Source organism: Manacus candei, unplaced genomic scaffold (assembly GCF_025592945.1).
Source record: "Manacus candei isolate 608988 ecotype Guabito, Panama unplaced genomic scaffold, ASM2559294v1 h1tg000075l, whole genome shotgun sequence".
Taxonomy (NCBI): domain Eukaryota; kingdom Metazoa; phylum Chordata; class Aves; order Passeriformes; family Pipridae; genus Manacus; species Manacus candei.
In genome coordinates, this window is record NW_026138123.1 from 1,413,297 (window position 1) to 1,557,475 (window position 144,179).

Below are 144,179 nucleotides of genomic sequence, written 5' to 3' on the forward strand. Positions count from 1 at the left end.
TAGCTTGAACTCTTTCCAGAGTACTGCCTCTGTCACTTTTAGCATGCACTCAAACTTGAGAAAGTGACACTTGCACAGTGACATAGCACAGAGTTTTCTATGTAGCCCCCAGTGACCTAGGAATAAACCTTCCCACAGCTCACCATACGCTGATAGGAAAGATAAGATCACTGAGAATGCAGAACAACTGTTTGCACTGTGACAAAGCTAAACTAGATGGTGCCATTCAAATAGGTTACATCTGACTGAAGGTAGAGTTAGGGCTGTAGTCCCATCGTCAGGCAGGCTGGAAACATGGCCAGAGCATTGCATGGCCTTCTTTTGTCAAGCTCACCACACACCTCTCCGTTAATAAATAACAATGCCTGTTACAATTTGGCCTTAACAGGCTTTGACAGTTTGAATTTGAAATGAAATTGTATTCATTTTAAATAGCATCTTGCTGCAATACAAACATAAGTATTTAATTATTAATGTATTTTTCAAGACTATATGGATCTCCTCTTGAAATTGCTGAAGTCTGGGGATTTTTTTAAATTTTCTTTTCAATAAAAACTTTGTTCATTTATTTCCTGTCAGGTAAACTTGACTGTTCAAGAAAAAACATTATACTTGCCCTCCCAATACTAACATTCCATTACTGATTCTGCCACCACAAAAAATGAGCAAAGAAAGCTACTGGCCTGTGATTTGGAAAGTCCCTTGCCTGCCATAAGCTGTGCAGCTGTAAATGCAGCTCACCTGTAGGCTCTGTTCCTCATTTGTGAAGCAGAGATAATAGTTACTCCTTGCTAGTTTCACAATAGTGTTGAGAAGTAAAACACAATAAACCTTTAGGAACACTGCAGTCATAAGAAGTAAAGTAACAAAGGTGAAAAGCCAGGACGTATTTATTTTCATGGAGGAGTGCTACTCTCAGAGCAGTAAGGCAAACATCCTTGTGTAACAACAGATAGGGTTGGTTCCAAGTGAGATGCATTCAGCCTGTTGCTTTTAACATAGTATTGTTTCTGTTGCTAGCTTTTCAGGACTCTGTGATCAAATAATTATTGTTTCCTTGGCTGACAACTATTTTTCTTTTATTAGTAATACTGACCTTTGTTTATTCTTCTTCCTCCCATGGGAAATTTCAACACGCCTTCAGAAGGGATGTTGTATGACTCTCGTTAATAATGGGATCCCTCCCTTTCTTCCCAGGAAAGGCTTCTCTTTCCATTTTCCATTTTTTTCCCCTCTATATTTGTAGAGAGGAACACCAAGTCAAAGCTCTGCTGTGTTCACATTCATGTGATCTGAACAAGATGAACAGATCAGCAGTTCTCACACATTTGCCTAGGAGACGTACAGCTGAAGAGAGTTCATCTCAAACACCACTGCATTTAAACTGTTTGACATTCATTCTGGCAATACTAGCAACAGACCCCATAGAAAAGTAGTGTATACATATATATATAGTACATATACATTTTTGAGGGGTTTTTCTTCCCTTAATGCAGCGAGTGTTTTCTTGGATTTTGCATCCTTCATTTCTTGGCTCTTTTCCTCTTAATTTCCTATTTGTTTTCCCACCACGCTCTTTCCTTTCTCACCAATGCATGCATTTTACTATCTGTACCAAATACTGCTCACTCACAGCCTATTTCTTGGTGTGGCTTTCTATGCTTTAGTTACTTCTTCACCCCCCCACAGATACCTGATCGTCTTCTTTCACATACATAGTTTATTTTGCCTTCTTGTCATGAACTACTAGCCTTTGTCCTAGAAAATCCTTTTCTTTCACTAGGTCATCATGTACTTCTGTCATTCTCATTTGTAGCCCCTAGCTCCACTACTGGCAGCTCCTGCTGACGACAGATGTCTCACAATCAGCTGCAAGCCTGCTCTTGGCTTCAAGCCTGAGGGAAGCTCCAGACTTTTTTTCACACTTGCTCTTTACAGTAGCACTTTTATACAGATGCAGCAAAGTCACCTTTTCTTGAAGTACAACTTAGAGAATTCCAGGTCTCTCTGCACCACCAAGACTGAATACCTGTAGAAACAGCCTGAGAAAAATTGCAGACAATGCTATCCAGCAGGGTGAGTAAGTATGGATGGCATTTTGCCCTGGAAGTCCTGTTTTGAGCAGTCAGAGCATGTCAGTGCATTATTCCATTACCTAATATACACAGCAGGAGCTCCAGAACTGTGTGCAGATGAACTTGCATCATACCAGTCTAAGCTATATACATCCTCCCCCACCATCTAGTGCAATACTTTCATCTCTTCCCACGTTTCCTGTGCCATTCAACCTCAGTATTATCTTCTCCTATTCATTTCTTCCATTTACCTTTGGCCAGCCATAAAGAATACATAATTGTCCAACATGGAGCTAAACGAAAAGAGTCTAAGGTGTGCTAAGTCATCAAGCAACCAGCAGGAAAGTCTACAAATTCAGATTGGCTGGATATTCCAATGCTATACACATTTAGATTGGCCTGGTGCCTATCTATCAGATGCTGGCAGCCAAACACCACAGCCTTGTAACCTGAAAAAAATGTCTTGAGGGGCTATGTCTGTACAGATCCAATATACAAACTAATTGTATCAATTATTGTATATTGTATTCTGGCCTGCGCTTTCTGCTGTACCTATGTGCTCCTGAGCAAATAAACCAACACCGAAGGACTTGCTAACTTAGCTCTACGTGATGCTACTGCATTGGCAAGTAGCACTTAGCAATAGAAAGCCTGTGAACTAAGATAGCAGCTGCTGAGAACCAGATGTCCATGCGACCTACGTTTGGCAGGAGCTTTACTTTCCACTAGCTCTGACCTAGTCCTGCAGACTGAAGCCCTAATAGCAGACAGAGTTCCAGAACACATCATCCAATTTCACAGAAACACAGAATGGTTCAGGCTGAAAGGGATCTCCAGAGGTCATCTTCTCCAATCTGCCCTGCTCAAGCAGGGCCACCTAGAGCTGGTTGCCCAGACTATCTCCAAGTATGAAGACTCTAAAACCGCTCTAGACAACCTGTGCCAGTGCTGGGTCACCCTCACAGTAAAAAAACCTGTTTATGTTCAAACAGAACCTACTATATTTCAGTTTTTATTTCAGACTTAGTCTTATCCAAAATTAATCCAGGTTACACATTTTGAGACCACTCCAAATGCAATCAAATGGATGTTTGAGAGATTTGCTTCAGCAGCAAAAACATAAGTCTTTATTCCTAGCCAAAATGTTATTGTAGATTTATTCAGTTTCATCTATACAACTATGTTCTGCCACTCTTATTCACAATCAGCAGTGCCTGACTTTAACACCGTATTTCTTCAAATATCTTAATACAGTATGGGCAGTTTGTTTTTTTTCCCTTAGCTGCTTCCAAAAACAGGACACAATGCAAAATACAGAGAACTCTCCAAGCACAAATATACCACCACACTATGCATTTGTGATGATTTAAACAATTGAAGTATATATTTCATCCATTCAAAAGTTGGTAATACTACAAATAAGAGATAAAGAAGAAATATTGATTTATTCCCTTCCATTTGTTTCCCACATTACAGAGATTATATCCTAAGAATTTGAAAAGCCACAATTAGCATCTGTGACAGAAACCTGAAAACAACTTTACCAAGATTCATCAAGACAGCCCTGTTCTAGTACTGCTGAAGCCACGGTTATGGTTACAGCTCTGTGGCAGATCATCAGCTGGGACAAGTCACCCAGATCACTCATGAAAATACAATTCAGTCTGACCTGCAGAATTGCTATCGTTGTAGTTTAAAAATTATCAAACCATCTGCAGACAAGTACTACTGATATCACGGCTAGGCTTCGCGAACGAAGATTTAGGAAGGTTCTATCCACATTTGTTACAAGCACGCTGGTGGCTACTGAGGCCAATACGAGATAGACATGTCCGATTGCAAAGGGCACAGCAGAAAGATTCCTTAGGTTGTATATTCTGCAAGACAGGGTTCTTTCTGCATTGTCTTTTCTACTCGACTACTGATATAATTTAGAAATAAAAGACATAAAGAACAATAATAGAAGCACACAATACATGCCAAACATTTTTAGTCTTCCAAAAAAAGTGAAGAGATGCTAATGAACACTAATGAAAACTCCCAGAATGATGGACTTCAAAATGTCTGTTTTCTCTCTAGTATTTTATTTCTCTTCAGATCAGTAAGAAAGACCTCTACAAGTAGAGGCTCTGAGCTTTTGCCATTTTAGTGAGATTTTCTCAAAAACTTAAAAAAGTTTAAAAGCTTCTGTTAAAATGAAACTGTACAATAAAATTGCATCACGCCCAAAAGCTTTGTTCCTTCAACCTTTAACCTAACAAGTCAAGGAAATTAATTAATTAATCAGTTTGCAAAATGAAGTGTTACTTTTGTGAATACATGAGGCAGAATTTGGCATTCAGAAGACTTCCTGCTAAACTAGCTTGCTTTATGTAGACAGAATATTTGTCTTACACTTTTTAACAAAACATAACTGCTATTTTCTGCCCATTAATATGTACAAGTTTTAATTTTAAAGTTCATCAATTTGCATGGTGGTAAGAAAAAAAGAAAAAGGTTTCATCTGACCTTTTTTAATAAAATTTTAACAAAATAGCTGTTAACATTCAAAAATGCTTCAGGGTCAATTCCCATAAATTGTGGTAGCATTAATTTAATTTTTAAGTGTAAGTAGGATGGTTTTCCCATACCTGCAACCTTGTTTTTATCATAAACAAGTTGCTTCTTGACTACTTTAAAATAAAAGTAATCACTCCCAGTCATTTTCATACTGAAAAAGTGGTACTGCTAGAGATGTTAGTGTGTCTAAAGAAATAGGAGGGGAAAACAGGAAAAATTCTGGTTACAAATAAAATATGCAAAATGTTCTGGATATAAAATGTCCAGAACAGCATTTAAATCAAATACTTTTCTTTTTTCCAAAATTAAGCAAGACTTAGGAATTCATAAAATACACATGCTAACGAGGAGTCACCAAGCCAAGAGGAAATTCTGTACAGGGAGGTGTGGCTGTCGCCCTGTTAAAGCCAAGATGTCTGAGTCAGCACCACAAAGGTGGCATCTTCATCTATTCAGGAGCCAAAAATTGGGAGTCCTCTCCTGAGGCAGTGCCTAAAGTAGCCTTTGAAGAACAGAACACTACTCACTCCTTTTGAAATGCAGCTGCTGTGGGAGGGGGTATGTTATGCAACACCCAAGGAGTTATAGCACCTGCCAAGTTTTGTGCTCTAGCTTTCAAGATTAGCCCTGTCTCTTTTCTCATGATTATGTAACAAAATTCAAAACTAGTCCTTTGAATAGACTGAAATCCAGAGCAACTTGCTCCCGCATCCAGAGTACCACAGACGTTAGGTTACAACCATGTTGCCTCCTGCCTCTGAACCTTTATTTTCTCTTGGTCAAATCTGTGAGGACAGAGGGGGACTTTGCCCTTAGCTCCCTTCTCACCATATTCCAGCCTAGACAGTGGCCTGGTGATTAACATATGGTCATGGGAAGGAAGAGACATTGATATGAATGAGGACACACCTGCATCCCATTTTCCTGCTTGTCCAACTAGTCTAACCACTATGCTAACCACTGAATCATGAGCAACCTGGTTTTGAATAACAGTGTTCATTGCTACTCTGTTTTCTTTTGTTCATGTTTTTAGTTTTGTTTTTTTTAAGGAACTATCCACGTATCCACATTGGATCAGTCCCTCATGAGGCTTAGATGACACATCAACCCATTTCAGATTGGCTTAAGTCCCTAGTTACACATACCAACACCACAACTGCTACGAAGTCCTTCAGATAAATGAGAATATGCTTACAGAATTAAAGTAGCTCGATGACTGTGCAGCTGCTGAGGAGGGTTGGTTGGTGTCAGTCTTAGACAAAACAAGTCGTAGGTCCATACATACTTATATGTGATCTTAAATCTGCATATTTCATACAGTATCAATGATTTTGAAAAAAAATACTGTGAGAAAAAGGCACAATGATTCATTATGCATCATTATGGTTTGCAGATCAGTGTCTCAAGCTGTGGTAAAAACTTTTATTCACCACTTCTAATAGCATTCAAGAGTTTTCATTCAGGACCTAAATAGATTAGGCAAGGTGAACAAGGCAGGAGAATGAACATTCCTTTCTTTCTTCTGTGTAGAAAGAAGAAAGTAGTCCAAACATTAAAAAATTGGTTAGTGGGCTTACATAAAACAAAAACCATAAAATGTCCTCTGACATTGATAACTAATGTAATATTTAAATTACCACATTGATCATGATTTGGACATTTTACTAAAAATAAGTCCATGTGGGAAAGAAAATAGATATTGTTTTAAATTAATTTGATTATCATATATCCAAACACTAGTCCTGATAACTCATGCTATGTCTTTTTGCATATCCAAATTACAAAACACTTCCAACAGCAGTCTGTGCAGTACTGCTCATTTACAAGTACATGATTATCAACTGAACATGCAGAGAAGGGGAAAAGAGTTATTTTAGCTAATAACTATAGTTATATATACAATCTGCTCAGCCTTTATGTATAGGTACAATGTGAAAAGCCTTTTCATTTATTTAATTTCTCATTTTACAGGGTTTCCTCTCCACTCTTGCAATTAAACTTTTTTTCCCCTTTTTCAACAGTCCTTTGCAGCAGCAGTCTTAATGATTTATTCTCTCAAGTCTTAGAAAAGATATTTCTCTTTCTGTCAGGTGTTCCAGGCTCCTGCCATGTCTTCCTCACAACTGTTCTGCCACTCTCCTGGGTAGATCATCTCCCTACCTCTGCAGTTTAGCAGCTCAGAACTCCATGGCACTGTTCAAAGAGAAACAAAGCACCTGACTAAAAACGGATAATACGCAACTTTGGCATTATGTATAAAAAATAATGAAGTTAAAAAGTGATTGATACAAATTCTACATCTGTACAGCTTCTGTGACCTACAGATTCTGTGACATGAATTGCAGCACTGACTCATATTTAAAATAAAAAAAATAAAACTACCTGTATTCATAGTTTCTGACTTTTAATAAACTCTGGCTTAAACATCTGCTTTGAAAGAACCAATACACATTTAAACCACTTTTTTCCCTTACAACAACCTAGCTCTTCTGTGCTACTTCTGCCCTCTTACCACTGTGAGACAGGCTACCCCAGATGACAGCAAATTATATACCAAACACCTTATCCTATAATGCTCTTGCTTTCTTCCCCTGCTTACCCTCCAGAGTTCTTTCATTTTAGACCCGTTACAAAGATCTCACATCCAGCTGTGCCACACTAGCACAACCCAAAATAATCCACCTTTAATCTCCCAAGATTCCTCTTGACCCAGCTAATGACAGAAGCAGCGGTGTAAGAAAGAGCAGGTATGATCTGGAGATTTTAAGAACACAGTATCTCCATGGTGCTACCCCTAAATGCCTATGGGTTGAGAGATTTCATATGATGACAGTAGCCAAGGTAAAGAAGGGTGAGGTGCTATAATTATGGTACAATCTGGCTGTCAAATAAGGTATTTTCCAACTCTAAGGCAACAGTTTTAAGAAGCAAATTATGCATTTTAATATACTGAGATATATTAAAATGGAAAAAAAATGCAAAAACACAAGAGTGGATGGAAATCCTGTATAGCTAGCAAACTGTGAAAAAAAACCCCACACATGGCATTAAAAACTCAAAAATTCTGGTATTATTTAATCCAGAAAAAATTGCATGAGTTTAAATATTTAAAACTTTGAAGCGAAACTAATAAAGGAAATTACCGTCTTCTTTTTTAACTGAAAACAAGAAATGAAATTATGTAATTATCAAGGCTTTTAAATTTAGTATTTACTGAAAACTTCCGTTCAGTACTGTAATTCCATATCAATTGTAATCACACTTGGGGAAAAAAACCTCTAAATATTAATATTTTACTACTAATAAGTTGGGAAATATAAGATTATAGAATTAAAAAAATACCCCAATCAAATAACTACCAAGCTTCAAAGTAAAAAAGAAATCATAGACAGAAATGCTTTTCTACTAATTTTTCAGCTCTCAGGAATGTATTTTTTAAGGGGAAAAGGAGCTTTTTCCAGAAGAACCAGAATTTAGTCCTCATAAATAACAAAGTGAGCAGACTAATGACCTTAACCTAGTACAAGTATTAAAAATCTTGTGCTCTTATTACTTCAGGAGCTTAAAAAAAATGAGATGGAGCAATACAATAAGGAATTGGAGAAAATTATTTCATTATACTATATTATATAATTCCTTAATTCCACGCAATCCACCATAATGAATTGTTCTCATAAAATATTGCATATTGCATTTTATAGCACTGATGAGTCAATATAGATGAATAGGAATAAAATTCTGCAGATGAAATTGGTATATCTTCAGGCAACCAAGCTGCTAAATACAGGTTCTGTTACAGTGATTTACCAAGGAGAAAACTCAGTTTATGGTAAATATTTTAAAAACTCATTTATACTTATGACTGCAAAATAAGTAGTTCTGCCCCTTCCCTCTGCTATATTCCAGGTCAGGTTTGGTACATCCAATATATAATGTAGTAATAAAAAAATTATGATACATTTTTTAATCAGAACCTGTTGTACCATATGAATTTATAAGCTTCAGTACACAATTGTAGCCAAGTTGCTACAGGAATCATGCCAGTTAGAAACTCACCTACCCGGTCAGGGTCTAAAAGGTCTGATTATCAACTTCCTTAGTTACCTGTTGCATGAGCTTCCCAAGGCTAGGGACAAACAAGTGTGGCCAGGGTCTGTGACTCTGGAATTCCTGCCATGCTGGTTTGACCCTATCCACTACACTGCTGTTACTTGCAAAGTGATCTATCAGAAAGATGTTTCCATTTTATTTATTTTTGGTACTCATTAGATTAAGTCTGAATTTCAAAATAAGAAAGTCTTCCTTCAAGAAAAATAAGGCAAGTCAATCAAATTAATTAGAAGAAGACCTTTAAGTGAGATTAGATTTTGTCCAGTGACTTAAGGAATGTTTTGCAAACCATACATAAACTTAGTAAAAATATTTACCTATAAAAAAAAAAAAGACACAAGTTGTGAAAGATATCAAGGAGCTAAAATTTCTGCTCAAAGTAAAAAGTGAGATTAACTATCTATAGATTGCACCAGTTTACTGCAATCAAGAATAACACCAGTTCTCAACATTGTTAGAGCAGAAAATTCTAAAAATTACAAGGCAGAACTATGATAAAAACATCTTACAGAGATGCCTACAGAACCACTAGTTCATACTCTCTGCATGACCTGAAGCGTTTCCTTTGCCTACAGACTTGTTAACAACAATGGACAATAACGTCTGCATGTAAATACACGATAAATACAGCCAAAACAGACATTCAGTGTGCCACACTGGACATTAGCTACATGGAAACAGACCCCCAGGACCCTGAACATCTCATCAGCTGGACCAGCACAGCTGGATTGATGCTGAAACCGGGATTGACAACACCTCAGGGATGAACCCTGGAACCAGGACTGGTTTTCTCTTTTCCCTTTCTTTTCCTTTTTCTTTCTTTCTTTCTTTAATTCATGTCTTTCTCTTTAATTCCTCTCTTTTCTTTCACCCCTTATCCAAAATGCACTGCCATGTACTTATGTAGTAGGTGTAGGAGCTAACACAACAACTTCCACACCAAGTGTGTAATTTACTAATAAAACTTCCTGTTTGTTTGCGGGCCCTCTGAGTTTTGTTGTTGCTTTCGACCACATAAGCATTTACGAATCTTAGGCGCTTCCTTCTCTTTAAGGGATGGGTCGCCATAGCGATTCAACAGTGGGATCAGAAAAAATAATTTTCACAATTCGGGGGGGGGGGGGGAGAGGGTGCTAACTGTTTTTTCATAACTTCCTAATAGATTCCTTGTGTCCCCTATGTCAAAGCAAAAAAATCCACCAGACCGAAAAAAAAAAAAAAAAAGAAAATCAGCTAAAGAAAAAGATGTCAGTGCCCCGCTCGGGGTTCGGCCGCGCTGCCCGCGGGTTGCCCACACAACCACACCGGGCGCCCCGCGGCCCAAAGGACCGGCCGGCCGGGGCGCCCCGTCCGAGCGGCGCTTCCCATTGGCTGCCGAACATTGTCGAGTGCTCTCGGGCTTCTCCGCCGCATCGCCGGAGGCGGCGGAAGAGGGGGAGCGGCTCGATCGCGGAGCGGTGTATTGTGGGGCGGGAAAGGAGAGTCGCTGCTGAGCTAGGGCCGCCATCTTGGCCGCGTCCGGACTTGCTCCTGCTTCTGGGGCCTGTTCCTTCTCCTTGCAGCTCAAAGCGGAGGGAAGGGACAGGACGAGGGGCTATATCGGGGGGCGCTGATGCGTGCAGAGCCTCCTCGCACCTCTCCCGGGCGCCGCTAGCGAAAGGGGCGGGGGTGGTCGAGCGGTCGTCGGCGCGGCCTCTCCTCTCCGCCGGGATGGGTCGGTCCCGCAGTCGGAGCTCGTCCCGCTCTAAGCACACCAAGAGCTCCAAGCACAACAAGAAGAACCGGAGCCGATCGCGGTCTCGCTCCCGGGAAAAGGAGCGGGCGCGTAAGCGCTCCAAGTCCCGGGAGAGCAAGCGGAACCGGCGCCGGGAGTCCCGGTCCCGCTCGCGCTCCAACACGGCCCCCTCCTCCCGCCGCGACCGGGAGCGGGACCGCGACCGCGCCTCCTCCCCCCCAGACCGCATCGACATCTTCGGGCGCACGGTGAGCAAGCGCAGCAGCCTGGACGAAAAGCAGAAGCGGGAGGAGGAGGAGAAAAAAGCGGAGTTCGAGCGGCAGCGGAAAATGTGAGCTCCGGGCCTGGGCCGGGGGCGAGGGGGCAGTGAGGGATGGGGAACGAAGGAGGGTGGTCTGTGCCCTGGTGCCTTTCTCTCCGCGCCTTCCTCCTGCGACAGGGCCGCCTGCCGCTGGGGTACAGGCGTTCGGGCCTTCGCTGAGGCCTAATGAGAGCCGGTTTTCCCGCCATCCGCCCCTTTCCCAAAGCCCGGCTCCCTCAGGTGCGTTCGGAGCCGCCCACTCGGGGGCGAGCCCCCCGCACGCCGCCTCCCCAGCGCCGGCTCTGCCGCTTCCCATCCGCCGGCGCTGCTCTCGCTCCTGCGCTGCTCCCAAACTTCCCTGTGCGGCGAGGCCGCGGCGCCCGAGGCTTTGTGCTGCACCGCCCGCCCCTCCCCGCCCTGGCGTGGGGCTTCTTGTGCGTCGAGCGGAGACATCTGGAGTTGCTCGGTTGAGGGTTTCAAGAAGCACTGTGAAGCTATTATATTAACACTGAGGGATTATTTTCTTGGCAAATGGGACAGTGACAGGTTTGAAACCTTGTCCCTTTTCAGTTTACGTTGTGGGGAGTGTGGCTATTTGTTGAGTCTGCTGAGATAAATTCTGTTTTAATAAACGTTGGGTATGCACTGATGTTTAGCAGCATAATAAGTTATGAAACAGACCTTTAAGCAGCACAGAGGAGAATGGTTTGAACAGTTGTGATCAGCTGATTCTTCTTCGAATGCTACCCTTGCTCATTGGACCACCTAGACCAGAAATAGCACTTGTTTATATGAGTGAAGTCAAGTACTCCTGTTAATTCTCAGGTGGAACTTTGAGTTTTATTTCAGCACTATCGTTCTCATGAAATATTAGTTGACGTTCAGAAGGCTGAGTGAGCCCGAGTTATCACTTTCGTGTTTGTTTGTTGATAATCTCCTTTACTAACTTGAGATTTTGACAGCAATGTTGTCAAAAGCTTCCATTGTAACACAAACACAGGTTAAAATTGAAGGGTTTGGAGATACTGATCCTAATTTTGTGGTTTATAATTTTATTCAGTACCTAAATTAAAAAAATATTCCATCCATTCCGTATCTTCAGTGATGAATTGGAATGTGCTTAACAATTTGAGAATATAGTGAATAGTTTATTTTAGTGTTTCACAGCTGGTTTAGTTCATATGTAAGTACATTTTCTATTTAAGTTAGTTTTGAAATTTTAAAATGCTCATGAAGTCTGTGTAGGAGGAATATGACATTTGAGCGATATTTGCTACAGAATAGTAGACTTTTGAGGAAGAATCAGTGTTGGAAAAGATTGGGCATGAAATTTTCATACTTCTGGAATACCCTTTAATTTTAAAAAGAAAAAGCAGTAAAACCTAATACAGTAGAAAAGTATGGTATTTGAGTAAGTCATCTGTAAATTGCGTTACGTATGTTAGTGTAGACTCATATTAGTGAAGGAAAGAAATACTTTCTTGCTGACTGAATAAACTAGGGACAGTTCATATATTGAAAGTGACTTTCTTCTTCTCGTGTCTGTTCAAATCTTAGTGCGTAGCCTAACTTCTGTTCTTTCCTATAATGCTCATTTTCTATAAAGGCCTTGCACGTATGACTTTTTCCCCTCAGAAATTTGCTGACATATAAGTGGTTTCTTTTCTGCAGATTTCATAAAATTAGTCTTCAAGAAGGAAATGGATCATACTAAAAATACTTTTTTAATTTAATGACTTATCTTTTGTTCTGGAATCATCAGTAGGCCAGGATGATAAAGTTATACCTCTGTATGAAATACTGTAAGTTCGTGTGATTAAAAAAAATAGTATAAACTACAGAATAAATCATTGAGATTTATATCTGTGTTTATAATTTAATTTCCTTGATGAGATCAAAGGCATTGTAATATTATCATTGCCTATAAGTGTTAAAAAACACATTTGATTGGTTTAATAAATTTAAATGAAATTTGTTGGGGTGAGAAGAACGAAATGTTTGCAGACACAATGAGTACATCATCCATTGCTGAGGATATTTGAGAATTTATTTCAGACATGAATGTCATGGGTATTTTTGTAACTATGCACTATCTTTATTCAATTAATTAACTTTTGTTCTGGATTTCCCAATGTTAAACATAAAGCTATGATAGTTGAATAAAACACGAGAATATGAACTTTCTGACAGTTTCTTTCTCTAGAACATCCTCTTAGGTACGCTAAGCAGTATTGGTAAAGGACAGTGAGAGTACTCGTTGCTGAATAAAACCTTGTAAGAAGAAATGAAAACCTTTTAAAATAAAAGAATATTTAGTATATAAAGGATGTTTAAAAAATTGTCCAGAAAGGGTTGTGGCTTGGCAGAGATAGTGCTGTATCAGAATGGGGGTGTTGTATTTTTCTGGATGGTGATAGTGGTCTAGGTTTTTTGTTTGCCTTTTGTTGTCTTTTTTTTTTTCTGAAAAAGTCACCTCAAGGTATTTTATGTCTATTTTGGAAAAGTGAATACTGGCCTAATGTGCCCCCAGGTAAGATGGCTGTCTCTTGAGGAATGTAAGAATAAAATTTGTGTTCTCAGGCCAAATGATTGAGTTGAGCATTCCAGAATTTTTTACTGAAGTTAACTTACTTGAGTACACTTCTGAAAAGATGACAAATGAAAAGGGGGAATTGGGAGCCTTTCAGCTCTGTATTTCCCATGCCTATCTAGATCAGTAGTCCATACTTCATCATTTCCCAAGGTACATCTTTGGAAATTGTATCTTGGGAAATCTAAAAGTTGGTAAATCCTGCAACTCTTTTTTTTTTTTTTAAATTAGTTGTTTTCCAAATAAGATAGATTAGGAAAGGTTTTCCAAATGAGATAGGAAAATGGAAGCGTTATGAAAATGACAGGATATGAAGATATTGCAATTGCAGTTGTTATTCTAAATCATGCATTTTTGTCACTAACAATCCAGAAGATAAGTTTTATAAGATTGTTCTGTACTTCACGGAATACTTAAAATGGAAGTTAAATGTCAAGTTTAAAAGCAACAGTCTTCTCCGCAAAGCCTGTAATAATTCCAGATAAATAGCACTATGTAAAATACAGCTATACAGTATTCACTGTTCATCTTTGGATATGTAATTGCTGTGTTGTACTAGTGATTACTACCTGGAATTTTTTTTCCTACATTTGGTAATTAAACTGCAAATCTAGCTAAACTCTTTGTATCCTTAATGAAAACTTAAAACAGCAGTCAGGCTAAGTGATAACACTGCTGCTAAACAAAAATAAAGACAAGATGTTTAAAAATGTTTCCAAAACTCAGAACATGGAAAGCTGTAGTTCACAAGGATTTATTTAGCACTTGGTATTGGTATAATTTATTTTGGATAATTACAGTAGGAACAGAGTGCTGCATTAAAAATCTTGAGGAGAGCTGAGGTACTCAAAATTTGATAGGTAAATGATTGGATAACTAGATTACAGCTATACCACTGGAATTCTAGTTAAAATATTCAAATCACAAATTTTATTTCTTCTGTCTTCTATTTTAAGTTATTAGTGATGAGTTTGGTACCTCTGAGGTGGTAACTATAAGGCAAGATTTTACAGGATGTTATTGCTACACATGGCTGAAAATTGAGACCATTTGAAGTCCTAAGGATAGTCAAAGTTGGGTGGGATTTGGATTTGGGGGGGGGGGTGTGGTTGTTGTTTTGTATTTTGAGGGGGTGTTATTTGTTGGTTTGGATTTTTTCCCTTTTTCCCCCCTAATTATGATGAAGAAGTAGTATGATTAGGTATTCTTAATCTTAGTCTGTTAGTATATATAGAGATGCTAAGTATGGTATGGGCTGAATGGATTCCCTGTAGTAGGAACACTGATTGCCTGAATATTCACTTTCTTTAAATGTAGGTCAAAATATTCTTTATGTATATAGTTTGTGTATAAGATATAAACTTTTCAAAAGTTATTTAGTAGCGTGGCTGATGCTGGGTATTGAAGGAGTTCGTTTCAGTGCAAACATTCTTTATTGATTAAAAAGGTAATCCTCATGTTTGCATTTTGTAGTCGTCAACAAGAAATTGAAGAGAAACTCGTAGAGGAAGAAACTGCTCGAAGAGTGGAAGAACTTGTGGCTAAACGTGTAGAAGAAGAGTTGGAGAAAAGAAAGGATGAAATTGAGCGAGAGGTTCTCCGCAGGGTGGAGGAGGCTAAGCGCATCATGGAAAAACAGTTGCTCGAAGAACTCGAGCGACAGCGACAAGCTGAACTTGCAGCACAAAAAGCCAGAGAGGTAACGCTCGGTCGTTTGGAAAGTAGAGACAGTCCATGGCAAAACTTTCAGTGTTGGTTTGTGCCTCCTGTTCGGTTCAGAAAGAGATGGAATACAGCAAATCTAATTCCCTTCTCATATAAACTTGCATTGCTGCGAAACTTAATTTCTAGCCTATTCAGAGGAGCTCACTGATATTTAAACAGTTATTCTCCTAAAACCTGAACAAGGATACTTGATTTCTAATGGAACTGACCTACATATTTCAGAATTGTTTGAAACTTTTGCCATGGCTGCAGGATTTATCAGCAGTCCTTTCATTTTTGGGGAAGGGTATTGAAAAACCTGTAATTATGTATCCTTCATTTGTTTCATTTTGTTTACCTAGACTGTAAGAGGCTTTTGCCTTCAGTCAGGCAAAAAGCAGGGTCCAGCAGTGATCTGCAGTACCTGTCTTTAACAAATAGGTTTCTTATTCTTCATTTTAAAATGAACATTTTCCTTGAGCATACATTGGACTAATTCTGGGACTTCGAGCATAAGCCCATTCACGTCTTCATGAAGGATCTCTGTCCAAATCATTATACCCATTCTTAATAACTACTAACAACTCCTTTTTTTCTCCCTAGAAGTTATAAAAGAGCAGGTTGCCCTTGTCTGAAGTCAAGCTGAACGTGTGACTTGGGTTTTTGGATTTTTTTGTTTTGTTTTTTTTTTTTAATCAGCAGCTGGAGCAGAAGCTGAAAATGTCTTTCTGTGAGACAGTAATTTGCTACTAAAGGCTTTGATGCCTGCCTGCACCAATCATTCCAGGATCCAAAAGTTTCAAAACAAACTTCAAACTGTAAAGGAAACCTGTGCTAAATAGTCATAAGTGTTGAATGCTTTTTTCATTCTCTAACTCCTACACAGTTTATTTTAAATTAATATTTTGATTGGCTTACAGAAGGAGAGACAGTAGCAATGCAGCTTTCCCCTCATACTAAATGTGACTTGTCAGTTACACAGTATCACTTAATTAAATGAAAACAAATGGAATGCTGAGTTACAGTAAATATTAAAAATATTAAATTATACTTTTTTTGCAAATTCAGACTTTAATATGAAAGAGTTTACATTGAATTTTCATGTTCATAGTCAGAAAATTCTTCATATATAGATAGAGATTTTCATGTGATCAGATGGATGACTCTTTTTAAAAAGTATTTTTGCTATTGTCAATATCATGTGGAGAAGTCTCATCAGTTCTTTGTAACATAAACCTCCATGCCTGGAGTGAAGTGTGCTAGCTAGTAGCTCGTTACTAGTCATAGTAAGAAGTTTTCATATGCTTGCTTTGTTCGTATTAACTTTTTTTTCTTACACAGACACAAACCTCTGGCTAACTTTAAATTCTCCAAATATTAAAATAATTTGGATATATATTATGTGAACTGAAACACCTCAAAAACTTTCACGCAGTCTTCATATTTGAGTTGCATAACAGAGTTCCATAAAATTCACCAAGAAAACAACAATTACAAGGCTTTATTTCCTGATCTTGCCTTCCCTGGACTCCTGAATTCCAAGTTCATACTGCAAACGACAGTTTCAGCTGTCTTAAAATTGTCAAAATACTGAATGTTAAGTCCATTCTCCCCATGAAAGAAGCCCATAGCTCCATGAAGTATGGATTACCATTTGTATTTTTCACTAACAGTAAATGTATTTTTCTTATTAATTGTTTGCCTTAGGAATGATTTACATATTTTTGTTCCTTCTTACCATAAACATCTGCATTCCTCAGCTCAGCCTTCCTTGTATGTTGTTTCTTTATAAATGGTTGAGCTGCTGATGCAGGTATTGCCAAGCTAACAGTACAAATCATTTTAAAGAGGAAGCTGGCGCGTATGGCAGCCGAGGAGCACACTCTGCAGGACACTGGACAAGACAGTAAATATTCAACTTTTAATGCTGATTAAAGGAGTATAGGTAAAGAATACGTAGGTATACTTAATTGGTGAGACAAACTATTCACTTTATTTATATTTTCTATATTACTTTTTAATTTGGTAAATACTATCCAGTTTTTGTAGTTGTCCTTGTTGATTTGTGTGATATTAAAATTCTAGTAATAAATTGTCAGGATTCTATGATTAGGGAGGGTTTAGTTGGTTGCTGTTTGGACTGGGCGGGATGATTTAAATTGAGTAGTAGAAACCAGTTTTAGTGGCTGCACAGTTTACCATTGTGAGACAAAATAGGTGGCTGTAAAGCTGCCACTTTAAGTCAGTTCACAAAAGAATTCTGAGAAAGATTAGTGAACATGCAGAAATGAATATTTTACTTTACTAACATCTTGCCCTGTCCTCCCCTTTAGGAAGAAGAGCGTGCAAAGCGTGAGGAACTAGAGCGAATACTGGAAGAGAATAATCGAAAAATTGCAGAAGCACAAGCTAAACTGGTATGTGAAGATGTAGATAACCATTTTGTAGGGAAATACAGGTGTCTGCTAGATTTGAAACACAGTTGAACAAATCCACGCTTTCTAGAGTTTAACTTACCTATTGCTGGTTGTATCAGTAGCATTGCTCTCCTTCCCCTGAGCATAAAAGACCAGATCCTTAGCAGTAACACTATAGTTCTGATGCTGTTAATTTAGAGGGAAATCGCTGCCTTCAGAATTTAAAAAGTCTGTTTTAACTATAGCTCATGGGGAAGGTTGAAGTAAGTTTGCAGACATGTTCAGCTTCAAATGACTAATTCTGTTTCATTGAGCAGGACAAGTACAAACTGGATTTGAGTTGAGTATAATGTTGATGTAGAAGTGCTGAAAGGGACTTTCAGCATAAGCTTAAGATGTCTAAGTTAGAAAAGTCTAGCATATGTTGGTCTTCGAGACCATTTAATCAGGTGCCTGCCACATGAAAATATTTAATAGGATTGATCTGATTCTAATCATTTGATGATAAGCCAAACTAAGCGTCTTCTAAGTCCTAATTGAACTCTATCAGCTTCAATTGCCCAGGTAATTACACCTCTTTCATGTAAAAAGGAGGCTTCTTAAAACTCTTTGCTTGAACTACACCTGCTTTAGATCTCTTTCTGTTTTACCCTTTTCTCAACCTTATATGGTCAAAACAGGACATAAAGAAAATTTAAAGTATGAACTGATGTAATGAACAAAATAAGCACCTTTAGAAGACCACTGGAAGAGCTGTAAGAACTATTGGTCAGTGTAAGGACTGACTAGTTACAAATCAAGTAAAGATGGGCTTGGATTAGGAGGGGTTTTTAGATGGGTTTTGGAGCAGGGAGACCTCTGCTTGAAGATGTGTTACTTCATTGTGCCTGCATTTTACATGTCGGGATATCTTTAGATATCTGTTGTCTTCCTTAATTAAATATAAAGTGTTGTTTGCACAGCAGTGCTGAAAAATACGACATGTAAGCACTCAAGATTTCAATACATTAGCTGTAGAAAGTTCTCAATGTTTCTTATAAACTCAATTCAAATAACCATTTTATAAATAGTTTCACTGAAACCAACTATGGCATCTAGCTCAGGCAGAACTGCTTACATACCTATGCAGGATTGGACCTGTTTGGAAGTTAATACGGACTTGTAAATTGCTTTTATGACTACAAAATATGCTGGCCTAAATTTTATCATTTTCTTACATAGGCTGAAGAACAATTGAAAATTGTTGAAGAACAAAGAAAGATTCATGAGGAGAGGATGAAACTAGAACAAGAGAGACAACGTCAGCAAAAGGAAGAGCAAAAAATTATCCTGGGCAAAGGAAAGTCTAGGCCAAAACTGTCCTTCTCCCTAAAAAGCCAGGATTAAATTTCAACTCTGAACTCCTAAAAGAAAAAAAAAAAAAAAAAACAAAAAAAGGAAAACAAAAAAAACTTTGTATGGTAGCTTCATGTTGAAGTGTTTTTGGTTTTTTTTTCTTCTCAATTTTTTTTTGTCTTTTTTGAAAGTTGGAAAGTTAGCTTGTTCTAATAGGGGCTGTGCTCTGCAATTCTTATTTTTTTTTAAATTTCCATTAAGTTAAACCCTTATCAGATCATCATTGCCTTTTAGAGCATAATCTGTTTTCACGAATTTTGTTTCTGTATTGGTGATCTGAAGCAAGTCATGTCACTTCATGAATTGTGGATGATCTAATAAGGTTTTACTGACCTACTAGTCAGAGTTTGACTCTGATAATTGACAGAACTTTATACTGGGTATTGCTGACTTTTAATGTTTTTTTTTGAAGTCAGTAAATACATGAGTAAATTGCCATAGTATTACTGGACCTCTGCGGTTTATTGTTAAATCAGTGTCCTATGATACTGTCCCGTTGTTGCGCTTGATGTTCCTGATACAGGTAAGGAAATAGTTTGTCATTTCTGCTATGAATACATAGAGAGCAGTATTGTCTCTGTTAGATTTGTTTTTATTACATTGACAGCATTCAACCAGCGTTCCCCATTGTGTAAATAAACCAATTTGCTGAATAAAGTGAAAGTCTTAAATTCATATGTTTAAGTAAATTTTTTTAGTACACTTCTATAAACAGCTATAAGAGTGACAATTCACATTATTAAATTCAAGACTATAGTGGTATTTTTTTAAATTTTGCTTTAAACTATTGTGGCTTCTCCTACTTATAATGCAAAATTACACACGGTAAAAAAATCCCTGCAGTTGTGAATGTTTTTGATGGCTTCTGCTGTTTTTATGAATGTTGGTTTTTATTCTGACAGAGACTTATTTCAGCTGTAGTATCATGTTTAAACGGCTGTTCGGCTTACTGCACTCAGACCGGTACTTCGATATCTAATCCCCTTCAGTTCACCTCATAATATAGTATATTGTATAAGTTAAGGTCATTACCAAATAATGAATCTGATGGATCCTCAAGGATTTAAAAATGGAAGTTTTTTCTCCCAAAGGACTGGACTGGCTAGTATACTTGAAGTGACAAACAGAAAGTGAGACTCTGTCTAAATATATTGTTTTAGCCAGAAAGCAACTGTTATTCATATACAGATCTTGAATATTATCCATTTATATATACAGGTTTTATTTTGAAAAATGAAACTAGAGATTGAAAACTATATATAAATCCCCTTTTTGTATATAATTCTTCTACCAAAACCTGGATTACTATAGCTTGTCCAGTTCTAAAACTTTCTTTTCCTGTCAGCGTGCAACATCTGTAGTAACCATAAAATGAAAGTTACCAATAGTTGCCTAAGCATTTGAATGTCACTGGACAAAGTCGGAAGTAGTTCCTGATATTCCCAAAGGGTCTGTTTCTGTAGATTTGGCAAATTAAATGTGGGAGCAAGTTGAGTGTGCCACTGAAAGCAGTATTCAACATGCTTTGTATGAAACTGGGGCTTGGGGGATAGACTGATGTGTATCACTTTGTCCAGCATGTCAAGAAAATGTGAAGACGGTAAAATACCTACACTATTATTGTACTTAAATTTGCCTATATATTGTATTACAAAAGAAGGTTAAAAGTTGCTTAATGCATAAAAACAAAAGCTGAAGCCAAATAAATCATGTACGTGACCTGTTGGCAGGAGCAGGCTGTATTTAAAGATCAACTGATACCTGTATTTCTAAAACAGAAAACATCCCCTGTTCCCTTATGAGAAACAAGCTATTAAAAGTCAATACTCAAAACAGACCTATGCAGTTTCATTTCCTCTTCTAAAAGCAAGAAGCTAAGTAATCATGTGTGCAGCTGTGGTATCGAGCATTTTGTTCTGCATCACATAATTTGCTGCTAAATAGCAACTTTTGTTCTCCACATATAACATTGTGTAGGCTTAGACGTTACAAGGTTATTTTCAGTCTCACCTCTAGGGCTTTCTTGGACAAAATGTTCATTCCTAATGAGATTGCCCATTCTGCCTTTTCCCATTTCATACCTGTTTGTCTTTCCCCTGCCCTCAAATAACAGCTAGGTTTTTGGTTTTGCTTTTTTTTTTTTGGTTTTTTTTTTTCCTCTGTTGGGGTAGAAGTTCAGTTGATGGAATCTCTGTCTCTGCTGTCCTAAAGCATTCTGTGTTTCTGAGATAGTTCTTTGTAGGTTCAGTGTGGGCAAATGTTACATTTGCATTGCACTGCGGTTTTCTTTCTTTTTAAAATTATTGTAGGACTTCAGGGATACTGATTTCTAGGAAAGTAGAGGTGTGCACAGTTTGGGAGGGGGATAAATTGACATTTGATTGGAGAACTTGGCATGTTCTTATATTCCCATGGAACTTCATGCCTGTTTAGGCTGACATTTATGTGGTGTTTAAACTGTGAGCTCCGTGCATGCATCTTCAAGAGGATATTGGCCTACCTAGAGAAACTGCTATTGGTGAATGTGTTGGGTGTTTATTTTTATTCCATTACAGTTTGAAGTTTCAACTTCAAATTTTGGTTAGACAGTTTTTAGTTTGTTCTGGGGTTTTGTGTGTTGTTGACTCACCCAGGGACGCCAGTAGGCATTTTTGTTGCCACCTACCTTGAGCAGTATTCATTTCCCTTATAACAGAAGAGATCTTAGTTTCCCTAAGCCCTGCTCGTAAATGTCCTGGATAATTATTTTTAATACTGAACAGTGCATCTGTCTGGCAAAGGCAGGAGCATGGAAGGCCTTAGAGTAGCATGCTAAACATGTGCTCTTACTTTGGCAATTTGCTAATTCCCATGTTTGTTTATCATTGTTTTTCCAAGTACAAATGGAAAGCTGACTGCTGTGAAATGTATTGGAGGGATGGAGTCCTTGACACTTAGCACAGCAGAGACAGTTAGGTCGTTGAGATATCTAAACTGCCAAGCAACAGCATATCTACGTATAATCTCACTAAAGTATCAACAGTTCATCCATTGCTATCTTGTCTTGAAAAAGAAGGATTTACCTTTGATGTCTCTCCTTTTCTCTTTAGCTTTGTGCCATCTCATACACCTCAACCTCTCTATTTCCCTTCTGAAGCTGGTAATCCCCTTTGTGATGCCATTAACATGTGCCATTTTTTGGTCGTACACCAAATGTGGAGGTGTTGGTTATTCACTTTAAACTGCATGCAGTGTCTCATTAAGCATTTTCAGAGCATTTGGGATCTTAACTCTGTCATTGCAGGATCTTGGTGCAAGTGCAGGTGAAATTCAAGTTAATAAACACCTTCCAGGCTGTGTTACACAGGGGATTGACTTCAGAAGAGAACTGTGGAGCTGCCTGTGTGCCTAAGGCTCATTTCCAAGGCAGGAGGATATGGTTGAAGTGCCTGGTTTGGTATGGTTTCGGACTGACAGGCTAGTCGGCTGGAGTTGAACCATGACTTTCACGTATCTCTATTCCGTTCTCATGCTGGTGCCACCAAACATGCATTTCAGGGTTATCTCCATCTCCCTATCCTACCCTTTTGCTAGCCCGCTGAAGAGTGCTGAGCCTCTTGATGTTTCTGTACGAAACAACCTCATGCTTCCGATCATTCTCCCCGGACTGACACTTAGAATCAAGGGTTATGCTGATTCAGCGTCAGCTCTGCTCAACAGGACATGAACCCCCTTTTATAATAAAGGGATGGGTGTGTGGAAGCTTGATCCCAGGTCCTTTTTACTACCACTCATATTACAAACCACAAAATAATGTAAATATTTTTGTTTTTGCAAAGTGGTACTGAGGATTGGTATAAAAATAAGTCAATTAAAATGCATGGTTAGGGTGTACAAACTTCGTTTCTGATTTTTATAAGGCTGCTTGAATTCTATTGGTTGTATTTAGGAGGAGCCAAGCTCATTTTCTAAGAAGCTATGGTTAACCAAAATTGCAGTTATAAAATAGACCTGGAGAAGGCAAATTAACATCTAGATATGTATTTACCATAAGTGCAGAAAATGCATTGTTGTGGTGTGAATGATATATTAAGAGCTGTTTCAAGTATCTGGCACGCTTGCCCTTTGGACAAATGATAAAGAATCCATTTAAGTCAGTAAGCATCAGTTATGATCATTTCTCTTTATTAAATGTAACAGTAATTGTATCCATTAAGTTATATATTTTCGACTTTTAAAATTGGTACATTTTTAAGTAATGATTGATCATGGTGAGCTTTTCCACTTCATAAAAAGATTCATGTCCCATATATTCTCATTGCCGATGTTTAGACTGATGTTTAAAAGAGAATCAGGGATTGTGGGCCCAATCCTGATCCCATTCAGATTAGCTGCCTTTTATTATGGATTTCGTAGGACCAGAGCAAATGTCTATGTAATTATTGGCTGCATCACTATCTAAAAAAAGGCGAAAAGGGTTATTCAGCGATAAACCCGAATTTTTGTTTTAAGCCTGGCTGAGGTACAGGAAATTTAAGCGATGCAAACGACAGACTCCCAGTTTTTCAGTGAAGGAAAGGGATAGGTGGGTCTCACCTGCTCGCTGGCCGTACTCATCCATCCATCCATCCATCCATCCATCCGTCTGTCCATTCGTGTGTCCATCCTCTCCCGCGGAGCCGGACCGCCCGGGCGCCGGGGAACCGCGGTGCCGTTCCTACGGCCGCGGCAGGATTTCCCCCAGCAGCCTGTCTCCTGCGAGTTCGTATGTCAGGAAACCCCGTTCCCTGCGAAACCCGAAATGTCTGCCGGAACCTCCTCCTGAAATAGCCCTCAGAGAAGACGAGGCCGAAGCAGATTTCTAACTTCCGAACATCTGTCATCTTTTTTGCTTTAAAACTCCCGTCCCCATCCTCTACTCTCACGTTTCCCCCGTGTCCGAGGCGATCCCTGCTGCTTCTCGGAGGCGAGACGGGAATGTTGGAGGCCGATGCAGCGGGCGCAGGGTTCGGGGAGCAGGCGGGGAGCGCGGTCGCAGCGCGACTGCCCGGGGGCTTCGCGCCGCCGCGGCCCCTCCGAGCGCCGCCTGCTCCGGCCCGCCCCCCGCCTCTTGGTCCGGCCCGGTCCTGCTCTCACCCGTAAGTACCTCCGCGGCACTGAAACGGCCCCCCGGCCCGACCCCAGCCGCAGGGACCGGTCTCTTGGCCAAAAAGGGTGACCTGGGTGGAGTAGCTACCGAGACCCCATTTCTTTGGATGTCTTAATCTTCGATGCTTAGGTTATCTCGGAGATAAAGTGTCCTTTTTCTCTCAGTTCTTACTCAAAAGTGATTTTATTAACGCAGTTTATTATACACTTAGAGTGTGCATCGGTAGGATGACGGACGGTAGTAAAACAGCTGTATTTGCGTAAAATGATTAGCCGCTGGACAATAGGCGTCGTGTGATATATTTAGATACTGGAGGATATTTTCAGACAATACCAAGGCTCTTCATTTCCTCTGGTTTACTTAAAGCAAGGATACGGAGAGTTAGAGGTCACAGTTTACTCACAGCTTTTACAAAACACCGCTCCTAACCTTTTGCATCTAAACAAACAGAACCAGCAGTATCACAAAACTCAGGTAGACCTATTTTACACGTCTCTGTTGCTGGAAGCATTTATCGGGCTCCGTGTTTACATTGTCTCACGACCGGCAACACACCACACATTTGTTTAAAAGTTTAATAATTAAGTAAATTCCTCCCCTCACTGGCGAAGCTCTCCTTTGATGCCCCTTGTAGTGCATAGATACCCAAGCTCTGTTTCCCACTTGAGCGCTAAGTTTCCGTCCCGGGAATCAGCTCCTTTTCCACCAAATTGCGTTGCCGGATCTGCAATTCCTTCCTCACTGCAAATTAAATTTAATTAAGCAGTTTACTTAAAACGTATTCGATGTTTTGTGTGAAAAGCAAACTGATTTCCTTGTTTCCTTAGGTGGTAGATTTCATTAGAGAACTACCAAACACAACACAAAATCTATGGGGCTTCGAGAGCACCTCAAATTTCTTTCCCGTCTGTTGCGAGCGAAAAGAGCGGGCTCCGCCAGGCTGAAACACTGGTTTAGTTAAAGAGGTGGAAAGAGAACATTGGCTTCCAAAATTGATCCGAGAAGTAAATTACAGTGCCAGTTGTTTTCCTTATAAGAGCTTCTTGGCGTTCGTCTAAAAGCCGGACAAGCACCCCCACGAAGCCGATTTTTAGGTGAATGCCCGTATTTTTTCGGGAATAAAATTATGCGAAATTGGCTCTTTTTAGGGTCTTTGGTAGCATGTTCTTTGCGTGCCTCGACTAAAAGGTAAGATAATAACAGAAACAACGTCGTAATTTCCTGGGATTTAATTTTTAATCCTTTCTGCAGATACTATTTTGGCAAGGAATCACCACTGGAAGAAATTCGGTAACTCCCTTAATTTCACAGGAGCGACTATTACATTACACAACCCGTGTTTAACCTCGGTACAGCTCTTGTTGCGGACCCCTCGCGTGTGCTGCCTGCCCAGCCCGGTGCCGCCGTACCGCCGCCCCGTTTCACCTTACACGGCGGCTTGTGCGGGGGAACGGCGTAGGCGGCGGGCCGGGCAGGACGCGGGGGAGCAGCGGAGGGGCACAGCCGGGGGCACCACTCCCCCCGCAGAGGGCAGCGGCTGGCCGCTAGTGGGAGCTGTGGGCCCGTGGAAGAGCCGCAGGAGTCGCCGCGCGTCGGGCTCCGAGCGCGGCGCATGGAGCACCCGCGGGGGCCGCCGTGACCCCCCGGCGCCCTCCGCACCCCTCGGGGGACCTGCGGGGCCGCAGGGGAAGCATCTCCCGCGCTGCTCGCAGGTAGCTCGCTCTGGCCAGAAATTAATGATAGAATGAAATAAAAGGGCCAGGTGTCGTGCCGTTGGGATACGCGAAGATCTGGGTCCGAACCCTTCCCGCTGAACTCTGGAGGGGAGGAAAGAAGTGCTGAGCGATCGCCAGGGAAAGGCGAGGGAACCCGCACCCGGCCCCAGAGCCCCGCATTGCCCGCCGCTCCGCATCCCTTTGAGGGGCTCCGCGTGTCCGATTCCTCTTTATTTAGTGACGGCCTGTGGCTAATTGTCGCGCAACCAGACAAACTTTGGAAACTCCCAGAAACCAGGGGAAGGGCCAGTGGGGACCGAGCGCGGGAGCACCCCCTGCCCTCCTCCCCGGCAGGGAACCCGCAGAAAGTTGCGGGGGGAGCTCCGCGCCCACGGGGACACGGCCCGGTACTTCCTCGCGCAGCGCCGGCAGCCGCGCTCCCCCGGGGCGCTGCGCCCGCACCGGCGGGCGGGGTGCGGGGGAGCCCCGTACTCCCTGGCCTTGCCGCTGCTCCCCGCTCTATAAACCGCACTGTACTGGAGGAACAGTTTTAGCAAAGACTGGTTTTTAATGCTTATTTAATGTCTTCCCCCCCCTCCTCCGGTTTCGCCCCGCGTGGGCCCGCCGTCCGTCCCGCACCACCTTGGCATGACTAAGAGCCAGTGGGCTCCCCAGTCATTCCGGCCGCCCGCGGCGCGGCGTGGCGGGGCCAGGGGGTGTTACCTGGCGGCCCCGCTCGGCCGGGCCCGGCGCGGCCCCGCCCGCCGCCGCCGCGGTAAGTGACAGGCGCGGCGCCCAACCAGCGCGGCGGCCCGGTGGCGGCCCTATGAGCGGCGGCGGCGGGGCGGCGGGGCCGCGCTTATATGGCTACGGCGGCGCGCTGCCGCCGGCCGCGCTTCTGCGCCGGGAACTCGCCGAGGCGGCAGGGGTGACGGCAGCAGCAGCAGCAACAGCAGGGGAGCGGAGCGGCGATATCGCGGGTTGGAGGCGCCGCGGTGGGAACGGCCGTGGCTGGCGCCGCTCCTCTCCTCTCGCTCCCTCCCTTCTCCTCCGCGGTGGGGCTGCGTGGCGGCGCAAGTCCCGCGCTCGGCGATCCTCGTCCTCCGTCGGTCGGCCGCCGCGGCGCGCACTGCAGATCGCGCAACGGGGGAGAGGGACGATTTGACGCTGCGACCCCCCGCCGCCCATATTTTTATTTTTTTTTAATTATTTACTGTTATCCGTTCCTCTTTCTTTCCTTGCTACGCTCCGTGGTTTTTGCCGGCGACAAGGACAGCAGTGCTGCTCCCCGGGGAAGCCGGAGCCCTGTGGATGCGCCTCCCTGGGACCGGGGAAGCTGACTCGGAGTGGATTTATTGACTCGTGGGTGTTTCCGAGCTCCCCGAAACAGCCCGGGCTAGCGTCCTGCGGATTGTAAACTGCGGGGAGCAGTGAGAGACACGCAGGAGGAGCCTCCCGCCGAAGCTGTGTCCTTTTCCTTCACCCCTTTATTTCTCCTACCACCGTTTGTTTTACCCTGGTTTTTTTTTTTAATTCCCTACTCCTTTTCACGCGAGCCTTAAGACACTGTGAACGCGTATGGCGCTCTGGATTCAAATGGGAGTTGGCAGTTTGAGTGGCATCTTCCAAGGCAGCCGGGAGACCCCCTGTAAGAGGAAGAACTGAGGCGTTTGAATTTTTTTGTTATTACTTCGGAGGTAGCTTGGATCTTACCTCACAGGAGATATTCCTACATGCGAGTGGCATACATGACTCAGTAGATCTGCTTGCAGCTCTCGCCAAGTACATCGTCGACTCTTAGCTTGTGATTTTTTTATTTTATTATTATTATTCCCTATTAATCGTCCCAGCTGTTGGGATACCGGGCACCCACCCTACTGTTGCCGCTCAGGTGCGGGGGAAGGCGCACGGCGGAGTTGGCGAGGCTCTGGGGAGGGACTCGGTGCCGCCTGCGACCATGGCAGCGCGGAGGCGAGATGCCTCCGCCTGGAAGTACTGCTGGGGAGCCGTGATGGTTTTATGCAGAACTGCACTGGCGCGGTCCATCGTTTTAGACCCCATATATTGGAATTCCTCCAACCCCAAGTAAGTTTCCATCCCGCTCCCGTCCGCCGTCTCCCTGGGGGCCGGCGCTGTCCTCCGCGGCCGTGTGCGGGGGAGGGACTGGACAGTGCGGCAGACCGGCCGCGGCTGCCTGGAGACGCGGGGACAGGGTGGGTGCAGCAGCGATGAGCAGCGGCTGCAGGGGACTCTGGCCAGGGCTGGCAGCAGGATCCGGCCCTCCCCAGGGGGAGGGTTCCGTGTGGCGGCGGAGCGCCCCGTCGCCCCTTGTCCCCGGCAGGAGGGCCCCGGGAAGGGGGGCTGGCCACGACGGGAGGGGGCAGTGGACCGGGAGCGGGATGGAGAGTGGGGCGGCGGTAGCAGGCTGAGACCTGCGGGCGGGGTCCGGGCTCGCCCGGGCTAGAGCAGCGGCGGAGGCCGGAGGAGCCGAGCTGCCTGCCCTGGGCCGCCAGGAAAAGGTGATACTCTTCAACTTCTCCGTCTGCAGATGCAAACTCATCCCATTGACTCCAGCGAAGTTACATCTGCTTATAACAGGGCTAAATTTGGTTGTGGAGTTGATGGTATCAAGGCACATGTCAGTGAGTAATGAACTAAGCATTACCCATCACACAACCATTTAGTGTCATTCTTCATTAACAAACCCAGGCAAAGACGTACATGCGTTCCCAGGACTTCACTGTTAAAGCACACTCTTAAAATAGAAGCGTATCCTTAAAAAAAATCCTCTTTACTTAAACATACAAAATTATTGCTATTGGAAAGAGGAAATTCTGGAAAGTGGGCCGTCCTTCTAAAAAGAAGTCTGAGGCAGTAATGAAAAGCTAATTCTGCTAGTCTTTTGTCCCCTTGAATTTTTGACATACAAAGTGGAAGTTGACTCTGTACAATTGTGAGATCTTTTGAACTTTTGTGATTATAACCACTAGTTCAGAAAACAGAAATCACAGTAAAAAGAAGTAGTCTGTAATGCGTTTAGGGAGTTTTAAAGCAGTGATGCAACACCAGAAGTGGGTTAAAATAATTTCTTTAAACGCATGCTCTATCTTCAATTATAGATATTTAAAATCAAACCATATGCACTGGCTTAATTATAGATATTTAAAATCAAACCATATGCAGTGGGTTAATTGAATTTAGAAGTTCCCATTAAGTCCAGTGAGTACACATCTTGTTTTCCCAGGGGACTTTGTACAGGAAGTGTTAGGTGGTGATGAGACAAGAATGAATGGAGTATTTCCTGGATCGAGGATTAATTCTGCGTAGGTGGCAGGATCTCCAGGAGTTTGTTGAAGATTTCAAAGTTTGAATTGGAACTAGCATCTCAAGTTTATCAAGTAGCCTTGCCTTACAGGCATCATTATCTCCTGTTGTTTTCACTGAAGGAAAAAAATCGCTACAGATTTCTGCATGTATTTTTTTTTTTAATAGTGTGAATAGTTGCTTTATTTCTGCAAGTCTTTTTTACCGAGTAGTTTTTCTGATATTTCTTAAAAAACACCAGGAACGCTGTGGACTGCTCAATTCGGTGTCTTTATTTATAACATTAATTGACAAATGCTCATTTTATATATGCACCAGGTGGGAAGCCTGTTAAAATAAACTTTAGCTCCAGTCACTGGCTCAGCACTTACATGATGCTACATAGCTAAAGCCTTTCTTTGACTTAAGAAAGACACGGCATCACATCAGAGAATAAAGCGGCCTGGCTGGTTGTAAAGCGGGCTTTATAAGGCTCTTTAGGCTCTCGAAAGGCAAAGGCTGCGAGCCGGGGTTACATTGCAGGAGTGGGCCTGCTGTGCTGGTGGAAAACAGCCTTGGCTCGGCCTTGGAGGAAAGTGAAGGCTTTTGCATCCCAGCCTTCGCTGTGTTTATGCCTACAGAGGTCACTCTTCCAAAGCAGAAGAGCCGGCTGCTCTGAGCTCTCCTCCGCCAGCCCCAACCTGCTTTCGCTTTTTTTAACTTACCTTGATCGCTTTTATTACCTATCAGTGAAACGAAAGTATCCGGGCAGCTGAATTCAACCCATCTTACAGAGCCTGGGGATATGCTTCCTTTATCAAACACGATTTGTGTTTCCATTTAGTTAATTCTAAACTGTTTGATTACAAAAAAGGTTTGAATGTTGTTAATGGTAGATCTAATGATAATATCTAATTACTTTTTCAACTTAAATGCACGTTTAAAAATAGGTTGTGTTGCTGATGTAATTGAATTTTCTTGAGTGATTCATTGAGGCTTAATCACCACAGTGAAGAAGTACACTATTAAAATTAGTCTTTTCAATTGCTGGGGCTAGTGATTTATAGGCCACTTGGAGGCCTGGAGTTTGAGGAGGCTTACAAATGCATTCCTGATATTGCTGCCGGTAAGGCAGCTCCACTTCTCAGAGCAGGATTTCTTACTAATTCTTCTCACAGTTGTTTGCCTGAAGGATACTGAATAATTTCTCCTTAGATGAGATTGTCCTTACTCTGGATTCAGGCTGCATGTTAGGTTGAGAAGTAAAGCTGCTGAATAGATCTTGGCATGGTATAATAATAAAGCTCCTTTCTAGGTTTGAAATAATAACTATCTTTGGTGCTGTTTAATTTATTCAGGGAAGCAGTGCATTTAACTCTATTGAAAGCCTCAACACATAAATCTGCTGAACAGGTAGGCAATTAAATGCTGGCAGAAGTTGTTAGTCAGGTTAATATATAGTATGAAATAATAAATTTTATGTTAAGGTGAATGTATAAACTGAATTGGTTTTGCACTGAAGTCTAGAGGTTATAATTTCTAGCAGGTGGCTGGGATGGAGAGCACGCGGTAGCTATTTGAATACAGAGCTCCCTCCCTTGTTCCCCCCCTTCTTTTTAGAGATCTGTTTTATTGCCTTGGCCAAATCACGAGGTTGAAGTGACCTCCATATAATAATTATACCTGTGACTTTATTACTTGAGAGGTTAAACATCATTGTTGCAGATGGTCTTGGTAGACTTTACAGACTTACCATCTGAAGAACTTCGGATCTCCTGATCCTGAAAACACTGAGGAAAAAATACTCTGTAGCTTTAACTCCTGTTACCACTTTTTAAGGGGGGACTTTCTACCTGTGTTGTTTCTACCAAGACAAACAATGTATGCAGATAGCACGGGTTACCTCAGTTTCACCTCACAAGGGCTCAGCACTGCCTTTGATACGTAGGGCCGCATGTAGTGTTATGGGGTGCCTTTTTGTGAAGCAGTACAGGAATCTCATTCAAAAAAGCATCGCTTATGTCTAAGTGTCATTATTCCCTGTGTGCTATAGGCCGGCAAGCAGGGCGGTTCTTCTTAAGACATGTGGAAGGTTATCCTCACAAGTGGTGCCTTTGACACTGATTAAGTTAGGTTATATAGCTGTTTTTCTCTCCCTCTGATAACCAGTTATATATGGGATGTTTCACAGCCCGCCTCTGAATGAATGCTAACATGTCAGAAACTGATAAAATAAACTACAATTGATGACCCTGTTAAATGTTCTATTCAGTAGCATATAGACGAGTCTGCTTTTCATTGTATCTGAAATTCTTATTTTTGTAGGTAAACAAATGCACATTCACTGCGGATTGAATAGCCCCTTGAACTATGCTCTGCAGTTTGCATTTGGGTTAATCTTGTCGGTTTTAATACAGAGAGAAAAAAGGGAGAAAGCACCAGGGGTGGAATTGTTAGTGCTTTCACATCCACATTCCTCACATTTTGTCAGGATGATAAACTGTAGGTAATGGACAGCCCTTGTTTCACAGGACTGGGCTAGCCAGCCAGAGCACAAAGAGCTTGCTAAAACGATATCTCACAACATGTTTGGGAGCCTCACAGCTAGACAAGAATTTATTTGGGACTCTTGTGCTGTGGGACCGCACTTTCTAACCTCAGCAATTACAGCTTCAAGCTGAAGAAACAGGAGTGGAAGATTAAAATGATTTAAACACGTGCTCCTAAATTGTACCCAAAACATAGCTATTGACACTTGGCATGCTAAGAGAAGGAGCGAGAGGTGGCTTCCAGTTCATTTGATATCTCTGGCATTTGTAGCCAGGTCTCTGAAGCACAAGTGAATTAGCAAAATTAATTCAGAATAAACTGAAGGCTGATTTCTTTAGCGCATTATTTTCTCCAGCCTTTTTTATATGCAGTATAATTGCTATATTATTTATAGTAATTATCTTAAAGCATGTTATCTGTAAGCTGTGCTACGTTATTTCACTTTGTTTAATGAAGTAATTGCTTTTGGAGAGGCAGTGACTAAAAGTCATGCTAAAATCACTTAAGTTCTCCCTCTTCCCACACACAAGAATGCCACCCTCCCCCCCTTTTTTTTTTCCCCTTTTTTTCTCTTCCCTGTTTTATTGTGAGGAGATCACATTGCTCGAGGTGTGACGCTCTGGATCATTTCAAATTCGGCCAAGGTTCCCGTCATGGGAAGTCAGCAGCAGAGGAGCTGAGGTGACTGCTGTGACACGCTGGCAAAGACAGGCCTTTCAGCCCTGAGCAGCAGCCACAGGCAGGCCTGCTTTGGGGACTTTTTTTTTTTTTTTTTTTTGAGGATTTGGTCTTCATGTGTCAGTGCAAACCTGCAGTACTTGAAATTGCTTGTTGCAAATGAGAAGAAAGTGTTCTTCTGAGGAAAAAATAGTGATTAAAATGTTATTCATGTTTGCCTAATGTCTGTCTGCCTTGGCTGCTGACATAAAGAAACCTGTTTTTCTGGTCATTTATCATACATCTACATGGATTTCCTTATGAGCTCATTCTTTGTGAGGCGTTGTGGAAACTTACATAGGAATGTTAAACTGCTTGAAATATTTTGATTAAAATACTCAGTGCCACTGAATATAGACTTTTAACCAGCACATTGTTGTCTTGGGGGAGGGGAGGTTTTTTTGGGAGGGTAGGGAGGGAGCAGGGAGGGAGAAGAGTTTATGGGGGAGTTGCATGAAAAAGCAGAGGAAGGGAGGATGGCAAATAGACAGTGTTAGAAGAGCTTGGAAAAAAACTCCTGTGGCTTCATTGTCTCTTTAAAGCCAGAGAACACAAAGACAAATGCAGTTCAGCCTTTCTCCCATGATGGTAAATGTAAACCGTTGACACAGCTCCCATGTTTAACTTGTTTAATTCTCATTTTAAATTCAGTACTATACCAGCCGTGTGAACTCTGAAGATTTCTTTAGTAATCCATTTTGTAGTTCCGAATCAAAAACAAAGTGAAAAGGTCTGACACAATTTGCTTTTATTTTTAGGCAAATCAACCCTGGTCATAGTTAATAAGGGGATTACAACCCAGACTAGGTCTTTACAGATGTAATGTAAATCAAGGGCAGAGTATAAAGAAACTGATCCCTTTTGATTGAAGTATGGTAAAAAGGCATAGAGAAACTAGCAGCAGTAATCTGATTGTATGGCAATAAAACCACCATTTTCTGTCTTTCAGATAAAAATAATGTGGTAAATCCATGCAGTTCATAAGATGTAAAGGCAGATAAAGGGTGGTGCCATGGCAACATATAGATTAGCTTGATGTTAGAAATGACACGTCTCTGAAAGGAGTGTTATAAACTAAGGGCCTTGCTCCGGGCTGTAAGGTATTATGTGAGAACTGCACAAAACTTGGGGGCCGGGATTAGGAAGTATGAAAGGCCTACTTGTGGCTTGGGGTGGTTGAAGCGGTGAAGAAAAGCTGCTCAGTTCTTGCTCATTGGTGGTGTATAATATGGTAAAGATAGATTTCATTTACTCCTTTTTGCTGAGATGGGGGCCGATTAAAACTTGAGATGGCTGCAGTTGTGAGGTGTGGAAGATTTTCCTTTTTAACTCCTGCCCTAGCAGCAGCCTTTCTGAAGAATTAGCTGCGCTTGGGGTTTGTTGCCTTCATCCATTAGGGCTTCGGGCAGTAGCATGCTGGCAAGGCATAGACAGCAGAGGGGATAGGTGGGATTGGGGTTATCTGGAAAGAAAACAAAGACCTTTTGATTTCAGCTGTTTCAGTCTGTGGTCTCCATCTCACCCTCCGTGGGAGCAGCAAAGATAAACATGCTGCATTGTCTGTGCCTTGGCCAGGTGATAGTTGAGAGAATCTCTTGTGTTTCCCGTCCTGCAAAAATATAAAAGAAAAAAAACACAAAACAAAATCACCACAAACAAAACAGCATCCATTCTTATTTACCAGTCAGGCTGCAGATAACCAAATGGATCTGGCTCAGTCTCTTGGTGATGTTTATTTTCGAAAGGCAGGCTGAAATCTAGAAATGAATGAGATAAACATCTGCCTCTTCCCCCCCAGTTTACAATCACTGGGATGAGTTTGCTGTCGGCCTCTTGAGTTCAGCCTGCAGACAATTTAGCTATGTTTTGTCATTTATTTTAAGCAATCTGCAGCTATAAAGGTAGTAAAAAACCTCTCCTAGTGCAGCTACTTGGATTTGGTTTTTCTTGCCTTTTCTTTTAAAGAGCTTTATAAATAGTTAATACCTGCTTTTCTACCCAGCTGACAACCCTGAACACTCTCAACTTAAAGTCAGTATTACATTGCAAATCAGCGGTACGATTCAAATGAGAAATACCTACTTTATTGCCTGCTCATTCGTCTGCTAAGGGGGGAAAGAAAGCACTCAGCATTTGTTAGGCACAGTCTAGACACAAGAGGAAAAAACACCGAAGCCTACAATAACAGTTGTCTTTCTTTAGTGGGAGTGAGCCTGGGATGAGCTTGGCAAAATGGAATTCATGCTGTTTGTTTGGCAGTGGCTCGGACACTTCTAAAGTGGGTTGGTTTTTTTTCTGTTTTGATTTGTTTTTTTTTTTCTTTTTTTAATATAAAGATGTTAATTACATGCTTGAATCTATCATTCTTATCCTACCCGATGGTATGCTGGAAATCTTCACAATTCTGACTGAAAAGGGAACTCCAGAGCTCGATGTCTAGCTGCTGATGCTGATGTGATTTAACAAATGAAAAATAAACAAGTGCATATAGGGAGCCAGACAGATTGGCAGAATACAGGGGGCCTGAAGCGCTCAGATAGGTTTCCTGTCTTGCAACTTAACCTTCACAAATCTATATCAAAAGATCCAATTCATTTGCTGAAATTCTCCAAAGCTCAGGGGCACCCTCATCTAATTTACAGGCCGGTCACATCCAAGCACCTTGCATTCTGCATTTGACAATGATTGCTAATGGGCCATTCAACTAAAGTATTTGCTTGTTAACAGGGAACAGAGCATGATAAATGTCCAGCAAGCTTGCAGCCTCCTTCAGCTTTTCAAATGCAGACTGGTGCATATTTATGGCAGGCAAATGACAAAGAGAGAAGCTGAATTACTCTGGCCTTATGCTTTCTGTTCGAACGAGGGTTAAAGTAATTAAAGAAATAATGCAAAAACCGATGTCCTTTGTTTGCCCACCATTATCCATCGTTTAGCTTTCGAACCTGCCTGTCATGTCACATTTCAGAAATGTCCCAGATAAGGCACGACAGGTTTGGCAGGGAGAAGTGGGGAATCCTCTATGGAGAGCATCTTGGGCAGCGCACCCCACCTCTCCCAGCGCACACACTGAGTCCTTCCCCTCCAGGTTCCCCTCTCCTGAAGGAGTTTTCAGTGACATAAACTCGGAAGATGTCTTTAAAACACAGAGGTTTTGCAATTTGCACTCCTGTTCCCTAGATGAGAAAAAAAAAAACACACACAGAACAGTGGAGAGGCTTTGAGAAAACAAGTAGATCGAGCTCAATATGTTTCTGAAAGCCTAGTATGAAAACAAAATGGCAGAACAAAAAACAGTTTTGTAATGCTCCTTCGCCCCCAGATAGATCTTAAGACCTGAAATGATAAAGCATACACACAGAAATTTCCTAAACTTGAAGGGTCTTCATTGTCATTTTTAATTATCTGGCGTTTTTTTGGTTACCGTTTCTGTCCCTGTAAAATCATGTTTAATCTGGTTTTCAGAAGTCTTTGAGCAGACTTAAATACACAATTACAATAGGTAATTTTAAATTTCGTATACGGAAATCTCATTTAGTATTTTGTATTTGTAGTTTCAAGTAGATAAACATGTTCAAAGCTTCTGTCTAGCTCCTATTCAACTCCATGAAAATACCTCCTGTAATTTCAATGAGTACTGCAAGTCTTGCAAGCCTGCAAGGGCTTTGCATTATAATTGTTTTTTCATTATAGGCAAAATTTAAATTTCCTTATAATGAACAAAATCTATCATTTTAGGCTAGGAAAGAGAACATCCAGATTTTATTTTCCTGTTAACTGTGATGCACAGAACTTTGATGTAATTATATACATTGTCAGAGACAGCAAATAAGGGCAGGACCTCTATCTTTTTTGGCAATCCTGGCCAGCCTACACCCAGTGTTTATTGCGGTATCAGCATGATAATTATAGTGCAGCTGATTTAAACTTTGTTGTAATAGTCTATGCTTTCTTCTGGTTTTAAACATAAGTTCCAAGCCAAAAACGATAAAGGCTGGTAGAGGATTATGTTGCTAGGTGATTCATTCCTGGTGTATGGCATATACATAACTATAAGATTGGTTTCCTACCTATAGTGTTCTTTTTAAATGTCTCGTGGTTGACGGCTAAAATAAGATTTACAAAACTTTATTTAGTAGGATCAGAACTTTGTACACTTTAAAGCATAATCAAGTTTTACATGTGTCAATGGAAAATGAGAAATTATTTGGCTTGTCTTACACAGGAGGATAGGTTAGGTGGTGGAATGATAATGTTAGGCTGAAAAATCTGTGATGCTGCAAATTGCTTCTCACTGTTTGTTAGCTTTTTTTCCTAATTATGCATTTACTTAGGTACCCAAACTAGAGAATGGCAGTGGGAAAGGTGAACACTGTACTGTAAAGGGAAGTGCATTTTAAAGCTACAAAGAGGAATTTGAAATTTTATTATTATTATTATTGTTAGTTAAAGCCCAGTCTCACTTGAATGCAATTTTATTTTGGATTGGGAGTTCTGCCAGACTTCAGCCTGTCAGAGCTAAGAAGACTCAAATCAAGTCCAGGCCTATTTCTGCAGCAAACGGGAATCCTGGCTCCTTGCCTGTGGATTCATTCAGGAAGACCCATCTGGCTTTTGATGTTCTGCAAGTTTGAAACAGTTTGTTTAAGGAACCTATGCAGCAAGCACTGGTAGAAGCACACATAACTGCGCTTCTTCTGACTCTTCGGGTGGTGCATCGTTTCGCAGTTTCATTTTTGCTTGGTGCTTGCCATCTGCTTACCTGCTGCCTGAGCAGCAGTTGGTTTCTATACCTGACTGGATAAAAGTGTAAATTTGGAGTTGGGAACATCTTGACTCTTTTTGAGGATTTGCAGTCCCACTTCAGTTGCTGTCCACACTTCAGTTGCTATCTTCATGTTTAATTAATTTAAATTTAGTTCAGAAGCAGTCTGGCTTAATCACTGCAGAATGCTTGACCTTCAGGTTTTTGGGGTGTTTCTTTTTTTTCCAGGGTATTTCTGAGCTATATAGATTAGCTGAACAGAGAAAATCACATTGGCAGACAAGATTACTAGTCTGCGTGAAAAATATTTTAAAAGATAATTTTTAATGGTAATCATTGTTCTTTCTATCAGACAGTTTTTAGGCACTTTTTGAAGAAAACCAAAAGCCAATTCTTCTTGAATTTTTAACTTATTTTATAGTATTTTCCATTTTGTGGATCTGTGTGTGAAACCAAGACAAGCAGGACTGCACTGTGCTCCTAGGGCCTGACTTGGGAAACTGTTCTTATTCAGAAAAATTCATGTCAAGCATGTTCTGAATGCTGAGTATTTTTGCTGAAGCGGGATGAATTTGAGCATGAGCTGTCTTGAACCAAGGCCAGAGTGAAGAGTTTTTTGGGCTTGGACAAATACAGATCTCTCTGAAGCTTCATTGCTCTTTTTTAAATATCGGAAAATTGTGTCAGAAACTACAGCTCTGTCTGCATTTGGAAAGAGATGTGTAGCTTACCAGTAGTCAGAACCAGTGGTGATCCCTTGTGCCAGCTGGGAGCTTCAGCAGGCACATAAGCTGTGCCTCTGGAGTCTGGCTGCACTGATAGCTCTGCTGGAACTGAGTTTTCTGTGCTTTTTTTTGCTCACCGTTTGGTGTATTGCCAGCAGAACATTTTCACTGACAACTGATCACTGAGGATGACCCCGCTGTTCCCAAGATCCCCTGTTTTCCCCTGAGAGGAAACCCAGTGTGCAAGGGGTGCACAGGTTTAGCCTCCCTGGCGATAGAGCCTGAATGAAATGTCACTGTCTCATGGGTGCAGGGCAATGGGTTAAAACTACGTGTCTGGATCTTTTGTTGTCCCCAGCTTTCTGCTGAACCCCTCTGATGGACTCTTCTTTTGGGGCAGGGATGTCAGTCGTGTGTAATGCCCTTCTGGGTGTTTACAGAATTTTTTTAACTAATCCAGTGTCAGTGTAACTTCATTTGAGAGGGTCAGACCTGCAGTGGGCCAAAAGCTGATTCTTGGTAGGTCAGATATTGCTACTACCTTGAAGGTGGCTGCGGCCACCCAGTTTATGCTGCTTCTGCAAGTCAGTCAAACTTGGGTGAAGTTGGTACACAATGTAAGAACGTAGGATCTTCATGCTTGTAAGTGGCTGAATCTGGGGTTTAATGGGAGAAACAAGTGCAGACTCATTGCAGATCTCCCACTGGGTTTTTCCTCAAGGTCATTTGCTCCTCGGCATAACAATGGTTTGCCAAAATAGATTTGTTATACAAACTTTTATACAAGGCTGTTATTGATTAGGCATAACTTTTCCTGAAAGTAGTGAGTTAACAACTTCTACTTCCGATGTTTACTTATACAGGCAAATGGTATGCAATAATATATTTTCTAAAGACTGCCAAGCAGATGAGATTTTTTTCTTTGAATTTGAGATATAATCACTGATCATTAATGTCTCATCAACTAAAAGACAGTCCCTGCCCTCTTTTATAGACTTAGCTTGGAGCATGTCCTGAAACAAGACTGTACAGGTGTGAACAACCTGTAGTTAAGAGAAGGAAGACTGAAAACTTTGATTGGCATTCTTACATGTGGCTGACATAAGACATTTGTTTTTCTAACAGGAATGGTGGAGAAGAGCACAGAATAGCACAGCAATAGAACAATCTGGTTTGCACTTTTTGAAAAGTAGTTCTTTGGCAAGTGCCAGCTGCTCGCTGTTAGCTTTCTAAAAGCTAAGACTTTAGTGACTTGTGGAAGAAACACACATGGTTTAGTTTGACTTTGTGTTCCATGCTAACTACTGCTCTGCATTTCTTTAATAAAGTGCTATCTCTCTTGGTTTTGGCACACCCTGCCTCTGTGTGCACAAGTCAAGTAGAGCAGTGGTTTTGCGTTACGCTGAATTCATGGCACAGATTTTTTTTATTTTACTTTCTTTTTTAGTTTTTACCCAAAATTCAAACCATAGAAATACCTGATTATCTTTGCCGCGAGAGCAAAGAACTACTTTAATATTCCCAGTAGCATATTTTGAACAACAATTCTTTAATTAAAACAACATTGGTCTCTTCCTGTATTTCATAGCTAGCAAATGAGAGAAAACACCAGTGTTAATATCAAAGGGAGTCAGTTTTCATTACAGTAATGGTTCAATTGTGCAATGCTGTAGGCAGTGAAATTTAATATTATTGTGACTTGTACTGTAATTGTAGGATGACAGAGGAAAATGAATTAAGTTTAAATATAAGTGTACACAGCAGCACATGGACTTTGTCAATGGAAGCTGAGGGTTGGGACAGGATGGGTCCACTACTGGCTCTGTCACAATGAATTAGTATTTTGTAAATAGCTGGCCACTAGACTATAGATTTATTACCTTTTTTCAGATCTATGTGGACATAGACATACATCGATTCCATACTGACTGTAATTGCAGTGTGGAGTTGCAGAACTGGTTTATGCCTGTAGGCTTGCAGGGTATTTGAATGTCTAGGCTTCTTGTCTTCACCTTTCATGAAAATATTCTTGCCTGCCAGTTTGTGAAGTTTTCTTCTGAAGGATACACCCATCCTTTCAGTTCAGGCATTGCTAACACATGAATGACCTCAGACTGGAAAGCCCTTTGTCATCTAAATGAATAAACCAAAATCAAGTTGCAGATGATCTTTGCTTTAGAAAATTATGCTATAGAGACAACTAGTGTTAATGACCAATATCCCCCTCTTTTCCAGTTACCCATATACATGCAGATTACAATGGAAGACAGTAATTTAAACCATCCATTACAGATCTCTTCCATGGAAGATTAAGGACAATCAAAACTAGATGTTTCATCTGTTTGCAGTGTAGGCTAGTGGAAGATGTCTCCAAAGCCTGATAACTAAACATGATGCCCTGTTGTTTTACCCCATATCTTCACAGTGTTTCTCAGACGTGTGTTCGTGTTGAAACCTGTTCTAATGTTAGAGTGCAAAAGGGGGCAGTAAAGTGCTATCCAAAAAAAATGTTTATTTTTATGGGTGTTTTTTGTGTCAAAAGTTGCTTTTCTCAATAGATTTAGAATCTCCTGTATTAAAGTAATGATCACATGAATATTTTCTGTTTGAAAGGCTTACAAATATCGCCAAAGCGTGTCTTTAAGTGTTGTGGGAATAATGTTCGCCCTGTGTATTTCTATGTACTTCTGTCCTTTAATGGAGTCCTGAAACATGCTGTATATTTGAAAGGAATCGAAGGCAGGAAGCTCCCCTCAGATATATTTAGTACATAGCTATATGAAGCACTTTTGAAAGAATTCCAACTTTGTTAATCATGGCTTATTCTCATGTTATGCACTAGAAGCACCACGTTTCTGGAAAAAGTAAAATGAAAAGAATACTGAGGCTAGGGGTTTCTGCTTGAAGTACTAAAGTGTGTAGTGGTGGCATGGGTCAAGAGTTGGGCACTCATCCAGACCCGCATGCATCATTTGTCAAGAGGTAACTAGAAAGAGCAACTAATTATAATGCACCTACTGAGTGCTTTTTCTTTCAGAAATTCCTCAGAATAAACCATTTATACAGAGTGGCTGCTACTCTCCACTGCAGCCACTTGCAGTTTTTAAACTCCACGTAGAAAGCACATTTCTGCTGAAATGAAATAAAAAGGAGAATGTGCCTGTGTGTTTCCATACTTCTGCATCAGAGCAAGTGAGCAATGATTCCCTGTTTGGTGAAGCTGAGTAAGTCCGGCACTGCTGTGAGGTTCATATTTCTGTAAATGCTGATGAAATGTTAATATAATACACTTTAAAATAGAACACTGGTCATATCCATCGTCCTTTTTTTTTTTTTGTTCTTAGTTAGAAGACTGTCCTGAAGCACATTAGTGGTTCTTTTGTGGTAACAGGAATTGATTTAGTAAATGGATCAGAATTCTCTAGTGCTTTAAGTACTTTTAGTAGAGCAGTAATTGCTTTCTGCACATAATACAGAAACTTAATTGCTATTAATAGTGCCTTATGTGGAGGTCATGTCTGAAAATCGAATATAAAATCTGTATTTTTTTAAAAAAATTCCTTAACTTTAGTAAAAAATTGGATTGTACATCTTTTCAACATTCAAGCCTTACCCTTGTGATAAGTATTCTGAGGCAGGTTGTATGTTCTTGTGCAAAAACCACACCGAACAGGAAAAGACAGATAGATGTTTGCTCTCAGAAGTTTCTTTTAAAGTAGGGAAAACATGCTTAACTTTTATGGGAAGAAAAACAGGCATTCGTTTTTGCACTCTGGTTTTCTGTTGGGGGTGGAGGAGTAAAACACAAGTTGGTCTGAAGGTTTTAGTTGTGTGAGTTTTTTGCTTTATTCTGCAAGGGAGAACCAAAGCAGCAAGGGAAAGGGTAGTTTTCGAGCAAAACTAAACCATCTCTCACAGGCGGAGATGACGCCTGGTTGAAACAGATACACTGTCTTAACTGCAAAACCTTTCTGCCCACTGGGTGGCTGAATGCAGTGTGCTGCCTCTGCCCAGTGGGGTGGGCTGGGGAAGCGGGAGCCCTGTATCTGTGGTTACTCCAAGATGCCATGGTCTCACCCTGAGATGACATGATTCCCTGGACAGGGATTGCAAAGTCGCCTGCCTCTGCTAGAACCCAGGATTGAGATAGCGCTGAGTCTGCGGCAACTCCTTTGGCTTATTTACTTTTTCTACAGAACAATATCACAGCTTTTAAGGAACCAGCTTTTCTCTTTGAGTGTCTTCAATAAGATGTGTTTGGGACCGTGTTGCAGGTGACCTTCCATATATGTGAACGATGAAAGGGGTACGGTTCTTGCCAGATATTGTGTGTTGGCTGCAGGTTTTGTGCTCTCAAATGCAAGACACCTTTAGACTTGTGACCATTCTAAGCTGAGTGGGGCAAAATAGTGTATCTCTGCAACAGCACTAGTCTTAAGAGTTATTTGTTGAAGGAAGCTCATAACTCATCAGAACTGTGTGTGATATGATGGTACAATTTGACTCTCAAATCCTGCAGGTCCACGCAAAAAAATGTTTTCTTTGGGGAGAAGTGTATGCACTGTCAGGCCATCCTTATTTTACAGCTGTTAGAAATCACCTGTTGTATTTTAAATGCCTTCCTCTACTATTTTGTTAAAGGTAGTACGATGAATGGATAGATGAAAGGGCTGAAATTTTTATACGTTTCTAATTCCCTGTCCACCAAAAAATTTGAGAAAGCGTAATAATACTACAGAATCATTCTTGTGTAGGTTATTAAGATTTCAGTGGCAAACATACTGCATTGTTTTGCCCTACTGAAGTCGATAGAAATTTTGCAACCAATTTCAGTAAGAATAGGTTCAGGAAAATGCACCAAGAACAGTGCCTATTTGCATGGCTACTTGGGACACATGAAATGGTGGCACCACTGCCATTTTCTGTCCAGAACTGAGATTAAAACAAAATAAAATTTCAGTGCATTGCAGGTATTTGCCCCAGGTCGTCTGAATGAATATGAGCTCCTTCAGAGGTGAGGAAGGGGGAGAAGAAGGAGGTACCCCAAGCCCCAGAATGGAGATCAGCTACGGTTTCAGGGGACTGTTTCAAAGCATTTGTGGTCTTACTGCAGGTTTTATTGCAGGGGAGCATTCTTCCCTTGCAGTAGAAGTGAGAAATACAAGAACTGCAGTTTTACCAACTTGTCTTACGTTATTTTATAGTCTGGCTTTTTATAATGTTGTACTTGCCATTAAAGATCTTAAGGAATGAGCGTGAATATATTTGCGTATTTATCTGTTTGAATTCCATTTAGTTTCTAGTCTGCAAGTCCCATTAATGCTAGTAACTATTCCTTACATGAATGGTTTCACTAACTGTGTGGAAAAATGTTACATATAAATAAAGGTCAGCGGATTAAACTTCTTAAATTTTATTTAAATTCAAAAACATCCCTGTTGAGCATGTTCTGTAAAACTTCACTATAGTATTAAATTGATTTTATAAGACTGCACTGGCAAAGAAAAGTAGCTTCCATAACTCACTTAAAAAATTTTAATAGTATGAAATGCTGTACTTCTTTTTGCTTTCAAAGTTTTGTTTGCTAGTCTGTGTATAAAACCAGTCTGTCATCTTGCTGTGTCACTCCATGGTATTTTTTCTCGCAGAGACTTCACGTAAGCATAGTGCCTTTCTTTTTCACAAAATTACATACCCATTTTGAGACTCCATATTAATCTTGTTTTGATGAAGCTTGTTTTTCTGCCTGTCCACAGCAGTTAATGATCCTCTTCTCACTGAACTCATGTTCACTTAATCCATTTAAATTGGAGTGAGATGAGTCCTATAAAATCACTGCTTCTGCTAAAAAGGCGTTTCATGTTTACAGCTGGGTGTATACATTCTATCCACATGGCATATCCTTGTATATGATGTTGAGTATGACAGAAACTAATGTGAAAACTTTGTGTAGAGCAAAGGACTCTTACAGAGAGCTCTGGTCTATGTTTTTGAATTTGATTCAGTTCAATGTTTTTGGGAATCAGTAAACTGATTTTCATCATAATTAGCCCACTACTGAAATCATTAGCCTTTTCTTGAAGCTTTTATTTGTTTTGCATCAAGCTGGTTAGGACTTTTTCCTTGCTTAAATATTTCTCCTGTGGACAAAGTGATATTCAAAATGTGAATGTTGTTATTTTCTCAAAAGTAAGGTGATGAATACATATACTATTTAATAACCATTCTTTTTAAATAGTAAGGACTTTTATGTGGAATGTCATTCTGTATTCTGTTTCAGTTTGCAGTTTTACAAGTAACGGACTAACATAGTGTGTTATTAGTATTCATGACATTTCCTTAATAAAACTTTTCAATTAATAACTTTATAATCAGGCTGGTAGTTAAACTTCATAAAGTTAGGTGGGTAGGATTCCCCAACGGTAGGTTTCAGGCTGCATTTTAAGAAGTTTCTTGATTGTTCACATTTTTAGGGTTATTTTTGTGACATTAATTTAAAGCTAACTGCCTACACCAATTAGTTCAGGTAAGTTATTAAAGCACAGAAGTTTGGCACTGTTTCCCCAGTTAAATATACAAGACTTGCAACAAGTAGTAACACGCTTTCTAAAATTGTGTTTATTTTGCAATTACTAGAATACCATTACAGTTAAGTGTGCATATCTATATTTATAGTATGTGTACATATATCTATGTGTGTGTATAGTTTTGGAAGTTGGAAAAAGCCTGACAAAACACTTGGTTACATCAGTCAATACTGATTAACAAAAACTGTTAAGAATTTATTTTTCTAAGAATTTTATCTGTTGATAATTTTACAATTTCAGAAATGACTGTGTAGTAAGAAATGGTAGAATACTCTCAGTGAATAAGAGTGTGGGTAGGTTAAGTTCTTTTTTTTTTTGAGAATTTGCTATTATGAGATTAGACAGGTTTGAGTGGTTATCATTAAGCAAAATTCCTTTGTAATTTAATATGCTTGAATGTGCTAAGTTTCTCTGAACAGTAACAAGATTCTTAAGAAATTAGTTGGAAACTGTGCAAAATATATGTTTTATGTTTTTATAAAATTTTACAATCAAATTTAACTTCATGAGGACTTTGACCAGTAAGGGTATGTTAGTGCCAGGAACTGCTGCTGGGCCTTAAAATAAATGTGGTAGAGAAAATCATTGTAGCTCTGGTGTGAGGGGGGAACAAGATACTCTGTTCCTGTTTTCTGTTTGTGTGTCATGTGACTTTTTGGTCAAATACATTTATTTCAGAAAATATTTGGAACTCTGCAGGTTGATATAACTTGATAAGCTACATGATTAGTTGGACATGTGGGAGGGATTCACATCCATGGGCTTTTCACAGATGTCAGATGTTGCCCACAATACACCAGTTTTGGGCTGACAGTAAAAGTGCCATCTGTATCCAAAAGTGCCAGACAGAAAGTGCATGAATTTCATCGTACAGCTTATATGGTACTTAATATACTTTTCTGTGCTTTCTCACAGCAAGCACCAGGATTATTTATTGTGAGCAGGATTTTTCAAATGCTCTAAAAGTCTTGCTATATCTGAGTGCTGACAGAAATGAGTTGGGAAGCTCACTAAGCTTCTCTCCTAAGTTTCTAGTGGGGTACAGGGGCCTATATTGGTATGTAAGTTTCCCAGTAAATAATATTTAGAGCTGAAACTCAGAAAATTAGAAAGTTAGCTTTTTTTAGACAGCAGCAGTTCCAGTACTGTTGCTATCCCGACTGCTCAGAGAGCACGCCACTGTCCCAAGCCACCACTGGAGCAACAGAGCCTCCTCAGGATCACTCACAAGATTCTGTAAACCTCTTGCTCCATCTTTATTATATTTCTGTTTTGGTGGAAAAAAAGCTTTTCAATTAGTTGAAGGCACATTCTGATCAGACTTTTTAAGCCATTTCATTAACCTAATTTTTATAGTCACCATCCTGGAAACATTTCATCAGTGTTGATGCTACTCCAGAATAGTTAAGGCTACATGAACACTTGCGAAAATAAAGATTCAGGATTAATCCTAAAAGTTTTGTAACCTCTACTAATGCTGAATGTATGTTGTCCTTTCTTTTATTTTTCAGATAGAAGGTCTTCAAAAATAGGATCATAAAACAGTAGTCTTAATCCTCCTGACATTTCATAAATAGCTTCAGAAAATTCTTAGTACCCAGCGAATTATTTACTTAAAGTCTTTAGAAAAACTACAGTAGCAAAAGTATATAGGGATATGGGGATAATAATCATGACTACTACTAATGAACCACTGTAAGTTTTGTTGTCGAACTGAAATATGTACGGTGAAACTTTTTTGTTATCTCCATGCATATGCTTTGTTGTTGTAAGAAAATAAGGAAAGTAAATTTGTAAAATATCTCTCTTGCAAAGGTCATGATCAAAACTACAAACTGGAAAAAATTTCAATACAGTCAAGTTCTCAGATTAATCCTTGCATTTTCAACCTTTTTTCTTCCCTAATCCTATCAGCGTTAGATCCTGCAAGTTCAGACACTCAAGTGGAAGGAAACTTACTGAGTTTAGTTCTAAAACCGTGCAGACTTCAGAGTCATAGCAAGAATATTCCCCTACCATAAAGTCTAACGAGTGCATTGGTTTAAAGCTCTTGTAAAATGTAGTTTTAGTTTTCTGTTGGGGGTAGTTCTGTCCTCTACCTTTTATGGGGCAATTCCTGACTACTTAGCCGAGGCTCACAATTGTGCTTTCTCTCCTGTAGATATTTCTGAGGATTGCCTGGCATGCTGTTTCTCAACTCATCCTGTTTGTGCTCAGAGTCTGCATGGAATATGTGTACTGTGGCTGTTTCACATATATACACAAAGTCTAAAATTGGAATCAGCGTTTTTTGTTTTTCAGAGGAGCTTTTAGGTCATATTATTGATAATGAAAAACAAGTGCATTTATCTAACCTTACAAATTTCATATTTGTTATGTATGGAAATCTAAATTGATTAATTCAAAAGCAAAGATGCAGTCCTCTGAAATCTCATGTGTTTCATATTAAACATTCCCATTATGTGAAGAAGAATTGCTGGCAAGAAGAAATATTTTCAGCAGTGGGATCATACAGTGACCATCCTTTGTCCCGGCATGCATAATTGACATCTTCCTAATGTACAACACTGCTGCACAGGAGCAAAGTTAAAATGGGGCTGTAGTCAGACAAGGTGGTAAAGTCAATCACAGATGATGGAGATTGGCTCAGAAGCTCTGTCCCTTTGCCTTCGCCTGGTCAGAGTTGATCCCCAAGGAGAGCCAAAATCAGGATATGGGCTGTTCCCTTGGGAATGTTTGCAGACTGAGATCTTCCTGCCTACCTTTCCTTGGTGCCCCTGCAGAACTGGCCTTTCCCTCAGTCATAGAATCACCGAACCAATCATTTAGGTTGGAATAGGCCTGTAAGATCATCAAATCCAACCGTTAAGCCAGCACTGCTGTGTTCACCACTAACCATGTCCCTTAGTGCTGCATCTACACCTGCATCTGGTCATCCTTCTTTAGGCCTATAACTCCGAAGATGCATTTCCACATTCCCATTTGTTTCGCCATTTCAGCTTTCAGGAAGTGGTAGTCACTGCATTCCTTTGGCATGTCTGAAAACTGGAGGGGGAGGAAGCACAGCTTTGCCCCATCTCCACTTCAATCTCATTTTGAGCAGCCGTGGCCAAGCCCAGTTTCTGCAGTCTGGAAATTACACTGCACAGCACAAAAGAGTGCAGTAATTTATACATCAACAGTCGCTTTTCTTGCCATAACATTTCATTGTTCTAGTTCCCTAAATCTGTAATTACATGTCTTTGTCCTGCTACGTGCTGCTTCATAACAAATATAATTCTTACACAGGCTTTGTGAGTGAAAATAATCCTGCTCAATTAGCACAGATCATAAACTTGAATTGTATAGGAGCAAGCAAAATTTGGGGGGCGTCGCATCATCCTTTAATTTAGTAAGTTCTCCCCCCACCACTACTGCTGCTGGCTTCTTTCGCCAAGCCAGAGGCTGGAGGTCACTGACTGACGCCTACAGCTTTGTTCTGTGCGGATCTTAATACTCTTAATTTAAACTTTCCAGGAAGGCTGACTGTGAATAAGCTGGATTTACTACGTGTGTTGTTTAAATGTTAGCACTTGGAGAAGGGTGTTCATTAGGCAGCAATTGTTTCGGTCGGTTTTTCAGGCTGATTTTCCATTAAGGAAGATCTGTGGAAAAGGCTGGCAGGCAGGAGAAAGAGGAAAGAAAGTCAGTCTTTTAGGTCTGTGCATTCGAGTACGTTGTGTTGTTGGCTGTAGTTCTAAAACATGCACTTTTTGGCCTTAATTGGAACAAATATATCTTAATGGAGAGAGAAACAAACTTGCTGTGGCTTTTGTCTTTGTGAGAACAAAGCTCCTCATTTTGTGGATTAATCAATACTATAAGTAATTATTTATATTTTTCTTTCATGAAGTGCTAATGTTTGCCTGTTAATTATTATGAGCAGAAAGATACAATATTATACCTAAGTGTAAACATTAAAGCTCACTGTCTGCTTGTGTAATAAGTGTTCCCATACTAAGGCAGAAGCACACCTGCGTTTCACTTCTAGCAAAAAAAAAATAAATCAAAAAAGAGCTAAAATAATGACAGTAATGGTGGAGTTTATGAAGAGAAATCCTTGTAGTGTAGCGGTCACACTGTCTTGGTTATAAGTGTTCTATCAGAAGCATGTGTGGTCTTTGGGTCCGTTACAGACCAGTTCTGGGTCTGTAAGCATGGTGCTGCTGAGTGACTGATGTTCCTTTGTGTTATGCTATCAATCAGCATCTTAATATGTTGTTAACTCTTAAAATCTAAGTTGTTTCCTGTCCCACTTGGCTGTTCAAGGGGTTTGAAAGATTATTCTTGTCATTCTCCCATGTCCAACATTAGCAAAATATGTGCAGGAATAGTAGAAATGTTACCAAAGCAGAAAAAGAATTGTAGCCCACCAGATACTGCAGTAGGTGCTCTACATGCCAAATGTGGAAAAAATAGCAGTGCTTGCCAGAGAGAGATGTAAAACCTGCTAGAGTTCCCACAACTGGGATAAGGACTATAAGATTCAATCCATCGCTAATTTCCAAGATCTAAATAAACATCTTGTTGATATTGAGTTAGGCTTAAACTATTAAGATTTGGTTTGCTCAGTCTGTCATTTTGGTTTTGGAAACTGTGTTTGTTCCTTTCTGTTCACTGCAGTTGCTACTTTTCTGCATGAGATTTTATCAAGTGTCTCACATTTTCCCTCTTCTTCTCTTCCCCTACCCCCCCTTTTTTTTTTTTTTCCCATTTTAGATTCCTTCCTGGACAAGGATTGGTACTATATCCACAGATAGGAGACAAACTGGATATTATATGCCCAAAGGTGGACTCTAAAACTGTTGGTCAATATGAATATTATAAGGTCTACATGGTTGATAAAGACCAAGCAGATAGCTGTGCTATTAAAAAGGACAATACACCTCTACTCAATTGTGCCAAGCCAGATCAAGATGTTAAGTTTACCATCAAGTTTCAAGAGTTCAGTCCTAATCTCTGGGGCCTGGAATTTCAGAAGAACAAAGATTATTACGTCATATGTAAGTTCCATGTTTTTGTTCATTCTTTTGATTATAATTGTTCATTCTTTAATGCACTGTCTTGGACATTGTAAGCAAACTAAGAGGAAAATGAATGGGTTTGTATTTTTTACCTGAAAATAGTTTCTTGTTAGCATATTTTCAACATTATTCCTGATTTCTGAAGGGTCTCTGTCTCTTTTTTCTTTGGTTTGTGTAAATCAAATTAGATTGTACTTTTATGCCTGTAAAGGGCTTCTTTTTTCTGTGCACAGTGTTGTGTCATGTGTTCGCACTGAAAGTTGTGTGCAGCTAAACTGCAGTGCGTTTCCTGCCCAGAGCCCTGGTGATGTACCATGCTGTTCACCTTGTCCTTAGGTTGTCTTATGCCACGAGTAGGAGTACGGTGACCTGGCTATTCTGAGATGGGGCATCCTATGTGACATGGCTAGCCATTGCTCCATGTGGTCCAGGCACTCCCACAGGAAACATCTTTTGGTGGTTTTGGTGCCAATTTTGACAGTGTAGTTTCCTCACAAGGGTTACTGATGAGGGGCTGTGGTTGACCATGCCTTTCCTCACAACATACCTACTGTGTCCATACAGTAGTCAGGAGGGTTCTTGGGCAAAACCTAGGCTTGCATGATTTTGGAATTTCATCCTTTTTTGTGGTCCTGGCTTGCAACATGAATGTGCACGACACAAGCCTCTGTCCAACAAAATAAACTTTGTGCGAGTTTTAGTCTGATGAGGAATTTGTGGCTGAGAGCAAGTCTGGAGGTAGCCACAGTGTTTATTGATTCAAATTACTTATGATGTGTAAAGTTAATGATGTAAATCAGGAGTTAGCATTAGCTGAGACCTCAGCAGTACAACAACAATTTACATTAGTTTAGGTTTTGTCATTGTAATACTGTGTATGCCCTGCAGATCTCATTTAGCCCCATGGGCACTTTTGAAGTCTCAAGCAAGTATCACCAGGTATTACGAGATGGAACAAATTCTGTGTTTTGGCTTTTCTGCAGTTACAAGGAAGTTAGATACTGGAGTGTCTTATTTCACAGAATCATAGAATAGTTTGGGTTGGAAAGGGACCTTTAAAGGTCATCTGGTCCAAGCCCCATTCAATGTGCTGGGATCTCTTTAACTAGGTCAGGTTGCTCAAATTCTGTTACCAGGGATGGCGCATCTAGCATCCCTCTGGGCAAACTGTTACAGTGTTTCACCACTCTCACTGTAAAAAATTTCTTCAGTATATCTAGTCTAAATCTACTCTCTTTTAGTTTAAAACCATTAACCCTTGTCCTGTCACAACAGGTCCTGCTAAAAAGTTTGTCCCCAAACACATTTCTGCCATCTCCTTGAAAACTGAAGGATTAATAACTATTTCATGTGATGTCTGCCAGTGTAAATATTTCTTGATTTTTTAGTTAAAAATATGGGTAATTTTAAAAGTACTCTGAGCAAGTATTTTTAAAATGGAAATCGAAATGGAAATGCATTCAGTATAAATTAATCCTCACTTCCCAGTTATATCCATTATGGTACACACTGTGTATAAAACAGGTTGTATGTCACAAAAACTAAGAAAGAATTCACTGTATTAAATATTAATTGTAGAAATTACTAAATAACAGTAGCGGGAGATACAAACCACCATTTTTTGGTTTTAAAGATCACTTAATATAGGCGCTTTCTCTTTTAGTCGGGGCATATATAAAAACTTGATCCCACTTAAATAGTATTTAACTTTGACAAACTTCCCACTGAAATCCATTGAGATCCAGGGTAAAAGCGACAAGATTAGCTGTTAATAGATAGTTATCTGTAACTCCATTGAAAATGTGTAGCATAAAAATGACCGTGCTCAAATATTTGGCTTAAATGCAGAAATATGCCCAGAATTTAGTGCTGCTTTTGAAATCATCCACAGAAGACCAGCTGTAGTGGAACAAATGGCACTGTTACAATTATTACCTGAGAATTATGGGCACAAATGGAGCTTTCTGATACCCTGTCAGTTCTGTCATATCTATATCATGGATTTACCCAGAGAATTATTAAGTACATCTCATTTTCATTAGTTTTGTATAATTATTTCATTATAGCAATAAGACATAATAGGCCTTGCATTTCTTGTAAGATTACAGTATAACTTGGTTGAAAGAACTTAGTCAGCCTTCAGCCTCAAAAATCACATTGGCCTAACAGTAATACTGGAGTGCCTTAGGGTATTACTTTTCCTGCTCATTGTGGCATAAACAAATGGCTAATTTATCACTCTACTGCTAGCATACTGACCAAGCTGCAGTGAGGGTACCTATACATTTTAATAGGCTGGACAAAAAAAACACCCCAGCCCTGAAAACCCAGCCATCCTGAAGCTAAAACTCTTACTTTTCTGTCATTCAGGAGAAAACAATAAACTCAGTGATGTTGGTCTCAGAAACACTGAGAGGAGTAGAAAACAAGGCAAGTGCTCAGCTAGGACACCATTTTACAGAGATACTGAAGCTAGATAGGGTTTTAGCAGTTTGTGTTCAAAAGGTCATGGCACAACCTTGTCAATGCAAGTTCTGGTAGTCAGAATATTTGCTGTCATTTCTTATAATATAATACATCTTAGTCACGTACACAAATCAGGCTATAAATCATTTACATAAATCCCTCTTCACAAACCTACAGTTCTTTCTTCTTCTGTCCTTCCTTCCTTCCTTCTTTCCTTCCTTCCTTCCTTCCTTCCTTCCTTCCTTCCTTCCTTCCTGTTTGATAGCTTTGAGTTTTGTCTTGCTTGTTTTGTTGGGTTTTTTGGAGGGGATTGGAGTGCTATGAAATTAAAGCAATGATGCCTTTTATGTGCCAGCTTTTGATTTTGAAGTATTTTAGGATCTTGCATTCCTTCAACTAAGGGGCATCAAACAAACCTGACACGAGCTTACTGAGCTCAGCATCTTTGCAGCGCTTGCTGTGGCTGCCCCTGCAGCCTAATCTCATGCTATTTATGCTGGCAGGCTGTTGTCAGCCCTTTAAATGTTTTGTGCATCGTCACGTACCTTTATCATCTCACAATTATTTGAAAACACAGTTTGTTTTTCTAAGGTAATAGTATGTGGTTTGTGGAGCTGTATTAAACAGTAAAATCTCTATTCAGATTAAGGGGTTAGTCATTTTGGGATGAGGAATTACAACACAGGATGAAGCAGCTTCCTGAGCCCTGTGTACCTTCAGGGACATGTGATTTCACAGGAATTCTTCAAGCCATAATTTTTATATCATCCAGATGTATTCACGATAAGTATACCAGAAGGAGATCTTTTCTATTCAGTGCTTTCCAAAGCCTAAGCATAAAAAAAAGATGCAAATCTTCTCATTTCACAATAATTTGCAATATTTTAAAAAGTAAAAATGTAAATGAGTTTCTGATACCTGTTTTCACATTTAGTGGTACTTTCATAATAAAAAAAAAATAATCCATTTCCTGGCAGGATATTCCTCGATGTGAGTATCAGTATCCAAAGAGTTAATTCTGTGAACAGCAGTAATTGGAAAGATGATACTGAATGGTATTGTGAAAGTGAATAAATGATGTAACAATGTGTCCTTGCCTTTCTCTTCTTTGCCATCATCAATTTTTTGTTCCTGGGAAATGAATAGATTCATTTTCCTACAGTTACCTGATTTCAACAGAACTGGAGAAGGTCAAATGTACTTGAGATCTCAGAAGTATTAACGTTTGATTATCCTAAAATATGTGAGCATTTAGCTAACATATCATAAGTTTCTAAGGAAATCCTTAATCAGATGCATGAAGGGAGATGCATCATGCCCAAGCCCAACAACATAAATATCTGTGTGAAGGGCAAACTTTAGCAGAAGAGTGTGAAGATTTGCAACTCTGATGTTTACATTAAAAAGTCTTTTTGTGTCTTTGCATGGTTAGGGAATGAAGTATAATTTTCTGCTGTTGTGAATTGCTCAGAACGAGCAATGAGTATCTTCTGAGTACTGAGAGATTGATCAGCAAATACTTGAGTCATGGTGTCACTACTTCAGTACCTCTCTTGGATGCAGTGTTTCTTGTTTGGAAGGGAGATGTGTTAGCATAGTACAAACACATATAATATGCCAAAGATGTTTACTTTTGGTGAACGGGAATTGTCCTGAACCCTTCACTTAAAGGCAGAGGGCATCGAGTGCCCTGCAATACCCTGGGTTTGTGCTGAGGGAGCCCCTGGGGAAGCCTGTGGGAAGCTATGCCAGAGGGAAGGGGGCAGTGCCGCCTGCCTTCAAGCCACTGTCAAGCTCCTTACGTAAGCCAAGCAAGCACATACCTCACTCCCTTCATCTCTTCTTTAGCATAAGTAAAGTGAAGTTTATAGGCTGACATCATCAACATTAAAAAATAAGTCACCTGCAATAAAATCTTCACCTGTTCCAAATTTGTAATAGAATGGCTTGGAACTTGGGAAGGGGCTACAGAGTAGTTCTCTGAAAGATTCCTCTATGAGGCTTGCTCTGCCTGGACCTCATTAGCCAGAGTTGCTGAGCCGATGATGCTCTTCAGCTTTGACATTGGCAAAATGGAATATGCAGCTTTCCTTAAATGTTTTTTTATCAACTTTTTTCAAGTGACCCACTTACATAATTGGCTTCTGGCTTAAATTAAAAAACATACACACACACACACACACATACACATGCACATATATATAAATTTGATCCCTTTTTGATTCCTGACTGATTTAAAGGATTATACTGGCTAGTAGCACTACATTTTGGATAACTGCTTTAATAGTGCTGTGGCTTTTAAAATCAAAACAGTCATTCTGAAACTTTAGCATTAGCTGTGTTTGAAAAAATCACAGGTCTTTTTCTGTTTTCACTTTGTCATTCTTCTACAATTAAAGGACAATAACGGGCTGAGGAAGAACATATTAACGGACAATATGGATTGTGCCTTGAAGTATGGCCCAGCTGGGAAGAATAAATCTCTTTGCGCGGCCAAATAGATTCACATTAAAATATTATTTTAGTATGCTGACCAGTTTAAGCACTGACTAATCTGTCTGACTGGCCATTCTGAAAACGTTTTGAGACAGATTTCAACCTGCAGCCTGCTGCAACCTGCAGGTCACCTAGCGAGAGCTGCCTTGAAGGAAACAGTAAACAGGTTTTCCTTTGTTCGAGGTTAATTCCAAACTAGCCTAAATGGGAACAAAAACTCTTATCAGAATTTCAATTCATTTTCATTTACAACAAAGACATTTTCCCTACTGTTTGTTAAAGACTCTGGGGTCCAGAAATCTACTGTTATTATTTTTTTTTTGTGATGCTGGTGTGATAATAGTCACTCTGATTCCATTTGTACATAGATCATATTTTTTTTCTTTCCTTTTTCCTCCTCCTTTGTCAGAAAATTAGATAAATAATTTCTGCTTAGTGTAAAATGATATCCAGAGGTCAGTCTTTGACTCTACTGAAGAGTCTTTTAAGGGAAGTGTTAGCAATACCATTTAGCTCTTGTTGAATGAAATATAAATACAGCTTGTACAAATAATATTATTGGAGAGAAAAATCACTGTCTGTGCAGCTTCAGATTTCTAAGAGTCTAAGACTTACAGGATTAATGGAGTCATGGTCCTTTGGGGTTTTGTCCCAGACCACACAGGTCTTGTAAGAGAATAAGGCTATTTTATATTGATGGACTTTGTTCGTATTCGGTGCCATTACCTAAGCAATACCAATCGTTTATCTCCTTTAAAGTAGACAGAGATAGTTCAGCAGGAAATCTGTTATTATATGTCTGTTCCTAAGGGAAGGAAATGAAAGATAGGAATGCTCAGTTTGTTAATTGATGGCATCTTGTGAAAAAAATTAGTTATCTTTCCCCACACCCCCACAGGTATTCCAAATAGATATGGAATCAGATGAAAATGAAGAATAATTATTCAGACTGGAAGAAAAAATTATTCAGGAAATACTCAGGACTTGAACAGGTTTTAAAGTTTCACAGGAAGCTGTTTAATATTTTTAATCACTATTTTTATTTCTTGCTTTTATAGTTCCTCAGAAACAATTTATAAATATTGGAAATACAGTACAGTCACAAAGAAAGATACTCTCACTTAGAAGTCTTTATATATATAGCATTTATAGTGCTTTGCAAAAAAAAGCTTGAACCCTGTTCTTCTCTAAGTTGTATATGTTCTCACATAAACATCCTTAACAAAGCTACATGTAGAAGAAGACTGGGTTGAGTGTGTATTTTATGCTTTATGTTCAGGCTATGAGTAACTGTTTAAATCAGGGGGATGTGTACTGGGGAGACATGCCATGATATGAGGAAAGTATGAGGAAAGTGTCTGTATAAACAGAAACTTGGAAGAGCACTACCATACTGAAACACATTTAACTTTCATTTTGTACTTAACTTTGGTGATGAGCATTTAGCTTATCAAGTGGGGTGATGAGTCTTGTCTTTATGCAGTTGCTTGTGTTAAATGTTACGTTACAGTATTTTAAGTCCTAACATAAAAAGTGAGGAACTGCATAACATTTATAAAGGCTGTAGTGAAACTGATTTTAAAGATTTCAAATTGTTTGCCTTATTAAAGTCTTTACATAGCTGGAATGGAGGGAAATGTACTTTTGTCTGAGAACTGCATTAGCTAAAACACAGGGTTGGAATGGTTGAAAACCAGGGTTAAACGTCAGTATGGATTTTCTTTCCTGACTTTAGTCAGTCCTGGAAACCTTGGATGAAGACTATTTCAGTATTTATTTCTGATAAACCACACTATAAAACTAAGCTTTAATGGGCAGTCTTCCAATTTCTTTTTTTTCAGTTCAAGGAAATCATGCAAATATGTCTGTGAGTAAAAGCAGGATTAGGCTAAAGGTAGTCTTAGGTGTTCTTGGAGAAGAGTCCATATTAAGCTCATAAGGCTGTTATTAAAAAGCACGTTCGGACCTTTGTTGGCATGATTTCTCTGTTTTCTGTTCAGTAAATGAAGACAGAAAAAATCACTAAACTGCAACAGCAGACTAGTCCTTATGTGCTTACTGAGCTGCTTTGAGAGAAACAGAGTTCTGAATCCAAATCCTGCTAGGAAAACTGAAAATTATTTTTTTTTCATGTATTATATGTTAGCATATAATAGTGTTAGACCACAACAACGCTGTTGATTACAGTATCCCACAATGGTTTGCTTTGGATGGCACCTGTGGAGATCATCTAGTCCTTGCACAAACATTTGCAAGCCCAACTGCAGCCAATTGCCTAGAACCATGTCCAGCTGAGTTTTGAGTATCTCCAAGGATAGAGCCCCTCCTCCTATATGGATGCTCCAGTTACTTCATTGTCTCCATGAGCATTTACCAGACACTTGGTCCCGTGAGCCCATGTCTGTCTTGTACGGGGGAGCCTGTGACTGCACCCACCATTCCAGGTGTACCCTCACCAGTGCAGAGTAGAGGGGAAGGATCATCTCCCGGAACCTGGTGGCAGTACTCTTGACAGATCGAGCCCAGGAGGCTGTTGGCCACCTTTGCCACGAGGGCACATTGCTGGCTCATGCTCAACTTGGTGTCCACCAGGACCCTCTGGGTGTTTTTTGCAGAGGTGCTTTCCATATGTTTGGCCCCAGCCTGCACTGAAACTTGATTCCACCTGCCATCCAGAGGCTGCCACAGCAGATGTGGTAGCAGAATCAAGAAATTAATTAAATAATTTGTGTTGCAAAAGGAAGAAAGAACAAAAAGAATGTTATAGTGTTAGAACACTAGTGAATTATTAAAAACTGTATAAATGTAAGTATTAAAAGTATCAGTTTGCCTATCTAGTTGCAACTTTTCAAAATTCCAAACATTGGAGGATTAACATCCATCCCACCAGAGTTTCCTAAAGTGAACCACAATGAACGTGTCTATTTGATAATTTCTAAAGAAGCTAAACACCTAAAGACTTAATTTCTTAATGGCAAGTGTTTTAACTGCAGGTCCTATAGTACCTTGGAAATTCATATTGCTTTGTTTGCAATGTTATCTCATTAAAGTTTGCTTTGTGGGTATTTTAAAGCTCTAAACACAAACATAAGCATACTGCAATCAAAACAGTGTTTAACTTCTGATCATCTTTGCCAAGTGCACAGTCATCCAATAGTATCATAATTGATCTTGGTACTAAGGTGCCAAACTCTGTGTTACTGAAGGATAGTTAGATGATGTAAATAGCTTTTTGTGTTTTGCAATAAAGCACACTTTTGTTGTCCTCCATGTAAAAGCAGGAGATGAAGGTATTCTTTTATTGAAGCAAACATGTGGAAAATTGCTCTAGATTGTTATAGTACAGAGCATCTCCCCTGAAAGGAATGAGGTTCATCTACAGGGCAAAGTCTGACTGTGACACTTTATTGGGGTTACTCCTGGACTCTGTGTGGTCAAAGCAAATAACATCAAGTCCATCTAAACTGTTATAACCTTATAACCATGAGACTGGCACATTTTCTCATCTATAGTGTTATGTTCTAAACTGTCACTAGGCATTAACTCAGTCACTGGTGAAGTCCTACCACCTAGAGATGAACTCTGCCTCAAAATGATGTTTTCCACTTCAGTGCTACTCGTATAGCAATTACTGGGTCATTAATATCATTGCATGCAATTAGTGACAGTAGAATGAGCAAGAGGTTTGTTATTTATTTAATATGAACTTTCACTATAACCCTTTCTTATCCATGTGCCACAGACAAAAACCAGAAAGATTTTCAAGACAGGTGAACATCCTTGTAGAGTGATATTGAATTTGTATGATACAGAAAGTGGGTCCTCATTTACTGTTAAAGCTTCTACTTTTGTTTCCATCAAGCCGTCTTGTCATTAGCAACAATCAGTGTAACTTGAATGCTAACTAATTCTATTAGTTCTGTTCAGCTGAACTGTTAAACAAAGCTTGCTGTGGTAGTGGGGAGATATTCCTCCCCATCCGTGAGAGGCTTTTGTCAGTAGCGTGCAGGGAGAAAGGATAAACTTAGTAAAATACCTGTTTGTGGTTGATGAAGTTAACTAGCTAGTAATCTGTTTTAGATGCATACTTTCTGATATACACTAAATACATCATAATTAGTGAGCTTACATCTGCCACAGTTACTTCAGCACTCACAAATATATAATTTGTTTATGTAAACTAAAAGCAAGCATGTGTGCAGTGGATCATTATCTGACAACATTTCTCAGAATATGTGAAATATGTAACTGAAATACTTTCAGAAATGCTTAACTGTAATGAAAGTCTCAAATTGTCATTCATAGTGATACAGGAGAGGCTTTTCTGTTGTTTTTTTTTTTTTATATAATCTCTAAATCATTCCAAGATAATTTTATAAAGGGACACTTGACAGCAGTGAAGCAAGTAGGATTTTGTTGTGGGTAGGTGGAAGCTGTGACCTTATGGATAATAATTGAGCAAATAGTTTACTGTTTAGTATACTTCAGCTGTGGTATTCCTTAACCCAGCAAGAAAGTGGTAGTGTTTTTAAAATTATACACAGCAGTAATCAGTTGGGAATCACAGCTTTTTTGATGTTTTCCAACCCCATCTTACTCACTGTAGCTTTTTCCCATATAGCTTTGTTGACATAAAGAGGGGGGTTTTTTTACCCCTTTTGTATTTTTCTTATACATGCCTCCCTGGAATTAATAAAATCGTTCTGAATGTACAAAACTTTACAATTCTCTATTTTGTACTGTCAGGTGACATGAGATGTGGGAAGGAGAGACTACGGGTTTCCAGAGATGTGCCTAGAATTTTACAGTTGGTATATACCAAAGTATATCACAGTATAGAGCTGATTGGCCTGTCTTGATTGTGTCCTCCACATTGCACCCTTAAAAAAAAAATTGAAACAGTAATAGAATCTGTCTTTCTCTTAACATGAATGCAAGTGGAGATTTTTATGGGGAATTATATAAATACTCCTATATCATGAGTCCCAGCTCATGATATAGTAAGTACCATAAGTCATGTTATTCACAGTTGGACAAGATACATTTTAGAGCAGTGGTTAGAAAAGTGAATCACTAAGTTTCACTGTAGAGCCTTTGCTTCTTCCAGGTATTATTTTACTTCATTTTGTTCTGGTTTTAGCTTGACTGGGGAGGGCATTGCTGCTTATTTGCTGTGCAGATTATAATTTGTGGGCCTGTTTAGATATAAATTTTGAGACATGCAATATAGGACTTAATTTAAAAAACAAGCACGAGAAGTGAAAAAGAAGAATGAAGAATTCCTGTCCTTTCCTTCACATTGAATTTTTGCCTCATGTGGATAGAGAGAAAAAATCTGGTTTCAAATGTTTTTATAAACATTGCATAAGCTTTAGTTTAAGGAAAAAATTTATCTTAATTTAAAACATTGTGTGGATTAAATTGAGAGATTGAGAGTTTCTGAATGACTTTTAGATAGAGGAAACTCCTCAAAATTCTGCTGCCACCTTGACTTTGAAGTAGGGCAAATAAAAACAGACATTAGAAAAAAAGCAAAATTATTGGTAAACTGTTTTTATATTTTTCCTTACAGTCTTGGTGTCCTAAATTGTACTAATTGAGCAAATTCAGCAGGTTTTTATCTTTTTTTTTTTAATTAAGAATAATTTCTTTGTCTCTATAAGATTATTAGAAAAGCTGTGATTTTATTATCTGTTTATAAAAACACAGTCAACACATTGACAGTATTCCCTGCAACTATTCATAATGTATTTAAGTTTTAGCACTTGCAGTCCAGGTTTGGGACCACTGATAATTAAATTTTGGAAGACAATGTAATCCCTTTTAAAAAGCAGAGTTTTCAGCGTCAGTCTTATTTTTTGTCTCTACAAGCAAAGATAAACCATTAGTTGCTAGTATTTGAAATTATTATATTTCTCCTCTTTCTAAACATTCTGCAGCTCACCCAACATAATATGTGCCAAGATATCTATTCTTTGGTGAGTGGCCTGAACAATTTTTTGTTGTTGTTGTTGTTGTTCCAGATCTCCATGCAGATCTGGCATTGCTACTAAGAGGGGGTGGAATTTAATTTCATTTAATTGAAACACTCTTCCTATTAACTCAGCTACCTTGTTCTTCGTCCATGACTGGTTTAGAAACAACCTCCATGTTGTGAATCGGTGATTTGTGGTTTCACAGTGTGTGATTTCTGGTGTTCTTAAACCTGTCCCATAAATTATCTAAATTTATGGGAAAGAAGAATTATTTATTTGGTGCTTTACTTAGAGAGTCATTAAAAGGACCCAAAAGCAGGTGAAAGCAATCAGAGCACAAACACATGATGCCTGACCAAAATAGTTTTCTATGACTTCATAAAATAAAAAACCCTGAAAGATTTTACATGCATTTAGTAGTCCTGAGAGTGCATGTGAGATCAAGTGCAGCTTTGCTTTAAGAATAACTTCTTACTAATGTTGGATCTAAAGCTTGTGTGGATTTTTGCTGCTGTTGAGGCTTTTCTATTTTGTCTATAAGCACAGCAGGGGGAAAGTGGCAATGGGTGGTGTTACTTGATTTTATTTTGTTCTGATTTTGAGAAACCTATTTTCTGATACAGAATTTGAACAGTATTTAATGAAAAAAAGTTGAAAATCACTGCTATTGGGTAGTACTGATCCACCCCAAAGAAACCTGTAGTTCTCAATTTGCTATTAACAGATCCACATCAGCAGCAATTAATTTTTGATGACCTCATCAATAATGTATCTTTGATATATTGCCAAATGACTTTTATTGTCCAGCACACTAAGGAGGAACAAAACCAGTTTTGTCCTTGCCCATCAGTTGACATCACTCATTCATTCCCATAGTCTGTGGTTTAAGGTCCATTTAGTTTTCACAGGAAAATTGAGTACGACAGTCATCATTTCTCTCATCAGCTATGTAGTACATTTTATATTCAAGCTCTAGAAATACATGTATTTTAAAGTTGTGTCGGTTCAAAGGATATTGCATTTGATTTGCTAACAGGTAGTATTTTTCATCATCCTAAACCATGAAACTATAGGTAATAATTGTAGCAGAATTAAGAGGCTGAGATTTTTGTCTGCTGGTGTTTTCTTTTAAGTAATTGTGATAGCATTTTTTTCATTTTGTAATATGTGTTTTTAGGAGTGAAGGAAGTTGAATTTTTGTGACTGTGCCTTCATTTTTAATCTCTTTGTGAATGAAAAGCTATATACAGGCATAAATCCAGCAGCTTAATTCTCCATCTGATTAGAGCAATGTTACCAACCTGATAGGTTGAAAACAACCATGATCCATACAGTGGCTCAGCCTCCTGGGGGGCAGAGTAATAACAATCAAATGAAGACATATTAAAATGTAATATTACTTCCTCTCCATGGGGACTGTATAAGAATCATAGCCAGAAACTGTTCTTGTCAGCTGACTCTGCTTCGTTCACGGATTCCCTGCCTCTGCATTTGTGACTAATGCATTTCATACAATAAACAGCACTGTGGAGTTTTAAAAGCAAATAAATGTAAAACATTTACATGAGTTCCAGGCTTTTTTGTTTGTTTGTTTCTTTGTTGGTTTTGTTGGGGGTTTTGTTTGGTTTTATATAACGCATATATTTCAAAGAAGGGCAGGCAGATCTGAATGAAGTTTTTTGATCTGAATAATTTCATTTCTCCCTTGTGTACGGGAGAGGATATGTTAAGGCAGTGTTTTACAAAACTGAAAATTTAGACTAGCTTCTCCAAAGTTAATGTATCAGCAGACTCTTAACCATAATTTCATAACAGATGAGTGTTTTCTGAATGTTGAAAACCTAAACTTGCATTCTTCATAAAATGGCAGCTGCTGTTGTATTCAAGGAATGCAGACACACAGTGTCTGAAAAACTACTACTAAAAATGCCTATAAGTTATTACAATTTTGTTAGTCTTAAAATTTTTAGTGCAATTATATATGCTTATTTGCTGGTGCGGATTAACTGTTGACTGAATAATTTAATGTGCCTTTGACTGTCATTATTAGTTTTGCAATTGACATCAGTGGAAAGGGACAGGTCTCAGAAAACCAGAGGTATCTAACCATCAAGAGATTTAAAAATATTTTGCTACCTGTTTAGCAACATTTTACTTACTTTTAGGTTCCTTTGTATTGCTGTATTAATACAAAGTGAAGTGTGAAATTCTGAGAACATTTAAGACTAATGAGAAACTTCATATTAATCATTAGTTAATCTTTATTAATGTTAATATTTAAGTAGTATCTAGTCTTATCAGAGGGTCATGTGTAAGAAATTGACTCTAAAATATGTCCATATTTAGACATATATATAAAAAAACCCCAGACCATATATAAAAATAAACTGAATGGAAGGTTTAAAATTTGATTATATAAACACACTGGGGAGTATAATTTCCATTTTAGACAGAAGAAGCTTGTGTTATATTTCTGTGTTTATACCCAAAACTCCTATCACGGCCACTTTATTATTTTTTTTTAAATATCCTTTCAGTTTGAGCAGAGCTACAGGTAAAGGGTCACTTTCCTGCAGAGGTGTGAATGCAGTGGCAGAGCTAACATGATAGTGGTGTAGTTTTCATTTGGAGATCGATATAGAAAGGCCGCAGCAAGTGTTTGAGGAATATTTTGTATTTGCTCCCTTGTTTGACTTCTGCACACTACACTGTCAAGGGGCATTAGCAGTATGAAACTGTGTTTTCTCTGCTGTCCCAGATTACTTCTTTTTTCTCTGTGCAGCTTTTCAAAGCTTGAAATGATGTGTTTAAAGCTACCCACTTTCTTCCTGGTACACTAGGGATATGCAAGGTTATATTTCGATAGTCTTAATGAATTTTGAAAAATAATTTCCTCCAGTGGCCTTGGGTAATTGTCGGTTTAATTACAGGGAGAAGCTGAGATGGAAACTTTGCTTTGTCACTGAAATACTCCTCTTTGAAAATTCCCCATTCCTCAGGATGTAGCAGTCTGTACTCTGAGCTGTAACGTAGGCTTTCCTAAAATCCCTTGAAGAACTGTGGAAGAAGTGAATACTTCCACAAATTCATTCATCTGACATCAAAGCTATGAAAGCATTCTTTTAGCAAGCAAGCGAGGCAGATTGCGCTGGCGTAGGCACACAACCAGACTCATTGTACATCTGAGTCTTCCCGTTTGGAGACTGTATTTGAAGTAATTTTGCATTCTTTTTACCATCTTACTTTGTTATTCTGTACTGAGGTCAGACTGCATCGTCTGCATCTTATTGAGGTCTCCTGCTCTGTGGGTTAAATGGATAGGTCTTTAAAGAATAAAAAGGCATTGATGTTCAGAAGAAGCAGCACTTTATTCAATGAAAATCAAGTAGAAGGTATTTAAGGAGATGTGAATCCCCATTGCCTCGATTAAAAAAAAAATCAAATAACAAAAAACCACAAGACAAAGTCAGTGTTTATTACTCGTAGGTTCAGTTGATGCTCAGCTTTGGTATTTCTATTTACTGCTTTTTTTCTCCTTGTCCTTGTGCTGGTACATTGGAAAATAGATCATAAAAAACACTTTCAGCAAAGACACATTTGATTTATGTCCAGGATGGGTTCTTGATATTGATTTTTTTCCCCTCTGAAAAAAAAAAACAACAAAAGAAAACAAAACTATATGTCTCCATTATTTTCTGAGCCTGGCAATGCAGTGGCAAATTTCAGATCAGCTTTTATCTTAAATAACTCAATGTGCTCTTTTGTATTTTAAAAAGTGTTTTTGCCATACGTCTGTTGTCATGTTTTTACAGGGGGGAGGGAACAAGAGGAGGAACTGGGAGGGGCCACATATAAGGAGAAGGGAATTTTAGGAAAAGAAAGCACAATTTGGGAAGTTTGTATGGTGGCTGTAATTCGAGTTGGTGACAAAAGAGTCAGAAGTGGAACAAAAACAAGAAGTAGATGAAAGGCTAGGAAGCAGGGTTCAGCGGTATGGGGTTTATATCTTTATGGCTAGAAAGAAGATTAGAGCAAGAAAAATACTGCCATGGGGCTAGGAAGACATTGTGGAAGAAAAAGGAAATATACATAGACTGCATTTGAAAGAAAATCCCCGAGGAAGGGGAAAGAGAAGGAATGAGAATTAAAAACAAAGACCTGAACAGTGTAAAGCCCATGAGCTGAAAGGAGAGGGGCAGAAGCAGGCATGTGCTGCTTAAGCATTTCACCACAGCCATGACAAGCAGTGAGCTCCCTTACAACCCATTTCTCGTTTGTTTTCTCCAGTTGGTGGCCCAGTGCTGATGCCCATGCATGCACCCTCTCATATATCTGTTTTGGGCCTTGGATAAACAGCTCCAAGAAATAATGGTGAAATTTCCATCCTCAGAACAATCAGGGCAGGAAAACCTCTGGTGCATTCCCTGCATAGCAAAGCCAGAGCCCACCATGTGCAATTGTGCCCTCTTTGCCCCTGTGCCCAGGGCACCCCCGCACATGCCGACGGTGGCCGGTGCCCAGCACAGTGCAGAGTCACCACCCTGCCGACTGCTGAGGAGCTGCCAAATCATTTTCCAGCAGCTGTTTTGCAACCAACAGCTGGTTTGGGCAGCAGCAGTGCACCCATAGACCATGATTCAGTGTTTTGGGTTCTCCAAGGGAGTGGTGCTTCGTACTCAAATCACATGGCAGTGTCAGCTTGTGCCAGGGTTGCATGGTTCCAGCCAGCACCTAGATAAGCAAGAATGATATAAACACAGGGGAAAGCACCCTATTGTTCATATGAGCTAAAAGGTTTCCGTGAGACTGGAGCGTATTCCCCTCTGGCACCTATCCTGGCAGAGGCTCCTCAATGCTGAGAAAAATGAGATTGTGCTTTAAAATATTAAACGGTTTTCCAATCAGTTCAGAATCTTAGCTTTCACCTGGGTCTTTTGTATGCATTCACTTCATCCAGCAGGAGATTTGTAATAGAGGAAGCAGGTGTAATGTAGTGATTATAAAGATATTGTTGGGGTTGGGGGAGGAAAGAGTGATTTTTCAGTGCTTTCCTTCTCTGAGCCTGCCAGAGCTTCCTTTTCAGCTGACTCCATCACCTATTAGCAAGGCACTGTGTTTTTGTCCAAGTCAGTCATCAATTGTGCATAGGAAAAAAAGGTTGCTGGGTAAATTTGAAACAGTGATAACACATTCCTCCATTTGTATATATTGTACAGCTTACCAATGTATTCATTCCTTTGGCTTTCAACATTTCACAACTTTCCATAGGTCAACCCAAGCAACAAGAACAGATCCTGGTAGATTGAAAGATCCCCGCTTTCAGACACTCATGTTCACATCACTTTGCCTGTTGATTTCCTGGTTTTTATTTATTTTTATTTTTATTTATTTTTCTTTTATTTTTAATCAGCAACATCAAATGGGTCTTTGGAGGGCCTGGATAACCAGGAGGGAGGGGTGTGCCAGACAAAAACCATGAAGATCCTCATGAAAGTTGGACAAGGTAAAGACCATCTACTGTTTCATGAAATGACTTTGATTGGTCTCAATGTCCTTTTTAGCTTTCAGGCTTCTTTTAGCAGTGTAGAGCAGAGAGCCAGTCAAGTCTAGTGTGGTCATTCCTCCCTTATAGTCTGAAAGCAAAGTCTGTTTTCTCTTCCTCAGCTACTGACAGATTTCTACAGAAGGATGGTTAGCGTAATAAGATCTCTTCATTGCAGAGATCCCTAGAAGGAAAGGTCACCTGGGAGTAGTGTGTTTCAGTCACTTTTATTTGTATTTTAAAAACAAAAGCCACAACTCTGCTGCTCAAAATTATTTAAAATACATGAAAAGAGGGAAGCTAATATTTCTATAGTTTGCTTGTTATGAATTCTGATTACAGAGAGGTTTTTGTTCATTGTCTCTTTTCACGTATAGACAACCTATTGTGCAGGAAGAAAGAATTATTCTTCTAAGCAGAAGTTGGTTTAGTAGTCAGTCAACTTCCTCAGTTAAACTGAAATGTCATCTGCAAAGCTTTTCTTACCAGTCACAGGAGTCCTTATAGTTTCTGCAGATGGCCTCACAATTTAAACATCTGAAATAACTTAATATAACCATTTTGTTTTAAAAGGAAAATTATGTTGTTATATCTTCCTATCCTTTGCATAAAGATTCTTCTGCTAAACCATTTGTGTCTCATGAGGTACTTAGAGCTGGCATGTAAGGCTTCATACCATCAAGTGCCAAAGCTGCATGAGTCATCTTTCTCTCCCCCAGATCCCAACTCGGCAGGGCTGCCCCGGCACACGGATCCCACCAAGCGCCCTGAGCAGGAAGCTGGCACCAATGGGAAGAGTTCCACCACCAGCCCTTTTGTGAAGGACCACTCAGGTAGGTGTGGTGGGACTCCAGGATGCCTCCTCCTTGTCCCCAAATGCATTTTACTTTACCATTAAAGTGCCAGAAAAGCAAACATTTTCATAGTGAGATGAAGCATAAGCCAGTTCTGATGCTCCAGTTGATAGTGTCTTGGAGCTGCAAGTTTTGGCAACAGCCACTCTGTCCCCTCTTCCACTCTCCTGTAGAAGTTCATTATATCTAGTGACAGTATCACTCATTTACAGGAAAGTTTTTGGATAGGACGTTTGCTAAGCAGCTTTACAGCGGTCAGTGCTGCCTTACATCTAGTACTGTGGCAGATGAACAGATAGAGATCTTTCTCTTCCCGTATAATACATTATCAAGTGGTTCTCGACAGCCATTTATGAAGTTTATTTCAAGGCATCTATAATTAATATCCTGATCTTTTAGCTGACCATATAAAGTCTACACATGGCTGGTCTTTTACTAAATGCAAAGATTTATTTTTTTCTAATAATTATCTAAACAAAATAAACACATGATTCCAAACAAATGCCTTCAGAATGCATTGCATTTGTTAGGTGAACAAGAAAAAAACTAACTCTTAGGACTGAGGGTGTCCAGAAGAAAATTCAGTGAATTGGGAATGCTACAAAAGCAAAACTTGCTGATAGATGGTTCTGGGTTTCCTGAAAAAGGCTGCAGGTTTTCCTTTCTAGCTCTGTCATTAGTTGCTGGGCTAATGAATCTTTGATGGAGTGGTCACTAAGTAGGCTTCGCTGATTCCTACAGAGGCTCTGGTAGGAAGATTTAACAATTATGTGAATGTAGCATCTGTATCAGTCTTCCATTGTGAGTGAGCATCAAGAGAGGGAAATTGGTTCAAACTTTCAAGAGAGAAAGTGTCAAGTAAGCACTTGTTTAATTTTTGTAACAAATAATATGGTGGTGTGATGGCACCAAATTGTCATTTCCTTGTGTTTATATTCAATTCCAGTCCTATCCCACCCCTCTCTTGTGCCCGGGGCTGGCCAGCATCTGTTAAAAGATGCAGTGTGCATCAAAGGCTGCCTTGTCAGTGCCAGTCCTCACCGCTGATGGATGATGATGTATGGAACAGAGTGGTTTGGGAGCAGCACAAAAGTGAGACCAACAGACACAAAGTCTTGTTTAATATTGATTGCTGACTTTGGCTGTTTGCATTTAGCTATCTAACAGGGTAATTGGTTTGTCAAACTTTAGCTGTCAGTTGATTCTTCTAGTGTTGCTTACTCTACACATTTTTAAGCAACGTAAACGAGTTGCAGGATGGCAATAACTTTTGTCTGTTGTATTTCCATTCTTTCCAGGATCTAGCACAGATGGCAGTAAGGCTGGGCATTCCAGTATACTGGGTTCAGAGGTGGCCTTATTTGCAGGGATTGCATCAGGGTGCATCATTTTCATCGTCATCATCATCACTTTGGTGGTTCTTTTGTTGAAGTACCGGAGAAGACACAGGAAGCATTCCCCGCAACACACGACAACTCTATCACTTAGTACATTAGCCACCCCAAAACGCAGTGGCAACAACAATGGTTCTGAGCCCAGTGACATTATCATTCCTCTAAGGACTGCAGACAGTGTCTTTTGCCCCCACTATGAAAAGGTCAGCGGCGACTATGGACATCCAGTGTACATAGTTCAAGAGATGCCTCCTCAGAGTCCAGCAAACATTTATTACAAGGTCTGAAAACACACAACCATCTCTGTGGTACAGTTGAGTCATAGAGGAAACTCACTGGTCAAATGCTTTCTGTTGGGGTTTGTGATGATGCCTGGTGCGCTAGCATTGACTTAAGCACAGGGGGGAGAAAGCAACAGCTCTTTCTCCAGGAACCAACGCGAGCTGGACAGCTTACCTAGTCTGTAGAATTCCTATCTCAGTGAATAAGTATTCACTAAAAGCTGGAAGACTTTTATGTAGAAGATGCCCATTCTGATTGCTGTACTCTTGTTACATTCATCATCCTCAAAGCCATGTGCTGCGGGCGTTCAGGCATGTACAAAAGCCAAGGGAAGATGGAGCAATCCGTGGATGTTAATAGCTCTAGGCATCCTGGGAAGGTACTCTAGGATATATCAACCTTGAAATGCAATCTTCTGACTTTTGTGTGTCTCTCTCAGTGCATACTGGATTTGTCACACAGACCTTGGTGTCTAAGTAAGACTTGTTAAAGTTCTCTCGCTTTTAGTCCGTCACTGTTCCATTTGTTTCTGTTATCCAGGGCTCTGCCATCCTTCACATAAGATTTCCTTTCACTCCACCTCCTGAATCACTAATGGAACATTAATGTTTGGAGATCCGCACTCCATCCATCTGCTACAGCAGCCTCACTCGAATGGGTAATGCATTTATAAAAATTGTGTTTGATAGTAAGGAGCCTTCCAGCCAAATAGTTAGGCTGTCAACAAAGTCAAGAGCAGGACTGGGTGGTGGAGGGAAGGGCTGATTGCAGTTGAATATTGCTGCCTCAAAAATAGAAGCTGGGAAGTAAAAAACAATACATTTAGGTAGCACAGCACTTTGGTATGCTAAGTTTTAAGAGGCAGGTAGGAAACACAATAACATGCACAGTGGATTAAGGCTGCATTTGAAGGAATTCTTGGTTATCAAATACCAGTGTGCAGAAAAAAATAGAACCTTCGATACAGTAGAACAGAGGGGTATTGTTAGTAAGTGAACAAGCTTGGAGAAGACAAGACAATAGCAGGCCGCTGAGGATTATATTAGGGCAGGGCTGATGTGGTACTGGCAATAAGATACACAGCTTTGAAGCTGTAGGGAAAACACAGTCTGCTTTGGGTGACTTTTAAGCAGACTCAGCTGCTATACTATCAGATTATAGTAAACACAGGGAAAGCATTTAAGAAAATAGCAGAGAGCCAAGTCTGACCAAGAAGATTATAAGCCAACGGGTCAAATGAGCTAATTCTATCACTGGTGAAGTTGTGGAAAAAAAAAAAAAAAAAAAGGCAACAAACCACAAAACCTTTCTCATCTCTAAAAGTGAGGCAGAATTTCTTTCTGACTGACCCTTTTGGCACTTTGGCTTATTGTTGTGCTGTCCCTGCACAGTGAGTGTAGGTACTGTGACTGACACAGCCGTTCATTGGTGCTCTGTTGCAAAGTGAAAGCACATATGGCAAACCTCTTTCAGTCCATAAGAATAAAATAAATTATGACACTGAGATGGAGAAGGAAAATATGTCTTATTTATAATAGGTGTATAGAACACAAGGGATATAAAGTGAGATTTTTTCTTTCGTTCATTTTTTCTTACTTTTTATTTTGGTTTGGTTTTTTTACTAATATATATTTTGAGATTGCACAGAATCTACACCAGAAGATGTGAAATTCATTTGCGGCAATTACATAGTCTTAACTTCTTATCATTTTACATATATAAATGTGTGTGTATATAAGTATATACACACATATATATATTTATATATGCATACATATGCATATATATTTATGCATACGCACACATTTTTTAAAAAAATAAACTACTTCTGGGAAAAAAAAAAAATCAACCATCCAAAAATAACAATGGGAGCACATTTAAAAAAATAAAAATTCCAAAGCATCTTATAAGAGAAAACTAGGAAATGTAAGGCCCAAAATATCAAGAAGTCAATGTTACTGCATCACATATTTAACAGTGACAAGGTGTGCCGGCATTTATTTTCTGTGTTGTGATTTCCCTTGCCTTACAGGCTGATGTGTTCTGTAGATTTTGTTGAGGTTCGTAGAGGGAGGTTTCAGGTTAAAGTTTTCTCTTTAGCATGGCTGTTCCCCTAAAGCTCCCACCCTGGGGAGGAAGTAAAAAAACTCTACTTTTATATGTGCTATGCAAATAGACATTTCTAACATAGTCATGTTACTATGGTAACACTTTGCTTTCTGATTTGGAAAGAAAATGTAGCAACAGCATTTTAGGGTTCTCAGACGTCCAGTGAGCCCCTGAAAAAAAAGAAAAAAAGAAAAGAAAAAAATCTGTTATAGAAATGATCACTCTCTTTGTTTTCTGAACCTGAGGATTATGTTGAGATGTTGGTCCAAAAGAGAGAAACAAAAACAAAAAAAATCTCAACCCATGGTTCTGTGGAAGGTTACCATGGTGACTAACTACAGTACATATGTAATTCTTTTCAACAACCTTTCCTTTCTGTGAATCCATCCATACAAGGTTCTCTTGTAAGTCATTAAGATTTTATTTTGGGGGAGGGGGAGGAAGGGAAAAGATGGGTTTACTGATACTGAATTTTATTAAATCATGTCTATGCTTTGTCAGTTGGCCACATTCTAGTTACATACTAAACTGTGAAAAAAATAATCAGATTAATTGCTCAAGAGCAACCTGCAACCAACTGAAAAAAAATGTACTGTGCGTCTGTTTTGTGTCTGGTGCAGAATTATGACAATCTACCAACTGTTCCTTTCTTTGACGTTGGTCCAGCTTTGAAAAATTACTGTAAATGCCTTGCTTGTATGATCATCCCTAGTCACCTGAATTGGAATTTGCACCATCATGTCTAACTGAAGATGCTGTAAATAGGTTCAGATTTACTGTATATGGATTTGGGGTGTTACAGTAGCCTTATTCACCTTTTTAAATAATTAAAAAAACCACATGAAAACAAGACAAAAAAGGCTTTTCTTAACCAGATTGTGTATATAGAGCAATGTTGGTTTTTTATAAAGTCTGAGCAAGATGTTTTGTATAAAATTTGAATTTTGCAATGTATTTAGCTACAGCTTGTTTAAAGGCAGTGTCATTCCCCTTTGCACTGTATTGAGGAAAAAATGATATAAAAGGTTGCCAAATTGCCGCATATTTGTGCTGAAATTGTGTACCATGAATATTTATTTAAGAATTTCTTTGTCCAGTTTGTAAGTAACACAGTATTATGCTTGAGTTATAAATATTCTTCTTTCCTTTTTTTTTTTTTTTGTTTGTTTGTTTTGTTTGTTTTTGGTTTTATTTGTTTGTTTTGTTCTGTATTAAAACTAGCCGGTCATAAGTTTGAAATCTGCTTTAGTTCCACACTGCAATTAGTTCCCAGAAAATGGAAATTATGAAAATCACATTCCACGTCTGTTTCAAACTGAATTTGTTCTTAAAAAATAAAATATTTTTTTCCTATGGAAACCTTGCCTTCTAAGTATTTTCTTCTTTTGTTTTGCAGTTTTTTTCTTTTTTAAAAGATTAAAATAAATAAGAAAGCCACCAAGATTGCCTACATGCCTGCCTCCCTCCCATTTCTCCCTTTCTCCTCTCCCCCATCTCTCCAACCGGATTGCTAGTTGTTTATAGGAAAGAAAGCTTCTTATAATACACTGACTTGTGTTAACCTACTTCTTTCCCAGACACTCTCTTACATATATCAGCAGATTTTAGAAAACACCTGGGTATCTTATGCCCTTGGAAGTCAGTGAACTCCAATCAGGTGCAGTAACTTGGTTGCCTGGATGATCTTGGAGGTGAGATTATAACCACACAAATAATTCCCAGACATTTTAGGGTGGACTTACACTGTGACCAGAATCAGAGAAAAAAATATACCTGAAGCCTTCTGGATACTGTTGTCACTGCTTCTCCAGAGGAGGGGAAGCAGCAAGCCTGGGGTGACAGAGCTGAGCAGGAAGGGACAGGAGATGTAAGACCTTAGGAGGATGATGAAGGATTAGAAATGCTGCAAAGTTAAAACATCTCTGTATGGTTCTTTCAGTGGGGCCCTGCATTGTCCTGTCTCTGCTTTACTGCACCTTAAGGGAGATGGAGGCCAACATGTGCAGGTAGCACAAGCCTTAATACAAGATCTATGGTTGTGCTGCTGTAATTTTCACTAGAATAACAAATTCATTTAATAAATAATACCTTAATTTTCTGACAAAGCTTGGTCACCCTGAAAATGAAGCACCATGCAGTTTGTTAGCAGCACGTAAATGGCATGATCATCCATGGAGTAACAGGTGGGAAGGTCTACAGAGGGCAAAGATACATTTGTCACTTTAACAGCAGATGCCAATTTGTCATAAAATTTTCATTGAAGAAAGGCAACTGGCTATTCACAGTATGGGTCATGCAATTCCCATTTGTCAAATTATTTGTTCTTTTGTGAATAATCAGAAAAACATGACTGTATGGCAAAGGCACTTAGCATGTCGCGATGGCACAAGTACTCTGAAATAGCACATGCAGAAAATCTCAGACTGGGGGATGGTTGGACTAGCATGACAGTTTGCTGATGGAACTCATTTTAGAGGTCCAGTTTACAGAATCTGTGCTGGAAGTTGACCTTAAAAGGAAAGTCACACTGTGGCACTTACCTTCTGACTGCTACAGATGTCCTTGGGAGACTGACTTGGTCCAGCAGAAGGCATGTGTGCTCACAGTGGAGCCTATGAACATCCTCTGGCATCTCAGTAAAGCACTGGGGCCTAATCCTCCATTTATGTCTGTAAGTTACTTGAAAGGAGGTAGACTTGTGTTCTGTGAGCACACAGATCTTTGGCTAGACTGAGCTTTTACTCCCTGCTTCGCACTTACACACAGGATTTCACTTGCTCATCTTGGTGAGTTGGCGTGAGGGTTCCCATGTTGTTAATTTGCTGTGAGGTGCTCAGGTCTGGTCTATGCTGAAAGCTTGTCTGGCACAGCCATCTGTTAGAGCTGTGGCTCTAGCTTAGTGAAGGCTAAGGCTATTGTTTTTATTTTAAGCGTTGGTAAATACAGGAAGATGCTGATAAAAAGGTAGTGTCAAGTTTACATGGCATTTTTATTACTGTGCCTCTTTTTTCAAACAAATATATAATTCTTTTATTATATTTATAACTAGCATGTATACTGACACCCGTGACGTAAGGAACTCTATTCTTATTCACCTATTTTTGTCACTGTTATAGCAATAAGGGAAAATCAGTGTTGCTATAAACCCTGTCTCCACTGGGGGAAAAAATGGTTGCCAGCGTAACTATCTGTATATTTGTGCCTGGGGCCAAGGATGCTTGGTTAATGGGAGTGCCTTGCACACATACCTTCCCAAACAGAAAAGAACCTCCATTGAATCTGCTGAACTCATTTTAGTAAAAGATATGTGCCTTAGATACTCAGCATAAAGTCATTGACTTATATCTTTTATATCTTCCAGAGGAAAAAAAGCAATCATACTTGCATTTTGTCCTGCTGCTAACACTGCACTATTAATTATCAAACAAACACAAAATGAGCACAGAATTTACTGCCTTTATGACAAAACTGGTTCTCTGGCAAGATCTAGTCCAAGTCAATAGGCTCCACTAAGTGGAAAATAAAATTACGATTCACAGTTGTTATCCATCTAGAGTGGAATAAGATCTGTTACATAAAATAGTGCCTCACAAATTAAGCATAACAGTGTTACTGCCTAGGTTTAAAATGTTATACCTCTTCTTTGGCCTGTCTCTTTAGCTTTTCTGTGATGCATTGATCAAATGCTCGCTCAGTCAGCAGCACACTCGTTTTGATTCTATGGGCACTGTAAATTTTCTTTTTGCAGTAAAGCTTAAAATTTTGTAGTGGTTAGCAAAACAAAGGACAATGAAAACTCGGTCTTTCTAAGTGACACTCTCCATCTTCATGACCACAATACAAATTTTGGTGGGCAAAAATCCCGGGGTTTGAAAACACCAAACATACTCCTTATGCAGTTGGCATGTCATTACATGAAGAATCACACCAGAAATCAAGCAATATTTGGTTTGGAAAAAGATGAGTATTGGAGCATATACCACAGTGTATTCATGATTGTGCCATTCATAATCCAAATGGTGCTGGATTCAGCTGACTGAACTATTGTCTATGACACAAAATAATATCCGTCTTTTACGTGACTCGTAATACTTTGATGCTTAATTAAAGGATAATGTAATCCATAGCAAACCCTCTTGAGAAGGAGGGGCAAGAGCCTGACCATGCACGGTGAGGATGAGCTGCAAGTGGCTGCTCCTGGAGAAAGGCCTGTGGAGCAGAGGGAGGAGGCAGGGAGAGGGAAGGTGTGTGAGAGGGTGCTGACTTTCTGAGGAGGAGGCTGGGAACATCTGCAATGACAAAATCCCAGGGAGAAATCAGAGCAAGGTGACAGCTTTGGAGGGAGGTAGAGAAACAGCTCTGGGAAAGACTTTGGTGTAAAACAGGTCTCAGCAAGCAGAAGAAAAATATTGACAGATGAAAGGCAAATAAGTGTAGTATTTGGTAAGTATTAGTTGTTGTTTCAGGTAGATGAGGAGATCAGGCCAGGTTGTTCTGCTAGACACTGAAAGAAGACAGAGCTTAGATGGGATGGAGAACCCAGACCAGAACTCAGTGTTTTCTGCAACCTGGGATCCTGTGAAAAAGAGATCAAAGATCTGCAAGAATTGAATAACTGTAGGACTATTCAATTTCCAAATAGCAAAGAACCTTGTGCACAGCTGTCATGACCCCTGGAACAGGACTTGTGTTTTCGTAAGTGCATTGACAGAGTCTCATGTGCTTAGACTGCTGAAATGCAATTATTAAATTAATAATATAGAGAATCCATTGAAGGTGGGAGGATAGTTTCTTCTAGATCAGACCTTCAGTGGATATGAATTAACATAGTTCAGTTTGATATCTGATCCTACTTATCACAGTTCAGAATTGCACAAGCATAAGCGATACTTATACAGATGTTATTATAGCTCTTAGCTATGAGAAAATGCTTTATAAGAGTGTTGTCCTGAATAGTATGAAGACTGTACTCAAAAACATACCAACAATTACTTGCTTTTATAAAAGACTGCTATTAAATGCCATAAAAATTGTTATTTGTAGTTTATTGAACATTATCAGCAATTTGCTGTATCTGTTCATTAAAAGTAGGTTGGATTACTAGAAAACGTGTAATAAAAATTGTTCACATTTTAATGTGTCTTTTTGTCCTCTCTTTAATATTTAAACTCATTCCTTCCTACTTTTTTGTTCAATTCTGTTCCATATGCGTAACCAGCAGGTCAGCTGTGCCCTGTCAGTATCTGTTCATCCTCCACATGCCATGTTCCCAGTGCTTCCAAATCTCCTAATTCAATCAGCATATCTAATTTTGATTGTCTTTAAACTCAGATATTGGAAGCATATGATCACATGAATAATTTAGTAATTATGCAGAATCAATAGCATTATAGCCTTCATCACCATGAGGAATATGGTAGGATGTAAGGCCAGAAGGCCAAAAGAGTTCTTTATGTCACTCTGAAAAATCCCAAGATTTGGGGAGATTCAAATGATGGTGCAAGAGCTGAAAATAATTGCACGTGCTGCTTTTGCTTCACACTCTTTCCTTCATTATGTCTTATGTTTTCTTTTTGTACATAACAAACAAAGCACATGTGAATTTTCTAAGCCTCAAAACAGTGCCCAAGCTGTAGAGATCTATATGGCTGGGTCTGGAGGTCTTTTCTCGAATTTCTACTGTTTAGAAAAGGATGGCTGTTTTCCTTCAGCCTGTTTATGGCATATCCTGATGCCATGCCCTGATCACCTGCTCAGTATGCCAGCCCTGCCCATCCCAAAGCCTTTGCTGGCGCTTTGTACCTTTCCAGATAAGGTTTCATTTCAAGACAAAGCTTTTGTTGCTCACCGTGAAAGTTTCTTTTCAAATGTTGTGCTAGGCTTTCCTCTTTATATGGCTGGCTCTGGATTTCAGCCAGTGACAACTTTTTCCTGGAAAAAAAAATAAAGTTCTGATGGAACACAGGAGCAATCCTTGTATCAAGAGTGTGTTTTCTTATAAGCCCCTTATTTTTCAATCAGCTTTAGTTTGAATTTTTATGTGGCTTTATCTCTTCCTTTTGTATTTATTCAATTGCATCTGAAAGAAAATAGCATGCAGTAAAATTCCTAAATACAATTTAAATATAACTCATTTCAATCCACTTGGTTTTATATTTCCATTCATCAATACATTAAACTAAAAATATCTCAGATGGTTTTGTCTCATTTCTTGTAATTTAAGAAAAATTATTAAATCTGTTAAAATCTCTTTTCAGAAAAGTGTAAGCAGTTCACTTTGGAAAGCATCATTTGAGCAGAATTAAGAAGCACTTGTTGATGTGCAGCTCAAAATTGAACGAGCATATTTGGAAGACAGAATCATTTTTGGCAATAAACAATATCTGGTTTTGTTTCATTTCCTTAAGGCAGGAAGCAGAAAGTGCTGTTGGTTTTACTACCAGTGCACCAGTCAGGTGGCAGCCAGCTTGGGGCTTTTTTATGTAGCTTTGTCCTTTCGATCTCTTCTGATGAGCAGTGATAAAACAGAAGTCTGGATACTTTGACCACTAGTAGGTGTAACCTATGTGATTACACACAATACAAGGAATTTATACTAAGACATTGTTCCTGCAGGAGAGACATAAATCCCTTTTGTCAGTTTCCCTCCACTCTGTTCTAGTGTTGCATTTTAAAACAGCACGTGTTTTTGCTTCAGATTTTTCACCCAGCCTAAATATTTCAAAGATAGTATCAGAACTATATTTGTCAAGCTTTCCAACACTTTTGTTTCCCTGTGTAGCTGGCTACTTGCAGTGTTTCCACAGAGTCCTCTCGCTCAAGACACCATTAATAGATGCCTACAAGCATCCAGATGAGTCTTGGAAGACTCATTTTTGCGTCAGTTTTTTGAGAGATATCTTACCGTTGCATTTTAACTGTGTCATGCTACTAACAGATTGCAAAACCAGCACACCTTGCTCCAGAAAAGCCTCATCACTGCCACGAAAGTTAGACAGGCTGATTTTATTTTCTCTCTTTTGGTCACCAGCAGTGAGGGATTAGTGTGGGCTGTTCAGGCTTCCACAGGGAGGTGGCAAAGTCTCAATCCCCAGCACTTTGATTACCCCTTCTCAAAGAGAAGAGCTGCTCCATGTTGCACAAGGCAGGAGTTTCACACGGCTCTTGCTGTGGCACCAAGTGTGTCAGATATAGGACTGAAGCTGAACGTGATGAGGCTCATTCATTCAGCTTTGTGTACACGGCTGTGACAGCAACTGCTTGGAATTCAAAAGATTTCTTGGAAGTGGGCTGAACATGTAAGGAAGGCACAGCACGTGGAGGTTGATCCGGGGCTTTTGGCATGCATTAGCTCATCTGTTGTCCCGCTGCTGAGTGCTCTGCCAGACATGATTTGCAAGGAACAATGAGTAGGATCCGCCTTAATTAAACCCTTGGAAGTTTCACAGGTGGTAAGAATCGTGGAGGCAGGGATAAACAGCTGTGACTGTCACAGCAGCATCTTCTGCAGACTCGGAGGTAGTCATTGGCTTCTCTGTAGAGGCTGTTTCTGGGTCACAGAAGGAGATCTGTGAAGGCTTATACTTCCTATTTATTATTTGATGGCTCCACTTAACGTTACTGCAGGCTTCTAGAACAGTGTCTGATCCAAATGGGACTTCTTAAGCCTGAAGTGGAATTTTTTGTTGATGCAGCTGACTTATTTCTGGGCCCTGAAGAATTTGGCCTCTGATTACCAACCAATTGACAGACATAAATCAGGTGACAATTAAATCCCTATCAAATATAAGACCCATTTAATAACATTTCCAAGTTCCGTAGAAATAATGGCTCTTGCAAATATCCTATCTGTTTTAAGTGTGTATCACTGAGTGTACCAAGTTCTTTTATTTTAAAGGCTCTGAAAATCAGAGCTCTGAGCTCTCTTAATGAGTGTTGAAATTCTGATCTTTTTTAATCTCCGTAAATTCCAGACCTGAGTGTCTTTATGTAGAGGTGAGTTTTATGGTTCAGTCACACATCATATAAAAGAGTGTTTTCTTTGATCAGTTTTTAGCTTTCCACCTTTGAAACTTTCTCTATTCCTTCTGAGACAGAGAAATCAGCTCCTAAGTTCTATCACCTCTTAGCATATTTCTACCTTATAAAAACAAAAGATAACACTCATTCATCTCATTCTCTTTCTTATGGTACCCATGCTTCTCAGTCTATTTCCATTTAGTGAATTTTCCGTGCCCCAAGCAAAATTATTATTTTTGTACTGTGAACTCTCCTTTATCTACTTTGTCCCTTAAAAGGAAAGAAAGAGGTAATATATAGTTTGCTAGTTGAAACTGCTTGTCTTTTTCTTATAGGATAATCTTAGAAAAGCTGAAGAGGAACTGCATGAGGAACAGTTTGGATGCCATCATGGCCAATTACTGTGCCCACAGCATTGTGGGAAACCACTCCTGTAAAACATCTTGGATGGTGATAAAGCACTTTAAGCTTGCATTAATAGTAGTAGGATTTGAAACTGCTCAGCACCTCTTAGGTATCCTATCCAGAAAGAGAGGATTATATTTTTGGCTGCAGTCACCAATCTTAAGAGGTTTCTACCTATGTTTCTCTATAGCAAAATCAGGATGTTTCCATTATAATATATTAATGGAAAATATTTCTCTGAATATTCTGTTGTTGTATCTTCCAACCTATTACATAAAACTGTGTTTTCAAATAAGCCTATTAACCCATTTTTTTTCCTCACAAACCACATGAATCACTGCTGTACTAAAAATTTGCTTTATTTCTCAATCCATCTTTTTTAGACAGACCACACTTTGAGCTAAGTCTGTGTCCTTTCCCACGTACTAAAGATCCCTGCTTGCAGCCAGACTGTCACCATCTCCATCACCTCTGAAAACATGCAGTTTAGGTCATTCACCAGGGGCATAGGAGTCCAAGGTTTACATACACAGCAGGCGTGACTCAGAACAGAGGTATGGATCTATGATTTCAGGTTAGTGCCCTGCCAGGTATCTTGAGTCTGTCATTCATTTCTCTTGGCGTTTTATCACTTTTGGTAGGTGAACTGCTATTGTTCAGAAGAGCCTCTAGTATACTAAAATTCATGAACCAGTGGTCTAGGGAGTCAGGCTGTAACACTACTCGCCCAGCCTTGCCGGTTACATGCAGAGGCGTTATCCTGTTGTTGTTAAATAAGAGAGGTAGATCAAGGATATCCCAAAACCTGACATTTAGGGAATTCCCCTTTAATATGGAGGTATGGCTCATGTCTCAGAAGAGACTGCAAGGCCACCTGTAGCGCTTAAATCTTGTTTGAGGTCTCTGACATTGTCCCAATTCAGCATGTGTCCTAAGTGGGAAATCGGGTCTTACTGGCAATGTGGCTGTTTGTAAGCTGTCCTCTGAGCTTTTGGCTTGAGCTGAGATCCCACGCACTTCACTAATGGTAGACAGCGGACTCCATGAGGAGGTTTCTTTTTTTCAGAAATCAAGGCACCCACTGGGTCCAAGGTCAGGGGGAGGTGTCAGCAACGCCCATTAGATGTGTTTAGATGAGAAAAGGCACAGCAAAGAGCCTGACTGCTTCTGAAGATCCAAAAGAGATGAATCTGTCAATTTTTGCTCTAAATGGGAAGCTGAACTTTAAGTCATGGCTTAACCAAAGGGCAGCATATGGCAGCACTACAGCTGTTTGAAATCCACTTGCACTTCACATTGGCACTTTGACAAATGCTATTGTGTTACAAATACTGGATGACACAATAAATCTGGGGCTGCATTCAGCTCTGTCGTACACAGACATAATTCCCACTGACTTTGTACATGTCTATACCAAAAAATGTATGGAAGTGTGTAAGACTGAAACAAATATACGGTACTTGTAAGGAAGCCTTCTGGCAGACTGAGAAACATTTGATATGGTTAGACCCCTGTAGCAGGAAGCGTGAATGCTATAATATGGAACTGGAGGAAAAATTAGGGAATCCATGAGGTCTAGAAGATGCCTGGTGATTTTAAAGACAAGACTTGAATTTCTGCGCTGGAGCAACAGACACACTGGCTGGTCATTGTAAGGGGAACGGGGCTTCTCCTGCTGAGATCCATTTACTGTCTTTCATACTCTGTTTTTTATCTCTCTGCCAGTTAGTTTCTACAGGGAAAGAAAGAATTCAGAGGGTTTTTTTTTTTTTTCTCGAGCAAAAGCCTACAGGAGGCCTAAAAAGAGCACTAGACAAATATATCAGAGAAGAGATCATGTTGCAGGGAAGCTGTGGCTGCCAATGATGAGATCTTCAGTTTCTTAGCCACTTTAGGTCAGAAACCAGGTGTTACATTGTTGATCCCATGGCTGCTTGCCATCCCTGCCTCCTCCTGTAATGAACAGTCTCAGCTGAACAGCTTTCATGGCTCCAGATGTTTAAAAATACACTTTTAGTGTACTGGAACAATAAAGTGCTCTTTGCAAAGTATTGCTGTCTATGTTCAGTGACAGAGCCAGTGCTGACTCCTCTACACTGATTTTTAGATGGCGTTTTAAAAGCGTCAACAAGTCAGGACACATATTTTCTCTGCTTAAAACCTGCTTAACTCTTTCAGCACTGTGGTTTTAGATCCTCCTGAGGTTCATATAACAAAAAGGGCTTAAAATTAGAACAGTGGAAAAGAAATAATGGGAAATCAATAGCCTTCTTTTTCTCAACAAGAATAAAGGAAGAAAGAAAGAATGCTGTAAACATATCTGTGAAATCAACTTACCTGTGCAGTTTCTACCCCTAAGAGCCAGAACAAGCTGGCTTATACCAAATGGTCAGGCAGTGGGGACAATTTTTGCAAAGTGTACAATAGCTGAAGAAAATACTATCCCACTGGAGTACTTGGAGTAATTTATTTTATAACAGTCACAGTTCCAAATGTATTAAGCCAAATGACATTACAAACTGTGGAAAAAAAAAACAGAACAAGAGTTAAAAATCGTTTAAGATTTACATAAAAATCTGTCCTCATGCTAAAGACAAGTACTTTATCCTAAAAGAGGCAGAGCTGGTGCTGGCATCAAAGACAAGGATGTCAGCAGGAAGTGCCAAGGAAACAGCTGAGGCCTTGCACTTCAAAAAGCTTAGCTCTGGGTGAGAGATGTTCCCACCAACAGTCAAGATCCACAGATGACATTTTCAGATGTCTTCAGTATTTTGCATCCAGGCAGTCACATGATAGATCCTGTACCATATGTTTTTTCCATCGGCTTTAGTTTCTTAGGTGTCTACAACTGCTTTCAGTTCTCCACTACAAGGTGGAAAAGAAGTGTACAAAAGCCTTCCTTGTTTGTCTTGTTATTTTAGAATTATCTGTCCATGAGATTTGTACAGATTTCTATCTCTTTTCCATTAACAGAGACAAAAATTTTTAGCTGTTTAATGCAGTGTTAGCCATTTTCTTTGACAAGGACATGGCCGACCCATCAGATCTTAGCCTAGAAATGTCTATTTACATACTAATGCAAAAATATTAACTAATTAATAGACAGTGTATTCCCCATGGCAACATGAATAAAATTACTGCTAGGTCAACAGAGAATTCAACATTGCTCCATATGATTCTTTCAGTGTGTTTAAATAGTACAGGTGTAAACTTTGGATGACCTTATTACTTCATATTTACGTGGGTCATTAAAGGAAACTGTCACCTATTGAACTAATTGCTTTTTTAATTCCTTCCTGCTGCTGTGAAGAGGAATAATAAGCTTCTTATCTTGTTAATACATCTAGAGTTCTTATCAAACTTCTCCTGCTTTTGGAAAAACTCTCTATCCTCAGAAATGAGGCTGAATTTCCCCTAAAATCAGAGGCACCATCTTGAACACTTATAATCTGAATGAAGGAGAGACTCTGACTCTGTGTCTTTAATGCCCTTCATCCATTTATTTGCTAAGGTAGGGCAGGAAACCTCAGTCTGAAGGGGTGTGGGAGGGAAAAGCAGCCTTAGGCACAGCTGAGGTAGGTCTTTGTGCCTCAGATGCAAAAAGAGTTGTGGGCATGGTAATGCTCAAACCTAAATTTTAGGTGTCTGACTTCTGTAGTGGAATCCAGAGACTCAAGTGGTGTGTGAATTCCCCACCTGACACTTGGGGAGAAGAGTTAGGTGAATCATACCCTACCCAACTAAATTCCTCTATTGTGTACAGGTTCTGAAGTCAGTAGTGTTAAATTGAAAATTAAATGGAGAACACTTGGACTGTGGCAGAAAAGAAAAAAGGAAAAGGAAAAGGAAAAGGAAAAGGAAAAGGAAAAGGAAAAGGAAAGGAAAGGAAAGGAAAGGAAAGGAAAGGAAAGGAAAGGAAAGGAAAGGAAAGGAAAGGAAAGGAAAGGAAAGGAAAGGAAAGGAAAGGAAAGGAAAGGAAAGGAAAGGAAAGGAAAGGAAAGGAAAGGAAAGGAAAGGAAAGGAAAGGAAAGGAAAGGAAAGGAAAGAAAAGAAAAGAAAAGAAAAGAAAAGAAAAGAAAAGAAAAGAAAAGAAAAGAAAAGAAAAGAAAAGAAAAGTATTTCTTTAAATTTTCTGCTGACAGACCAGAGATAATTAGCTGACAGCTGCAGACTGGGGAGAACTGCTCTTTTTTCTGCCTTGAAGCAGTAGGTGAAAACCCAGAATGAGAAACTGTATGCCACTGACTTAATTTAGTTGCTTGAATTGAAGGTAGCATATAACACCACAGAGAAACAGGGAAGTGACAAATCTTCAAGACCAGGATTTCTGAAGAGTGGCAGTTAATAAACAGAAATGAGAGTATGATTAGGGAGAAGAAAGGATTAAAAATAGGTACTTATGACATCCCTGTGGTATCATAGATGCCTTAGAGATGTATCAGCTAGACACAAGCCCAGTCTCGAAAGTAGTTCAATCTGATGAGAAATGTGACATAGCAATGGAGAATTGTAAACAATAGAAGATAGAGGAATGTTACAAAAAACGTCATTAATTAATTAATTAATTAATAAGCTAATACTGCTACATATATATCTTATGCAAAAAACCCTTTCCCAGCTGTCTGATGTAGTCACACACAGTGTTCTGCACCGTACCAAGGCCACACTTCTTGTGACACACAGATACTAATTTCTGCTGTGAGCCAAAAGACAGTCATGCACTGCTTGCAACATTTATTGTATTGTGACTACCTCTATTTTAGAAATCTATTAACATGAAGAGTATTTCATGTTTGTGAAGGGGAAATTACTTGTCTGTCTCCATAGGCAACAGTTTAGGACTAGTAAAAGGCAATAATAATCATGACAGCAAATTAACATAGTTATCTGCCCACATAATTTCTTATGATACCTGTTCTATTGGGCATTTATTTGAAGGGGCTTTTTTTTTATCTACATGAGATGATAAAATGCAGATAAAATTGCTTCATTTTTTTTTTCCAGGAAAGTTCTTCAAAGTAGCCTGATCACTGTATGCTGACATTTTAATAACATCAATGGGAGGACTTGTGGAGTAAGCTTAAATAAGTGTGGCAAAGTAAGGTAGAAGATTAAAATGTATTAAAATGAGTGGGTAGAAGTTGTCTTTCCAACACTTTCATTTGAAGGTGAGAGAGAGTAGTACCAAAAGAATACTGTGCTGCTTTTTCAGTCAGGAGATAAGGTTTCTACTAAGAATACAGGCTACTGGCAATCCCCAGTCTCTTCTTCTTCCCATGTGTTGTGCACACACATGGTCAGGTCTAATGAGGTAAGAGGAATCCTCATTTTGGGATCTCAGTAGGTACAGTCAAACATGAGTACAGCCATGATGTAAAGCCAGGTATGATTCCACAGAAGAAATATACTTAATAGATCAGGTATTGCATGGTATGAATACTTGGAGCCATTGTCCAGAAACAATAAAGTTGCATTTGAACAGCCTTTACCCAAGGTTAATATTCTAGCATTCTAATATTTCTGGTTATGAGAGGGCTCACTGTAGGGCACAGATGAAAGTTAAAAAAAAGTCACGGTACCCAGTGGTCCGAGTTGTCTCCCTGTGCTTACATAACTACTCCACCTGAGCTAACAACCCCTTGCAGAGCAGCAGGTAACCAGGAGTAAATGGAGAGACAGTATCATAAAAGAACCACGTCAGATCAGGAAACAAGCTTTTATTACTCAGGTTTAGATTTTTTTCCTTCCCCATTTTTTAATTTTTAATTATGTCAAGTTATAGAGAATTTGTTTCTGAGATGCAATAATGAAGCATGGACATCGTCCAGTGCAGTACATTACAGAATGCTGTGGGTTTCCTTTAAAGCCTGCTCTAGGAGCCGTTGTGTTTGATATACCATCACATCGGCAAATTTATATGCTTTTGATTAAACTTTTTGGTTTAGAATAGCACCTCTTATTAACACATAAGAGCAGAGCCAAGTAGAATAGCAAACAGAAGGAGAAAGAACCCTGGATGAAAAAACCTGCAGATCTTGGATAGCTGCTTAGAGATTTTGTGTGAAAAACCTGTGAAGATTTCTTGTCACTGAGCAAAAAAAAATTGTTTTAGAGGTTTATAGGAAGTGTTAACAACTGCATACTAGGCATTATTTTCCCCTTGTTAAGCAAGATAAATCATTATAGTACCAAGGCTTTTCAAAGATTCTACTAAGTGGCAAGTGCCAGCTTTCTGTTTATTTACTTACTTTTATAAATTAGTGATACATTGAATGCAAAATCATTTGAAGGGTTGCATATTTATCCAGTGAAAATAAATCTCAAGGCCTGTGTTAGATTTCTGGCAGCGCAGTGAAACTCAGCCATGCCCACACACCTGCATTAAGTGGGTGTTTTTGTTCCTTGGATCATGTGGATTATCTCTGCTGTAAACTATGCATTAATAAAGAGCAGAGCAAACGCTTCCTATATTCCCTTTTGGAATTAAGAAATAAAAGGGAACTTGCAGACTTGACTGCCTTTGAGGAAGCTTGTAGAAAAGAAAGTTCAGAAGGAAAATGAGAGGAGTATAATGACTAATAAAATAAAGAAAAATACTGTACCATTTTAAGTGTAAATGTATCTAGGAAATACCAACCCAAAATGCTACTGAGTAGCTAAGGAAGATGTCCATGTTCTTAGTTTCCTTTGCTAGACATTTGAAAACATAACAAACAACAAAATCATCAAACCTAAAAATCCTCTTTTGTAGTGACATCTAATACAAAATATAACTTTCAATAAATCTTAGACCTGAAAAATTGTATTTATAAGTAATTAGAAAATCATGACAACCACTTTGATTTTTCCACTCATGCTGGCCTCAGGAAAGGAAACAGAATCCAGAAAAACAGTCATGCCTGACACCTATCTCATCATCAGTTATCATAATACAATGCTGCAGCAAGGAATAGTTTCATCAGGAGATCGGGAATTTAAAGAGCTAGTAGTGCAGATGAGAGGTATTACCTAAGAAGGACAAGGAGGGAAGTTTGTGGTGCAAAATGGGGTGGATTTGGCACATGAGGGCTACAGTGTACAGATTCAGCAAGAGTAATGCATGAGGAAATTATGGTAGGCAGGGAGCAATGTTCTGCAGAAATCCAGCTTGTGTCCTCTTAGTTCCTTATTCCCTGTACAGGCAGCTTGAAATCAACATGGCTGTTCACGGAGTGTGGTACCAAGATATTAAAAAGTGGTCTCAGCTGATCAGAAATATCCTAAAGACTTTGACCACTAAGGTCCAGGGTACTGGAAAGGTGGAAAGCAGTCCTGTTCTATTGGCTGTATTTGATTCCTTACTCATTTTGTAATAGTATATACACCTGGTATAGAACAGATCAACTTTTTTGTTGTTGTTGCTATTCTATTATATTTTTGTTATTCTATTTTCCATAAATATTTTCTTTTTTTTGTTTACACAAAAATGTCACGGTAGTATATATTAGTGCCACCTTGTTTCAAAGAAACACATATACATTACCACAAGACTAACCATGTGATTCAAAAGCCCTTCAGTGCTTTGTGGCTGTAGGCTTACATTACCTCTTACAGGAGGATTATGGCTACTGTTTTCTGTTAATTTGTTTTGTGCAATGTCTCTTACTTTTCTTAAGGCAACAGTCAACTACTGTGGGTAAGCACGGAACCACTAGCTTCTCTTTGTCTCTTCATTTTTTAGGTGTGCTCACACTATAAAATATTATGTAATTTCAGAAGGATATAAGTGAAAGAATGGATTGAAAAATAAGTAACTTCATTTATGTCTCATTTTAAACATGTATCTTTCATGCATAGCCAAAAATTAGATGATGGTACATATTTTTTTGTTCCTCTTTAGATTTGTATTTGAACATTTGTGTCAAAAAATCAAGTCCAAACTAATCAAGTCCACATCTTTATGCATACAGCTTTTCCCTGAGGCAGAATGATTAAGCAGATTTTTGTACTACTGATTTCTGAAAAAAAAAACCCACAAAAATAAAAAATTGCCTTTTTTCAGTTTATTTTTGCAGATTGATCAGGATAAATACCATCTCTTCTTATGTGTTTGGCTGCTCAGTCTCATCTGATTTAGCTCAATGAGAGTTCGTGCCAATTTACACATGGGCCAACTTTGCAAGCAAAGTACTAATTGAGAGAAGGCACCATTGCTCAGGGCTATCCACTTTGTGGCTAGGACAGCTGATGTTACTGACAACATTATCAGCTGATGTTTCCAACTCAGAGGATGAAAATGGGACGATTTGAACTGGGTCATAATTTTGATAAAATTAAAACGAAAATGTTTGTTGAGTTACCAGAGTTTAAGTAATCTACCAGAGGATACTGGAACTTTTAGTGTGGCGCGTATCTGTGTTGGATTCAATTCAGGTAATCGCAGGTCAGTTTAAACACCACAATTGCAATGTTTATCTCTTTTTGTAATTGAGCTCATTTAGGCACTCTTTTAGGTTTCATTGACACTAGGCTCTTGTGCAAGAACTTAAAAAGGCAGAAGTTGTTCCTGATATACTTCATAATTGTGAAGGCCTTGGTCAACTTTTAAAAGAACAGTTTACAAAAGCTCCTCAAAGTGAAAGCCTGGAGGTATCCTAGCCCCACAAAGTGAAGGTGTCAGTCAGTCACTAGGTTGGGTCACAGAGGTTACCAGAGATAAAGGAATTTTGCAAACCATGCATAGATACTGCATGACTCAACAAAGCAAGAGGGGAATGTGCTCACTCCACTGAGCAATTTAATGTCTTGGAATAATGAAATGATAAGTCTGTTTCACACAGTGGGCTGTCAAAAAAACAATAATAATGATAATGGGATTCCCTTAGGAGAACTCTGGAAAGTTTTACTTGGAAGACTTCAAATATTTAATTTTTCTGATGAAAAGTCCTAATTAACTCCAATAAGCTCCCATGGCACAGAGTGAAATAAAGTTAATCACTAACATTCAGAAATACTGATTCAGCCATTTTTGTACATGGCTGAAATAGTTAACTCCTGTTGTCCCTGTGGAGCATTATGGATTGCTGGAGAGGAAAAGACAGCTTGGTCCAGAAATCATGTGCCTAATTTTACCCCAACTTATGTTTCATTTATTTATTGGTTTAGCCTCAAATTAGATGGAAATTAGAACCCTCAAATTAGACCTTATCTTTCACTTGCAGGTGTACTGAGCCTCCCCTAAAAATTATGTATACACATGTATATGCCATAGTATGTACTTTCATGTGCACGGTCCTCTAATCCTCAGATGCTTGTATTTAATTAAAATTTATTAAATTAATACTTGGAAAAAAAAAAAGGTGGACAATATGTCACAGTTGCTCTTTTTCAGGTCGATAGCCATTTATTTATAAAAAGCACTGAGTATTTAAAATAAGTAAAACCAGGTAGCCTATCCTATATTTTTCATATTATGTATTCATACTCTGCAAGAAGGTCTGTATTGTTAGACTTGGATAAGTTGCGACATTTTTTTTCTAGTTACAGTTCATTTTTACAAGCTTTGCTCAGCTAGAGCAGGATGAAGGATGACTTTGTTTCTATGTAATGAGCCCTACTACAATTATGCCCTCAAAATAGTGCTTTAGACTGAAGCAATAAGATGGAGCCTTTGTAAGTGTGAATAAAGGTATTTTATTATCACTACTGATAGCATATAAGCTTTAGATAACTAATAAGCTCAGTTTTTTCTTGCATCGCACCTCAAATTTTGCTTTGTTTAGCCACGAATTCAGGGTAAGCTTGTCACTAGCACAGCAAATACATGAATAATAGTCATTTCATATTCAGCCGTAACTGACCTTTATTATATTCAGTGATATCCACTACAGAACAACTTGGAATTAGGCCATTTCTAGAATACAGCTTTCAAACTAGTTTCAGAAATCATGCATAATGGGGGTATGAAATATGGTTGCCATACAGGAGTAATGTTTGGACACTTATATTGTAATTGTACGCTGTATTTCCTGAAGTGAAATCCACATTTGAGTACTTGCAAATGTGACCCTAACTTCCAAAATCTGCTATTTTCCACACAGAGTTACCATCTGCTTTCTATTCTACTTGATTCTAGTCTTATGTCAGAATATTTGATGTCACTGTAAAACAAAAGGAAAGTAATTCAAACGCATATATGTTACCTTGTTAAGTTGAATTGCATTTTGCACTGAAAGATGAAGTTTTAAAGAAATCATTCAATATTCCTGAGTTTCATAAAGGATTTTGCAAACAACATTACATCTATCCTGATGTTTAAGGATAAATTGTCTTTATCACCTGACTTAGCAAATGAATTTGTCAATTACTTGATTATTTTCTCTCTATATAAGACCCTTAACCTTTTACTTTGAAATACTCATTTCTAAGTGCAATAGTAGCCTGTGGAAGGCTTGATAACAGCTCAGAGGTCCACATAAATATGATAATTCATTTAACCTTTACTTCAAATCCACTTATTTGTTACAGGCATCAATCACATCTAAAAGCTTGAAGATGAACGTACAACCTGCACTTGGATGTGTAGTTTGTGTGGTCAGGCACATAAAGATGTGAAAAGTACTTGTGTAGCGTGAGCAGATAAATCCCTGCAGAAGTTGGCAGCACAGACAAGCTGTGAAATAGCAGCCTGGCATCTTGAATACTAGGTCAATGAAACATTTTAAAGGTAGTTTAAGATATCTGCTGCTATATTTTTAGTTTGCATTAAATATTTGTTGATTTTTTAGTTATTAATCTATTTGGTTAGCTCATACAACTCAACATTTTTAGTTTTCTTCAGCTATAGCCCTTGGGGTTTTTGTGCTCTATATTACAGAGATTCCATGTCAAACTATAGTTTTCTAATCCTATTAGAGCTGCATCTGTTAAGATATTAATTGGTGGAAAATAGTATTTAATAGTTATCCTCTTTTACAGCATTTTCCTTTATCACTGGTTTGTTTTGTATCTCTAGAGCTCAGATTTTCTTTTGGCTTTAATTCAGTATGGTTTGAAAATTCAGAGCCTCAACAAAGGCATGAATGGAAGCACGATATACTCACTCCTTCTTGGTTAACACAAAGAAAGCGTAATATATCTCTCTTTTGTTTCTAGGTAAGGATTTAGAATGGCTTTTAAAATATCTCAGATTACTTTTCTCACATTGTTTATCCAATATGACCAATCATAGCAGGCTCTCTGCCAATCCTCTTGTTTAACTTATCAGCTTGCTTCGTTCCATGGAATCTTTCTCATACATTTTTTTCCCTTCACACAACACTCACCACAGGTGAAATTCATTCCTGAGTCTAGAGCCAAATCAAGGCTCATATGATAAGTTATTGCTTAAATTTATAGTAATATTATGGGGGCTTAAATTCATTTTAACAATCTGGTATGGTCCTCTGAACAGTTGTCAGTTTTAAACTATTAAAATAAAGTTCTTTTCAGCTGGAAAACTTTCAGCTTTGCCTGTACTTTCAAACCCTTTAAACTTTCAGTCTCCTTGACTATAGATGTAGTTTGCAGCGAGTGAAACCCGTGGTAATGTGATGCTTAAGCCTCATTTGTATTGAAGACAAACAATGGCTGTTACAGAGCTTCAGAATGGTGTGGGGGTCCAAATTATCAGGCAACTTCAGTATGAGCGATTTGATGAAAATATGTAGAAATTTCAGAAAAATCAGCTGACACCTGCATGCTTGGTATTATCTACAGTTGAATTAACTGTGAGAAGTAGCTACAAGAAAGTGATTATAATAATGCTAAGAAAAAGAATAAGCTAATTTCACTGCTTGACTTATTTTTGCAGATTAATAACTCATACTAGATTTAGTTTAAATTAGATCGAGAAATGACTTTTCTTTAAAAAAAAGTTTTGCTTTTGTTTCTTTTTGTTTGTCCGTTTTGTTTGGTTTTGGTTTGGTTTTTTTTTTACTTTAGAGAGGAAGGAACAAAGACAAAAAAAGTTTGAAAATTCCAACTTTTTTTTCTTGTTCCTTTCAACAAGCAAACAACTCCTCTACTGGAAAACCATACATTCTCATAGCACAGGCCGACGTTCTCTGTTCTATATCTCAGTCAAAATTCAATAAGATTAATTCATGGACAATATGTTTTTTTTTATTTCATTCTATATAGAGGGCCATGGTTTCTGATCCATTTAATTACAGCTCTTTGCATAATGATAAAGTCAGGATCTGTGCTGGATACCTTAAACCTTTAGTTGGATATAGAACTTTTCTTGTGGACCACCCTCCTTGCCATGCAGTGCAGAGCCTATCATATCCATAAAGATCATACTGGGTTTTATTTTTGGAAGTTCATTTAATTATTATTATAATAATAATAATAATTAAGAAAAAACCCCAAACCTTGGTGCAGCTTTCACATCTCGTTTTTTGAACTAACTGTTGAATCACACGCAATTTTTAGCTGGTGCAATTGTGTTGTCATCATGGAGGCATTGGGGGTTAGTGATGTTCAAATACAAATGGAGGGTGTCTTCTTATCATGCTTCATTCGAAAAGAACTCCTACTAGAATACATATTCCCTGGCTATGGCTTTGTGGAACAGGCCCTCCTTTATGACATCTCCTTCACTTATTCCTCTTGAATACCTCTCTTTTCACTTTTAGTGAGACAAATCTGCCATGAAGGTGTGTCACATGTCCTGATATCTTGATAGGAATTGTTTGTCACACAGTGGAGTGTTTACCTGGTTGGACTTGTCCTTGGATGAGGTTGTGTGTGCAGTTCTACTCACCAGTGGGAGGCTAATACCTGAGCGGTAAATTTGGCACTGAGGGTACCTGCTAACAAAGGTAGTCTTTATGAAATTCTTCCTAGCATCAATGTACCTATGAAACAAAACAGCAATTAATGGAACACAGATTTGTAATAACAATAACAACTCCCCTCAATACAGTAAAAAAAAAATATTCATTAATAAGCAGCAACTATTGATGACCAAGACAAAAAAATAAAGAACAAAAATGACTTAATTAAAGGGAAAAAATCACAATGTTTTTCCTTCCATATTTTTTCTTATTTGTAATGCCTCTCTCAATGCTCTGTTCTATGATTTCATTTTTCCTCTAGTGGAAAATATTTCAGCCTGCATTACATTTTTCTGTCACTTCTTTTCTTATTTATTTTCAAATGTTATATTAAAATTTCTGATTCACCATTTATGACATCCAGTAGTTGATATACTAGACCCTGTTACTGTATTCAGTGTTTTTGCCATGCTTCCTTCCTCTCTTAATATCTATCTTCACAATTACTCAATCATTATCTTTTATATTATCCTGTTTCTCTTGTGCCTTATCTCTGGTTCACTTATCTTTTCCATCCCTGCAGCTGGTCTCCCTCTCCCGTCACCTCTTTGGAGTCTAAAACTAGGAATGTGTCATCAAAAGAATATTTTACATGCATTGATTTTTTTTTTAAGTGCATCTGCTTGTCTCTTTAGTTCTACTACTTGATCTTTCAGTACCATGAATGATAACATTTATAAATGTTCAGTTTTGCCTCAGCATTTCATCCCTTCATGGGCAAAAAAAAGAGTTTTATTGCATACCTGAAAAACTGACATCACTCAAAAAATCCCCAGTAGATTACACAAATACTCTTGATGATTTGCTGTGCCCACATTAAAAGCTAACTTTAAGAGGAGGTCGTTCACCATGTCTACAGATACTGGTAATTTCTTATTCTGTGACTATCTTTTCTCAAGTTAGAGCAATTTGCTCTGATGGGGAGGAGAAATTAACTGGGACTGCTTCCACTGCAGTGGTAATGATGTCTGAGCTAACTATGTTAAGATAGTCCAGATAGCTTTGTGCTTCAGGGAACTCACTTCTGAGCAGCCACATCCTAGGAACAGTGAGATAATTAGGAAGCAGTCTCAGAACTGATGGCAGAACTTCATTTTTTTAAGGTGTTGCTGTATATGCTAGAAAATTGAGATTTTTGAATTAGTGGTTTCACATGCCTCAGCTTCATCCTCAGCCTTTTAAACTCAGGATGGTTACACAAACTCAGGGCAATCACAGTCACACAACACTGTTAAACACCATGGTACTATGAGTATTCTAAAGGCTATGTTTGGATTACATTATCCTCGATGAACAGTGGCTTTTCTGACTTCCTTGGTTGTGAGGATGACAAAAACATTTCTGTCTTGAATGTCTTGCAAATCCCTTGGGTGGCCAAACCTTAACAGTAACTTCATTTTCAACTTCTGGTTATGATATCCTTTTCTGATTATTGTGTTTCGGGCTGTGCGAAACTTTTATTTTCCCTTTCTTTGCATCTCAGGAAGCCTAATAGGGTGTCCAAGAAATCCCTAGAGAAATAAATCTAGATCTTCAGCGCCTCTTCATTTTGTCTATTCCAGACCCCTACTGAATATCTGAAACAATGATCAGAAACAATGATCTGAAACAATCTGAAACAATGCTTAAAGTAAGTGGAGATTGGTGTATCAGTTTGTACCATATTAATCAATGATGTTTCTTTAAACTCCATTTCACAACTGTTAAGCAATGAGTTAAACTCTGGTGAGACAGGATTTTCAAAAACAGCATATGGAGCTAACTGTAAACCAGATTTGCTTCTTACTTTCAAAAAAAAAAAAAAGCTGACTCTGCCAATGCTAGGTGAAGTTAGTCATCTCCATGAGATCTTTCTGGAACAAACAATAAGATACTCTTCTGATTTTTTTCCCTTTTTTTTCCTCGTAGCAGAATTTTTCTCCTTAAACATTGTATATATTGTTGTATTTTAGTCTTAATTTAAAATAAACAAAATTAACAAAAAAAAAGCTGTGGGGGAAGATCTACCCAGACTGTTTTTAAAATACATATTTGAGGGGGTTTATGTGTATCCTGCCATTAAATGACAAGCCGAGGTGAAAAGATGGTGAATGCAGTCATCGACCCTGTGGAGCCTGAGGATGCAAAGGCAAATTCAGGGCCCTCTCCAGTGTGGGCGAGAGGTTTCTTTTTGGTAAAGGTAAGACTTCAGTAGGAAATATCAGAAACCCACTTCTCACAGTATCTGTTGATAGCCAAATCTCCACTCTGAAGTGTTGTAGAGATATAGAGATGAGAAAGATCAGCAGCCTCAGCTCCTGTTGGAGCACCCCACAGGCCAGAGCTGGAGAGGTTCACACGAGTAGTGAGGTCCTTTTGTTGCCTGAGACACAAACTAGTTCTTGCTCCAAGAGCCACATGTGATACGGAGACATGGAGAACTCTTGATTTTTTTGAAATGAGGCAAACGAAAAAATACTGCAGAAATCATGAAGATCTGTGTCAATCGAAGCACATCTTTTCCAGTGCAAACTCCAAGAGGAATAATTAAAACCTATTGTGGGTTTTTTCCCATCTGAAACCAACGCAGAAGGGCTGCACTAAGTTAAGGAGTAAAGGGCCTTGTGTATACTGTGTTATACATGTATATACTGTGAAGAGAAGTACTTCCTTATTCCTATTTCAGGGGGCTATACCTAAAGTGAGACCATATAAATACACAACAAAGAAACCTGGAAGAACAAAAATCCAGTTTCCTCAAGTGGGAGCTGTGACTATCCTCTTCTGCTACACACTGTCACAAAAAACAGCAGCCTCTTGAAGATGGGCAGAGTTTATGGATATAAAGGGGCAATCAAGGGCAAACAAATGCATAATTATTTACAGCTCCCTCCACATAGTTTTTATTATTCTTTTTCTCTCCTTTTCCTTTTAGCAAGAGGTACTATACAGTCCCTCAGATTTTAATGTGAAACTTTTGTGCACATATTAAATCTTGTGATTGCTACTTGCCCAACACTATTGGGTAATGATTTAGATGATGACTATCTGCATATTCTGTACTCTAAAATTATAATAAAAACTCTGAATATTACATTTTGCTGTCATTCTCCCATCTCTGAGTAAATATATATTGAAATGAGGTAGAGTTCAAAAACATTACCTTGACCTGTGCTGAAATCAAGATGTAAGGGTATCTGTCAGAAACAACCTCATGGCTAATATTTTCACAGTAAAGTTTCTCTTTCTTTATATATAGAGTGAGAAAATGATTCTCATATATGATTTCCCCTTGTCTCAACTACAGGTTTTTCCTGAGGAAAGGCAGTTGGCTCCAATTTTGACCCTTTGTCCCCCTTCTTTGTTTTTTTTGGCTACTGGTACAGCAAAAATTATTATTTTTTAAATTAGAGCCAATTACATTACTGGTTGCCTATGTCTGACAGATCATCAAAATTTAATTGCCACAAAAATTGCTTTCAAAAAATCAAAGTTGCCTACATAGTCCACAAGATGAAGACTCACTCTGACTCTGCAAGCCTATTTGATAACAACAAGTTACAAAATAGGGAAAATCCAAGGAAACTAGAGGTGATAATTGCTTAATATTAGTGCACCAGCACCAGTGTTCTTGTAAATCCTCCCTCAGATTAAAACAGGAATGTCAGCTCTAAAGATCTTACAGTTTAGTAGGAATCTAATTTATTTATGATTTGTTTTTTCCAGAACCAATGCTTACATACAAAACTAAGCTGTATAAACCTATGAAAATATAGAACACGTAAAAAAAGGTTAATATCTCTCTGTGCAAGAGAACTATGCGCTATGAAGAATATTTGTTGTGCCAGTTTATTAACAAGTGCTTTATACATTTGACAATGTCTTTGAATGAATAGAATTATTAGATAGCTTAATGTAAATATTTCCAACTTCTTCTATCAACATTATCAGAATTAGAACAGTATCATGGGAACTGGCTAAAAAAAATAATGTTAATGATAAACATGAAATTACTTAGTCATAAGAATATTTTCCAGCTTTTCAGCTGATAAAATAAATGAGCCTGGAAAGTAGATGAAACAAGCAAATAATATCAATATTCCCTCCCTGCCTCACATATGTAAAGAATTAAAAGTCCATGATTAAAAATACATTCAAAAATACCTACATAAGTCTCATTTTAACACAAACCTGGCAAGAGTCAACTCATCATTTTACAGATAGATTGCTTTTGTTGTTATTTCACTCTTGCAAAACAAAGATTAGAGCTTGATTGTAGTGGAATTCTGACACCTGTGAAGCCCATTTTGTTTTTTTTTTTAGCTAAAATAGGTCATAACTTCAGCCTTAAACTTTGTGGGTGGGGATTATGTTCTTTATAGCTATAACCTACCTTGACACAATTGGTCTTTGATGTGTTGGATGGACACTAATAGAAAGAAGGAAAAATGCCATTCAAAACAAGAGGAAACTATGTTATTACCATACATGAGCCTGTTTAGGGCTGGATCCAACATCCTCTGAGCTTAGTGGCTAAGTTTCTTCTGATGCCAGTGGAGCAGGAAACATAAGGGGAATAAACATAACAATTACTTTTGCTTGCTTTCACACAGAATACTACTCCTAACAGGGAGTGAAATTAGAGAAACTTGTGTAGACAAAAAATCATCTATAAAGTAAACTATAGTGGCTGAAAATAGTTTAACCCTCTTAGGACATTTTGTGATTAATTTTAGCTCAGGTAAAGAAAATAAAGCTTGTGAATTGCAGGTTGTAGACTATGTGAATCAGTAGCAAGAAGTAGTAGATCTTCAGATTCTGGACTGCTTTTGGAAGGAGCAGAGATGGGGTGTACTTCTTAATTTAGGTCTTCCTGCTGCCTCTGAATCTCCAATACAAGAGAGTCTGTGTGTGAACTCCTGCATGAGTGCATGTATGCATGTATGTGTGTGTGCATCCAGGAATGTGAGGGAGCAAAATGGATGAGTAATTCCCATCAGACTGGCAGGAAAATCTGGAGTATGGGAAGTTAATTGAAATAAATGGCATATGGCTTGATCTTGTAAGACTGAAATCCCAGACTTTATATGCTCTATAGGGAATTGAAGACTGTTTATGACTGTCTCAGATCATTTCAGCTTAGGAAACAAGAAAGCTAAATGCTTTCTAGAACTGGAAATCCATACCACAAAAATTATCTAGGCAAGTGTTTGTACCTCTGTTTTAATTAGAGATGTCTCTCTCTGTGAGGAAAAACAAGGCACGTGAGCAGGCAAGGTGCTGACACATATGCCAATAGGTTCCTCCAGTTTGGGTGGTCAAGTACACTCTTTATAGAGTGTATGATGGAGAGTGATAGTTGTCTAGTCAGGAGTTGGTAGCCACTTGAGATTAGTGATCACATCACACCTGCCCCACAGGCCAGAACAGCCCTTATTAACTACTGGGAACATCAATACTTTCTTTGGTGATGTCCTTTGCAGATGAGATACAGGACTCACTCGCGGTCCTTTCTGCAGCAGAAGGGGATGCTCGACAGTGAAGAGCTATTAATCACACCTTCCTATATCTAAGCCTAAAGAAACCCTGCTTTTCCAACAAAATTTCAGTTTAATGCAATTTTTTAACCTAACTAAAATGGCTTCAGACCCTATAGAAATGTAGAGTCAAAGTGAAAGAAAGAGATTGTTGAGGGATTTTCTACTTTGAAACTGACCTCGCTGAAAGAAGTATTGTTGTAATTCCAACTAATAGACATGGACATTTTTTTTCTTCCTTTTTTTTCTTTCCTGTAAACAGATCTCCCCAAAAATTTTCCTGTATTATCAAATGGTTAACATAATTCAGAAGGGAGACAAAAGCTATGAATGTCTTACCTTTGTTTAAAAAAACCCCAACAAACATATATATATATTCAATAATATATCTGAGTTTGCAGCTGGATTTCACAAGCAGTTTAAATCTTATGTCAGCTTTAGAATTTCAGCCACAAAATCAAATTATTTTGCTTACCTGTTTCAATTAGTTTACAGAGATAATCTATGTTTCCAATAAAACTTCTGTGGTAGATAACTATAGGAAAGATAGAGCTGGTTGAGAAGTACCAATTTTTTGTAAAATATAGTACCGGGTTTTTTTAGTCTTTAGTTGAAAGCCAAAATACTATATTGTTCTGTTTTCAGAAGTCATAAATATGAATGTTAGTTTATAAAAAGGAAAACTCCTTCTAGAAGTGCATGATCAATTTTCATATGTTTAGTGAAAAAGTGAGTAATTTTAGAGAATTTCTTTTTTTTTTTTTTCACATGACAGCCTTAAGGAAAGGACAAAAGAGCCGTAAAAGGAACTGAACAATAAAGTTTTTAGTTTTCATACCATTTTATTTGATAATAGGATCACTATTGTTTGAATTTGTGATTTGTACGATCATCTCTGAACTTTCCATATCAAAAAATTGTCTTTAGAGGTGCAGATGTTAGCAAGGTTAGTATGTTTGACGAACTTACTTTTAAAATCTCCTATAGAGGCAGAATGTCTACAGCATATTATGTGCAGTAGAGCATCACAAGTGATTAATATACAGACAGAACTTCCAGAGAAAGGCACTTCTTGTTGACTAGCTGTACTAACAAAAGAGGATCAAATTACAGGAGCCATCAAACGTTGTACTTGGGTAAAAAAGTAGATCACCATCTGTACTTTGGCAAAAATTTAGGTTTAGGGTATCTGTGCTTTGGCAAAAATTTAGGTTTAGGGTATAACAGTCTATGACTGCATACAATGAAAGGAGTTTACAGCTTCTTCTGAAATATCCAGCTTTACCTATTGTGAAACCTAGGAAAAAACTGTATGAAATTGATTAGTGTAAGTCCTTCTGATCCCTAAAAAAAAATCCTTGTGTTGTGCTTTGTAGCTATTGAGCCTATTATAATATGTATAGTCCAATCCGTCTATTCAGTGATATGTACTTAAATTACCACAAAGTTATATTAATTAACAAATGTTGTGAGGATTGAGAAGCAAGAACTTTTTTCTAATGAATAGGACTTTTGTTCTCAGATTGTTGTTGTGCTCTGATAAAACAGTCTTTTAAAAATTGCTGATAGTTCAGCCTCAGTGGAGTTATATTTTATTGCCTTTTTTTTAATATTTATTGTTAAAAGTTATAACATGCTATTATGCTTTTGTTCTGAAGAATGTTGTGGTCAAAAATAATTTTTCTTTGTCAGAAAGTATAATTTAATGTTTCCAGCTTGCCTATTGTATTTGTGAACATTCACTTAAATTACATGCTGGTTGGATGGATATACACTATTGTGAGGAAAAATTAGCTTGTAGACAAGGCAAAAAACCTGTATACAATATCCTGAATAATTCCCTCTCATTCACACAGTGCTGGTTGCTGTTGTATCTTCTTCTCCATCTAATTTAGGAATAACTGTATGGAATTAGATCAAGTGTATCTGATTGTCTACTAGATCCAGATGAGAGAAAAAGCTCAAGAGAACAAAAACTTTAGTAAAGATGCACATTTTGAGGATAATTGTCTAAAGCACCAAATATTTGACTAGAACAATAAAGTGTTCAGTAAGATCAGCTTGCCTTCCGTTATTCATTTTATTCATTCCATTGTTCCCTGTTCATTTCAGATTGACCCATTGATATATGCAATATATCAATCATTTAATAAACCTGATTCAGGAAGTTATTTGCAATTTTGCATCTCATGAAAGTTTGACATCAGATTTCATGGTCTTATCATATTTTACAATGTGTTCCCTGGTTGCTGTAGCAACGTTGTTGCTATGGATTACACAATGGGAGTCAGTAGGGTCAGCAAAGATCAGAGCCCCGCCATTCTTCATTCAAAGTCAATTGTCCCTGAAAAATGTGACTTACTTCAATATTTAAGGCCTGGGTAGTGATATTAAACCAGAATGATACTTCTGTTTAAAACCTATAATTAACCTTGTCTTCAACACTAGGTCACACATTAATAGCAATTTCATAAAGTGGACATTCCTCTGTCTTACATTCTCGAAAGCCTAGACAGGTTTTAAATAATATGTCTCTTGGAAAAATACATGGGTAATCGTTGCAATTTATTTTATGTCATTATCTAAGCCCTTGAGACCTCACATTCCCAACTCCTCTCCCTGAGGTAATTGCATACATCTTGGGAATGTGTGAAATGATGTTAATATTCAGTGCACCATGCCTATTCAGAGCATCTGCCTACAATGGCACACTGTCTAGATGTTTCTCTGCAGAAACTGTTTTTGAGTAATATGAAGCAGTTCTCCCAATGTCCCAGGATATTTAATGATTCCCTGGATCCCAACAAAGTTCTTAACAGTTTCAGTTGTAAAGATATCCTCTGCAGTTTGGTGATGCAAGTGACACCAATTGATGCATTCCGTCAATATTTTTTTCTTTCCTCAAATTAGAATCAGCAGTACCATTTCTATCTGTAAGTTATTCTTCTGTCTAATGCCTGTTTAATAATACTTATGCCCACTGAATATTCTGGGAGAAAAAATTGCTTACAGAGAGACTGTTTGAGATTCAAAGCTTTAGGATGCAATGACTGAACTCTACAGTCTTGTATCTTGTATTGTCATTACCTTGTACAAACTGCGTTCAAAAAAGTACCATCACTCAAGGCCAAGGTAATGAACAATCAAGTTTCAGGTGCTTAAAAGCATTAGAATTGAGTTTATTTCCTGTAAAATTTAACTTGAAAAATACTATGAGTGACCTAATTTCCTGCTTGTTTCATAGTATCAGTTGTAACTACATACGATACAACAAATTCTTGAAAGGCAGAATAAATTTTCTTTACACAGTATTTTATTTTGTTACTCTTTGATTAGAGTCTTCAATACTAGTATACACTCCCATCTCTTAAAGATACATCAATTAATAACATTTCTTTCTAAAGTAGTTAATTACTTTGCAAACTAACTTTGTAAATTAGCCTTGAACAGCCCCGCAGAACCTCACGGTACATCCATTTAGCAGAGAAGGCAGCTGATGCATAACACAGATGCAATTTTTTTAAAAGAGTAATCAAACACATATTCTACACAAGAAAAGTAGTACTTTCACACCTTTGTTTGATCAAGCTTGTCTTCCCAAAACACCGCCTAATCCAGTCTTCAAAAGGAAATCTATTCTCCTTTTCTCCGTAGATCCTTAGCAGTTAACTGAATATCGATGACTTGCTGCAACCCCCCCCAAAAAGAGCACAGACCAATCAGGATTCATCTCACCCATCATCTGTGCAGATGTGGTAAGTTTGCTGTCTAAAATTTCTCTAGCACAATGGAGAGAGTTATGTCATTCATTCTGCCCTGAAGAGGTGTTTAGGATTGATAGGTTTTGGAAGGGGACTCACAGTCCTATTGCCCACCTGTACTCAAAAGCGGTTTGTAGTTTGCTGAGGAAGTAAATTTTATTCAGCATATGTTCCTGCTGTAATCTAATCTCCATAGGCTGAAGTCTTGCTACAAGTTTCAGAGGAGATCTCCTTTTGACTACATGTTCTCCTTTCTCCCTAGCATTTACCTTACCTGATTATTTTAGGTATCTTATATGTTAGCTCGTGAGTATTCCTATTACAGCAATACCTTTTTATTATGGCTGAAAAGTCAAGAGTTGCTTTCCTCTGAAAAAGTAGTGGTGTTATGTGATAGTCAATTCTGCAAACCTAAACAGAGGTGTGGCTTCTGTGAGGACTGTAGGGCTATTCAAGCAATATTTGCCCATGATGAGTTAAAGAAAGCATACCATTTGTTACTCTGTTGACATTAGCTATGCAAATGAAATATGAAAAACAGTCACTTTCTCCAGGTACCATTTTTTCTCTAATTCAATTTAAAAGGGATATCAGTGGCGTGACATGCTCAATTCAGAAATCATATGAAAAATATAACTGATGCTGAAAAAACGAAATGATTCAACACTTGTTTCATTATTAGAAACATCAATTTCTAAACAGCCAATTACTTTTTTGGGTAATTCATACTCAGAAACTCAAATGCAATTTTGAAAAATGTAAATTATTTCAACATCACACAGTGAAATGAAAGTTGATATAACTGAGGGACTTGTTAATGTCATAACATCACAGAAACCAATGCATATGGGAAAACAAATTGTTACACATTTTCTTTGACTCTCAACTTGGATCCAAACTTCAGTCATGTGACAATTCATCTTTTCCAATTAGCAACACTATTTGGAATGACTTTCCTTTTTTTTATGTAATCATTTTTAATGAACCTTGTGATCAAATACACCTCATTATCTTTCATGAAGAACTGAGACAGGCAAGCTGATTATTTAAAACAGTTAAAACTGCTTTACATTAATTTAGCTTTGATGGAGTAAAAAAATGTGAAGAAAAATAGAAATATTTACTTTATCAAATTATTAAAGACCTTTACAAGTACGTTCAAGCCAAATTATTTTTTGGACCACAGGTAGCAGAATATAAATAATTTTTATCTTCAGTTTTTAAAAGGTTAATATAATGCTATTTTTTTAATATTTAAATAAAATACTCTTTTTTCTTTTCGATCTATTTTCTCATAATATCCAAACAAGAAACCCTTTGGAAATGTATAGAGAAAATCACAAGTCAAAGCAAAATGTATCTTTCTTTTTCAGTGAACACTTTTTCTTTGGTTTGGTTTTCTTAGCACTGTAGCAGTCAACTAGTGTAATTACTGATCTTTCTGTCTGGTGAATGTCACCTGTAAATCCAAATTAAAATAAACCATTTAATTAGATTTTAAATACATTTCTGCTAAAAGGGTGAAATTACCATTTCTTACTACCTAAATCATGCTATAATCAGTTTAACCTCTTTTGCACCTTTGTGGTTCCTTCAGAGGAATATTTTGCAAGTAGACCAAATCACTTCAAAATAAGCAAGCATAGAAGAATTTAGCTCTATGAAGAGTGTGTTATAAATAGGATTCAATTTCTTCTCTCTATCTCTCTCTTTTTTTTCCCTCTCTTCTCATTTTCCCCATGTCTTTTGTAATTATCTCAGTTTAATTAGAAATAATATAAAATCATTAGAAATAAAACTTTCCTTTCATCACACAGGTCACTTAATAGTGTCCTCCCTCTTTCTGTGTCAAGGGAAGCTGAATGGTATTTCCTGAATGACATTTCAATAGAAACCTACAAATACAGTTTTAACAATGAGATCAAGGGATACTGTATGGATGAGGCAGATTCTTTTTATTTTTTGAAGGTGTAAAGAGTCCCACTTATTACACACCTACATACTTATGCACAGTTTTTTTCCTCACAGTCTGTGCCTCGCTCTTCCGTCCTTCCCTCACTTCTGTACCAAGAGGGTTCACAGCCCATGCAGGCACCAAGAAAGTATGCTGTTTATTCCCCCTGTAAACAAAGTGTGAGTCTCGTCCTCTGCCAGCTCACTGTTGAGTGAGATAAGCAGACCTCCTATTGCTGAATTATGATCTTTCTTTCAGGCATATGCCCCCAGGATCTATAGCAATCCCTCTAACAGCTTGAAAAATGGAAGCATTTTCAAAGACAAGCTTGCTGGTACTGAGACTGACAGACTATGAAACCTTGTTGTTATTCACACTCTGAGAAAAGACCATTCGTTGGCTTTCAGCTCGTCTTTTCATCCGATTGTTTCCCAAGCAGTTATTTAAGTGATGATAACATTTTTTTAATTGCAGGTTTAATTACAGGAAAAGTCAATTATCTCATATGTACAGCATTTTACATAATGAAGGAGCCAATTTTAAAACAACAACAACAGCAACTGATTTACGGCTCAAATATTTAGCTCTTGAAATTTCCTAGTGTGATTTTTTTTCAAGTAATCTTTGTTTGGTAGGGCTATTAGAAATGGTTTATTATATTTAAGATGTTCAGAAGTTGCTAGTAAAAGTATCAGTAATTTTCAGAAAAAAATTTAATTATTTCTTAATAAATTTACTAATCTGTGCTGCTGGATCAAATCTTCCACTAGTGTAAGTCAAGTCAGCTGTAGTGAGGGCTGTGAAGGCCCCTTTATATAAAAGGGACATTTGGCCAATTTTGTTAGGCATATGTCTCAGGTTGGGTTAAATTTGTGAACAATATGTAGGAGTCCTGAAATATCTGTTCAAACCAAAGTCACATTGACCTCCTCACTTTAAAAATACAGTGCTTTACTAGAAGTTTTTTCCCAAGTACAGGTTGACCCCAAATTTTGCGCAATACTGGACCATAAATATATTCTGTTACAGTATTTGATGTTGGTCTCAGAGGAAAAATCCCAGTGATTTTTCAAAATTTTTTCCAGATCACTGCTACAATAGCTGTCTGTTTTTCAATACAGTAAATATTTATAAGGAAAACTGCCTGTTCAAAATAATATAGCAGCTGTCTGCTCCAACATCCCCCTAGTGATTCCCTCCATTACTGTACTGCTGTTGCAGTCAATCATTCAAAGTCTCATTCACTCAGCCAGATATGGAGAAACATCTTGAGTTAAAAGAAGATCCAATCCTAAGAGAAAAGGAAGAAAGAATGATCTCCAAAGAAGTTTAATGCTAACAGTATAGAAAAATGCCTTTAGAAGCATTATTGGCACATATGTTGATTCTGTTGGTGGGAATACAGGGACAGATTGAGCAAATGTGTTTAATGTGCATCTACACAAACAGCAATATGAAGAAGCCTTGCTCTCTCATGCAAACACAAAAATCCAAGTACAGTTTTGATGGTGGCAATTCTTGATTATATATCACATGGTGGGTCTGGTGTTCAGCTGTGACTATTACCACTGCCCAAGGCTGCTGTGGTGGGTATGCTTCTCTTTCCTATCATGGTCTGTCATAAACTATGTGAAAAGCTGGCAAAGTCCACACATATGACACTGGCCATAGAACAATGCCTATGAAGTGACCTCACTAATTGACTCAGATGTCATTGCCTTTTGCAAGTTCAGCCTCTGGAGCAGCCAAAAGCACCGCAGAGCAGACCAGAACTGCCATGCTTGGGTATGACTGAACAGACCTTCAGTGGGATATAGAGTGTTTTGTGAGATCACTGGTGGAAGGTCCTAATGTGCTTTGCATCCTCATGGGGAAGCTCTCAGTGCCCTTTCAAGGAGGTATGTGTATAGTGCTGCTAAGAGAAGGCGAGGTGGAACATTAGTTTTTGTTAAATTAGGGTTCAGAGTTTCAGATTTAATAGCAGTCTTTGAGTGTAATAATTTTCCTCTTCTTTCATAAGAGACACATGTGCTGTGTTTAACCTGAAGTGCTAAAGACCCAAGATATGGAGTATCTCCCAGTGGTTCTGATTTCTGAACACAGCTATTTAGAAGACTGGGTGCATTTCAAGTCTTGTCACTGGAATGCAGGTGATGTACTTCACTGCCCATTCATGCATCTGTTTAACACCAGGCTTCCTTAATACCCTTTAGGCTTCTTACTCTATTGGCTTCCTAGGCAACATGAAAAATGAAAGCGAGATGGAGTCTGAAAGGTCTGAGCATGCTCCATTATGAAGACTGAAAGCAAATATTCTTCATTTTTTACATGGTTCTCTTCACAGGGCAGATATGCAGCTATCAGCCATGGATTAAGAAATACGTGTAATAACTGTTACTTGGGGTTTTTTTTCTCTCTCTCAGGAATTAATGTAGTTATTACTATGGGCCAAGAATGGTACATATTCTGTGGCTTTTTTTTTTATATTGAAAGTTGGTTACTCTTGACTTTTGATTAAAGAATTTAAACCACTGATTTTTTACCACTGCTTTCATTCTATTGGCATTGACCATGAACATAATGTAGGACTCTTACCTTAATCTATATGATATTCAGAGGTGTAAGTAAGGTGTTAAGTATGCCACTGACGTATTGTATGAATGTTGTGTTGATTTTGAGACCTGAACAGAGATTACACTAGTCATAGACATTACGGCAGCCACAGAAATGAGATTTTAGATTACCTTTCCAACTGTTGTTTGTTTACCATGTTTCATGGGGTTGAAATAGTTTGAATGCCTAGGTAAGAAGGATGTAATTTTTGCCTACTAGAGATTTCAGGGCATAATGGATATCCTCTTCTGAGTTTTTTTTAATTAGTTTAGAACTTCTAATAATCTCTTTAAGTTATTTCAGTGAAGAAATGAGCCTAGAAGAAAAGACTAGTCCTTTAGCCTATTTATACCATATATATTTGAACAAAATGCCAAAAATGCCTTGAAGTATAACATTCTTTCCTTCAGAGTATGTCTGAAACTCTCTGCAGCAATTTTTGATTGCCTTGATAGTTCTTCCAGAGCTGACAGTAAAACATGGAAAATATAGCAAAATAGAAAGAATATAATTACAACTGTAACTAAATTAGCTATTTTTTTTCTAAATGCCATCTCTGAAAACAATTAGTATCTCTATGATTGTATGTGTGTGTGGTAATCCATTGCCTGTGGAAATTCACACAACGATTTGTCTCCATATTCTAATAAATTCTGCACTAAGAAGTATGTATAGTACACAGTATTGTCTTTCCTTGGACTTAAGAAATTAAGTGTAAAGAATTTTACAAATCATTCAAAAGCTTCTCCTGATCCATTGAACTTAAAATAGATTAGTCTCAAGGGAAAGTCAACTTTCCAGACACTGCAATTACAGTGAATGATAGCAAGCCAGAGACATCTGTTTAATGGAAACCTAAAGACCAGTATAGCTAACTATATAATTCACTTTTTATTCCTCCTTGCACCAGGAATTCTGTGCTGCTGATCTACTCAATGCCAACATCTCTGCCCAGACTGAAAGTAAAAAAAAAAAAAAGATAAAAAGAGTAATAAGAGACTTGACATGTGAGAAAATGTAAAGTTACAGGTGATTGAAATTAGTTTGTCATTCACCAGAGAGACTAGCAAAAGAACACTGGGAAGAGAATTTTATTCTGTTTCTGGAGGTACTCATCCAGATATTAATAAAACTGCTATGCAGTGCCTTGAGGACTCAACAACGTAACTTTCACAGGGCAACTTGCTAAAGAGAATAATTGTATACAAAGCATGTATTCCTCTATACAGCCTTTTAAGCAATGGGATTAGCTCTTCTAAGCACAAAAAATGCTCCAAATAGAAGCAATTTCAGGGGATAAACATAATATTAAGAATTCTAAACCCCACTTATGCAATGACTAAAGCTCTGCAGCCACTTTATTTTGTGCTATACTCCCTTCAGTTGTCAGAAAAGAAGCATGGTTTGGGTCCTAAGTCTAAAGGAGCATGACCGCTACTTGGAAGAGATGTTAAAATAGGCCAGAAACCACTTACAGTGTAGACAACAGTGCTGGTTCAGTGAGCCATAGCCTTTGTTAAGGAAACTTCCCTCTCTGACCATCCAGGAGCCACCATGGCAGTCATGCTCTCACCACCTGAGCTGAGACCAAGGCCCCTTCACAAATACACACCCCCCACACACAGTCAGACTAGGTTTCCTTACCAGGTTTCCCACAGCAGAGAATGAGGTATCCAAATCCTTAAAACAATTTAATCTGGGTGCAATAACTAAATAACAAAATAACAGCTTGAGCTGATGTCTCCAAGGAGGGACCCCGAACAAAGGGACCCTTGGCCTTTTAGACCCCCACAGTCTACGGACGGGAAAGTCTAGAGGTCGTCAACAGTCTAGAGGTCATTGGTTCCTGCTATGTCTCTGAGTATCTGATCCCCTGGATGGGCCATGGGTCCCAGTGCCTTTGTTAGGCAAAGAGTCAGCTGTTCACAGCCCCTTGCCTCGGGCTGAGGCTCCTGCTCCCCCAGAGCTCAACCTGCAGCTGGCACTGCAGCTGCACACCGAGCTACCTGCACTGAATGTATTCTTTAACAGCCTGTCCTTTCACTTGGTGTTGGTATAGGGGAACTCATTAGTGTTATGTTTTAGTTGAGCTGCAGCATAGCACTAATGAATCATAGAATCATAGAATATCCTGATTTGGAAGGGATGGACAAGTATCATTGAAATCCAACTCCTGGCCCTGTCCAGGACAGCCTCAGAAATCACACTGGGTGCCTGACAGTATTACCCAAATGCTTCTTGAGTTCTGGCAGGCTTGGTTCTGTGACCACTTCCCTGGGGAGCTTGTTCCAGTACCCAACTACCCTCTGGGTGGAGAATATTATTCTAATATCCAACCTAAACCTCCTCTGACACAACTTCAGGCCTTTCCCTCAGGTCCTGTCACTGGTCACCACAGATAAGAGATCAGTGCCTGCCCCTTCACTTACCTTCATGAGGAAGTTGTAGAAAATGACATGAAAAAGGGAGAATGAAGGAGGTGTTTTCTAGGAGAATTTCCCAAATGGGAGGGAGATTCTGAAAGCAAAAAGCTACTGTTTCACTGCAAAATACTGCTGTTGGAGAAGCTCAGTCTATAGGGGGTGGATGTAATGTGCAAAGGTCCTGAGAGTGGTAACATTATACAGGTGTCAAAACTAGATTTCTGTTCCTTAGATGATCACAGGATGGACACAGAGGAATCTTGTTACCTGTTTTCCATTTCTGGCATCTGGATTAGCTTGGTCAAAGTCTAATTCAGATTGCTGAAATATGCTGAGAAAGACATCACAGCTGTATTTGGCTTAACATAGTGTTTTGAAATGAACATAGAAAATGGCATCACTGAACAGTTTCAAACATGGCTCACCTTTGGGCCTTCTGTGTAGTGTTAGTCTAATTTTATGTCATGATGATTTTGCTTTCTTTACCTGCCTGTAGGGAGGGTGCAGAATTTAGCACCGTCTGAAGATTCAACAGTAGCAGCTGATGGATAACTCTCAAAAAAACTCACTGCTGAGGTTCACTTCATTTGTTAGAGGAGTGTATCCTGAAAAGATCTGAAGTAACTGGAAATTTATAAAATAAATAATAAAAGAATGGTGGGTATTTTTTTGCAGCTACATATCACAAGAAAAACTGTATAACCCAGTAATTGTCCATTGGTAAACTCTTGAACAATGAAATACAAATGCTCACCTGTAGCAGCTGCTAGTACATAATTTTTTTTTATGTCAGTGGCTGCTCATAAACCCTCATCATGATTTAACCTACTCTCTCTCTTATGCAGTAGACCTTTCCCACTGAATCCTTAAAATACCTTTTTAAAAATACAAAGATATGCAGTTTTCTGGGAAGTATTAGGAACTCTCCATATTAATATACAGTCCAGTGAATTTCTATCCACAAAAACTAGGAAATGAAAAGCATATTTGCAAGCATACCAGTCACGTGTTGACTTCTGCAGAGACCCATGACTTTTCATGGCCACTATACATACCAAAAACTACGATCACCAGCCATATCTTCACTCCTCAAGGTGCTCGCCTTTTCTCACTTTATTTCTGGACTACTTCTTCTCAAAACAAGGCACTAATCTGAACTCAGGTAGCAAAGAAAGGGAATCTGAAACAATGCTCCTGAACTTGCCTGTTGATTTTCAGGGCTTGTGATACTACTAAGTTTTTGAGCTTAATGTACTGCCTTAATTTTATTGATTTTGAGCAAGATGTTTGTAGTCAGGAAGAAATCTAGTTATCATTAATCCTCTGCAGCCCTCAAAATCAAGTTGGGGTGATTTGACTGCCCAGAGTCAACACAGGGGTTTTGGTGCTAGGAGGGGTGTGTGTTACAGGCCCTGGAATACCTCCTTAAATTCACCAGTGATTTTAGATCTTTCAGAAACTGAGCTAGTTCACTGTGTTTAAATTTAGATATTTAAGTTGTATGTGTAAGAGGCTGATGTTTGAACCACAACAGAACTGTCTATTTTCTCTTCCTTAAAATAATTTTAAATAATATCTTTAAATTATCCATTATCACTGGGCCCCCTAAAGTATGTATTTAATGGCAAATTTGTAATGCTACATAACAATCTATTCTATAACTTATATCTAACACATTTCCTTTTTTCCTCAGAGCCTCTAAATATGGTTTCTAAATCTTCTGGACCTATTTTCTTCCCTGACCTATATCTTATCAATCTTTGATCCATAACAATTTCTCACACCTCTGTGGCTTGATCAGAATCTGTCTAGATGAGGCAGTAGCATTGCTTCAAAGCTCTTTAATCATTGTATTGAATTAATGCAATTACATGGCTGATGCATTAGAAATCTCACCTTGGGTCTCCACATTTGCAGCTCATTTGGAGCCCTCTGTAGCCTTTTTTTTCCCCCATCCTGGAGGCAGGATTTCCAGCCTCCACAGGCTTATCTGTTAATACTACTAAACAGAACAGTACATAGAGAGATGTTTGCAGTAGAAAGAAGGTGGAAGAAGAATAAATAGCACACTAGCAAATAAAATAAGTGTTGCTTTATTTCCTTAACTCAGTGGACTCACTACACGTATAATTGAAATGGGTTTCGTATTCAAGAAGGAACTTCCACTGTTTCAATACCATACTCTCAAGGTTTGAAATCCAAATGCTTAGTTATACAGGTAAATTTCATAAAGTAATTGTTCCTTGCAATAATGAAACACTGAGACCCTTGCATTTCAAAGGGAAAAGGCTCCAAGGGAGTTCAAGTTAACTCACAGAGAAATATTCACAAGAATAAAATTTAATATAAAGCTACAAAGAAATAAATTCCTTTTATAAGCAAAGTGGATTCTGATAAGGGTGAGGTATGTTTTTTTCAGTATTCCTTCTGGCTGCAGGATGTGGTACTACTTTTCAGCATATTCTCAACAGGGTTGTATCAATATAGCCTTAATGATATCAATGGAATAATAATAACAATTTATGTTATCTGAGGATCTTTCTCTTCATATTTAATGTTTAACCTATTCAATTTTGTCTTTGTAAAAATTTGTAATGGTTACTATTCCCAAAGAGAGTTTCACAATCCATGCTTGCTTTTGCCTATTTTAAAACAAAATGCATGAAATGCTGGCAGATATCTCTATAGAAAATAATATTTCAACCCTGTCACTTGTAGACCAGTACTGACAAATGGATTGACAAGGTCTAGTTAGAAATGCAGCGCTGATGCAAACCAAATGCAGAATGATATGGGCACTCTATCAATGGGGGTTTAGCTGATGTCCTGTTGTAAAGCTGACTGCCTGCTGATTCCCAAACTTCATCAGAACTACTAATTTTTTTCAGAAATTGTTTATTCTAAATTTAATTCTGTATAGCTAGGTAAAACTCAGATTAAAGTTACTACTGCTATAATACTTGGTTATGGTTTAGTTTGAATGAAAAATGTATTTTCATTTAATGACATCAGTAATAAATATAACAACTTAGCTTTGGGTTTTTTTTCTGTGGACTTTGGTAAGGATGACCTTTCAGTATTATGAGGGGATTTAATTAGGGACATTTCAGAGAGATTCAATGAGTATTTTTTAAATATATGATATTTACAATTAGATATTTACAATATGATATTTACAATTAGAAACTGTTCCTTTTCTGGTTCCAGCTGTTTCACCTAAGATCTGAGAAGGAGGATTTAGGAAACCATGGAAAGCTGTGAGAAAGATGAAAAGACACATGGCTGCTGGATAACGAAGAGTACTCCAATCAGAATATTGACAGGATGTAAATGGAGCATGAGGGAACTGAGGTTGGTGGAGGATGTAGAAGAGGTTGCAGCAAATGGAGACATCCACAGGGTCAGAGATGCAGAAGGAGGTGGGTGTGTGCAGTGGTTAGGGAGATGGGGAACTGAGGTGATAGGAAGAAAAAAGAAATTAAAAAATATTAATTTCCCCCCTGTATTCTTACTATATCCTGTATAGACTTAACTCCCACACTCAAAAAATTCCTTTTGCATGGCTATCATCCACAGTACATGAGCTCTGTTTGAGTCAGGCTTGTATAAACTATGCTGGGGTTTAACCTTTCTGCAGCAGACATCATGATTAGCCCAGTTTAAACCAGTGTTCATTAAAGTAAATCATAAGAAGAAACTGCTGCCAATAGGGAGTTAATGTTTAAAAGTATGCTTCAGTGGAGTCCAGCCAACAAAATACCCTCTTCCACAAAAAAATCATCACCTTTTGAAAACCCAAATGCTAGGGAATCTGGTAATGAATAGTTCAAGAGATGCAGCCAGTTCACAACTGAAATTTAATCCTTCCTTACTCTTTGCCACCCTACTCAGCATATGCCCACTCATCCCAGCTTAAATGGTCCCAGAGTAAGGCTTGCAAAAAATGTATGCAAAGGTCAGAATAGCAAATTACAATGAAAGGTCCACTGTGGGAATCAAGTATGACAGGTGATCAGTGTTAAGGAAACAAAGAATGTACTGTAAAGGCATTGCTCTCTCTCCCTGCCCCAAATGGCCTTGAAATGCTCTAGCTCAATAAGAAAATCTAATAATGTTCTGCCTTATTAATAAACACACCATTTTTATATTGCAATAGATTTCATTAGGACAGCAGATTTGGCTTTCTCAATGTTAGTACAGGCTGCATATCAAATTGTTCCATATTTTTTGCCCATCCTGCAACGAAAAGCAATGTTCAGCCTATTATAATATGGGCAAGAGGATGACTGAATTATTTATTCATATTTCACATGTAGGTAAGGGGACCTTTTCCAAATCTGTTCTCTTTTTAGGGAGAATCTTCCCAAACCCCTAAGACTGAACACGTTTTATGTTGTTCTCTGGACAGCAATCAGACAAATCAGACCAGACTTTTTTTTTTTTAAGTAAAAAGCAAATACCTCTGGCCAGCAGTAATTGCATTTGCAGCTCTGAAGTTGCCTCTGGGTCTGTCATGTATCTAACTAACTATCCTTTTTTTCAGTGAATCACAGGGTTTCTTTGTTTTCAGCTAGTTACAAATGTCTTGTGCAATGCCTGTCGTGGAAAGCTATGGAAAATACTTCATACATCGTGAATAAAGATGGCAAATTTAAAGCTCATACAACCAGGTGCAGACTGCCCACTTTATGCACCTCATTTAGGAAATGCAATCCATTTTTCTATTAATTGTTGCCAGGTGACTCTTTGTTTAGTCTGTACAGTCAATGGAGAGAAGGAGACACCTCATTTACACATCTTGACTTGCTCTTAATGGTGGACTACTCAAACCAGCTAGTTTTGGAGGTTATACTTAAATTTTGGATTCTTTTCTTGAAGTCATGAATCACAATGTTACAGAAAGCCCTTCCTATTTGGGTCCCAGTTCAAATTTTAAATACACAAGGAGACAGGATTCTGTGGTGATCCTGGCTGAAGCCTCCTGAGAATTTGTCCCATCCTGCTGTAGAAGAGGTTGTTCTTTTCTTTTCAGAAAATAAGGAAAATCAAGTAATCTCACTGTGCTCATAGTGCTCTCTTTGGGGCACTACAAAAATTAGTGATAGCTGCCCCAGATTTTGTTTTCACAAGCCTCTAAATTCCAAAAAGGAGAGGCAGAAGTGATTCCACATTCTAGTAAACATTCTTTTTCCAGAAGTGTGTTACTCATCCCCATGGCTGTGACCATCCCTTTCAAACAAAGCAAAGTAACAAAGCAACCTCATAGCACTGAATAACAGCACAAAGCTGCTTTTTAAAAAAAAATAAATTAATTCACAAATAATGAATATCTGGAAAATTCTGAGGGTCTGGATTTTCTCAAAATTTTCAGTCTTTTAGGTATATAAACCCGTTCACTAAACAGTATCCACACAGTATCAACCAGTAGCACGTCATTGCCTTTTATGTGAAAAGTGATTTACAGTAATTACATATAGTTGTCAGGATAAAGAAAATTTAAGACTGTTGATATGAATTTAACCCATTTTCTTATTTAATAAAAAAGTCATCTCTGTTGAGTAGAATTCAGTCTTCAACACAAACAAACAGTTTTCGTTTTGTATAAGAAAGATACTTAATTATAAACCACACCAATTCTTAGAATTCAAGATAGAGCATTTGTCAACTGCTTGATATAAATGACAGATGTTTATATGTAATAGAGCAGTGGAACAAATTTTGTTAAGAAGGGTATGAGCCAGATGTTCACAATATTGGCTTTTTGAGAAGAAAACATCTTTTTACATTGCCTATGACTCATGAGCCAAAAGAAAATGTGTTTATCACAGGAACTCACACTTAAGACCTTATCCTTTCAGCAGCAACATAAAAATGATAAAACATTGGGCGTAAGAAAGTATCAGAACAGCACTTACATTTTATAAAGACTTGTAGGACCATGATATGAAATTTTTTATACTTCCTTTATCTGCATTATATAAGATTTAAATCTAAGCTCAAAGGGTTTAAAAGCATTACGACTTGTAACATCTGATCAATTATTTTTAATCAATCATAATGAAATCTGGAGAATTTTGAGGAGTAAATATGACACGGTCCTTTGTTTTTTCTTCAGCTTTATTATTACGTACAGAACAATTGAAGCATTTTAAATTACCTATGTTTCTCTAAGTGATACCTGCTTGCTAGGCTGGGAAGGGGTTAAAAGACTTCATTTTCCTTAGTCCTTGTGGTACTTCTGGCAAAATTTCCTCCTCTGTTAATGGAAATGTGAATGGTAATCCAGAAGCTGCAGTTTTTACCCCAATTAACACTCAAAGTAACTTGAAAACAACAACCAAGACCACTTTAATTTCCACTTGCAGAATGTTGGATTTAATCCCCTGGTTTAGAAATTGAATTGGGGCCATAGAATAGGGAGAGGGTCCCTTGTTAAAATAGATTAATTCTTTGAAAATATGCAAGAGGTGGATGGAATGGAAGAGAGTCCCCTTTGATAAACATTGAGCATTCAGTTCCTCATTAGTCTGCTAGGGTTATTCATTTTAAGAGTCAAATGAATGTTGTATTGAGTATGTAGGGACACTTATTAGCAGATGTCCATGACTACCTCAAGACAGCATATTAGGCAAAGACCAGCAGTGTATCTAAAATCTTTCACAAAATTGTCTGCATTTTGCAATCTGTTCACAATATTTTTTATATCTTCTCTAACTCCATTATGTACCTTGTTCTTATGGTCACATTCCACACCAAAAAAAGGATTCTACAAACTCTGAGACCACTTCTTTTGGCAAAAATGGTTATATGAAAGCTGAATTTGTCTTCCAACACACTTGACATAAATGGAGAACATTTTTGTGTCCACTTAGGGAAGGTTTCATGGGTACATAAAGGAATCTTAATCCCAAATTAAGAGAAATTCATACTTTTTGATTCTTGTGTACAAATGTTTAATATGATAGATTAAAAAAAAAAGGATCATGTTAATTGCAATATTAACTTTTTTATATATATAACTTAGTACCTCCTTCCTAGGATATGAGTATTTTAGTAATTTGATGCTATCCTGTAATGCTTAAGGAAAATCAGTGATGTAGATGCCAAGAGAGAGTGCAGGTCTCTTACAATGTCCTTTTCAATCTTCAGGAAACAAAAGTGAATTATCAGTGATGGTGATAGCCCATATGATGAAAAACAATAAAAGAACAAGTTATAGCTCAACACTGTTCATTCAAGTATTTAAGGTCCTTCTGAATGTATAAGAAATGGAAAGAACATATGACTTTCTCAGATCACTCTCACTGCATGAGGCATTGGCATCACACTTCACTGGAGTGCAAAAATGCCAGCAAAGCTATAAGTCAGGTATTTGTAGTTTATTTTATTAGTACTATGCAGAACCGCAAAATAGATAAAGCAGTTTTATGGCTTACATCTGGTTGAATAATAAAACATATGGCTCTGGAGTAAAGCATGTGCAGCTGTAATTTACTGTAAATATCCAACTCAAGATAGCTATGGAGATAAAAAACTTACGGTGTGCACTCAGGGTTTATCCCACTATCCATCACTGCTTGAATATTTATGATACTCCGACATTTGTGGTTTATGTGTTAATTAACCATGTTTTAGGAGTTTTCTTCAGGGCATTTTGTTCTATGTACAACAGATATGAGTTCACAAGGAGTGGACACTACTGCACTAGTGTTTTGCTCCTAATATATTGATTTAGCATGTCCTTCATTACAGAGTGATCATAATAATGGAATTACTATTGATATTATAGGATATTTTCCAATGTAGACTAAAATGTGAATGTCTTTCTAATGCTTTATTTAAAAAAAATCTTTCCTTAATCATATTTTCTATGAACACATGGGCAAGAAGTTTCTTCTCTTGTTTGTATTCTTTTGGGTAGTTCTGATGATAACAGGATATTAAATAAATCAGTTATTGTTGCTTTTGGGGCCATACAACTAAAAGTGAAATTCTAGATTTTTTTTTTTAATATAAATTTTACTTTCACAAATCAAGAACCTTTTTGGACCCTTTTATATAGTACTATGGGATTGGACTGATAGTGTTTTTTCTCAGAGTTTGAATTGACTGTTCTCTAATAATTTCATTGGTTAGATGCAGTGTGTCTGCATTATTCCATCACAAAATCACACAGAATCACGGAATATGCTGAGTTGGAAGGGACCATCAAGGATCATTGAGCCCAAATCCTGGCCCTGCACAGGACCATCTCTAAGAGTCACCCTATGTGCCCTATGTTCTCTATGTGCCTGAGAACATTGTCCAAACACTTCTTGAACTCTGGCAGGATTGGTGCTGTGACCAATTCCCTGGGGAGCCTGTTCCAGTGCCCAATTACCCTTTGGGAGAAGGACCTTATTCTAATATCCAACCTAAACCTTCCTTGACACAAATTCAGGCTATTTCCTCAGGTCCGGTCACTGGTAACCACAGAGAAGAGATCAGTGCCTACCCGTCCTCTTGTGGTCATGAGGAAGTTGACCTCAGCTGCCCCTCCTATGGCTTCACCATCTAGCCAGATTGCAAGATCAAAACCTAGTTCTGAATTTGACATCTTGGATTCAGAATTTATTTCTATGACTTTGGACAGGGACCTATGTCACAATCCAAATTAGAGAGGACTTTATTCCTGGTTTGAATCTGAATTTGTCTAAAGAGGATTACACACCAGTAATATAACAATCATTATGTCTGTATTGCACAGAAATGTGGCATCAGATTTTGAAGTTTGCGTTGACACTGATCAGCATTGATGCTAAAATCTAGCCTGAACCTCAGTTTGTGCTGAACCCATTATCCTCTCCCAAGGGCCTCTGTCAGACCTTTGCCAAGCACATAAACCTCCTTTCCAATCATTGAAGGATCTTCCTAAAAGATTTCTCTCATCCCCTGCAGGCATGTGTCATACCTGAGAATAAAGAAATACCATAGGCACACAGATGGACCTATTTTCTAGGTGGAGCTATTTTTCTGCTCTTTCATCTATAGGAAATTGTTTTCCTCATTTTCCATGCCCTTGTGGGAGAGAGGCCATTGCATTGAATGTTGATTTAGTTTGACAATTTTCACCTTTCTGGACAGTAGAGATCTTCTCAAGGTTTTCTTATTGCAAAAGATTTTTGTTTGGGAATACAGTTCTGCTTATGGAAATTAAACTGCAGATCCATTAGTGAAGTGCAAGTGTCAGAAGGAATGTCACTAACTGAAGTAGTGAAACTAATTACAAGAGAAGTCTGGAACAACTGAAAGATGAAACCTTGTATTTATCCAAAGAAGATTCCTGCAGGCTCAGTGAAGCAGGAATGTAAATATCATCTCTAAGTTTTTCTGGAAAAAGGTTCATGGGCATGTGATTGCTCTTGCAGAGAATTAAAAAAAAAGAGAGAAATTCGAAGTCTCTGCGAGACCTGGAGACGCTGAGGTCTGTTGTCGCAACTTATTTTTCCTTTCCTGTTCTGATAAATGTTTGGCCCAAGACGGTACTCCAATCAAAACCAGTGTGGCTTTGATCCATAAGGGATAATTCATTGTATAGTGCTGTCTTTTGGAGCTGTCTTTGAAAAGCAGTTGCAGTTTTGAGGCAATGCAAAATGCAGTACAGATCCTATAAGTCAGGCAAAGGGTAATAAGTTATGCATCTTTCAGTAGGAATCTCATATATATAAGCAGGGACTAACTGGCTTCCTGTTTTGAAGGACATTAAATGATACTGTCTTTGAAGTCTAATCAGTTTGTGTACTAGTTATTTCATGTATCAGTTCTTCTGTTACTCTAGGGGGTTTGCAACACCCCATGTTTTAGATGGACTGTGGTCTAGCCAAGGATATTGCTCAGGGGTAGCTCCAGTGAGTTACAAGTTATGTAAGAAATGTTTGGTGTAACTTTAGATTCTCTTATGGAGTGATGTGTTATTCTGGGCTAGCCATGGGGCTGAAGTTGTTGCCATGCAGGGTTTTTGTCGTTTCTGAGTTTCTAAGTCCTGGTGCAAATATTTTTGTCTTTCAAAAGAGATGGTTTCTAATTCTATGAGATGTCAGAGAAGTGACGGGCAGATTTCAGAGTGGATGCCGTTGTACTACTACTACAATTTTTCTTCAACAGCTGGGGGGAGCAAGAGAGCCGGATTCTCCACCTGGTCCCATACTGGAATTCCTCACCCCAGTCATTTGCTATAAAGGAAAATAAGGAAATCAGGAGGATGAAGATTAGTCAAACAAAGAAGAAGGACTTTAAGAAAATCACTGCGAGGCTTATATTAAAGCAATTTACAAGAAAATAAGATCAAAACCAAAGCAAATTGCACACAACCTACGAACCCAGAAAAGCAGCAATTACACAACAAGAGACTGCACATAAGACTATGCCCTATCAATAACTCTTCTTACTCAGCTATGTACTCAGTTAGTAATTATGACAAAGTCATGGACAGAAAACAGATTGATCAATGCAGAATCTCTTGGAAAAAAAAACCATAAACCCAAACCAAAACAATAAAAAAATCTCTTATCAATAAAATGTCTGCCAAGCTACAGAAAGAAATGAAATGCAAATTTAACAAATTAACTAGGTGATTAACACACAGTGGGATCACTTTAGGCATTTTGCTTTGCTTCTTGACGGAATGAAATCCTACTGAGAATTATTGCTGCTTCAATATTTCCACAGTGGTATCGTAAAAAGAATTCAGTGACATTATAGAATCTGCAGCTCCATACTTTTAAAGCTGTAGTTTGAAACAAATTCGTGTTTTAAACATTAAGGCAGTTTAATACTACTTGTTATATACCTTAAAGGGCAGAAGAAAAAAAAAAACAACCAGTCTTCTGGAGCCGACTGTGAGCTTGAATTTGACATCACTTTCATTCTGTTTTCTTTGAAAGCTGTCTTTGAACCAGTGTTAGGCTCAACCTCTTTAGAATGATAAAAGCCTCCCGTAAGTATTAGTGGGTGCGTAGGTTGGGATGCTAAAGCATAAATGAAGGGTATATAACCAATGCGTATACAGAATCCAGATTAAAACCAAAACATCCCTTTTTGATGCATGCAATTGTGCCCAGTATTAAGTAATCCAACCCTTGGTTCCTTTAATTTGTGAGATGAAGGGAAATCTTCAGTGCGTATCCTGTATTTTAGGAAACAGAAGTTAATCTCCTTCCTCTGTGAATGCAGAACTTTAAAAAGGGCTGAAGAGCAAGCCATATTTAAATTGATGTCACCTATGCCATTTAATCACATATAGGCTCAATAATTAAAAGCAATATTTGAAAATAATTTTCAAATAAAAAAGAACAATGGATTTTATTAATAATAGATTCTTGCTGTCTTTTTTCTTATTTCAATGAGATATACGTTTGTGTCCTAAAAATTTTTCCATGTGAATGTAAGAAAAACATAATGCTTACTCAAGCCGGTGGGAAATGATGGCTTAGACATTTTTGTGGCTTGTGTCAGGATTGTGAAACATCTTTAGTGCCACTTCACAGGAGACTTCCTTTCTTTTTTCAGATTTTCCCTATATAACGTCCAATTATTAGGTTTTATGTGAGTGAAGCAATTTTCACTCTGAATGCATATTAAAGAGAACACATGTTCTAATTTTATGGACCTGTAACACTGAATCTTTACTAAAAGAGAATAAAATACTTATGAAAGGTTGTTACAGAGAGTGCACAGAAAAAGCAGATTGGGTCTTATTGCCAATTCATTTGAGCAGTTACATTCCTCCTCCCATGTATCAATACACATGAATTTTCACTCATCATAGTTGCATTAAAAATTGCTGCTACACTGATGATCAGTATAGAGCCTTAACATAGATGGAAAGGCGAGTGAAGACCACACTCCCAAGCATGGTGAAATATTGAAGGATGTGATGGCTAGAGAGGGGGTTCTTATACACGAATCTGAGAAAGGCTGCTGCTAGCAAAGCTGTGACATCCATGCACTGTACTAGCTGGTGCTGAAAATTTTGGCTTCTTCTGCTGGAGTAAATTAAACATGTCTGGGACTGTTCTCTGGCCAGTTGACAGGGAACAGCTAATGCCAATGCTATTAAACTCTTCTTTCTCTCTTGCTAGGAATTGTCTCTGCCCAATACTAACTCCTGAGCCATGCCCAAGAGTTGCTTAGGAGGGAACTAATTGGGACAGGCTAAAAACATGTCACAGGCTGCTGTGATGCCAGCACTTAACAGAATTCATTGATGATTATCAGTGCCTAGATATGTCTCTGTGTATGTCTTTTGGAACAATTGATTTTATTAGTGGGAACATAGCCTAAACAGTGAACACAAGAATTGGGTGCTGTCTTGATTTTTAACTTTGAGTTTATTAGGTGAAAATCTCTTTTGTTTGTGTCTTATCTATGAAATGAACAAAAGCCCTTCTGTACTTCACAGGCTAGCAGGAGAGTAAACATAGTAAAGACTAGGTATGATATGATAGTGAGGCCTCTGATTTCTGTAATTAGAATAACTACATCCCTTCCTGTCCCATGCTGTTTGTTCCATTCCAGAAGATGAAAGGAATGAAACAGAGTAAAATAGGATAATAGGCTGCCAACTCGGAGAATTCCTTTGCCATCTGGGGAAATGTGACAATTTTTCAGCTCTCTACCAGATTATGGTTACTGTTTTGGTTCAATACGTGCAATATAGAAAAACAAACCCTGCCTTTCCCCCATACTGAAAAGTCAACATTTTATTAATCCTAAAATTCTTTTAATATAATTTGTAAAGGAAAATTCTCTCTTTTTTTTAATAATCAGCCAGCCTAAATTCCAGCCTGGAATGTGCTCTTCTAGCCAAGGCACAAGTATAAAACCAGTGAAAAGGAGAGAAGAGATTTACAATGGAAATTCTGACAATCACTTTGCAATAATAGGGCTTGGAGACACCTGCTTTAATCAAGGTGGTGTGAATATTTAAAGTGGTCTAGCTCTTGATTTTCAGTTCAGCTGATGAAATCATAATTTCCAGTGAAATAATTTTTTTCTTAGGGATGCACGAGGAAGAAAGAGAGTGAAAGATCCTAATTTTCTATTCACTTGGTAGAAATAAATTATAGCTTCTTTAACCCTCTTGATTCCAGGGTTGACAGATGGAGCAGAAGGAATTACTTTTGTTTAGGAGTGGTTCTTTTAAGTGATAGTGCAGTGCAGAAATGTGGCTGGTTTGGGGTGACAGTAACTCATGTAGTATGATCACAGCGTGGTTTCTCTCTGATGTGGGAACGATTTGCTAAACTTTCTTTGAATTTGGTAGTCACTGGTGTGCTGTAATAACACAGAGTAATTTGGGCTTCTGAAGAAAGACGGTTGATTGGGGAGTTTGACTCACACTACTTGGGACTTTATTTCCATCAGTAGTGGAGTGGTCCTACTGATTTTCAGGTGCTATGTGCTGATTCTTGCCATGCTGAATGAAGATATGTTACTAAGGATTACATTTCCATGAGAGTCCATAATGACAGGTATACTTTTAGTTGCGATTTAACCCCAGCCGACATCTCAGCCCCACTCAGATGCTCACTCATTGCCTCCACTGGGATGGCGTTTGAATTGAAAAAGTGGGAAAACTCATAGATTGAGATAAAGACAGTTTAATAGGTAAAACAAAAGCTGTGCATGCATGTTTGCAAAGCAAAACAAGGAGTTAATTCACTGCTTCCCATGGGCAGGCAAGTGTTCAGCCATCTCCATCGCGTGTAGCAGTGACTTCACAAACATCATCATTCTGAATGTGTCCCCTTTCTTCTTTCTTCCCCTAGGTTTGTATCCTGAGCATGACACCATGGTATGGGATACCACTTTGATCAGTTGGGGTCGGCTGTCCCAGCTGTGTCCCCTCTCAGTTCCTTGCGCATGCCCAGCCCGCTTGCTAGTGGGGTGGGGTGGTGTGAGAGGCAGAAAACCCCTTGACACTGTGCAAGTGCTATCCAGCAATAGCAAAAAGCATCTACATATAATCAACACTGGTTTCAGTACCACTCTAAAACACAGACCCTACCAGTTAATTTGAAGAAAATTAATTCTACCCCAGCCAAAACCAGCACACCTTTTCAAACACAGTTATATCTTCATAAAGGATAGCTTAGGAAGCTCCATAAGCTTCCGTAGTGCTGTATCATTTAGTTCACCAAGGATTCGTTTCAGCACTGCAAAATAGTTGACTTATTTAAAGAACTTCTCTAGAGAGATATATGAGTGACATATTTATTGCATGCATTTTGAAGTACATCTCATGTCCTGTGAAGAAACTGTGGAAAAATGTATGACTGGAAAAAAAATGGTGGTGGAGTAAAAAATAAGACTCCATAGAGAGTTAGTTTTATATAATTTACCAACACCATCAATGGTATAGGATATACATAAGAATCATAATTATTATATCAAAAGATTAAAATTATAAGGGCATAGAGCAAAGGGAAGGCTAATTTACCTGTCTTGGTAGATTAATTTTTTTTCCAGTACTACTCTGTTTTAGTGCTCTCTTACATTCTTTGTTTCTCTAGTTTCTTGGTGATTTAGTATAACTATAGTAAGACTCACCAGTGTCCAAGTTTCAAGTTTATCTACGCTTTAATGTAAATTATAGTGTTATAACATTTAGCCGAGTGGCCTTTTAGCTGGTTTTCCCCAATTCATTCCCAGTTGCTTTACTGGCTAGTAGCTATTATTTAGAAAAAAAAATATAAAGTTCCAAGAAATAACATGCAATCTACTTGATGGAAAAGTAATTACTTTTTGACTATGGCCTAATTGTGCTGTTCATTTCTGCCCTGCTTTATTTGATCTGATTTGACCTTCTTATTCTGTGACCATAGAAACAACTTGAAACATGTGAGGCACAGCAGTTAAAGATGTCTTTCTCTAATTCCCTTGGCTGCTTTCTTGCTATTATTTCTGCTATTATTTATTTCACTAGATTTTCCTCTTGTTCAGGTCTTCCAGTATCTTTCCAGGATTTGAAGTTCTCTTTCTTGTAGTTGCTTTCATCTTTCCTCATGCTTTTTCTTACTTGGTGGTGGTTGACTCTTTAATTGGCATAAACATAATTCTTCCAAACATCTACAGTCAATAACCATTGCCTCTTCTTCAATGCACCAAACTGTCATATAAAATGTTTTTTTTCTGCTTTGATATCTGCAAATAATACTTGTTACCCAAGTAAACAATAGTGACTTGTCTCTCCTGGACTTGGCTCAGCTTCATGGTTTAATTAAGAACTTGCATTTAAGAGGAAATTTGATACTGTCAAAAGCTGACAAATGTGCAAACTCTTTGGACGACAGTAGTAGCATTCAAGATGGTCATGATAAACTGTGAAAAGAAATTTGCAAAGTAAAACCAATACAGATAAACATAAAGTGATATGTCTAGGGAGAGGGAAGAATGAAATAAAAAAGAACAAATATGAAAAAGGGATTAAATAGCTGGTGATAATTATACAAAAAAAGAAGGCAGGAGGTGACTTTGTATCATATCTATTGTACCTTAATAAGACAATAACATTTATGTCTATACTAAGTAGTCAGGAGAAATTCTGTGGATTCTGGTATATATGCCTGCCACCTGCAAACCCACATTAGGATGGAACCCACATGCACACAAGCATCTACATCCCAAGAGTCCTGCCTCCATACGTAGGCTGTGTGTCTGTGCCACACTGCTCTTTGAGGAATGGTGATGTCGAGACCCTGTTGTATCCTACAGCAAGCACTCATCAAATACAAAATCTTCTAGCATCCAGTGTGCAACTACTGCCAAAGAAGAAAGAAAATCCTGTTCAGGAATATACTGATTGGAGTGTTGTATCCATGAAAGGGCAGTTAATTATTTATTTCCTGTTAGTATTTAAGTTTTATCAGACCAAACTTCATCTTCAAGAAAAACTGACAAGAGTCCATAAAACACTGTCAAGATGCAAAAAAGGTTAGATAGCTGTCCTGTGATGATGGGGATGGGGTTTGCTTAGTCTAAAACAGGAAAAAGTAAAGAGAGACATAATTACATTATCTTCTAATGTGTAAAAGATGCTATGAAGATGGTGGTGATTAACTGATCTAAATCACACACTGATGGAAAGATGTGAAATATCTTCCTTCACGATTTCTGAGGGAAAACAATTACTCTAAGAACCAAAAGATAATGGAATGGACTTCCTAGAGAGACTGTGGACTCTAGCGTATAGGGGTCAGGACAACACATGCCACTGTGTAGGTCTTGCCCCTCTACAACAAAGTCTCTTCAGCTCAATAAATGAAAAAAAAAGACAGTGTCATACAGTACCAAGATATTGTATTACCTGGCACTAGGACTGCATTATTTGTCTTCCAGGCAAGAAGACAATACAGTGTCACATGGAGCAGTGGTTTTATGGATGTTTCTGATCACTGCATGACAGAAAAGCAGTGATGGAAAGGACCTCAAAGTACCTTTTGCTCCAGCTCTTTAAATTGAAGAAGGTTCAAATATCTCTGCTTCTTCAGAATTGATGCAATGTGTTATTTCCAATTCTAGATTGATTAATTCTTACAATTTGGACTTTACTGTAAATTCATTTTTGTTCTTCAATCAAAAACAAAGTAAATCTTTATTTAGCTTTGAGAGTAAGTCACATTTCTGGGAAAGCTACCTTATTATAGTAAAAATTAACCTTGGTCTTGCAATTCTGATGTTTTCATAACTTCATTAAAAATATTTCAAATATTTAATTTTGACATGATTTTTTAACACTTCCCTGCCAATAAAAGGCTAACTGTTTAAATGATTTTTTTCAACTTTATAAAATATTTTTGTCAGGTATTTTGTTAGTAGAAAAAAATTGAAATGAGGAATTTCAATTTCAATGAGACAGTAAAATCAGAGAAGTTTTTTATTTTATTTTTTTTTTTACCACTTTATTTGTCTAGATCGTACCACTGAAGATCATGTAAATAAAATCCTTTAAACTTATCAGAAAACAAAGGTAAAGATGCCTCCAACATCTGCTGGTAGTTGAATACTATGTTAAAGGATTTGATTTTATGAGGATTTCTGCGAGATAAGTAAGGATTTGAATTTACATCAGGTTACTCTGAAGAAACTGTCTTTTTGTGTATGCTTCCCCTAAGCGAAAGGAAGGAAAGGTGGTTTATTGCAATAATCATCATAAGCAACTTTTCTTATAATTATCATGGCCTGTGAATGTTTAGAGGAGCTGTTTTAAGACAATTCCTGCCCCAAAACTGATATTATAGATGCACACTCTGGCTTGTTTTGCAATGAACCCTTTATGTAACCATGATTTAAAAATAGAAGTTCATCTATAGGGACCATCTCTGAATTAAACTGGTGGAGCAATAGCACCATTTTTGATGCTGTTGAGAGCCCTTGGTGCTTTTTGCTGTCAAAGTATAGAGTAGTGCTCTCCGGAGAAGTGGCCTGTGTTTGTGCGTGTGTTTGTGTGTGTGTAAGAGAGAGAGAAACATAGAAAAACAGAGAAAGAGCAAAAAAGAGAGATAAAGACAGGGAGAAAGTAAGAAAAAGGAAAAAAAAAAGAAAGAGAAAGAAGGGAAAAAATAAAGAGATAAAGGAGAGGAAGGAAGAATAAAAGAAAAAAGGAAGGAAAGAAAGGAAGAAGAAAAAAATGAAGAAGGATAGAGAAGATAAATAAAAAAAGGAGAAAAAAAGAAAAAGGTAAATAAACTCTTGAATGTTTTGCAGGCTTGGTCGTTCCAGCAGTACTTATTAAAACCCACACCAAGAGCTGTTTTGGGTCCTGGGGCAAATAAATTCTTCTCCCCCTCATTCCTCATCTGGTAAAGCACCTGGGTGGTCCTGCCATGAAACTCCTCTCTCCCCAGTGCCCTCCTCCCTTCCTGCTTTCACTGTTGCTCAGAAAACCTAAATATGGAGTAGCAGTGGCTGCCAAGAAGTGATAGAGATGGAGCCAAGCAGAGGAGAGGGCTGCAGCGAGAAGAGCAATTGTGTTCCCCCTGGTCCCAAGGGGGACCTTGTGCAACCCCAAGGGCAGCTGCCCCCCTCCTCATGTGCCGTTTAGCCCCACCATGCCTTGCTTCAGCTGGTTCTACACAGCAATGCGTTCTCTAGCTGATGTCTGCATATCTTCATTGGCATTTTCACAGTTTGCCACTTGCAGTGGGCCTGAAAATAAGGGCTTGGTCTAATTACAGTGGTTTGATGGCAGGTTGTTGTGTCCATCTGTGTGGAAGTGCAGCACATTTGCTCAAGTTCAGCCAGCACCACTTTGTGGGAGTTGCAGGGAGCCCAGTGAACCACCTGGAGAAATTCCATCACCCTTCTGTGCCCTCCCCACTTTCTCTTTTTGGTAGGGGACTAAACGATGTGCCTTCTGGCTTATACAAATTTTCCAGAGTGGAATCCCCTCTCTCCTAGAGATTGTGTTCTTGAACTCCAAATTAAATTTTTAAATCCGCAGAGGTCTCTCAGACTGGAAAAAGTTTCATACTGTCACATTTTAGCATGTTGCAAATAATGATTTATGTGACTGAAAAAAAGTCATTTTGTTCAACAAGGTTTCATTACACTGTAAAAACTGATCATGGTGGTGCCATTAGCCCAGTCACACTGGAAAAGCTGGAGAATGGTGCCTGTGGGGGAGAACACTGAAAACATCCTCCTCTTTTTCCTAAAGCATGAAGGGTATGTTGATTTGATTTTTTAAAAAGAAACTACCATATTGTACAAAACATAAGTTTCTCCCAGAATAGATGTTAATCTTTATCTAATACATGTATAAGGTTAAATATGGCGTAAGGCAATAGACATTACTGCAGTTCTCTGGTTCACTGCTTTAAGGGAGAGAAACTTAGCACAAATCTAATTTTACAAGGAAATTGGTGTAAGAATGGATGCAATAGGAGGGATATAATAGAACATGGTATTTAAAAATTCCATGCTCAGATGGATAATACGCACTTCAAAATTACATCTGGCCACTGAGAAATGTGCACTTACTCCAGAGCAACCACTACTCTTTAATAATCACTAGCCAGAACATTTAATAACTGACAATTTGATTTTTAGTATTAAGGTGACTTTGGTTTGAATATATCTAATGCCGAATGATCTAAAAGAATTTTTTAAAATAAAACTATGTATTTCTGACTTGAAAGAAGTCAAATACTAGACTTTTCCTGAGCTGCATTAGAATAATCAGCTTTTGAGGATGGTGAAGAAAATACCTTAATACTCAAACAGTATGGCTGAAAAGCAAACATTGATACTTTCTGGAAAGCAGGATATGAAATGAAAGACAAAATAGATTCTATTGCACTCTGTCTCAAGCATTTTTACAAGCCTGACAGAGGGCTGATTTGCTGTTTAAGGCATAAGCTGAAAATCATCACAAAAAGCTCATTTACTTTGCTGAGAACATGAACATTCAACATAACATGAGAAGAAAAGTTGCTAAATGGTTAAAAGAAAACCATGATGCATTGGGTCCAGGTTGACAAGTAAGTTTGTGTCTGTTGACCTGAACTGGTGCTTTGAGGGTGACTAGATCAAACACAATAGTATAAACCAAGATTTCAAAGAGACACGAAGACCAGCGGTGCCTCAGAGCTACTGCTGTTGGATTCAGTAGCACAACTCTCATTGATAGAAGGACTGACATGTGCAGGACAGTTCAGTAACAAAAGGACCCACCTTTTTGCAAATTTAGGACAGACATTTGCTATGTAGGAGAAGTTTGACTTGCTAGTTGAATTGTTGCAGAGGGATTTGAATTCACTAGCTGAAAAAAAAAGATAAAAATATTAAGTTGTTTTGCACGCTCTGACAGATTAAGGGTAATCTTTTGAAAAGCTCCTACATCTTATTTTCAGGAGAGTCACCGAGGTGTTTAAAGGGGCTTTGGATCAGTGCCTCAGTTAACTGGTGTCTGATTTTCCCTGTCAGTTCCTCCAACAGAGTCCTATGGCAGCCTGCAAGCTGTCTTGCTGTTCCTTGAGGAATCACTTTCTGACTCACATCTTAGCAGCTATGCATAATGGAGGATTGTGCTGTGCACTCGAGGGACTAAACTGTGGTATTTTGCTGCTAGTCTCTGCAAGTAGTACCAAATCAGTATGGTCTACAACAGGTCCTCTTGGCCCACATGAGCTACCAGGTGTCTGTAAGTACTGATGTTGGAGTAGATGCTTCTGCATGTGTCAGCCCTGTTGCACTGTTGCATGAAACACTGTGAACTCTGGGTTAACAATGAAGTTATGACGCTGCTCTGTCTCTGTGCCTTGTCTTACTTACAGTCCCTCTTTTCTTGGCTTGTTTAGGCATCCTCAGAGAAATGCAAAGATATTCCGCTAGAACAACATATCCAATGAAATATATAAAGCAGTTGTTCACAGACTAGCATGCACAAAAGATAGTTAGGAATCACTAAGTTTCAAGCTAAGCATTTCTGTGCTCATCACCCTGATGACTGAGTGAACCAAAGGATTGCTGCTACCTGAAGCAGTGTTTGCCAGGAAGGCCCTCACAACTCTCCTAGAAGCCCCACAGCACCAGAGAAGTGCCACTCTCTCCATCAATGGCAGTCATAATACACTCAGCCTGGGACTCCTGTCTGGTACCTCACCACAGTAATTCTATTCCTGTTTATACTTGTGTTCTCCCTTCTGAATCCTTGAGTTACAGATGATCACACCTAAGCAAGTTCAACCTTTTCTCTCTACAGTCATTCTCACAGCTTTTTCTCAGCAGAACAAGCCAGGGATCAGGGGAAAGCTTTCTGTAGGAGCTACAGACAGACCAGAGTGTAAACCCTACTGCACAGAAAACAGAAACTGCTACAATGGAATAACTGCACTAAAAGAGTGGAGTTCCTAATATTTTTACCTTCTTCTACACTATTTATGCCTGGTACTACACTCTTGGGGTTTCTCTTTTTACTGCTAGCCTTTATTTTGGTGGTTGTCCTCAGATGACAAAGACAAATCCTTGTTTCTGTTCATTTGTAAAAGTGTATTGAATGCATATTTTCCAAACAGGGTTGAAATAAGCAGGTAGCAGCTTCCTTGCTCCATATTCTAAGCATTCTTTCCAATTATATTCCCTCTCTGAAGACTTTCCCAAGGTCATACCTACACTTTTTGCTCTTAGCTTTCTGAGTGCTTATACTTCTGTCCCTGTCTGAGCATAACTCAAACAGCACCACCAATCCTGTCTAAAAACCCTTTCTTGGTCTAAAGTTTATCCCAATTTACTATAGGTCAGCTGACTTGTGGTAATTCCCATGGCTATTGTGATGTAATTCATATTAGCACAGCTGCCAGTGAAAGAGGAGAAATCAACATATAGCAGTAAAAAGTGGCTGACCTAAGTCATATTTGCATTAAGGGTTAAAATTACATACCTGGACTGTTACTGGAGATTCATTAAAGTATATAATTTTTTAAAATCCAAATTAGTTTTTTAATGCACTTATGCTTTTAGCTACTTATCAACCTCTGTGTGGAATGGCACTATTCAAAGCTTTAGCTTTACTCTAGATAAGAGTCATAATTTCTTCCACATGCATCCTTTTCATGAATGAAGAGTAACCATCTTCACCATTTTACTCTGTCTAAGCTTAACCTATCAGCCTTAGTTACCAGTACTAATAGTACTTATGCAAACAGGAAGACTGAATCAAAGAGGTAATGGCTTCTGTGACTTCTATACAATTTACTGTAGACAGTATCAGCAAAATCAGGTCTGCATAAAACGTTAATGCACTTGCTGCTATGTGTTCTGCCAAAATTTTTTCTTGAAGACAGACTTTCTGAAGCAGTCTTTGCATTGAGGATGAAAATGTGATATACAAGGCCTGCTAAAAGGAATGCAAAAGAATTAATTATATTTGTTGAGAGGAAAGGAATAAACTGAAATAAAAAGCATACCACTGAGGATTCTCATGACAGGCAATCAGACAGAGAGACTGAGTCCATCTGAAACTTGTAGGTGCCTCAGGAATTGAGCCAGTGCAATACTCTACAGGTCAACAGGGGATAATAAGAAAATCTGTCAAAATTGAGAGAAGAGTCAACTTTCTAGACCACAAGTCTGACTGATCTGAGCAGAGTTGAGAGACAATGAGTTCGAAAGGTTAATGCTGCTATGCTTATTTAAGTGAACGTTAACATTGTCGTGAGAAAACAGATGGAGAAGAACTGGGGGAATTATTTAGGTTTATAAAACAGTGAGCAGAACGACAGACATCTTATGCATAGAAGCTTGTCACAGTGAAAGTGTAAGCTGAGGTCTTCTTTCTCTTCTGCTTACAAGTAGTTTGGTTTAATGGCCTTCCAATCATCACAATTATGTGCTCCTATTTAAGAAATCAGTGGGGAAACATCTGGGTTTTACATAACATTCACCATCACGTCTTTCGTCAGATAAATTAACAGCTTTGTTTTGCAGTGGCTGTAGAAAGAGACAAAAACATTGAAGCACAATGATACTTACCATTTTTCTGTCAAGATGGAGTCACTATTAGGGATGCTGCTATCAGTGATGATCAATGTGAAGCAGACATATTTACTGGGAGTCTGTTCCAACACAATACAAGGGAACAAATAGCAAGGTGGGGCCATTTTGTGGATAGATTACAACCTATTGCTCATGACCTGCCTTTATTACATCTCTTTCTTTCCATCTGAAGAGAATAGAAACCCAAATAACAGCGGTTTCTGTTGCTCTGATGACAGCTTGAGAAAAAGTAATAAAGAATTCCTACAGCTATAAAAACAGAGTGAGGAAAGGGTGCCAAGTTACCCTTGGAGCTGTCACTCTTTGCAAGGCTCTTTTCTTTTCACTTACTTTTGTATAATACTTTATGGCTAAACAGCTATTTTTATAGCCAGATGAGGACATAACTCATCCTTTGAGAAGTCTTGGAGAATTGGCAAAGAATTTCTGGTAAAACTTCATATGGCAAGTCTTATTTCTCATCTGCTTAGATACTGTGTATCTTGAATTTTCAGGCATCTGAAATTATGGATTACCTCATACTTATTGGACTTACTGTTTGGGCTTGAGCTATGTCCAATTTGAACAAACAATGAATCCCAAAAAGTGTTTTTACATTTTTTTTTTACAATAATTTGTCTTCAAAAAACAAGGCAATACTACTACACCGAATTGCAGTACATGAATACATGAATTGGTTTTGAAAGCAGTACCATTTCATATTCTTAGTTTTTTTACATGGTATTTTAACATTTTGTTTTCTTTTCCGTAATGCAGAAAAAAACCAGAACTGGATGAATATTGAACAACAGTATTCATGAACATTCACAGGGATTTGAAATGACTGTTTGATCTCTCCATATCAAGGCCTCTTGTTATCTGCTGTTCCTGCGGTTTCAGACAGAAAGTTTTTTGTTCCTGAGGAGGTTTGAGGAATGGCTGATTTGTGTGAATACCCGTATTTGCATGCGAACGAGGCTATTGCTTTACAAACAAGAGCGTTCATTATTCCTCTGTTTAAAAGGATACACTAACCCAATTAGTGAGCTGGAAGAATATCCCGTGATTTAGCTAACCAATAAAATGCTTCAAGCAGGAGGCAGTGAATACTTAAACTGTGCAGTATCTGAATCCCCATGTTGGCATTTCCAAAACCTTTGAAAGTTGAACCTTCTCTTTAAGAAAATAAGAACAATTGCACTCTTCACCCCTCAAATGTGTTATTAAAAGCACACCAAAGAGAACAGCCCTCAGAGAAGTCTGTGTGGATCTGTGTGTTTCAGATGCTTCTCCTCCTTCCAAAACATGCTTTGAACAGTGTAGAAAGTAACTTAATGTTGATGCTTAAAAACAACTTAGCTAACTATTCTTTAAACAAAGAGGAGCATCACACCTCTACAGCACTGCTTCAAGCTTTCTGCAGATTCAGGCAGGTATCTGTTACACTCAAGCAACATTTACGGCATAGTCTATGAAAGAAAAGCTGAAGGACTGAGAGTGTACCTCTGCGTATTTCCTCATGTTCTGATTATAGTCAAATGAAGTCCACCTTTTCTGATGCTGACAAAAATTAGTCTACTCACCTAACTTGTGCAAATATTAATTTCAGAGAGTAGGTACATTAAAAGAAAAAAGAAAACAAAACAAAAAACAAGCAAACAAACAAAAAAACCCCAAGAGGAATCAAGGCTATTCGCAAATGATTCTCACACAAAAAAAAGGTATTTGCCATGAATATTACTGAGGGTGAATAATCCATCCATCTGTGCGAAGTAGCATCAGAAAAAAAAGGAGTTCCTAAGTTATTTCTGGTTAAGCTATATTACATATAAGGAGGTTTATGTGATTTAGGTAAGATCTGGAAAAGTATCAAAACTTCTTAATTTATACTCAAGTTTCCACACCTCTGGGTTCAGGGTAAAAGGTAAGATTTACAGACTCTGGCAGAAAATGAAAAAGCTTCCTAATAATCATCAGTACTCCCAAACCTTTCCACAGATGCTATTTACCTCCACCTCCTCTTCTTTTTCTTCTTTTTTTTCCTTTTTTTTTTTTTTTTTTTTAACTCTAGGGGTTTATTTTTCCCTACTCCTCCTAACCCCTAGGATATTTAATTAATTTTCTAAATTATCCTCTTTTTATCTCAGGTTCTTTAATAACTGTTGCTTCTTTACCACACACTATTCACTTTATCTTATCATGTGGCTTCTTACATCTACTCTGCAGATGCATTTTCAGGGCTTTTTACAGCTCTGCCCCAGCACCTCATCTTTCATCACCCCACCTCTTTGTTCCTCTTTATAGTGCCTCCTCTTCATACCTTGTTGCTGGAGCTGGAACTATGACATTTCCACACTGTTCCCTGGGCCTAGGAGAAAAACAAATATAAAACAGTTGAATTCCAGGAGATGATGTTGGCATGAGAATGTATACAGGCACTGTATTAAAGCACTGGTAAAACAAGACCTCCGTGTTAGCTATAGAAATGCAACACATAGGCCTCATTTAAGATAGGATTATACTCTGTCTCTAGAATTTGAACTTTTGATTTTTTGGCATTGACTTCTATCTTTGACCAGTATTTACCTTGGGTTTAAATCAGAGAAACTTCATGTATCTTATATTATTTTGATGACAAAATGACCTGTCTTAACATGGTGAAAAATTCAATGACTAGTAGAAAATCTTCCTGGTTTTAGAAGCTACCTACCAAAATCTGAGGACTAGCTGCAAGACGGACACCACATAGCTCAGAGAAACAGAAAAAAAAAGTATCTCTAAGTTTGTTTAATAGAGGAGAAAAAAAATAATAGAGGTTCCACATATCATTGTGTTGCTGGGTTCTGTGATGTTGTCCCCAGAAGTCCCTCCTGGCTTGCTTTCTTCCACAGTCCACAATATGATCACTCAGTTGACCTGAAGCATCCCTGATTGCTTGCAGTCAAATGATATAACTTGGAATTAAGGTTGAATACCCTTCTTAGGACAAACAGAAAAGGATGGCTATTAGGAAGCAAATAATCTGATCTTTCCTCTTCATTGCATTCTTTTATCTTCTCTCTTCATTCTTTTTTAAAATAGTCAGAGCTCATAAGCATAGTATGTTTGCTTTAAATGACTTATATTGTTTACATGTATTCCACAATTCCTTCTTTGTATGACTAGTTTTAGGTTCTCTGCTGAAATAATGTACCTGCATAATTTTCAGGTCAGTCTTGTCTTTAGCTCCAAAAAATGCCTTTCAAGTGGCTTTACTTAATAAACTTTAGTGATAAATAATATAGTGTATGAAGTACTTATATATCCAGCTTTTCATAGTGTCCCTCTACCTTTCAATCTTTTAAATGAAGTGAGGAGTTTAAGATTTATAAGCTAACCACAGTCATTCAGTTGTTAAGAGTGCACCGAGCTGCCGTGCTCTTCTAGCTTCATTTGTTCAACTTGCTTTCTCAAAAACACACAAAAGATTCCTGTTGCTTCATGATCCCATCCCTCTGAGTCAAAGTGGGATCAAGAAGGGAGCATTGGCCAATTTCTCTCCAGCCATCAAAGTGTCCAGACAAGAAGGAAAAGCTTGTTTTCCATCATTTCTTGAGCTTTGAAAAAAGGCTTAAAATCTCCCCTTCCTCATCTTTGATTAGAGTGAGGTTGCTTGAGGACTTCAGCCAGCCCAAACACGACATTTGAGAGCAAATTGTTTATACTTTTTTCTCCTTCCCCTCCTAGGTCTTCTGGAAGTTTTGGAAAAGTTAACATGACTTATGAAAGTCTGTCCCAGCATATTGGAAGACACTTGTATATGTCACTTATACCTTCCTCCTGTGAACTGCCAGAACTGCAGAGTAAAACAGCAGGATAGGATTGCCTTGCTGAAGATTGTTCCACTCTTCTCTGTAAATGTTTATGTAAATTCTTGTGTAAGCTATTTCAGCTATGGAATGGACAAGGCTGTGTGTAGTCGCTGTAAAACTCCTTTGCCAGTAAAGGATTCTGAGATGCCTTTCTGCAGCTTCCAGTCTTTTTGTATCTTTTCTGTACTTCTCCCAGCTACAGCACGGATCTGTACCTGTCCCTTTTGCACACCCAAAGTTCAAGGATTTCAGGCTGAGAGAAATATTTCTTCCCTTGGCATCAGCGCTTCCACAATAAAGTGGCTCTTGTAAACCAAATGGAGGTTTTTGGCTGAGGGAGAATTGCGTTCCCCTTCTAAAGAAAATGAAGACATACAAGAAACAGAATCATAGCTCAAATGAATTAGAAAGTTGTATTATTTTGGTCTTAAAAAATCGTCAAAATAGTAACAACAGAAATTCCCCAAGTATTCGCTTAATTGAAATCTCTATGTCAGCTTTAAATCAGGCAACCATCAAGTTATGGAGGACATTGCTACAGGAGTTTAGAAATCCCCAATATTTAGTTCTGTTTATACAAACCTGGATGTTTCATTTCCTTTGCTGGAAAGACATCCAAAATGACCAACTCCCTCCTCTTTGATTTACGATCATATGGAGATAGAGAGTTGTCCTGGTTTCAGCTGGGACAGAGATAATTTTCTTCTTAATAGCTGGTGCAGTGCTGTATTTTGTATTTAGGATGAGAATAATGTTGATAACACAGGGATGTTTTAGCTGCTGCTGAGCAGCACTTGCACAGAGTCAAGGCCTTCTCTGCCTCTCTAGCCATCACCAGCAAATAGCTGGGGATGTACAAGCAGTTGGAGGGGGACACAGCTGAGATAGCTGACCTCAACTAACCACAGGGATATCCCATACCGCATGGCATCATGACAAAAAGTAAAACTAGAGGGGACTGCCTGGGATGTGGTGGCCCACTGCTTGGTTGGCCTGGGCATTGGATCAGAGCAATTGCATTGTACATCACTTGCTTCTTTTATTATTATTATTATTATTATTATTTCCCTTCCTTTTCTGTCCCATTAAACTGTCTTAATCTTGACCTACAAGTTTTACCTTTTTTCTGATTCGCTTCCCCATCCCATTGTGGGTTGTGAGCAAACGGCTTTGTGTTGTTTAGCTGCCTGATGGGTTAAACCACAACAGGGATATAAGAGCAAGTCCTAGTATTTCTTTTGAAACAGCCCTTTTCACTTAATTTCAGTTCACTTACAGCATAACTGGGCACTGCTCCTGACTGAAACCTTAAGGCATTTCTGAAACACTAATAAGTAACTTAATTCTCTGAACATTCAGAACTGAAGCATGATGCTAATTTCAACAAAAGAAATTAAATACTTCACTCAATGAAATACTAGCTTTGCTTGCACTATGTTAATAGCAAAACTACTGGTGATGCCAGTGTGGGCAGGACTTTACCCATTTTTCTGATACAGTAAGTTTTCTAACGTTAGTTTAACTTCTAGAGTATTTTTGCCCAAGCTAGAGTTGTTGTTAGTACCTGGAAGATGACCCTAATATGTGTGGAAGCCTTACTGAGGTCCTTGGAAAGTGGGTATTGATGACTTAGTCGAGGGTGATTACATTTTGATCCGTGTCCCTAACCCCAAATAAGTACTTTTCAAACAACTGTAACAAAAAGAGCTTAAAGCAATTTACAGCAACAGCAAAAGACTCCACTGGGGAACAGCATGACATCTATCCGCTTTCTGCCACCATTCCCACAGGGCCAACTTGAAATGCCTTGGGGGAAGGACAAGCTATTCTGGCTATGCCAGCTGTTCTCCGTAGCATCATTATTCACTGGCACAGCCAAGAGTACTTCTGAAAATGCTCTAACTTGCACAAGGAATTGATTTGTGTGTTGGAGCTTTCAAGACTAGAGAAGTGGGGGGTTGTAGGGGACTGATGGAAAAGTCGTCACTCTAAGGGTCACTGAATGTTTCTCTGACACTACAGGAGTAGTCTTTAATGTAACACTGAAAATTGGATGAAGCATTTTATTTCCACTCTCTTGTATCAATCATTCTTGTTTCCTGTGCAAACACAGACATTTCTGTCATTAGACTAAAAATAAAACCTTTTGAGAACTCAAGCAACTGGCCTGTCTAGTTCTTTTCATGTAATGTTTTTTCTGGTAGTAGCAATAACAGGATGTGCTAACCATTTCTCAGTGTAATAATCTGGTCTAGTCACTGATATAAACAACTTACCCTTTGACCTTATAATTTATTCACAGCAGGTCTAGTACAAGACAGCTTAAGTAATAAAAGTATTAATAAATAATTTGCAATTATAGACATTTTCTTTCCTGTGTTAAAGTAAATGTAATAATGACACAAATAGAGTCCTGTGGAGATAGGTGTCTTGCACAGGGCTGACTAAGGTAATATTGTTATCACTGCTGCCTTTCCAAATAAATTTCACCTAAAACCCTTAACATGGTTATGATTCTTTCTCCAGTGCATGAGCCTAGGGAGTCTAAAGTGTTGTGCAAAAGGCATGTCCACGTTTGGGGTAAGTAAATACTTCTTTGCAAATTGGTCATGCTAATAACTAGAATGTATACACATGGAGGAGATTTAAAACAGTTTGTAAGAGGTTGAGTGTCCACTGTCATTTCCTTCATCCCTCCCTTATTTCCTCTTTATTCAACAAACTCTCATCAAGCCTTTCATTGTCCTCCTCCCCTGCTGACTTAAGGAAGTGTTTTTGAATGGTGCTCTCTGAGTTAATTTTAGGGTTTAGGTCTAAACGGCCCGTGTTTCTGTTTCCATCCTGATCAGGAAATACAAAGCCACAGTTCGTATTCATGCTCAGGTTTGCAAAGAACCATTTCCCCAGTACTTATTTTAAATCTTGTTCTGAGAGGAAAAAGCCCTTCCAGTTTGAAATGAAGCCAAATTAGTTTCCCCTTCCTGAAGTATTTCTTGTGTTTCCAGAAAAAAAAATTGCTGAAAGTCAGGAAAACATTAATCTACATGCAGACCTATACGGATGCTCATGTTTTGTTGAGAAAAATAATGAGACTGCAAAGTTTCTGAACCCTGTCTCATACACATTAGATTCACAAAGGGAATTTTAGTTCTACTGGAAAACTTTTCCCTGAATTGTAGGAATATATTTAGAGGAACTCATTACTATAATGATTTTTATAACATAGAGTGTGACTGTAAAAAACTACCACTTTACTCGTCTAGTCCAGTCATCCTGTGGGATGAGTATTCACTGCATTTTTAAGGGTTGTGCCTTTTATATTATACTCAGGAAGTTGTAGTTAGACTATTTAAAGTAGAAATTGATGTCTAGTGGGAGACTAGGTATGAGACCATGTTTTATGCGGCACAAACCAAAGGCTCATAGGAATTTCTTTTTCACATGCATTACTTCTGTGCTAACGCATTAAGAAACTGTGGTGAAATATTCATCATTTATAAATAAAAATTACAAATAGTCCCACAGAATATATAAGGGAAGACTGAAACTACATCCAGAAGTAGGGTTTTGCGTCCCACTAACCCACTGCAGATACAGTCTGCAAGAGGGATCTTGTTGGAGCTGCAGCCCTGGAAGCCCAGTCAGGGTGCATGAGTCAACACCTATAAGCTGGCTGGCAAATACCAGAGTATGCTCACCTGATCCCTGTAATTTTACCAAGCCAGAGGGAGAAAAATCTGCTCACACCAACTCCATGACTGTTATTTTCTGGGACATGTTAACTTCAGTGGAGTTGCCTGACCACACTGTGGAAAATCAGGTCTGCTGCTCCCATGAGAGTTGGAATAGGTGACTGATATTCAATAGCTTATACCTCTTGAGGGAACAATTTATGGAATATGGGATATGAGAGATTTATTTGGAAACCATATGGAAATATTTTTGTGTTGTATTGGTGGGTCTGGGATTAATGTAACAGAACATGATACTCCATATTTGCTGGCTATATGCTGTTGAATTGGAGGGTTTACCTTTCTATGGATTCATTCAAAAGTGTTCAGAGGTTTTTGTGTGTTAGGGACCAAATATTTACAAGAGAAATAGATTTACACACAGCTCAGTTGAAAAGGCTGATTTTCATAAAAAGAGCAAACAACAACAAAGTAAAGACTTGGCCTGGAGTACAGAAGATGAAATGGCTTAATCATTTCAGTCATTGTTGTCATGTTCTACTAAAGTAATTTTTCCAGGAACCACTTATAACTGGTAATTCTGTTAAACAGTTGTCTTATGTCCATGTAGTCTCTTTCCTTGGAAGCACCAGACAGGTGTGATTTGATGCCGGATTAGATCTGACTATCTGATCTTACTCTGACTGGTCAGCTTCAGAAGTAATTAAGCACTGTTGGAAGAACCCAAGGAAGAATCCAGTCTATGGTCTCACCCAGAGTCTCTGGAAGTACACCGTGAAAAGCTAGCCCCCTTTTCCATGAGTTGGCATCACACACCTCTCTACTGCTTTATCTGCTTGGGTTTCTATATGCCATACCACACAAGTTCCTGAGTGAAACCTCACGGTAGCTTTGCCTGTAGGTAAAAGCAATGTCAGTTTTCCTTGTAGAGATTACAGCTGAGTTCACTGCAGAAATTTAATAAAGGATGATGATCTGTGAGGCTGCTTCTGTTCTTTGAGCACCTGTAAAAGATGATTAATTGTTCCCCCGCAGAAATATTAAAAAAAAAATGTTTTCTCTCTTTTATTTTTCCACCTGTCTCCTCTGAAACTACATCTGAACTTAAAATTTGTCACAAAATGTAGGTGGTGGAAATGCCTTACCTGTTGCCACACAACTGTAGTTTTAGGAAGAGAAAACTGGAAAAGAACTTAGATTGTAAAGTAAAATGTACATATATAATGTACATATCATAAACTGTATCAGACATTCCCTCTCTAGATTTTTCCTTTATCTTTAATATTACAGAAATTAATATAATCAGATCATATTCTCAAGTACCTTTAATGAGCACAGGAGACAGATAGCAGAGTCAAAGTTGCCAAAATTTCAGCTATATGGAGCCCCAAGGCCACAGGGGCCTAATTTTCCCTGGAATATAAGGAAAAGTTAGTGTGATATTTCCTGAGGGTAGTGTACATGTTGATACATGCTAAGGAGGCCTTTGGTAATGGTGTTATGAGTCTTCTAGGATGACAGATTAGAAAGGTGTTGATTGTTGTTGATGGCCCTAGGCCAATGAGGACTACATGATCAGCATCCCCAGTGAACCTGTACTTTGCACTTCAGCTGTAAAGTACCTGTCTTCTGCTGAGAATTCAGAATAAAGAGGAGGATGCTAAAAATAGCAAAAAACTGTCAGAGAGACAAGAGAGGAGCAAGTAAAAGGGGCAATGAGTCTTGGGAATGGATAGTGTTTCCTCAAACAGTCCAGGTTACTTTGCCACATCTGTGGTGAGCAGCTGATATTCAGGTCTGAGTTCTATTTTCTTCATTAGGACAAGATATAAGTTATACTGGACTGCATTACACAGGCATTTATCTATGTACAGATGTCTGTCTCTAGGTATTCAATTTTTTTTCAAACTCTTTTGGTAGGTCCCTATTTTTTATAGGACACACTTTAATTCTAAGCCAAAGCATACAATCCTTTAAATATTACTTAAAAGTATCGATGATCCTTGTTTCTCTAGTGATGCTGACTTTACAATTCTGCATTAAATAGATTAACGCATTTCCATCACAACGTTATTCTTACTTTACTGCAAAATTAATTGTGAGTCTATCTTTTCTGCAAATTGAATAAACTGATAAAGGAAAATCAAACTTAGCCTTTATGTTTCTTTCTTATTTAAAGGAAAGTACTTTGTATAATTTCTGTTAAGATTTGCAATAAATATTAAATATTCAAATGCTTCTACTGTAAGTGGAGCTCTAGGAAGTCTCTCTCTTTTAGGGAAATCAAGTTTCTCTAAGCCATAGAAAGCTCTAAGACTATTACTGAGTGACTACAGAATCCAGTTATTCCAACTGAATTGCAGCTTTCAGGGTTTGACTTCAACTGTGACTGCATGTTACAAATCATATGGTATGCACAATGCAAGCAAAAAAAAAAATCAGTAACAGTGAGATGGAAAAAACCTTAGAGAAGTAAATTTCTATGAACAAGTTGCTGTTAATAGTGCTATCCAAATTAATGTTCTGAGTGCTGCCCTTTCCAGCTATGAAAAAAAATAAAGAAAAAACAAACAAACAAAAACTAACATTCCCAGAAAAATGTCAGTATAAACTCCCCTTATTAACCTGGTTGTCACTAACATTTCCTCCCTGGGTCTCTTTGGCTCTAACCCACTAGAGAATGGTTCCCACTGTAATCACTGGTAGTGAGGAATTAAGCCTCAATGAATCAGGTGAGCTTCAACAGTGTTCTAGCATTTCTGAATGTAAAAGGTCACCAAAATTGCTAATGCTTAATCCAGCCACATCAGTAAGGAAAGAAAAATGTTTTGAAGGAAAGCACTAAAGTATCCAAAAAATCCTCTGACAAGAATAGTAATATTCATAAAGGGAAAATATCAGTTAACTCATTATATAATTCTGTGGCTGAAAATCTTTGATAGAAAATGTCCTTTTTTACTAAATTTAGTCTGTGGTTCTGTTATTCATTTGAATTAGTCTTAGCAAGTCTTGTAGTTTTTTTTCCTTGCTTTTAAAATTGATGAAAGAAGATTTATTTGTGAAAACTAGATGTTGAGATTAGTTGTTCCATTTAATTAATCAGATATTTAAGGTTTGGTATAACCTAATCTTCAAAGAAAATTTTTATATCTGTTAAGTTTCCTGGTGTAAAATACCTCTTGCACTTTTGTTAACAGTTGTCAGATAAAGGACGGTAGTTTCTTACCCATGACATTTATAAAATACTAATTCTGCCCTCTTATTTTATATAAAATTCATTTATGTTTACTTAGTACAGTTTGTACTCATTTATAATACTAAGTAGAAATAAATAAAATGGGTAAGAAACTTGTTGTTCTATCATTTATTCTATAAATTATGTAGAAATGGATCAAACAAGTGAAATGAAAATATTTACTGTTGAACACACTTTTAATTTTTTTGTTTAACTCATAAACAACATAGAAAGGGGAAAGAGAATTGGAAAGGTAGTTGGAAGACAAAATGATTTCTTGGGTCAGATTTTTGTTGTATATATAAAATGTAAATTGAGAAATGCAGGGGCTTATAATGGCTTGAATTCCAGGAGTCTCTCCCTCTTTTTGCTGAGCCCTGTGTGTTTAAGGGACTTGCTGGCTTTTTGTGGTGTCTAGAAGTTGCTAAATGAGTTAAAAAAACTGTAAAAACCTTCCACCAAACCATCTTGCTTATTTGCAAGGATCAAGGAAGGATTTTGTTTGTTTATTTTTCTGAGAGATGGATTGAAAGATTTTGAAAGGCAGTCAGAAGGGTTTGGAGTACTGAGGAGATCCTTGATAGCTGATAGTTCAAAAAAATGCTTCATCAAACAGGGCTGGCAGGCATCTCTTCACTCCTTTGAACCTTCAGTGTTGATAAGGAGGTTTTAAAAGTTGTTATTTGTAGGAAAATTTGATTTTCATGTATCTGATTTATAAGTAGGGGATTTTCAGTATGGGGCACATAATAGTAAATGACTGTGTCTTTATTTGAACGAAGGACTAACATCAAATTCATTAAGATCTGCCTCTCAGCAATTTTGTTCACAAATCCAATGGAAAAAATTAATCTCTGGAGTCACTTAGAAAACTGTCAGTAGTAGATTGCATGTGTATGTGTGAAACCAGCAGACTATTCATTGGAACTTTGTAATTAATGATCAAATATTTTGAAAGATCTTGTTAGTAGCAATCCAAGTAGAAATGGAGAAAAAGATGATGTGTCTGTATTTCACCAGCAAGGCAGATTGTGACTTTACAGAGCATTAAGATGTTTCAAGTTCTAAGTTTTTTCTTGGATGAAGAAAATGACTGAATCCTGGAATACTTCACCGAAGGCTGCTTTTGTCAAACAGAGAAGAAACAAGAGAAGGCTGACCTCTCTCTTTGCTTACAGAAAGTTTTATATTTTCTAGGATTATATATTTAGAACACTTTATACAAAAGGCCAGGCACTAACATTATGAAGTCACCAAGTGTACATGTATAGTGCTTCCAGACAACAGCAAGAGGTGGACTAAAGTTTTTTTGGAGACCAAATCAGTAATTGAAAACTGACCTTTCCCTCTCTCACTCCCTTTCCCTCCTAGACAATGGCAGAGGGTCTGACGGCTGGAGGCAGAAACCCCCAAACAAACTGCTGTTATCTGATGGAAATAACCAGAAAAGATACAATTTTGTCTGGTAACTTACAAACCTAACATACTTAAGTCATTTAGTCACTTACTTCTTCCATCACACTCTTATCTCTGTTTTATTATGCTTTATCTTTTTCACAAGCCATTCTGGGTCTAAGCCTGTAACATATTTCCCTTGTTTTAACAAGATAATTCTTTTTCTGCAAATACCTGCATAGGGCATCTTGTCCTTCTATGTGACAATACTTACAAAAAAATTTTTTTTTTTCCTTAGAAGACCATGCTAAATAGATCCATAAAATTTAAGCTGAAGCCTTCTCATCTGCTTGTTGAACATATGTATTTAATCTACATGGCGAGTAGAACCTGGGATGTGAATAGCAAAGCAGAATTTGACCTTCATTTTTTTGTGAGTATGACCTAGAGGAGAATTTTTTATCTCTGCACTAAAAGCATATAAAAATGTAAACTGGAACTGGTGCTATTGATTTGGTTCTGGTATTTGTTTCTTTGCACATCTACTATGGTATCCATGACTTTGGGGATTTTCAGAATAGATACATGTTTTTTACTTAAAGAGGTGAGTGTGGGAGAACTGCAGTGAGCTGTGGTTGGTTATTTCCATTATGCTTCGAGGTCTTTGCTGTCACTGAGGTTAAACTGAGAGGTCCAAGTTAGAGCACCTATCTGTTAAACTTTGCATGACACAAAAAGTATCACTCAACCTGTGAGAAAAACAAAAATTGATTCTAAGAGGGAAAGAAATGCAAATTCAAAGTGAATAACCAATGCTAGGGCAAGAAGAAAAGTAGATATGTAGCTGGTGGCAGTATAGGTAAGAAAGGGCCTTGAACAGATCTGGGTAAAACAATTTTGAGGAAATAGCAGTACCTTTCACCGATAACAGTACAGAAACAAAAGTCTTTGAGGATGGACTGCTTCTGAGATAATGATTGAAGGGAAGGCCTGCCTCAAAGCTGTGAAAGTCCTTTTGTTTTTCAAGCAGTGTGTGATCTTTCAAACCACTTCTCTGATGAGTTGGGAAGCACTGACTGCTGAGATTGACTTTACTGGCACTTGGTGAACTCCCACTCCAGGGTTCAGCAGTGAATCTTCCTTCACTATCTCAAGGGCATACCTAATTTACACAATCTATCTCCTTCTGTACAACTTCCATTGGAGTCAATCGGAGCTGTGTGCCTGAAGTGAAGGGCAGAATTTGGCTCAGAGAGAGTATAACAGCTTCAGTGCTTTGCCAAATGAAATACATTTAGAGTCTGACATGCACAGTTGGACGTGGTAAGTAAAAAATCAGTTCTACTGGATACAAGGCTTCACTGACTAGTGCTACTTCCCTCTTAT

General features: G+C 38.4%; 2 protein-coding genes across 4 annotated transcripts; both read left to right on the plus strand.

Annotated features, from left to right (window-relative positions):
• Positions 1–10,197: 10,197 nt before the first annotated feature.
• ARGLU1 (arginine and glutamate rich 1) lies at positions 10,198–20,723 on the plus strand. Of its 2 annotated transcripts, XM_051809106.1 has the most exons (4): positions 10,202–10,810; positions 14,844–15,069; positions 17,408–17,491; positions 18,713–20,723. In XM_051809106.1, the coding sequence occupies exons 1-4, from the start codon at positions 10,455–10,457 to the stop codon at positions 18,875–18,877; spliced, it is 831 nt and encodes a 276-aa protein (XP_051665066.1). In that variant the 5' UTR covers positions 10,202–10,454; the 3' UTR covers positions 18,878–20,723. The 2 variants fall into 2 exon arrangements, with proteins under 2 accessions (XP_051665067.1, XP_051665066.1); XM_051809107.1 differs by lacking the exon at positions 18,713–20,723 and having other exon boundaries at positions 10,198–10,810; positions 16,923–17,487.
• A 6,339-nt stretch (positions 20,724–27,062) lies between these two features.
• Positions 27,063–71,912, plus strand: EFNB2 (ephrin B2). 2 transcript variants are annotated; one of them, XM_051809109.1, is made up of 6 exons: positions 27,063–27,814; positions 49,135–49,418; positions 65,787–65,879; positions 66,638–66,751; positions 68,071–68,447; positions 68,989–71,912. In XM_051809109.1, exons 1-6 carry the CDS (start codon positions 27,687–27,689, stop codon positions 69,052–69,054), a joined length of 1,062 nt encoding a protein of 353 aa, XP_051665069.1. In that variant the 5' UTR covers positions 27,063–27,686; the 3' UTR covers positions 69,055–71,912. The 2 variants fall into 2 exon arrangements, with proteins under 2 accessions (XP_051665069.1, XP_051665071.1); XM_051809111.1 differs by having other exon boundaries at positions 68,071–71,912.
• The last annotated feature ends 72,267 nt before the right edge of the window (positions 71,913–144,179 follow it).

What these genes read in the sequence shown, in the direction of transcription:
- ARGLU1 (XM_051809106.1), top strand. Translation starts at nt 10,455, where the DNA reads ATGGGTCGGTCCCGCAGTCGGAGCTCGTCCCGCTCTAAGCACACCAAG. An exon ending in TTCGAGCGGCAGCGGAAAAT is followed by an intron (nt 10,811 to 14,843) that starts GTGAGCTCCGGG and finishes TGCATTTTGTAG; the next exon opens with TCGTCAACAAGAAATTGAAG. An exon ending in CAGCACAAAAAGCCAGAGAG is followed by an intron (nt 15,070 to 17,407) that starts GTAACGCTCGGT and finishes CCTCCCCTTTAG; the next exon opens with GAAGAAGAGCGTGCAAAGCG.
- EFNB2 (XM_051809109.1), top strand. Translation starts at nt 27,687, where the DNA reads ATGGCAGCGCGGAGGCGAGATGCCTCCGCCTGGAAGTACTGCTGGGGA. An exon ending in CCTCATGAAAGTTGGACAAG is followed by an intron (nt 65,880 to 66,637) that starts GTAAAGACCATC and finishes TCTCTCCCCCAG; the next exon opens with ATCCCAACTCGGCAGGGCTG. An exon ending in CAGCAAACATTTATTACAAG is followed by an intron (nt 68,448 to 68,988) that starts GTCTGAAAACAC and finishes TCTGTTATCCAG; the next exon opens with GGCTCTGCCATCCTTCACAT.